Here is a 115,496-nt window from a genome sequence, read left to right as displayed (position 1 = left end):
TTTTAAATAAAATAAATAAAAGTATGCGTGATGAAATGATTCTCAAAGATCATACAATTTTCTCCAGTTCTTTTGAAGATCATATTCATATTTTGATGCGACTGTCAACCTGCTGGCAGAGACTAGAGAGAAGAAAAAAAAAAGAACAATATTAGCAATCTCCCATCATGGACTGCAAAATTTATCATGGTTCCCTAGATACAAATAATTAAAAAAAATAAAAGTCAAGCTTTAAAGAGTCATAAAAAGTTATTGAATTCTGGCCATACATAATCCATCAGAAAATTACTATCCTCCTCCTTCTTCTTGTCATTATTATTATTATTATTATTATTATTATTATTAGTAGTAGTAGTAGTAGTAGTATATTTTTTATAGTCTTGCATGTGACTTTATAGTATGTAAATATATCTATTTTGTATTTTTTACTTTACTTCTTATTTTTAAGCACAGATTTTTTCAGATACTTAGATTACTTCAGATTAAAAATATTAGTTTTATGTTATACACAAATATACCACAATCATCAAATACCACATCATCATGATTTTAATAGTGGGTTTTTTTTTCTTTTTTCAGTCAAATACAGGTTTTAAAACAGTGCTGACGGAGGGGTCAAAGGTCACAGACATTGAATGTCACCTCTTACATGCAGTGATTTCTCTGAATTCTCTAAATCTCTTCATGATATTATAGATTTGACATGGTGAGATCTCTAACTTCCTGTCCTGTTTTAAAATATATTGCAGGCATCAAGTATTTGTCTATTCTATTGGCCAGGTATTTAGAATTTTTAGCATCCGATTTTACATTTAAATACCCCAAATAATTATACAAACATGTCAATGAATGTATCAGTACACTAAGTATTAACATCAATAATTTGTTCATTTCAACCTGTTATGTATTGGTTTAAGTTGTATATGAAATATTTGACCTGGTCTCACAACCTGACTGTGATGACAGGAAATATGATGAATTATTGCATTTTTATTTCAAACACAAAAAAGTGTTTGTTTTTTTCATTAATAATCTCTGATGAAGTAAGTTTACTAGGAAGTTCATGCATTTATGATAAAATAACATTTGACTGTTTTTACATCAGCTGTACCACCTGACATCACAAGTGTTGCAGTCGCCTACAAGAGCTGCATGATGTGACAAAAAAGTCACAATACAATTATTTTGACTGAATTTGCAATATGTGATGTGATTAATGGAAATTATGAGTTTTGCATCACAGTTTTCATGTTCACTGAAAAAAGTGATGATGTGATATTTATTGAGGTCTGAACCAAACAAACATGTTTTCTTTGACCTGGAGAAGATTTTTAGCTCAGATCATCTCTGCAGCTCTACACTACCTCATTATAATTCTGTTTTCTCACACATTTTTCCTTCTTCAAAAAACTGTGATTTGCTTCTGGTTCTGCAATTTGGATTTTGCACTTAGTCATATTGTGATTTTATTGTGATTGTGATTCATTGTGCAGCTCTACTACCTACCAGTTGAAAGTAAGTATTTGGAGCAGCAGTCTCCTGTTTCCTGTTCTCACCTCTTTTCCTCACTATTAAAGTTTGACTGTTACAGTTAGGACACCCCGACATTTCAGAACATACAAATTGCTGGATAAAATTTTTCAGTAATCTCAATAGCTTTACCACTATAGGTCTTGTAATTTTTTTGTTTTGGAAGGTTTCAAACATAAAATCATGTCACAGTATTTTATTTTAACTAACTATCATTAAAATATAATTTGTAATAGTTTTCTCTTACGGTTGCACCACCTGACATTTTGGGGGGTTTGAGATGTTAAAACATAAAATATATTATTTGAATGTTCAGATTTTTTTTAACTAAACAGCCTCCACAGTATACAGTGATGTCTGCCATGAATTGATTCAATTATTTTAAAAGGAAATTTTGCACTTGGACACAAAAGTCTGTCACTGACCCTGATATAAATGCAGGGGTGGAAGTAACTAATTACAAATATTCTAATTACTGTAATTAAGTAGTTTTTGGCGTACTTGTAAGATTTTCAAGTCTGCACTTAAGTATGCATTACAAGATGTAATCTACTTAGTTACTTTTAAAATCTTAGTGAGTACTGAGTATGATTTGAGTTCATATCCAAACCTTTCATCTGAATTTTAGTAGCCAATCAGGTCATCTGATCACAAACAAGCCAATAAAAACATGACATACAAGTGAAAAACAAAACAAAACACTGCAGCAGCACACATTTGGAGTAAGGATGTTAATGATTCATTATTAATCAATTAATTGCTGTTAAAAATTTAACTAATTCAAAATGTATTGATGGGTTGAATAGTCGTGGCAGTAACTGCCAAAAAACAGCTTTAGGTCAATCCACCAATCAGAGGACAGGACCAACCTGCAGTTGGTGAAATTGGCCAATCACCTGTATGTTACAGCAATCTGAATACTGAAAGGACCAAAAGAAAGAAAGAATTTAACCTGAAGCAAATCAAGGTTTGAAATTTATGAACAGTTAAAATAGACAGCAGACTAAAGTGTCAAAATTGGACACAGAAAGACAAAGACAGATAGAAATGGACAGAGTGACAGAGACAGACAGACAGTCATTTTAAACTGTTAATTACTTCACACTTTGAGCTGATTCAGGTGTAATTGTCTCTGTATGAGGTTTGAACTGCTAAGAACTCAGGTTGATGAAATTGACCAATCACCTGTGTGTAACGGCACAGTCAATGTCAAAGTCAAAAGGCAAAAGTTGAGACAATGTAGCTCTCCAACTCCAGCTGTTTACAGCTAAAAACTACATATGGTGAGCGAGAGGACACGTTGCCGAACGCGATGGTGCAAATTTTATTTCTGTGGTGTGAAAAATGAGGCCACCACCACATTTGGAAAAAACTGGAATTATCTGCTTTCTTCCAGAAATTTTGTCTCTCGCTTAACATGGGAGTGAATGGGGCAGTTGGTTGGACTTGTTGTCCTGAAAGACCTCGGCCAACCAAAACCATTTTGTCCATTTGCTTTGGCGGTCACACCTCTGTGACCAACATGACTTTCCCTACAATCTGATGTACAATCTGTGTATGTTGAGAGAACACTGTGGCCGCGAGTTTAAGAGAACATTTCTAGATGATTTTACAGCTCCTCTCCACATCCGGCGCAAGAAAAATAAGAAGAAAAAGTACAGAGGATTATATATAATAGCCTCCTCAGGCACACTGAAAAAGTAAACAACTGAGTTTTAACAACCATAATAATAATAATAATAATAATAATAATAATAATAATAATAATTTAGGCAACAAAATTAGCTTCACCACAAATGCCTCATGTGTATAAAAATAACATCAAATAGAAACAAATAAATGCATATGAATTCATAAAAACCAGGGGTTACATTTTTTAAACATAATTTATGATAAATTCAGGTATTTTGATCCTGAAGAAAAACCTCATATTAAATATTTTTAAATGTCAAACGTCATATTTATTTATTTCAGTGAAGGCAGTTATAAACATCAGAGCACATATCTATGACAAATCTGCAGCTGAAGAACAAGCCTTTAAATACCAGATTTACAGGTAGCAGTTATTGAAATCGAATATGAAGTTAAATTTGAGTCTGTTGAATTTTGTAGATGCACATAAATTATTTCATTAAGGATTTTAAAGTCTTTTCTTTGCATTCTGACATTGTTGGATATGCTCAACATGTTGCTCTTATTGCAGTGATTTTTTTTCTGTGTCAATCAAATTAAGATTTCTTTTTACTGGGGCTTGATGGAAAACTGTTCAGAAACTCTTGTGCTGCAGCAGCTCTTGATTCCAAAGAACTTCTAATTTCTCAAATTTTCTCTGAGGACCAGTGCTAACATGGCTCCTCTGGAGACAATCCAAGCTCCAGTCACTATGTATTTGATCATTTAATACAGACTGGATAGTGTGTGTTATTGTATGATGAAAACACTGGGAGTACTGGGAGAAATTTGGCATTGAAGTTCTGATGGAAAACGCAGGAAATATGAAGATTTCTCAAACATTTTATTTGTACAGAAACCAAACAATCAACCAAACAGTAGAGATTGCACAGCGGGCTCACAGAAATGACAGCTGGACTGCACTGTGGCTTCATGTGCTGCAGAGAGCTTCAAAATAATCCAAGCTCTGGAGAAACAGATCTACAGATTCAGTAGCGTCTCACATCAAAGTCACAACAGTGTAATACTCAACAAAAACTCTATTTTAATGCAATGGAGCAAAAGAGAACTTCACAGAAATACTAAATCAATTTGTCAGTATGGGGAGTTTTTACCTGTAACAGTCTCAGTGTGCATGAGGATGGCTTTTGACACAGTTATTACAGACTTCACACCAAAATCAAAAATATATATATTTTCCCCTGGCCTGTAGTGCTATTTATTTAGATTTTTTTTTTGGTGTGAATTTTGGATTTTTTAGCCATATAGCCATAGAGAGAATGCAGATATCTCTACTCTGTAATGCACATCAAAAAAATCTAGACGCATAAATAGCAGCAACAGACCAGAGTTAAAATATGTCTTTTTAAATTTAGGGATGAACTGTCCTTTTAAATAATTCTAACAACTGTAATGTGGTACTTTAAGAAAATACCCACAAAATGAAAACAAAGATCTTCAACTGTTGTCATAAAAAATAACATACTATAATATGTTATACAAGATGTTAATAAATGGAGCTGACTATAAAGCCAATTGCAGCTTGATCTAATAAGACCCTCTGCTGTAACAGAAAATGAACAGTAAACATTACATGTACAGAACTGGAAAGTGTGTTCATCTTTTTCTAACACAGGTACAGGCCAGATGTCAGTTTGAGGATAAAGTGCAGGTCAGAGGGATGATTTGTGCATCATTAGACAGAAGAGTTTTATAGAGGACAGTGTCGCTGTCAGTAATAAACAACAGTGCCTAAGTTCAGGGTCTGTAGCTTTTCTGTGTGACTGATGATATGAGTGTGCGAGTACAAAGTACAGGTCTGGAGTATATTTTGATATATATGTCTATATGTGTCTGAGCAGAAGTCTTGCTGCTGGAGGAAGTGTTTTTCTCTTGTAACATTTACCTCTGTGTCCCCTCCAGGCCTCTGAAGTTTTCCCACAGGCAGCAGGTGAAGTCAACTAGTTGAGACATCTGATATGCTTCACTTATGTATCTACTTTGAGCTAATGAACTGAGTCAAGAAAGTTTCAGGTGTCTCCCAGCTCACTCCAAAATCAATAAGACATTTTCCCTCATACCTATAGTGCTATATAGTTATCTAGATTTTTTGGGTGAGAGTTGCAGAGTTTTGGAGAAATCAGCCCTAGAGATGCCTGCATTCTCTCCAAGATAATCAAAGCACCAAAAAATACATTTGCAAAACTCAACGTCTCTTTCCAGAAATGATGAGCCAAATAGGTCAAAATAACCCACAGACTTTGTTGTAAGCAAATGTGATAGAATTGACCAGAAGTACTTTCAAACTTACAGGAAATACTTTCTTTCTATCAGATCAAATACAATAGTATTTTTTTTACTTTGGTGTTATCTGTTACTTTAATTTGTAAGTTTAAATTTACAGTCACTTTTCAGTTTGTGTGGGAAACTATAGGACCTGGTAATGAAAGTTTTATTCAAGCAGGATGAGATCACGGGTGAATGTTGGATTATATACAGTACGAGCAGCAGCGGCTGGTGAATTTTTCTCCGGGGGGGCTATAGTGAAAATCAGGCAAACATGTTAATGTATCGCAGTATTTTAATGTACAAAAAGGACTTTTATTTGTACTTGCACAAATTAACATGTTTTATAAACTAATGGAACTTACTTAGTTAAGGTAAGTTAAGTTACTTCAATTTGTGCAAATCCTTTATAATAATATTTTATTTTGCAATTTATGCTGAAAGACTAAAGTCAGCAAAAAGTACCTCAATAAGTATGAAAGAAATCTGATACCACAAACCTTTAAACAATGAAAGAAAAATAATGAACACGCTAAAACATTAGAAAATAACAGGATTTAAGAATAAATAAATTAATTAATAAAAAAAGGCCTTCTTGTGGCTTAAATTTTACTTTTTGTCCATAAATTCTCCCAGAGAGATGTAAATGTCTCAGTGACTCTGTGGTTAAATGTCTTTGACAGGTTTATATAAAGTACCTGCTTTAAGGAGTGTCACACACTGTTTAAAAGTTTGTAAAAACCCAACACCACACATTTCTTCTATCATCTGCAGTGAGGGAATGTAACTAAGTACATTTACTCAAGTACTTTACCTAAGTCCAATTTCAAATTACATCCATATTATATTACTTTATAGTTGTACTTAACTTTTTTACTCCACTACATTTACCTGACAGGTACAGTTACTAGTTACTGACAGGAAGTATTTTACTGCAGAGTGGTTACTTTTACTTTTCATACTGATAACAGCTGATAATGTTTACATACTTTTACTCAAGTTAAGGTTTTAATTGCAGGACTTTTACTTGTAGTGGAGTATTTTCACAGTGTGTATTAGTGTTTATACTGAAGTAAAGGATGTGAATAGTTTCTCCAGCACAGCTCATCTGTCTCAAGATCAGCTGGTCTCAGAGTGAGGCTGAGTTCCACTGTCACTATGTTCTCCTCAGAGAGTTTATCATCTTCATCTGACCGTTGTTGCTTTATAATGTCAGCTGATCAGGTCCAGCTTCTTTAATTCTAATGTTCTCCTCTCAAGACACGTTGTTTCTGGTGACTTCACGGATTTTATGTCTCCAATGTAGCAGCTGACAGCTAAACTCCTCAGATGAGCAACACATCTCACTCTGTTGTATTAATTATCAGATGTAGATCGAGCCAGTCGCTCTCTGCTGCCACCCAGAGGTTGATGATGTATAAACCAGCAGCATTCAGATGAATGCTGAGGTCACAGCTTCTGTGCGCCTCATCAACCTGCTGTCTCTTGTATTGAGAGGATCCAACTGCGTATATACAACTTATAGCGAGAGTAATTGGACGAAAAAAATTGTGCCCCAAGCCGGAAATACGTGACCTATCCGTAACTTTAGACATCATAACCTACACATTATTGTCGTTGCTCATTTAAAGAAATATACAGTATAAATTTTAAAGTAATTAAGTCTTCTTCACTGAAGTTTTAAGATGTGGGGAGAGGTGAGGCGGTGCCCTCTATTGACCAGCCACCACTGAGTACAAGTCACAACACTGGCAGACCTCCACGCTCCATACTTTGTTTTAGCACTGTGTCTGCCCTGGAGAAAGATCTGGTTGATTTCATTATCATTCTGGTAAAGAGAGGGAAAAAAAACGCTCAGATTGTCACATCTCTGATGACGCTTAGCCCTGGATGCAGCAACAGCACACAATAGTGTCTTGGACTTTTTTTGGTGGAACACTTGCATATGAAGTGAGCCCTGCAGCTATGTCAAAGACAAACTGCTGAGAACACAATAAGAATGGAACTTGCACCGTTTGCACCTGCATATTGCTTTGTGAAACAGTCACAGCTTGGTTAGGAACTAAAAATTCAACCCCAATTCCACTACAGAATGCAATCATTTTCACCTATATTCAACTGATTATAATACAGTAATGGGATATTTAATGTTAAAACTGAATAACTTTGAGAATCATTGTTCTTTAACTGTTGGACTATTTGCCCACACAGTTTTTTTTCACAAAGTGATGACCCTCACCCCATCCATGCTTGTGAACAACTTAAGACTTTCAAGGATGCCCCTTTAGGATGTCTCTTTTTTTTCTGAGCATTCCACACTTTTCTAGTCTGTCGCTGTCCCAACTTTATTAAACATGTCAGAATGAGTGTATATTTACAAGAAAACAAAAAAGTTTGTCAGTTTAAAAATTTGTCTTTATACTGTAATCAATTGAATACAAGTTGGAAATGATTTGCATGTCACTGCATCTGTTTTTCTGTATTTATGTTTTACACAGTGTCCCAACTTTTTTGGAATTGGGGTTACACTTGGCTAGGAAAAGATCATGGTGTGTATTAAGTAACAATAAGAGAATGACCACTGTAATATGAGGAGTGATGGAGTTCATGTCAGGAGGATGATGGGGGTGGATGCACGGCTTTGACTGCAGTTTGATCCCCATGTTGAGCACACTTTCTTTTTCCTAAACCATAATGTTTTTTTTTTATGTTTTCCAGGAATTCTTGAATATCTTGCAATTGTCACAGGACACGGAAATACAAATCTATTGTGTGTGGAACCAATCACATTGCAAACTTTGAATAGTAATTTAGATAGAGTTCACATGTTCTCGCCCTGGAACACCAACCATAGCTTGAGCTCAAGCATTAAAATGGCTCACGGTCAGGTTAGGGTTAGTGTAACTTGCCATTTTCTGTGCATGAGCTGCTAGCTCGGGTATTGTTGTTTCACATAGCAACAGGGACACTGAAACCTTTAATGTGCAGATAGCAGAAAGGGAGAAGAATGCCGACTGAAATAGTCAGCCAATGGCAGGCTGATTTTAACAGCCTCCACCCGGTGAGTCAGACTACAGTGTTGGTCCACTGGTCAGGAAAAGAGACAGACTGCAGCATAAATGAGTGTGGCTTTGTATTATATTCAATGAATACACACACACACACACACACACACACAGTTTACACACCATTATTTAGTTGTCTACCACTCTTGAGAATTGGGACAAATCGTGTCCACCAAAAGACACTGTCCTTGAGAATGTTTTATTTAAGGAATTACATATATGAAATATATTTAATTTTTTGGCATGTTTTGGTTTGCTTGAATTTTTTCCATCTCTAAACTTGATCTGTGTCACCCTTCTCCCAGACAAGAATTCAGTTTCAAACAATTTAAAAAAGCCTTCAAAATCTAAAACTAACAGTAACTACTGATAATATATGTGTACAAATGTGCTACAATATAATAGAATTTGTGTAAATTCTGTCAGATTTTTGCAAAAACATGATTTAATCAGGCATAAAAAGGGCTAGTTATACCGTAAGGTCCCCTGTCTCACTCCCTGGTTTAAAAAGGCATAAATACTGCTCAAGCACTGGTAAACTTTCTATTATTTGCCAAATTGATTAAATAATATTGCTATCAGATGAGTCTAAACAATAACATGTCAACTCTGTAGACCTTCTAAGTCAAAGCTAAATAAGAATCATGGCTTATAAATGTGTATTTTGATTAAAAATAACATGGCTACTCACTATGACTGTAACAATTTGTCACCTCTGTAAAACATCAACTTAGTCAGACTTTCCATCTGACAGAGCTGACATCTTCATTAAATCAGAAAATGAATCACTAGGAGGTTGACCCATTATAAGGTTTAATAGCCACGAGTTTGATCTTTTTAAATATTTTTACAGGATAAAATCAAACCCCATCAAAATACAATTGTGTCCCGGTTCTCAAGAATGAGTGTTTTATGAGTAGGCCACTTGTGTTTGATATTGATCTGTGAGTACTGTAGGGCTTTATAGTTCACACAAAATGATTTAATGTTGCAAACAGTCAACTTGACATCAAGCCGGAGTCAGTTCTTTAGTAAAAGCTGCTGTACATGATGCCATCTGCCACTTCAACCAACCCCCTGCGTCTACAACTGGGATGACCAGTAAAACAAATCCAATAAAAGGGGAAAATACTGATTGTGCAAAACATTTGGCACCAGTTTATTCATCATTTTTAACTTAACACAAACTAGATCACATTTTGCCAAGAATTTCAGTGCAGATATAAAAAAAGAAAACATGCATACTAAATATACTGTGACAAAAGTCTTTGTGTCTGATTCTCCACACAAAAAAAAGAGCAGAACAGCATCATGTGCTTGCGGTGGTGAGCCGACAGGCTGAAAGTAAAAACTGATTTTTTTTTTTTTTTACACTGACAAGAAATGTTAACCTCCTCATAACATCACTCAAATGGGAACTCCCGAGGATGAACCCTTAGCTAGCCTAGAATTAAATTACAAATGTCCAACAACACATGATCACTAATTTGCTTGAAAAGGTTTTCTAACTCAGGAAAGACACACACCAACACTCACACACAACACCGACAGATTAGATGCTTTCACACAAAAAAACACAACAAAACCAGAGGGTGGGGGCACTGGGAGGACTGCTCCACAACACAGGAGATAAAAACAAAATTAAAGGTCAGACTCATGTCAAACTGATTTTGCAAAAATCTAGTGGTTATGTCAGTCACTTCTAGAAAAATAGATTCTCTTTTTGCTTGTAATAATTCGGATGAAACTTTCAAACATGTTCAGTGGCAGTCTTTCTAGTGCCCCTGTTGGCAGCACAGAGGACATATGGGAAAACAAAACCTCCTAGTAATCAATGTCAAACACAAGGTCAAAGGTGAATTTGGAAGCATCAGAGAAGCGCAGAGGACAAGGACTGGACGATGAACTGTGACGCCACATCAACATGCTAGGGCAAACAGGAAGAGATCTAGAAAAAACAAAAAGAAAAACACAACAGGGAGACAAACCTAAGGTTAAACAGCAATGGAACACAGACAGGAGAGAGAAAAAGAAACCAAGAATGATCATCTGTGTGTGGGGTCGATTACAGTCTAAACACTCAACAGTCAGTGTCAGGGACAGAGTGAGGACGAGCCACATGCTACCAGGGACTGAGGTGGAAGACAACACAGCAACACACACACACACACACACAGACACAAACAAAAGACAGTCTAAATAAAATGCCAGAGTCAGTGACACATCACACCAGGCTTCTAGAGCTCTGGAGCAGCAGCTACAGTCCAGCACGCTCTCTGAACACAGCTAATCACATCTGAAGCTGGACAGTGCCACTGGAATACTGACTGTTTTATACTAATCGGTTATAATCAATCATTATGACTGCCAATCAAATTAGAAAATTTTAAAAAGTTTAAATAAAGTTGCATACTACATGCTACTTTCCATTCCATTCGAGTTTCCATTCATTTCTGCCAATGATAGATATGAAAATCTATCAGCAGACTGTGAACATGAACTGACTGATTTTTGTCACAGTTATTTTACTGTAGCTCAGTTGTGGAGTTTTATTGTAGATTAGAAAAGTCTGCATTGCTTCACTCCAAAACACAAGTGCAACTTTGACAGAGATTAACACTGACTTTCTGTTCCTTCTGATGAACTAGACCATTTGTACAAGTTTCTCCAGTTTGCCGTTTGATTTTCATGCCATAAAGAAATGAATGGAAACCAACTGTAACAAAAGAAAAAGTGCATGTGAAAGTACACAGCGTGCATCTGACAATGGTCTGTAAAAAATGTCCTAGTTCATTAAATTTGCATTTTGTTTAGGAGATGTTACCTCTACTTATGACTCTTCATTGATGATGATGGATATTATATTCAATCTGACAATGCTTTATTTCTGACAGCTTTCATCTTATATATATATATGTGTGTGTGTGTGCGTGTGTGTGTGTGTGTACACACATATTATATATATATGTGTGTAGTCAAAACTTTGGACACATTTCTAATGTTTTTTCTTAATTTTTCATACTAAATGGTCCGGATCATACCAACAGTGAGCAAAGCTTGCATCAAAGCAAAAGGTGGCTACTTTGAAGAATCTAACATATCAAAAAGCAAAGGCAGGTGGTTAGGGGAGGACCACGGGTGGAGGAATAAAAAGCAAAAAGACTCTCACACACTGTCTTCCACACTTGTGATGTAAGATTTAATGGCGATGTTATTACAAGTTTTAATGTCTATGGTACTAATCTATAATGCAGGGAAATGATAAAAATAAAGAAAAACATTGAATGAGAAGGTGTGTCCAAACTTTTGACTGGGGTGTGTGTATTTTTTATATATATAGATATATACATATATGAACAAAATATAAATACTCCTGCTGAAGATACACACACTGTAGTATATTGTGACTAAATCCCATGTACAGCGCCCTGCTGCCTGAAATACTCATGGAACATCACACATGGATTAATCCACCACCTGTGAATCCACCATGTCTTTGAGTAACATGTTATTAAAAACTACAGCGGCTAGCTTTCATAAGATTTACATCATCAACAGGAGCCACAGGCTGGGGACAGAGAAAGACAGACAGACAGAATAGGGAAGTGAGACAGACTAACACATGATTGGTTTTGGTCTTTTCATTGAATTTTTGGACTTGGGTCTTTAAAATATGTCTGTTTCTGTTCAACTCATGCAGCCAGTGTGACCCGGTAAAACTTAAACAAGGTCCAGCCCACAGAGAACACCGGCCAGCTACTGACCTCTGATGTGAGCAAAAAGAAGCCTCCTATGAAGAGGTATGTACCTTGAACCACAGAGACAAAAAATGAGAGCCAATTTAGATGGTCCTCAGTAAACTATAAAAAGTACCACCAAGGATGTTGCCCTCAAATGGCTGACAAAGTATAAATAGTTCCTCCATGCGTTTATAGTACCAATTCTAATATTTCACCTCAACACATAATGGACCTACAAAGTACTATTTTAATGGTAAATGGTATGTCTGTAACACCATTTATCTGCAACATGGCTGCTAATAACAACAACAGACAGTGGAGTTAATGCCTGGCTTCCATTATTCAAATACTGCAGAAGGTTGTCAGTAGTCCCTCATGACCTTTCCACTAATAAACAACAGGCACAGAATCACACACAGATGGATCAGCTATGACTACAAAGTCCCTGATACATAATCATGATTTTTGTGCAATAGCAAGAATGCTTTGGTACACATTATACCAAGAAACATCCAGCGCTAACAGAACATTAAGTAAGAGGGACAATATTATATAAAACATAGTGACCTTTGACATGAATGACCCTGTTGCAAGTGAGAGATTCTCTTAAAACCCTGCTTATACACATAGATTGACTCAATCTTTGGACTTGGACCTGGAATCAGTTTTAAATCTAGTTCTAGTTCTAGAAATAGAGCCAGGACTTCGCCTGGTGAAAAGTTATTGACTATTTCTTCAAACACAAAGACAGGACCAACAGGCACATGTTGAAATGGACTTTTAGAATAAACTATGCTCCCTGTGTTTTTGGAAAAATGAGTGATTTATTCAGATGAAGGCATGTATAACAGAGAGGGGCTTCTATGAAGTCTGTAGCAGCACTGATGGATCCTACACACACACAGTCCATGCCACATGACACGTAAGTACACATCACCAAAAGGAAACAACGCTTAACAGTTAAGGAGAGGAGGACACACACCAGGAGATCAAATGGAGTTGTTGGACTTTACATTTGTTTTTCAAAATAATTTCAATTCAGATAAATAATTTAGGCAATAAATAGTTCCCCAACACACTGGGGAAGTATAAAACCTATATAAAAATAGAAAAGGCATAATAGTTTAAATATACATCTCAATAATTGTCTCGCGTCCTAGGTCTATAAAAAAAAAAAAAAACACATTCTTGCAAGTCTAAGCAACTAACAGGTTCGTCTTGAGCAATTTGACATTTATATGAATTCTCCAATCACAGAAGATATTCAGTGAGAGACATAGTGGTGTAGCCCTCTATAGATTAGCTAGCTGCTAGCTAGCAGGACAGTAGCTGAGGGATGTTGATGATTTTTCACAAAACACCTGGATTCAAGGTAGAAACTAACTAAAATCATAAAATGTATTTATACAAAGCATTACATCTGCATTAGACAGACTCTCATAATTAAGATGAGTGGAACGAGCCTGTGACGTTTGTTTTTATTGCCAAATTTCACAGTATTGCTAGCTACAGCTGACGGTTGGTCTTCGCAGCCGCATCAGCCCAACCTGTCAGTCAGAGTGCAGACGCACAGGAGGAGCACCACCAAAACATGCTGTGTTTAAGTCTATACTTCACAACTACGTCACTACATGCAACTTCAACTGCATTAGAAATGTGTCACTAACCTCCAGATAAAGAAAAATACAAGAAATGCAATGATGTGCATGCAAATATCCACGTCATACAGAAATCAATTCCAGCCAAGGTTTTGTGTATATATAGATATATATATGTGTAAAAAAAAAAAGACGCTATATGCTAACCTGAGGCCACTTGATAAGTGTGAGCCATGCAACCACCGCTACACCCACTCAAGTCAGATATAAGCGAGCACTGATGGCTTTGTTCAGACTGCAGGCAAATCAGCTTTGTTGCTCAAATCAGGTCTTTAAATGCACAATATGTAAATTCTGCTGCTAGTGGCCTCTCTCACATCAAAATAATAACAATGACATCTTAAATAGCATGGGCTGACGGGAGTTGTTTTCTTCGCCGTTAAACAACTACCATTGCCAATGGAAATCTACTTGACATGTTTAAGGACGACGTAATGTAATGTAACGTAATGTATTAAAATTGTTTTCACTTAATGCTTATTCATGTTTGCCAACTTCCTTCCATATTATGACATATCTGATGTATCCTATGTTTTCCCAAAGTTAGAGCAACTAATGGCTAATAAGAAACACACCGTTACTTTGAATACTTTATGGATTTCTCTGTATTTGAACATTGTTGGTAACATTGTTGGATATTCTAAGTACACAAATCAACAAAATGTATAAGATAGGTCTAGCATTTGTAGGTACTTTAAAGCAGAAATGTTACATATTACAGCTTTAAGACAGATTGTTCACACTGTTATTTATAAGTGGTCATATTGGATTTGTGTGTCCAACCATCAACAACCTATTTGCATGTGTTGCTGTGGTAACAACACAGGTGTCAGTAACTATTAGTGAGGAGAGATGGAGAAAGCCTAAACAGAAACCTCCTCCCAAAGTGCTTACAGACAATTTATTTTAGCATCTGTTCACAGATTGTTTCTCTCCATACCACTCTGCTAGTAGCAGCAACGATATTGCTCAGCTGCTTTGATGCACTGACATGCATGATGTTGTCATGTTTGTTGAGTGATATAAAAGACACTTCGGTCAGATTTGACCGGCAACAGCGTCCAAACTGAGAAAGCCATCCACTGTAGAACTCGGATTGGAATCACATTTAAAACCACCCCCAAATTTATCTTATAAGGCAGCTGGATTTGCAAGACCACACAAGAATCCATGTTACCAGGCTTCAAGTTCTCTGTGGTGCAGACAATCAGCATCCTAAGAGGGACTAGTGGCAGCTGTGGGTGTGGTTTTAGATGTGACGACAGCAAGAAATGTCAATGGAGGCATCTTTTCCCAAACAAACAATAGTGGCTTGAGTTTGAGCTGACTGGATGAAGTTGTGCTGTGTCACATGATAGATAGACAGATGGTTCATCCAATCACCTGCCAGGTGTTTTTTGAAAATGCCTGCCATTTCCAAACAGTTTCTAGGGACAACTTCCCAGATGGTTCTGTGTAACAAACCATCTAGTGTGTCAGTTTACCTCCAAATGTGGCTTGAATATAATCTGCAAAAAATTGCATTTCATATGTTTTTTTTTCCTGTCCAAACTTTCTAAAATCAATCTGGATACAATGAAAAAGCAAAAAACAGGATTTGGGCTGGCAGTCTGAACAAGACCAAAGTGTCATGTTGAGATGTAACTCAGAAACAGGTGGCAGTCCAGTTAACAGCGATAACCACCTGAGTACAACAGCTCCCTGCTCCCTCTATCAACAGCAAGTGTTTCAGAATGAGGACAAATATGTCTAAATGCCATCTGCATGTTTTGGTGGAGCTCCTCCTTTTCTACTTTACCTTGAGCCTTACAACTAATTGAGGTGGATAATACATACAGTGTCTCCAATTTCAGAGATAATACAGATACCTAATACAGAAGTAGGGGAAATCACATATTTGGTTTGTGAAAATGTAAAAAGAAAACCTAGCAATGATTTCTTAATCTGTCTTTTCCAGCTGCTTTCAGGAGTTTGATGCTGGGTCTGGGTGGTGCAGGGGAAGGTGAACACTAAGTAAAAACAGATGGATTTGGCACCTGACTGTCAATGTGCAACACATCCTAACAATCAACTCATATGTGTATTAAGTACCACAGCAAACTGATAACATTTCAACTTAAATGAAAATACACCTGTTTGTTAAAAGGAAAACAAAGTGCGTAAACCACAACATAACACAGGAAGAATCCAGTCTAGCCTGAAAAATCTTGCATGTAGCTTCATGTGTCTCTTTGCCTGGTCATGTTATAATGACCAGGAGAGGCAGCAGCGCAGCAGACATCACCCTGTAATGCACAGACAAGTTTCTGAGTGGACCAGTCTTAGTTGCTTATTCATACTCCACTTACCATAACACCACCCTGCCTAACTAAGTCTGCAGTGCCTCAGCACGTTCAGTAGGGCTTGCTGTCGTTCTTCGAGCGCTTCAGCTGCACCTTCAGCCTCTTCATACCGATCTGGAAACCATTCATTGACTGGATGGCTGCCTGTGATGACACGGGGTTGTCATAGCTCACAAAGCCTGAGGGAGAAATACAAACAAAAGACAGCTTAAAATAGTTCTACATGAACAGGCCATTTTATTATTTGGTAATACAAATACAGGGAACTAAAAAAGAACATTCTATGCTCTGCTTAGTGCCAGACTGTGATGCCAAAAGCACACTAAACCCCAGCAGATCTTTACTGTATAACCTCTGATGAAGAAATGTCTCTTACAAAAAAATGATACCAAAGACTGAGGCAGAGAATGATCTATAGTGATGTGATGACCCTCCCTTCTTTTTTTAGTTTCCTTGCGTAGGGGCAGGCAAGAACAGCGTTCAAAGTCCATCACCAATATGACCTTTGAAAAATAATTTTGAGTGAGCAGTGAGCAAGGGCAGTCTCAAAATAACAGATTCAGTCATGCTGAGTATATGACACGTATGGAGAGGATGGGGACTGTTTGCATGTTCATGAACCATTGAATACTAAATAAAGGCAAGGTGTGGAGCTATATGAAAGTCATTTTAACAAGGTATTTAAACTTATTTTGCAAAAAAAACAAAAAACATAAAACAGTCATTTACACTGTTTAAAACATGAACGGAGGTGAAATTTAAATGTACTTAATGTCGATGCAAAATCCCACAAAAGTCTCAATACCTGATTCACTTGTTTGTTCGGATTCATAAAAGCCACACAAAACAAACCATAAAGTAATTTTATTATACTTAAGAGTTCAATCTAGCTGAGTTAGTAGTGATATTGTTGGCCAAATTATCTATAACACCAGCTGTTCACATTTACCTTCTGAATAAAAACTTAAAAAATGAAAGGTCTTTGCACAAACACACCTCCTGTTTTCATGTATGTGCAGCAGAGCAAAGTGTAAATGGGCTGAGCCAATCACAGTGAAGCATGAACAATAGCTCAACAAATGAAAGGTGCTTCTCCAGGAAATTATGTTGTTATCTGCACAGACATATATTCACAGGCCAGTCTGGACCTAACGAAAATGGCAGTGATGTTGAAATAACATAGTACCAATCAAAGCAGTCTGTGGTTGTCTGGATAGTGCAGAGTAGTGCGATGTGAAGGAGCAGCTTTTCATACATTGTAAATAACGCATGGATTACAGATACTGTGAGAATCACCCATTCATCAATCATTAATCATAATCATCTATAGATAGATGTTGATTTATTTACCAATGTTCATACTTGGCATCAAAAGGTAAAGCCAATAAAACCAATTTCAAGAAAATACCAAACTGTGGAGTTTCTTGGGGGACTTTTATAGATATCAAATATTTTATTGATCACAAGAAGATTTATATACAATATGAACTCACCAAAACACTTGCTGAGGTTTGTCTGTTTGTCAATGAAGACTTTAGCAGAGATGACATTTCCAAAGGGCATAAACATCTGGAGCAAGTCCTGGTCTCCAAACTCCTGGGGCAGGTGGTAAATGAACAAGTTGGCACCTTCAGGACCTGCCGATCAACAAGTCACTTTTACCAATCATGCAAACATTAAACACACTGACATTTTAACAATTTCAACAACTTATGACTCAATAAATTAATAAAATCAAGCAATAAAATCTAATTCTTTAAAATATGGTTATGAAACCAAATCAAATCAAATCGAATCCTAAACAAATGCAATAACAGCTGTATCATATGGAGCTCCCCCAAAGGGTCATGTGATGTCATTGATGTGGAAACAGATGAATAAACTGAAGGGACAATTTTTTTAACCCAAGCACTGCATGACAATTTCAGAAGAGGACCATCTTTTCAGTGCACATGGTCTGCCACATTAATATCTTTTTCAGTTGCATGACCCTTGGGGGGATCCGTAGTCTCATAAAAGAAATGAATTATAAGAAAAGAAAAATGAAATCAAACGATTGGAATGAGAGTATCTGAGAAGAAGAGCTAACGTTAACACACAAACAAGGACAAGCCTTCTGTTATGGACTTGAGCTTGTTTTAAAGTGGAGCTGTTGACATGATTGTTGGAGGCCATGTCAGAGAGAAGGTGGGGACGTCTTACCGGTGCTGCGACTGTCGCTGGCTGATGCAGCAGATTTAAAACAAGACAGAATCCTTAGCAGAAGGTGAGATCAACACACAACACACACACACAAATATTTCTACCAACCTGCCCATAACAGTACTTAAAACCCAGTAACACAAAATACTGTGGATCATTTACAACTGTTCAGGGTCAAACGCTGAGAATGCTCACAACTTGTTGTTACTGTTAGCTTTCTGTCTTTGATCTGCATGGCAGCCTAATGAGCAGGTCAGTTTGTAGGAAAATAGGCACATTTGGAGAAGTTGCCTGAACTCAAACTCACATTTTAGCCTGAAACTCTTCAAATTTTTGTTTGGTTAATTTGAATCCAAATTGGACTGTATTGGACTGATGAAAAAAAACACATTCATACACAGTAAACAGCCCATGGCTTCTCCTTTAATATCTCCACTCACTTCTTCTGTATTGTCTACCAACCCCATGTCATCTCATCTTTTCTACTCCAGTTCCACAGAACCCACCTTCCTTTTGGCTGCCTGCTGCTGAGACGCTCTGCTGGGACAGCAGGCTCTGGTTGTACAGGCTAGGGAGGGCAGCAGCAGCGTACTGCTGGATGCCTGAGTAGGCTTGGCTCAGTGCCTCCATGGTGTTTCCTGAGCCGTTAGACAAGCCTCCAGAGCCAAGGCTGCCATTCAGCGCTGCCATGCCTGCAATACAAAAATGAAGAGGCAAGTTAAGTGATGTTGAGTTAAATATAATAAACAGTCAGAAAATTCAGTATTTCAGTAAGTGAGGAAGTCATTATCAGGTACAGTTACACAGTTATAAACATCTGGAGGAAGTTTGAGGAAAGAATTACTTTCGTCTTCATACTGGTAGGCTCTCTATGATTTCTTGCCGTTGTACTGGCAGCATAAAACTATGAGAAACCAAAAGCAGCAACATGTAGGCATGTGTGCCTGATGGCAGTTACAGACAGCTAACATCAACACATTTATCTATGAGCCTGTTTACACCTGGTGGTAACATGCATCTTGGGTGATCAAAACACAAGAGGACAGCTCTAAGTACAGGTGTGAAAGCACAAAATGCACACAAAGGATGAATTTTTTGCCTTAATCCAACTGCTCAGACCACATGAGGAGGTGGTCTAAGGTCTGGGAAGGACAACACTCTCAACTGACTTCCTCCAAGTACACACGAAACAGCTGTCTGACTTTTTGGTTCACTGTAATCTAAAATCCATGCATGGGCTCTTACCTATTAAGATAAATAGTAACCGCAATATCACCAGAACTCCTTAAAAAATCATGCAAACCTGAGAGGTGCTGAGTGAGCAGCAACTTAATAAACTTTTGAAACACTATCTACGACAAATTCTTAATTTTTTGAGCTTTCTTATAAATTCGGCAAATACATTAAGTTATTTCTTTTGTATGTAAGTCAAGTGTGAATTTTGATAAGATTTTTTAGTTAAGTTTTAGTCTTAATCATTTACCAAAAAATTTAGTGTGTTTTAGTCACATTTTAGTCATTTGTTTTTGTTTTGTTTCAGTCAATATTTAGTCAGTGGAACTGACTAATTGTAGCTACACTTTCAGTCTCTAATTTTAGTTTTAGTCAGTTGTTTTTGGTCACTTTAAATTGCTCACTCCATTCAAAACTGTTTATTCTTTACACTTAAATTAAGTAAAATAAACTGGATAGTGTGGATCTTAAATCAGCAAATTTCGACTCACTGTTACATCAGTTGCCATCTAGTGTTACAACTCACCCCAGTAGTGGGATAGCATGTGGCAATGGAACTCCTTGTATTTGACATTAACTCACATATTCTGTAATTGTGTCTTAGACATCCAGTAGCGTTTTCTTTGTAGTAGACAAATATGGGTACAGTGCATTAAAGTTTGAAAGATCTGGTATGAAACAACTGCTGAGCTACTGATGCTCTAACAATATTTGTCACTACCATCCCAGGTCTTCTCTATCATATAAGGATGAATGCACAAGTCATTAGAGATGCCTCATTATTGGTTATCAGACATTAGTCATATTTATTAACAGACTTTTGTTACATCTTACTGAGGTCTTCTGCCAGATTTTGAGTCATGTTTCACTCAGGTAGACTCTGTTTCAATAAATCAGGAGTTAAAATGTGTAAACTGCGTCATTAAGGCAGATGAGCATTATCTGGGAAACATGACATTTACTGACTCTACATGGAGATAAAACGAATACTGAACTATATTAAATGTATCAGTGCTTTGAGATGCTGATTACTGTGTTCTAATTAGGTTCTCTGCCTGAACAAAGCCAACTATTTCATCTCATTTTTATTCGTCAAAACATAATGCACAAAAATTTTGTCATCATTTTTAGTTGTCAATATTTTATTGTCATAATTTAGTCATGAAATAAAAGGACGTCTTCAAATAATTATTGTCAAAATTTCTGTTGACAAAATTAACAGTGGGGAAGCAACACTTGGTCTTTACAAACTGGAATGATGCACATGTTTAATTGCATATTGAGAGGGGAGGTGAAGCAGCTGTGGCAAATTCTTAATCATTCATGTTTGTAAATTTGGGAATATAGCAACTTCAATACATTAAATTGTTTCCTCTGTTGTAAAAAACGTTGTGTCGAGCATCGCTGTATCAGTGGCTACTCCATGTCTCAAGTGTGTCTTACCTTCCAACATTTAGGTGTCTGAACACACCGTTGAAAGTGATGATGTCTGAACTGAAGCATGTCAAATTTTACAAATACAGTAAACAGTAACCAGTATAAGCTACTGCCTGAGGAGACAAAGTCCCCAGACTCCCTTAAAAAATATCAACATTTTGTGAGTTGTTGTTGTTGTTGAATTAGGAAAAACTTTACAGACTTAGTGAAACCTTGTCTCTGACAAAGTCTTAATTCTTCAGGCCTTCTATTAAATCTGGTAAATGTTGTATATTAAGTTACTTTTAGTCTTTGCAAACAGTAATGATGTGGGAATGTGTTTGCCTGCATATAAGGAAGTGCAGGGAAGTGAGATCTGATCACAAGTGGTCATCTGGAGCACATCTGGAGATGCATTCTAATGCCAGGTGCCTTGGAGCTGTCCACTTATGATCAGATCAACCAAGACACATGTAAATACCAGGTGTAAACAGGCTCAAAGATGCTTTACATGACAAATTCAGAATCTAGAAAGCTGAAACACAATACAGCGACATGGTATAACTTCTGAAAGCTTTCCACAGGTATTACACAATAACTGAGATTTAATTACAGGACATCAGGTACTCTCATTCATTAATACACAGTTCCCTTCTCAGCACAAAACTGTGTGAAATCAAATTAAATTCAGCAGAGGAAGCAATGTTGCCATTTTTGAGTACTGGCCACATTAAAGGGGAAATTCAGCACTTTTCATGTGGATGTCCCATCAGTGTTGATGGTAAATGTAGTCAATTGAATAGTTATAGACTAGGGTGGTGATACATGGCAATGTGGCCATGGGTGCCAGAAGCTTGCATGCAATGCATCCTGGTACATGTAGGCACTGCAAGCACAACTCTGCGAGCAGGAAAAGCCAGCTTTCTCAGGGGAGGAATTTATTGCTTCACATTTATTGCTTCACTTGACTACATTTTCTACCAGCACATGAAAAGTGTTGAATTTTCCCTTTCAGAGACCAATTTACATCAAGCGTTCTGCCTCACAGTAATCTACTCTGTAAAAACATTCAGTCTCACAACAAGCACAGGACTAGTTTAGGGTTGGTTACCTGCCAGCGAGCCCATGTTGAGGCCAGCTCCTGAACCAGCAGCCAGAGACTGCAGGGCCCCCAAAGAAGCCATGGGGTTCACTGATGAGTTGCTGCTGGAGGTGGGGGAGGAGCCTGCTCGAGGAACATTTATTTATTAGATGACACCTTAAACAGAGCTGTACTACAGTGCTAAAGTCTCTGTTAGAGCATTTTCACACCATCATTTTGACTTCACAAAAACTGCAATTTATGATGAGAATTCATGTCTAACAAGCAATTCTTGTCCATTCCTAAAGGCTTTTCATTTATTTCTACATTATATAGTTAATATAATGCACATGCATATATAGTTATACAGATGTTCAACAGTGAGAATATATTTTCTGAGACTGTGTAATGGTTTATGTGAACTTTACTGTTGTTCTATTTTTTTTACCTGAGCTTGTTAGTGCACTTAGTGGGCTGCTAGATGTTGTCATGGCACTGGAGCCTGTGGCCGTGGCCTGTGTGGCAGTCGCTGCTGCTGCTAAAGCAGCCAGGTTCTGCATGGCATTAAGACCTGACAGACACACACACACACATACACACAGTTAAGTTCAAGATCCCACCCGTCCATTCCTCTGACAAACACTGTATATAATACGTGTGTGTACCTGATACAGGGTGCAGGTTGTTGAGTGCGTTCCCCGTTGAGGCCGACTGCTGCAGCAACTGTAAGTAGAGCTGAGAAACAACATGGTGAAGTGGAAGCAACGTTTAAGGGTGAAACTGCTTTGTCAATACACTAATCAGTACATTTTGCATAAACACACACTCACTGCTAGGTACTGTGGCCCCAGGCTGTTGAGCCCAGTGAGATTCCCCCACATGGAAGCAGCACTGAGTTGCTGCATCTGCTGCTGCAGTTGTTGGGCCATTCGCTTCTGCTCCTTGTCCTTCTGAGTGTCTGCAAACTTCACTACGATGGGTGATGAACAGCCCTGAACACACACACACAGGAAATATTTTCTATTCAACATCATTAACTTGCAACATAAGTGCAAGTCAAAAAGCTCTGCTGGTTTGAATGAGTCTTTTTTGTTGGTAATATTTAAATAATAGAGACAATATGATCCACCAATTTTAAAATAAGGGTCACAATCTTAAAACATTACAAATTGATTTTAGTGTGAAGATGAAGTTTACCTCCATGGTCTGGGACTGGTGCATGGACTTGATGGCTGACTGGGCCATTTGTCTCGCTGTGAACGTCACAAATGCACAACCTGAAAGTGAGAACACAATGTGTCATTATTCATACACACTTCTCTCAGGAAAATTCTACTGTGTCAAATTCTCAGTGTCTTTATCCAAGAGTGAACTCCCAAGAGTGGACTGAAGCTAGGCACAATCCTACAGCGCCCCACAATGGTCAGAGGATGCCATCACAATGTTGAAGGCTGTGGAGTTTTACCAACCTGAGCATGAAACACATTTCCCAGATGGTGAAAACTGATGTGAACACAGACACAGTCCATCAACATCGATGGATACAGAACGTTTCACCACTAAACTGAAGTTCAGTTTCAGCTGTATGTAACCTTACAAACAATTAAAAAAAACAACCTTATCATCAACACAGTGAAAAAGGAGTTCTGATAGCATCAGCAGATAACTGATTGGAATATATAATAAAAAAAAAAAAAAACATATATTCACACACATCAGGGTTCAACATTAAAATTCTTGTTCCACTTGCCTGATGAGGCAAGTGGACCTGAAATCTACTTTCCAGAAGTCAATTTTTACTTGCCCCTGTACAAAATGTTTTATTAATTAGCATTTATGAAACAACAACAAAGAAAGGTAATTACCATGTTTAATCCAGGGCTACAATGTCTATAAAATGTCAGAATAATGAAACATGTGTAAGGTGATTTTTAAATGTCTCATTTTGTCAGCCTAAAATCCAAAGATATTCAGAGGCTGAAAACAGCATTTTCTACCATTTTGCTAAAATTACTTTCAATGTTTCCTTTTTGCCACCTGCCCAGTCAGGCAAGTGAGTTGCCAGATTTACTTGCATTAAGTGGCATTTTCCTTGACCCCATGTTGAACCATGCACATATGTCTGAAAGGGAATTTCAGTATACATATAGCCTAGCTTACAGTCATTTTTTAACCCCACAACACTGTCTCCTTCGGGGTGTAAAAAGAAGAGGAAAACACACCACATCACAATGTGGTGACAACGTAGCATGAGGGAAAAGTAGCTTTCATTGCACAAGATAGAGAAAGTTTGTTAAGAGTTTTAACTGTCTACAGGGGAGTTGAACGACATAAACAGAGTGCTTTATTCTACAATGGATACAGTAAAATGACATGCCATACTGTTGTCTTACATGGTCAATATCAAGTCAATTTTGAAATTTCTGCGCTCATCTTGCACTCCTGCAGTGTCGCTGCAACCTGACTGAGCCTCTTTGCATCTGGAGAGGAGGGGGTGGAGGAAAACAACTCCAACTGGCTCCAACTCGCAATGTGGACTGCAGTTCTCATTTCTGGACAAGCAACTGCTACATACATTCCTTTAAGTCACCAATTTAATACAAATTGATTTATTATCTAAATCTATTTAACGGTATGGTCAATATTTGGTGGCACCCTGAGTATTAACAAGTCTGTTGTGTATGTGTGTGTGTGTATAAAAGCAGAATATGCTTTACCGCGGCTGAGTCCATCAGGGCCTCGAAGTATCCGGCACTCCTCTATCTGTCCGTATGGTGAGAACATCAGTCGGATGTCATTCTCGTTACATTTCTTGGAGATCATTCCAATGAACAGCTTCCTGTCCTCCACTGCTGTATTCAACACAACACAACATCAAACACACCTGCTCTGTGTCAAGGTAAATGCTGCAATACAACATTCAACATGCACATGTGTTTCATTGTGAATGTTCTGCAACTTATGTCTTTGAAGAGAAATGAGTTGGGTTTAGGACAATATTCTCTAACATTCATGCTCAAGTCTGATTAAAAACAATAGTCAGGTGCCCAAAAATCCTCCTGTTCACTCTGACCAATAAGAGATCCCTTCCTACAGTAGTAAAATTCCAGAGCAAGTGATGGGGGACAAAGTCTGCAGCTGTCCATGCAAAATTTGATTTGATTAAATCACACTGCTGAAGCTTCATATTAGCTTCAGATACATTTTTACACAAAACCATGACTGTGGATTTTGTCCCCATCACTTACACTTGAAGTGCTTTATGAAAAGATCTTTTAATGGCCAGTATGAGTGGAAGAACTTTTTACAAACATCAAAAAGGTATCTCACTCTTTTTATTCTATTTCTAAACCAACAACTAGCAGCTTTATGAATTTGTTTTCTTAGCAGGATAAAAATATCCTCACTATTGTGGATACATGTGAAAAGCTCAGTCTGAACAGTATCATAATGATGTCACTCAACAGTTTCACCAAGTCTAATTACACTGACAAATCATATAATTATGACTGTTTAAAGCAATAACCTTTATAAGGGTTATCATTATCATTAGAAAAGGAATGCGATCAGAGTTGTCAGCAGATATTAAAGGACAAAAGACAGATAGAAATGCTAGAAAATTCTTACCATTGTTCTTCTCACTGTCAGCTGGCTTCATTTGGATTGGGTGGTGCATCTGAAAAAGGCAACAAATAACAGATTAGTATTCATAACCCTGAGATATGCACATCTGTGTTGTGCAATGCATTTCAGTAATATTATATATATTATATTAATATATATATATTAATATATACAGAGATTTCATGTACATATTAGTAGTTAAAGAGATTAGCATCATGGCAGAGAGTCGTTTTATGAAGAGGGCCAGTTGTAATACTGTACTGTCTGTATGCTAGATACACATATTAATACACATGGAAGTGTTTATGCATATATTTTGGCTACATTCAGAATGTTTAATAACACGCTAGCCCACGTCAGTCCATTCTCGATAACTGGAACATAGACATTATCCAAAGACACTTCACTTGAAGAGCTTCACTCAAGTCTTGAATTCATAAACAACTACATCAGCAAGTTAGAACAGACCAACAATTTCCTCCAAGCCACTATCAAAACATGGACTCTGTCATAAAAGAGAACCGAGTAAGAGCAAAGAAAAAGAAACTGAAAGACACCAAATATGAATTGACTGACCAACTCCCCATGAAAACACACAAACAAAACAAGAAGCATGCTGGCTTGATTGTGGACAAATTATACAGGGTGTCCGTAAAGTCACTTTACAATTTACCAAATTTATTACAAAAGCAAATGAATAGAAATATCTGTGGAAATTATTACAAAATGATAAGTAGATATTTAAGTTTTTTGCCTCATTTAATACACCTCTATATGGGCACCATTAGTTGCACGAAACACATCAAGACGGTAGTCGATTTCATTTCTTTATCCAACACTGCCCCTGTCTCTGTCATAAATTTCTTTGTAATAACTCTACACTCTACCATCTTTCCAATGTTACGTTCAGACTACACAATGTTTTTATCTGTTAAGATGGTTATGGTTTCAAATGACAGACAAAACTCTTGCTGTGACATGATAGATGGCATGCTGATCTCCATCAATCATAGCTTTCCATCTTTCACAACTCATCACATGTCATCCGAAATGACGTGCTAGGGACAGATTTCCAGGTATTATGATACTGCCTTGTCATGTGTGCATCAGGATGATGAAGAGAAAAAACATCTGGACAAAACAGCCTGCCATGGTAAAATGTGAATAGCAATTAAACAACAACAATGCAACAAACTAGATAGCTCAACCCTGTCATTTGTCAGCATCTCCATGAAATGCCATAACTGCTTCAAAAATATTACTATAGCTACAGTTCTGACAGCTTGGAGGAAAGTTCACACTTAACATGAGTAACTTATACACACTACTATGATATGATCCAGAATACTCTTATGACAAAGAAAAAAAAAATCACTGAATTTCACAACTTGGAAAGGCAAAGGTATCACACAGTTAGAAAATATTGTCCAACCCCAATTCCAAATACACCCATTCTGAATTTGATGCCTGCAACATGTTCCAGAAAGTCGAGACAGGAGCATGTTTTCCACGGTCATACACCACCTTTTCTTTTAGCAACCCTCAGTCAGTGTTTGGGAACTGAGGAAACTAATTGTTGGAAGTTTTGAAAGTGAAATTCTTTCTCTTTCTTGCTTGATGTAGAACTTCAGGTGCTCAACATTCCGGGGTCTCTGTTGTTGTACTGTGCACTTCATAGTGCGCCACATATTCTCAATAGGAGACAGGTCTGGACTGCAGGCAGGTCAGTCTAGTACCTGAACTCTTTCACTATGAAGACACGCTGCTGTCTTTTTGAAAATGACATGACCTGAATGGAAGCATATGTTGCTCCAAAACTTTTGCGCATCAATGGGGATTGCAGATGTCACAGTTACCCATGACGCCATGGGAACTAACACACCTGAATACCATCACAGATTCTGACTTTGAAGTTGATGGTCTTCTTCCTCTTTAGCTCGGATTACACAACATCCATTATTTCCAAAAAAGAAAAATCAGAATTTGGACTTGTCAGACCACAGCACACTTTTCCACTTTGCGCCAGTCCATCTTAGATGAGCTCAGGCTCAGAGAAGTCTGCAGTGTTTCTGGATGTTGATGTTGATATATGTCTTTCTCTTTGCATGGTAGAGTCTTAACTTGCATTAGTAGATACAGAGACAAACTGTGTTTACTGACACCATTTTTCCAAAGTGTTCCTGAGCCCATGTAGTATCATTTAGACAGATATGTGGGTTTTTCATGGAGTTTTTAATACAGTGCTGCTTGAAGGGTGAAAGGTCACAGACATTCAGCCTTGCCCCTTACGTGCAGAGATTTCTCCAGAGACTCTGAATCTTTTAATTGCATTATGGATTGCAGATGGTGAAATACAATAAGTTCCTGCAGTTCTGTGTTGAAATGTTGTTCTCACATTGTTGGACTATTTGCCCATGCAGTGATGAACCTCATCTCATTCACGCTTGTGAAGTGACTAAACCTTTCAAGGACGCTCCTTCAATACCCAATCATAATATTGTCATCTGTTACCAATTAACCTGTCTACCTGTGAAGTGTTACAAACTGGTGTCTTTTGAGGATTACACTGCTTTCCCAGTCTTCTGTTGCCCCTATCTCAACTATTGTGAAACATGTTGCAGTCATCAAATTCAGAATGGGTGAACATTGCAAAAAAAACAAAAAAAACAAAAACAATTAAGTTTATCGGTTTGAGCATCAAATATCTTGTCTTTACATTTTATTCATTTGAATACAAGTTAAAAAAAAATGCAAATCATTGCATTATGTTTTTATTTATGTTTTACCCCCCTTCTAGTTTTTCTCATTAGCTTTGGCAGCAGAAACAGCCTTTCCTTTCATCACACCGTTGGTGCTTTGACCCCCAACAATAGACCTGGCTGCTGAATCAGCTCCCACAGTTCATAGCAGACGGACAGCCCTGTACTTTGATGGTCTGTTCATGTTCACATTCCAAAACTGGACCAACCACTATGCTGAAGCTGCAGAGAGGAAGTCTGAGATTTCTGTATGAAGCAGCATGCATTGAAAAGGCAGTTAAAGGAGACCGTCACCTACCCCTGGCAGAATCTTCATGTTGTGCAGCGCATTCTGTGCTTCCAAGGCTGATTTGCGAGTATAGTACGTAATAAAACAGCAGCCTGCCAGGCAAACAAAAAAGACACCTGTGTCACAAACCTGACTCCATTACTAGATTATACATATGCTATATAGAAGGTATGCTGTGGCTCCAAAATGATTTTTTTTCTTATAATAAGCAATAAAAAACTGCAACCCAGTCAAATTTTACACTGAATTGCTAAATGTACATGTTACCTGTTAGACTACTACAGATCAGATTCCAGTGAAATATTCTTGTGTGTGTGTGTGTGTGTGTGTGTGTGTGTGTGTGTGTGTGTGTGTGTTAGTGTGTTCCAGACTGACCTTTGCTCTGTGGTGGATTCTGGCTGCGGTCTCGGAGAACATTAATCTCGTAGACTGCTCCATAAGGCTCAAATAGCTCACGAAGCTGCTCCTCAGACCAGGACCGTGGAATCTGTCCCACAAACATCTTAATGGCATCAACATCTGGTTGGTCGGGGTGGTCCAAAGACCCATTCATCTTCTTCCCACTTCAAAGAAAAAAAGCAGTGTATTAGATGGAGGATAAAAACAAACGATTTTTTTTTCACTTACAACTGCAACAAGTAAACAACAGCTCGCTGTGTAAACCTGTCAAGTAATTGATTCTTCAGTGAAAGAAATGTGCAAGAGAAACAGATAGAGATACGAGGAAAAGAAGGGATTCTCTGAAAGTGTTTTATTTTCTTTATGATGCTGATCCACTTAAAAGAAAGAACAAAATCCTGACCCACTTTTTAAATTCAGGCTGAAAGGAATAACTGCATGAATGGATGACCCACAAACCCCTTTGCTTAATTATGAGTTTTCTTTCAAATCAAACATCTTCAGATGAATGGAAAGTATTGTTATTGCAGCGGCATGTATAATTACTATGTATAATAGTTTTTGCCTCAAATGTAGGTTAAAGGGACAGTTCATCCCAAAATCAAAAATACATTTTTTTTGGTGTGAGTCACAGAGTTTGGACACATCAGCCATAGAGATGTCTGCCTTCTCTCCAACATCACTGGAACAAATTGTACTCGGTCTGTGGTGCTCAAAGCACCAAAAAAAATAAATTTTGAAATTTATAACAAGTGACTCTTTCCAAAAATCATGACCTGGTTATTTAAGATAATTCACAGACCTTCTTGATAGCAGTTTCATGTAGGGAAGACTTTCTTACTATTAGAAATACATGATATCATGATATTTATTTGATATATGTATATATGTATATATAAAACAATAGTAATATATAAATGCCATCATAACAACAGAATGCCAGTAAATACTGCTTTGCTACTTCTAGCATGACAACACCTCCACTGGGAGGAAACACTTCCCAGCAGCACGTCCTCTTACACTGGTATGCCAATGGAAGACAGCTTGTCAAAATTTCAAAAGCTCTCAAAACTTTGTGTTTTTTACTGCACGTTTTGTTCCTTCTTTTTGCCTGTCTCGCTTCTTTCAATTTGTACTGTTGAAACACATTGCCCACTCTTGGTGTAAAACAATAGTTTGTAGTATTTCACACCAACAGACCTCAACTTCAACTCAAATTTAACTGAGAATTCTGATGTCGGAGGCGTACACCTACAGTACCAGTAAAAAGTTTAGACAAATTTCTCAGTCAGTTTTTTCTTCACTTTTATAGAAATGACTCAGTTTATACAAATAGTGGGCCAAGCGGTGATCAAAGCAAAAGGTGGCTACTAAAAATTTAAAATGTCCACAATAAAAATCAAAAGGACTCTTGCACACGGTCTTCTGCACTTGTAATCAAAGATTCAATAATTCAATAACATTTTTCGATTGCAAGTTCAGAAGACAGCGAGCGAGTCTGTTATATTCTAGATTATTAAAAAGCAAAAATGTATTTTGCCTAGTTTTCACATTTTTTGCATATTTTTTCCATATAATTCCATATTCCATTTTGATGTTTCTGTCTTTGTCCAACCAACAATTCAGTCCTCAAAGTTATTAAATTTTATTTTAAATATTTACACAATTAAAAAGGAAAAGCAGCAAGTCATCATATCTGAAGAGCTGGAACCATGAAATGTTTTTATATGAAAAATGCCTTTTTGGCACACCATGCAGGATTCTCCTAAAAAACAATACACAGACTCAAGCAGAAATACTCAATCATCATGTATGGCCCACTAGAAGTTTGTGGCGGTGTCTGTATCTGAAGAGATTCTGCCCTCTGCCTGTATTTTATTTTTTTGCAGTGTTCGGGATGTTTCTGGGCATCAGTGTTTGAGTAGTGGATTGTAGCCCCCAGCCAATAACAGGGTGTGAGGTCGGGCCTCTATAAAAACATAGCGACCAGGTGACATTGCTGTCTCTGTCTCTCTCCTCTCTATCTGTGAGAGCTGCAGGTCTCGGTCTCTTTGACCGAGGGCGAGGCTGAGCCACACACTCACACACACATACACATACACACACACACAGGCAGGCAGAGCACAGAGGACAGAGGACAGGATGAGTTTGCTTTGGTTGCATTCAAACAGAATCCGGCAACGTGACAACTTCCTGCAGGGTTGTATTTGTTGCATTTTTATATCTTGTCATTTTGTACGGCTGCTACCTTGACCAGGTCTCTCTTGTAAGAGATTTCCAATCCCTCTGGGACTTCCTGGTTAAACAAAGTGGGAAAAAGTGCTTTAGAAGATAACTGTTAAACAAAAAAATAAGGATTTGTTTCTCTGATTCACTGCTTTGTTCCTGATTACATCAGTCCTTTTTTCAATTCACTCTCTACTTTGCTGCTCTTTCTCTCCCATTTGTTTGTTTGGCTGGGGAGGAAGGGCCAACTTAGAATGATGCATTTACAAACAGCAAGCATCAAATCCTTAATAGTATGCCTTTAAACAATCAATTTTCTGTCAATCGAATAATCATTAATCAACTCATCATTTCAGCTGCACTTGTTAATTTCACGTATAACAACACATATTTTATAAGCCCTTCATATACCTTGTGTGCTAAAACCTCAGTTTGTAAAGCAACAAGTACAAAAAGGTGTCAGATAAATGCCATGACCTAAAAAGTACATTTACTTCTTCTATGTATTGTAGTAAAAGTATTAAGTGTCATGAAATGGAAATACTCAATTAAAGTACAAGCAGCCCACATAAAATTTCTACTTATGTACAGTATTTGAGTAAATGTACATTCCGTAACAGCTGACAGCCGTGTGCACACAGTCTGATGTATTTTTACTAAGACAGCCTGCTTTCATCAGATTACTCTGGATGCTTTGAACCAATCAGTTTAGTCAGTGTGTTATGAATTCGCATTTTCATAACATTCTTTTTTTTTCAGCTTTTTAAATAATAATGTAAATAAAACAGTTCTGCATACTTCCTTCTTTCACCTAAGACGTAATCCTGAAAATGTCAAAATATGAAAACAAGCACTCTAGGTCTGAACGATTTTGGAAAAATATCTAATTACGATTATTCTGACTGATGTTGAAATTTATATAACTTGCAATATTAGAGGTAATGATAATTTCTACATCATTATTCTGTGATATTTTTTGTAAGGTTCTGTAATACATTAATATGTTCTTTTTAAGTCTGTAGAGTCTGATTTATAGGACATTCATGACATTCATTCATTTAAAAGTTTTTTGACACACATTTTGCCTTTAACAAATTTTGCACCTCATGTAATTTGAAAATTGCAGAAAGGGCATATTGTGATTTTGATACAATTTCTATTAATTGTGCAGCCCTACGAGAACTTACCCTAGTTACATTTTTTAATATATGGACTAATCAATTTCAGACCTCTTTGACAAGTATGTATACGGTACAAAACATTTCAGGAATAACCTATTTAAAAACTTCTTGAGTTGAACTTGAACTTCTTGAAACGTAGGCTTAGTTTTTACATACTATGAGTATTCACAGCTAAGGCCACAATAAAGAGATTTGGAATCTGTAAGCAAGGGACAAGATTTTGGGATCCGAAGTGTTCTAGTTTGTGTTTATAATCCAAAGTGTATTGACAAATTTGAGTGGGCTTTAGTTGCATGCAGGTAAACAATCCATGCAGAGAGCAAAAGAGGCTGGACACAATGGCTGAAATGTAAACTTGGTATCCATCAGCTACGGTCTGACGATTGTTTTGCTAAATTATCTGCATTTATATGTAGATATCTGCTGAGAGAGATTAGCTGAAATGTCCTCTGAACCTCAGACACCAACAAATATCAGTGTTTGCATCTAAAATTGGCAATCGGCCTGTAAACAATGACCAACACATGGAGGAGGAAGTCTTGGCCAAATATCCATTATTCGTTGGTTACACCAAAAGCTGAGAATCTGAGAGCCAACAGCCAATTCTTCAGCCAGCGGATATCCAGGTCGAGACTTCATTTTATTGCGCAGCGCACTGTTTACAGCCCATTTAGCAACTTGAGATCTCATGAGATTGGAGGTGGAGGCTAATCTCTATGAACAGATATCTGCATATAAGTGTAGATACATTTTTAAAAAGATAATAAAAAGTGAAATCATCATCAGATTATAGCCATAACCACATACGGTTGAACTACATACATCCAAAGGCTCCTCAAGCATTTTTATCCCTTGCCTACAGATTCTGTAATCTCTTACAGACATTAGTATAATACTGACAACCTCTATAAAACACATGCTTCTCATTTACTTTTCGTAAAATCTTCTCATTTACTAAACATTAGTTTCCCAGTTTGCCATGAAGCAAGCTAATGTCATGGTTTGTCAGTACTGCGGAAGATAGCTAATAAGTTGCTAATAACTTGCTAGCATATAGCATTATATAAACTCTGCCTAACTAACATAATTGGGATTACGTCATTTTAAAAGGCACAGCATGGAATTAATAATTCCCTTACTTAATGTCTTATCATCACATTCCTAAACAGCTGGCTAGAACTGGTAATGATAAGGGGAATATTAGGCCAGCACAAAAATGCTAGAAGTAAACACATGCACAATTAGATGAGTAAATGAGGGAGAGCTGATTCAGACACGACCACCCTCATTGTCATTGTTTGTCCTTGGGTAGCCCCTACCAATGTCAAGATGGTGCTGAATTGTCCCAACTAATATTTTTACTGATCATAAACGTATATGCCATTGCAGCTCCACACACAGTTATCAGTTAAGTCTATACTGTGTTGTCTTGTGTACTACCTGCAAAAAGCGGCCGATTATGATGAAATGTGGAAGACTGAGATACATGTAACTGATTTTGATGATCTTTCAACCAAGCAATGGCAAGCAGTCTGGACTATGATAAAAGAATAACAGTTTGAAGCAGCTGATTCTAGTTTAAATGTTTCAAACTGCAGAATTAAAACATATTCACTGGATGTACACTGGATAGAACATCAGTCAAGTGAAGTTATATTTAAATTTCAGGCATAAGGCTAATTTGTGATGCCCTCTTTTTCAAGGGACAAAAGTGTAGCGAAGTAACAGCTTAGCTGTTATGTAATCAAAACAATTTCTCAGATTTATATCATTAAAATACAATGCAAAATATTTGATCAGTACCAAAGTAAAATTCAGAAGAGACAAGTCCTTTTTTAGGCAAATACATTTTGAATTAAGTGTTTTACAGTGTTGAGATATTTGTGCATGCTACGTTATTAAGATAGTAGAAAAGTCATAAAGATTCATCACATCCCAAAATCTAAATATCTCTATATATATTATGTCTGCTGTCTTTTAGTCAGCTCATAATCAACCTGTCACAGTTGTAAGTGACCACAACATCTGGGTGTCTAAGCATCCCATTTCCAAGGATATGGTGGTATTTAAGGACCCCATTGGTCCCTCAAATCAAGACAAAGTAGAGGCCTCAAAGTGACCTGTACCAGGGGACAAGTCAGTATGGGGTTGCACAACACTGACAAAGTCAAATACCACAACAATTGTGATCAAAGACTTTGATATCAATATTCTATACACGAATACACTGTGACATTACTTTAGGAATGATAATTGGTGTTTCAGAGAAAAAGTGGCCAAAAGATTATTCTGGGAAAGAAAACACTGACAATCTGGTTGGTTATGATGACTAAAGAGGGTGACGCACTCATTGTTAATTTTGGCTTGTAGAGCAGCTAATTGAGCACAGACGTTTCTTGAAAAAATAATAGCCAAGAATAGGGCTGCAACCAAAGATTATTTTTGATGTTGATTATTTTCTTGATTAACTGATTAGCTGTTTGGTCCATAAAATGTTGATCAGTGTACAAGAAGCCCAAGATGATGCCCTCACATGTTTACTGTCATAAAGAATTAAAGAGACCAGAAAATATTCATATTTAAGAAGCTGAAATCAGAATTTTAAAAATTAATCAAACTGATGAGTCAATTTCCAAATTGTTGGCAACTAATTTCAATTTCATGAATCAATTATTTGTTGCAGTTCTAGCCAAGAATCAAAGAAGTGTTCCTTAGGTACAGGAACTGATTATCAGAATCTGAATAGGACTCAGAATTGGTCAAAAAATATCCAACCTTAAAGAAAGACAGACAGGAAGATACCTCAACTCTTCTTAGTACACTGGAGTGCAATGTGGATGCAAATTGCCACTATGAGCTCTGACGACATTTTTGGTGGGATTTCTTGCTGACACTTCAATGGACACAGATGGAACCCATATGCGTAAACAGCGCTGATTCTACAGGAAAACTATTTTGATGTAAATGCATTTAATATTCTGTTGAAAGTAAGCTGCCAGTGTGTCCACTGGGTTAAAAGAGTTTAAAGGTTTAATAGAATGTTAGAACTCAATTTTTTCACTAATACTGATCAATCAAACCCACTTCATACTGAATGTAAACATTACATGTGAATAAGACAGATACACATCAGGAACCTTTGAGGATGACAGAACTGTAGAGAGAAAACAAGCAAAGTGGCACTTGTCATTCTTAGACCACACAGCTTCTTGTGAATATTACAAATTCTACACTAAATCACAACAGACCAGTCTTTCATAGATGACTTCCAGAAACACATGACAACCCTAAAAAAAACAGATAATTCAAAGATGGTCTGGAGTTACTTACACAGGACTAGAATTCAAAGAGCAGTGGTCCACCATCATCTCAGGGAGAAAATCCAGTTTAAAAGAGGCCATGACGGTGAAATTTGTTTCTTTTTCTTTCTTCTTCCTTAAGACAACAAGCTAAACTGACACAGTGATCAGAGGGTGGTGATAAACTCCAGATCGTACACTTGTTGGTAAGTCCCTGGCCAATGGTGTAATAAGGCAGCCAACGGTGCACAAACGGCAGAGAAAAACAGTGTCCCGCAACAAACCAATCCACATGGAGATCCCGTCCACTGACACACAAACACAGCAAACAAAATGTGGCTGAGGAACCACCTTTGTTTAAGATGGAAGAGGAGCACAGATGACAGACACAAAGTGACAGGCCTTCAGGTTGGCTTTCCAGGTTCTGGGACTGGGACTAACCACTGCATGGAGCTCATGGAGACAGAGGGCTGCTGGGATCACTGGGGCCAGAGAGAGTAATGGCAATTTGGGGTCCCACAATCAAAGTGCTGATGATCCACGGCCTTTGTGAACATTTCTCCTAGGCCAGCAGATCTGGCTGCAGCGTCAGATAAACAGGGTGTCAGATTGATGGTGATAAGGCCCAGTGGGCAGAGGGAATGAAAGAGGGAGTGAATAGTACTCCCCAGCCAGTAGCTAATCCCTGGACTAGCCACACCAGGGGCTAACAATTAGGTTCCGGCCTGAGGGGGGCTGTGTTTACCCTGTTGTCCTACAGGCTGCACTCGTTTGTGTGCGATTTGTGTGTGTAAAAACAGAAGGCAGCCAATGTCCAATGACACTGGCTTTGGTCTTTGTGCATCTCACAATGCACACGCAAACTCCCATGCACATACACACCCACACCTATGAAATGAGATGAACTCCATGGATGCATGAAACATGACACTGGAATATATTATCTGTCAACCTGCCCTAAGGTAGTTGGCTGGACTTAACATAACCCCTTATTGCTACAGGTTGTTTTAAATTTCAATTTTAATATGTTTATTGTTGTTCCAAAGATTGGAACATTTTTATTAGAGCCAGACAGGCTGACATTATCAGCCCAATAATGGTCAAGCACAGCTGTCTTGGTCTATATGATAATCGGGGTTATTTGGGGTGTTTTTTTTCCATATTGGCCACAGCCTCTTCACCCTGCTAGCATGAGAAAAGAGATACAGTATCTGTGTTTTCCTGTAGATTGTTCTGTTTTGTCTTATTTTATATGCAGCTTTTTTCAGGTATAACAGTTATCTTTAATTATTAATAATACCACTGAATGTTTATTGTTTCAGTACACCAGATGTAATGTTAGAATTTTATCAGTCCCAAAACTCCACTATCAGTTGGGCTCTAATATTTATTGTGTGACATGCATGCAAATCATCTCAGTAAAGCATTTTTCTAATACCACACAGAAGTCTGTGAAATACCAAAGTTAACAAAATAAATGTTAAAGCTGTCCGAGGTGCGGGCCAAACAACCAAATTGAGATCACTTGAAAAGGAGGGTCTGGGATAAGATCAGAATGATTAAAAAAAAGAGAAAACTATTGAAAAAAAGGTCCATCAAATGATCCATGATAGCTTTGAGAAAAAGGTTTTTGGATGAAAAAATTTGAAAACTACTGATACGAATCTGAAAAGCTTATTTGACCATTTTGAATGCACTTTTAAGGATGCTCCTTACTTTAACTAGTGGTTTCACATCAACTTTCCAGTCTTGCATGATTTTCAAAGTGTCATGCTTCAATATGGGATTATGAAGTTAAAAAGAACAGCCCTGCGCATCATCAGTCACACTTTATCTTGCCCATCAAGTCTGATTGTTCATGAGCAGAAATAAACATATAAACTTTTCTTGGTACAAAAAGGATTGCATGCAGGTATCTTTTGACAGAAGAAGTTTCAACTCTATTGGGACTAGGTTCTTTAAGTCAATACCTTAAAGGTACCAACACCCAGCCCTAGCAACCATGGATGTACACAATCTAAAGTTGTAAGGACTGTTTTTTTGATGACTGAAGTGGATTTATTGTCTTCAGTGGTAAAAGTGTGTTCTGCTGATTCCAGCTGTGTGTCTGAATCATGTCTTTGTGTTCGAGGTCTATGATGAAGCAGTATGACACTTGAAAAACTGTGTCAGTACCGTCATAATAATACCTTCAGTGCATATACATTTTACTTTATCACTTCCTGTCATGAATAAGTCCATTGTACTGAAGGTATACACTCTTATGTTCCTCATTTATGTATGAACTGATAAACAAACTGTGTAAGAGAGGTGTATGGCTGCATGGTCTTCAGTAGGTTACTGGGCATTGACATATTATTTCTAACCCCCTGTTGTCCCAAAAGTATCAGAGAACAGAGTAGAGTAGGCTGAAGGCTCCTTACCCCCCTAGTGCCAAGTTGGAGACTTCAGAGTTAGGGAGGGGGAGTGTGGGCTGTCCAGTCTGCTCCGGGGACACATACAGGGTTTCAGGGTCCAGGCTATCCATCCAGGGCCTTGCACTACTTCTACTACTAGCATACACAAACACAGGACACACAACACACCAGAACCACACAGACACACAAACACACACAAAAATTACAATTAAAGAGACAACAAAAATACACACAAAAAATATTTACACATTTAAGAGAGACTCTCAACATATGAATCTGTGAGCCGTGCTGAGTGGAACACAAATGGGTGGTAATGTCTGCTTCAAAAACAGGAACATGCAGTGACATCCAAGACTGATAAAGAATAACTACTGAGATCATCCAGCTATACATGGTGCCAAAGAGACTAGCTAACCAAATCAGACATCTTACTATGGTGGAAAAAATGCATTCAATAATAGCCAATCAAATAAGAGTGACCTCTAAAGACCTAAATGAGATAATCAGCAACAAGGTAAACCCTGCAATTAAAGGCAGTATTCTCATATCCACACCATCAAGTCTCTGCAAGTCTGAGTGTGTGACACCAAATGACAAATGTCCGCCAAAGGCAGCATTCCATGAATGCCACCACAGAAAAAAAAAACCTTTTTCTGAAAATTCTGTTAGTTGAAAGTGCAAATGAACTTAGGCATTTGCTTGTGCAAAGGATCACCAAATACAGTATGTAGGCCTAATGCTTCTAGCCTTTTATTTCAATTCTACAAAAACAGCAAACAGTACTTGTCACCCGCTAGTAACTGACATGTCAAACTGCTAACATGATCTCTACACAAGAACCAGAAACACCCCAAAAAAAGACTATGAAAAAACATAATGGCAATTAAAATTCAGGAGTGAATTGAAGCAGGAGATTAAGTGGCTAGAAAATGACACTTCTTAAGACTCACTGCACGAAATGTATGTAACATTAGGAATGTGTGCCATCAGTTTCCTCAAAAAGGCAAGGAGTCTAGCTTGTTTTTCATTGGAAACTATACCATCACGAGACACCACATCACAATTAATGGGATTCATGGACAACATGAGTGTCACAGTAAAGGAAGGCTGTGTTACGTGGCCTCAAATTGTTTTTCTATGTTGTTTTTACACAAGTTGAAATTTGATCCACCAAAAAGGTACTCTGGCCACCAAATGCAGGGTCTTGGTGCTGCAGCAGTTAAAAATATTAGCGTCTATCATAATTTTTTTTTATCAGAGAGCTGTAAAATAATATGGCATATAACACACTATAAAGACCCTCAACTTAGACAAGGGAAACCAGAACAAACAAAAAAATGTTCTCATTCAGATGTGTGAGCACACCTTTCTAAAATCAATACTGTAATCTTTAATATTCTGATATTATGATGATCATGGAAAGAATATTCCCTCAAAAGCTGACCAAGTCTGACACACTGAAATCACTACTAGTGCTGCAGCTTACCGAGTAACAAGACACATACACACCCCCACCCACCGGGACATGGCTACTAGAGATCGCATGACCACAGACTGCTGTGGAATGGGTACATGACCCTTAAGACTATGCTGTGGTCTCCGCTTGGTCCTGGAGTCTAAAACATTTACTGCAGAAATGGACATTCAGTTCAGTTTGTGGGTGTTTCTGAAGAAAAGAGCAGTGTCTCACAGCCACTGGCCCTCTCTAAGAGCTCCACAATGTCCTAATTTAGGGATGGAACTGAAAAACAAGCTGGAGTATTACAGTAACTAATGCCACACTAAATTTTACATGGAGTACAAGCAATGCTACAGTGACCTCTGTGGGTTTCAAGATTCAAGCCTACTGCACTTTTGACCATACCATAATTAACATGTGTGGTATATTGTACTTAAGGCTACATCCAGCTGTGATGTTATGCGGTAAAATAAAGGGGAATACAGTGCTGTGATAGCTCTGCAACACTTGGAGGAAAACAAGCTACTATTTTTTTATAACAGACAATGAGTCAAATATATCATAGCCAAATTATTTTATCACCACAGCATAGAAACTGTATATCTGCTGATTAACAGCTAGTATTTATGGGCTGTGAATAAATCTCTATTTCAGCTGTCAGAAAACAGACAAATATGTAAACGAAAACAACTGCACTATGGATTCGGCTGTATTAAACAGCACCCGGGAGAGTAACAGTCTGCTTCCGTAGCCTGGTCACAGGCTGACTTTCTGCGAAAGCAAAGTTAAAGGCAGGGTAAGCGACTCTGGAGAAACATATCTGAGCCTTTACCAGCACTCTGGATTGGTGGCTTGGACAGAGCCACTCAACAAAGCAATAAGACTCAACAATCAACCCAGCCCAAAGCATCACTATTTGACTACCTGAGAATGAGACTCAACAATTAAACGACAAGAATATGGGATCTTGTATTGAGCTTGCAGATTGCAAAGATGTAGCTTCTCCCTCTTCTCTGGCTGTAAAACACAAATGGCCATATCTAGAGCCAGTGTTTAGTTTGTCCACCCTGTTGAAGCATGGCAAAGTAACATGGCAGGCTCTATGGAAGAAAGTCTGCGGACTAAATAGATAAACAGCATGTCCTAGAGAACGAAAACACAACAATTCTTATCTTCAGGAGACTACACACTAATGACATATTTATCAATATTATATTCCATTTGTACCATATTATGCCAACAAATGCCTGTAAATGTTACACACTGGACCTTTAACTATTTCTGAAGAATCACTAACCCCCCTAATTCTGTCATCATGAATTTTTAAGCATAAATACAACAGCTGTTGTCATTAATCTGTATTTATGCTAATTTTGTCAGAAGCCCATTTTTAAGTTTTGTCATCTAGGGTGTCAGTTTCACTAGTTTCCAAATGTTGGCTGCCATGCAATTTTGTTGTTTGCTAACTGAAAGATGGGTTTTTATGTTGCTCAGGTGTTCTCTGTGGACAGACAGTCTCTATTAAAACCACTCAGACACACTGATTGCCAAGTGGCAATTTAAAATTTAGATGGCTTAAAAAGACAGTTCCCCTCGAAATAAAAAAGAAGAAAATACAAATTTTTCTGCTGACCTATAGTTCTATCTATCCATCTAGAATGTAGATACACCACCTGGCCAAAAAAAAAGTCACACACCAATAACTCTTCCTTGGACCGCCTTTAGCTTTCATTACGGCATGCATTCACCGTGGCATTATTTTGATAAGCTTATGCAATGTCACATTTATTTTCATCCAGAGTTGCATTAATTTTTCATCAAGATCTTTTACTGATAATGGGAGAGTCAGACCGCTGCATAAAGTCTTCTCCAGTACATCTCAAAGATTCTCAGTAGAGTTTAAGTCTGGACTCTGTGGTGGCCAATCCATGAGTGAAAATGATGTCTCATGCTCCCTGAACCACTCTTTCACTGTTTGAGCCTGATGAATCCTGGCATTGTCATCTTGGAATATGCCTGTGCCATCAGGGAGGAAAGAATCCATTGATGGAAAAACCTGCTCATTCAGTATATTCAGGTAGTGAGCTGACCTCATTTTTTGGACACATAACGTTGCTGAAAGTCAGCCTGACAAACTGAAGCAACCCCCAGATCATAACACTGCCCCCACAGGCTTGTACAGTAGGCACTAGGCATGATGGGAGCATCACTTCATCTGCCTCTCTTCTTACCCTGATGCCCCCATCACTCTGGAACAGGGTAAATCTGGACTCATCAGACCACATGACCTTTTTCCATTGATCCACAGTCCAATTTTTATGCTCCCTAGTAAACTGAAGCCTTTTTTCTGATTAGCCTCACTAATAAGTAGTTTTCTTAAGGCTAAACAGCTGTTTAGTCCCAATCTCTTGACATCACTTCACACTGTTTGTGTGGAAATGCTCTTACTTTCACTATTAAACATAGCTGTGAATTTTACTGTTCATTTTTCATGATTTGATTTCATCAAATGTTTAAGTGATCTCTGATCACAATCATTCCAGATTTTTTTTCCAACCACATTTTTTCACGAAGATGATGCTTCACCACTATCCTTCCAGGTTTTAATAATGTGCTGGATGGTTCTTAACCCAATTTTAGTAGTTTCATCAGTCTCCTTAGTTGTTTGCTTTGCTTGATGCAGGACAAAAATTTGACACTTCTGAAACAGTAACATCTTTTCAACGACCACAGGATATGTCTTCTGACATGGTTGTTTAAGAAATGACAACACTGCATCAGTTAGGGTTAAATAACTTGTTACCAGCTGAAACATATTAATCACTGCAATTATCCAATGGGAGACTCTTAGCTATTTGATTAGTCAAATCCAGGTGGTGACTTTTTTTTGGCTAGGCAGTGTATTTTCGGCTGAAGAGATGTTAACAGTAATGTCTCTTTCCAGGAATCATGACCTGGTTATTCAAGATAATCTACAGAACTTGTTGCAAGCAATTTAATGTTGAAACTATTTTCTTTTTACTGAACTAAACTCGCCAACTATATAACCACACAGAAGGAAGTGGGCATTCACTCATGGACAAGAGGATGCACCTCAGTCGAGGAGGATGCCATTAATGTCTACATCCCATATTGTCCCAAGCCCCTGTCTCTAGTCCATGAGTAGATGGACACTTCCTTCTGTGCAGTGATACCGCCAACAGGTGTAGTTCTGTAGAAAGAATGTAGTTCTAGCATGAAACTGTTCACAACAAGGTCCGTGGGCTATCTTGAGTAACCAGGTCATGATTTCTAGAAAGAGGCATTGCTGTTGAGTTCTCCAAATGCTTTTTTTTGGCAATTTGAGCACCACAAGCTGAGTGCCATCTAGGTCCATTATACTGAAGAGAAGGCAGCCATCTCTACCGTGATATCTCTCAAGCTCAACAACGCAAGCAAAAACAATCTAGATGGGTTCATAGCACTGCACCACAGGTAAGAGGAAAAATATTAAGGCTTCATGTAAACATAGTTTTAAGGTTGAGTCCATTGCTGCTGCTGCTGCCAGGGTACACATGCTCATAGCCATATGGTCTTATTACAAAGTGGGGCTTGTACACATCATCAAAATCACAGATTTTAAAGCATTCTGGTTGTCCAGTTTGTGCATTAGATACATAGATCGTTTAAAGTGCAACTTCGCCATATGGCTCTTTAGTCTTTGCCTGTACGTAATAATAACTCTTTGGGTGAGCTTTTGAAACAGCCTTTTCACTACTTCAGCGAGCTTTCTTCATATGAGTGTACAGATGACAGATCCTGACATACTGTGGGAGGAGTAAACACAGGCGACTTCCGCGTTCAGTGACATCACGTGTATACCGTGTTTTCGGATATATATAGCGTTAACACAGATCTTTAAAAAAAAAACTAGCAAAGCACCGTCCCCTTACTAGTTAATGGCACCCGAAACACACATCATAGCTTACTAATGCAAACCAAACCAACACTGTCATGACGTAATTTCATCAACACATTACTGCCAACATATATGTCATACAGTCAATCTACCGTCCAGCCCATAAAAGTATATTCAACACCAAGCCTTGACAACCACTAGTGCTAGCTAAATGACCAAACCAACAAGTCCTTCCACAGCTACAGCACCGTGGCTCTGTTATGGTAACGTTAGCTAGCTACAATAGCGTTTGACAACTTAAAATGACCAACTTACCCGTGTGTTTTACGCCACTGTTAATTTGGCTTGTGCTTAAAACAAAATGTCGTCTTAGTTGTTTGCTTACAATATGCCGGTATTTATACTGTACTTTTGTAAACAAGCTGACGACTACATAGGTGAATTAGTTGTGGTCTGTCACTTTAGAGATGTAGCTAGCAGTCACTGTGTAAAATGGCAGTCTCTCCTGCTGAACCGTTACCACTCGACAGCTGCGAGGGGGGTGGGGGTTCGGGGGCTGTGCTCAGAGCCAGCAACATGGTATGTCATATTTACTTAAGGATACATGTTAATGGCTGTATGTTGAATTTTATCGTCCAGTGGAAATCTTTTCTGCATCAGCGGTCTTTGGTATTTAGTGCTCTTTGAGTCGGTAGTGAAAGTGCACAGGACAGCTCCCTGAGTTGAAGTGTAACGTGGTACGATCCAGAGCAAGGAACCCTATCATGGACAATCATTTCCCAATTTCCTACAAGCTCTTCATGTGGTTTGTTTTATTTCTTAATATGCATGGATGCAATTTAACAGGTAAAGACAAGCACAAATCATGCACCAGCCAACACCTTCAGAGAACTTAGAATTTCACCAACATAAAACGTCAGGTGAGGAATGTTATTATTAAAGCAGGGGCAATACAATTTTTAAGCATATTGTATTGATATTGAAGTGTCTGAAAATATATATATGAATCTGTCAGCTACTTTGTTTTTTAACTGATAAATAAATAAATAAATTTGATTAATAAATGTAATGTGTAGGACTATTGCCACAAATAAAAAATGTATAAATATATTTTTATTTTATCTATGTTTTCTACTTACAGTCTGAGTGGGACAAAATAACGTTGTCAAAAACATCATACCAACCAATATAACAGTAAATTTGAAACAGTGATCTTCACTAGATGAAGAAAGAAAATTGAAAGGGTCAATAAAGAAATTAAAAAGGGTTAGGGGTTAAATAAATGAACACATATAACACATATATACACATATATATATATATATATGTGTGTATATATATATATATATATATATATATATATATATATATATATATATATATATACATATATATATGTAAATGCTGTATGTAAAACCTATGATAATAGGTTAATAAATTAAGCAGTGTGTAGTATGACCAAGCCTGTATTATGAACATCAAATTGAGCAGATGCTATTAGCACCCAGGTGTCAGTAGCCAACAATGCTATTTGCACCTTAGCTACTTGTGAATAGCCAATGTAGCTACAAAGACTTTATAGCTAAGTTGGATGTAAATAGCTGAAAGGCACTGTTACATATAAAGATAGATCTTTTTGCCTTTTACGAGATGTTAAATATTCCTCTGCTGTCAAGATTTTTGTAACGTGCTATTGCCAACACACTTCAAGATGTAGTGTTCTCCACTGATCAGTGTAGGTAAGGACAAAACACCTGCAAATCAGCTTCAGTAAATCCCTGCTAGATAAGTCACAGCAGCCGAAAAAACAGAACCCTGTCTGCTCAATGGGTAAATGAACTGCTACAAATTATAGCTGATGTATAGACTAACAGTGGTGTGTGTATAACTACGCTCCTTGGCCACTGGTATGGTAACTTTATCACTGATGATACAGTATGTTTCACTCTTTTGAAATCAGATGCTTCTATACAATGGTAACGTTCATAACAACCGGTAAATCAAAACACAATTATTCCTGGTATCTGTCACCAGCACATTCATTTATTGCAAGTACACAGTATAAATACAGTAAATGTACTGTATATGCATGTCTTAAAACAGACAAGATTAACAAATTAACTACAGTTAGTTCCATTAGGTGGTCTGCAGTGTTCACATCGAAGAAGAAAGTGACTTGTTGTGTCACGACGTTGAGTTCTCTCTCATCTGATGTTCCTCAGTTCCTCTTTTTCTACTGACAAACAGAGCTTCAGCTGTCTGATGCAGGTAGCCATTAAAGAAGTCAGCTGCCGTCAGCCTCTTTTTCAGGAGCACCGCCTTAAATCCCACCCAGCCGTCCTGGAACAAGGAAAGCAGATCAATACAAATGTTTGAGCCACAAAAATGAATAAGAATAAATTTAAAGGAAAAGGGGAAAGGAAGGCAGTGCTGTTGTTATAACATTAAAACATTACAGGGTTAGAATCAGACCTTGATTTGAAACAGGCTTTTTAATACAGACAGGCCCTTATTCTTATTTTTTTCTTAATTTCATCAATTATATTGTAGTAAAAGTCCCATTTTCCCATTTGCTCCTGTTTTGTTTTGCTGCTGATGCCATCTGTTGTTCAGATAAACTCTACACATCCTCCATGTATACCTGTTGTCTTGATAAATTCATCATAATGTACATTTCCACAGCACTAATTTCATCAGTACAACAACAGTCAATTCATACTCACTACTCTGACAACACTCTCTCTTTTAATACAAATACTTTTTAAACTCAAAAAACAGCTGCAGGAAGTGTAAGTTTGATTAGTTTTCATGATTTGGTAAAAGGTTGCTACAGAGCACTTCCTGCAGAAATGTTTCACATTAAAAGACTTCCAATAACTCAAGTGGCAAAATTTGCTTGTGGTCAGTTATAGATGACTAATGTATATAAACTTCCCACAGTAGGAACAGTGTTTAAATGACCTGAAACAAGCCGTAATTTAAGCATTCATGTGCACATGTCATAGGTGTTCTCCACTACTTAAAGGGTTGGTTCACCCCAAAAACAAAAAAAATCATATTCTGTTTATGGTGCTCAAAGTGCTCAAAAAATACATCTGAAAAATTCACAGCCAGTGTTTCTTGCTTTCCAAAAATCATGAACCAGTTACTCAAGATACTCCACACATCTTGTTCTGAGCAGTTTTATGTAGGAACTACTTTCATTCTTGTAAAAGGAAGTAGTTCCAGTAGATTCTACTGCAGAAAGAAAGTAGTATTAATATAATGTATAATGTATTTTTATGGTGCTTTGAGCACCACAAGCCAAGTGCCATTTAGCCCCATTATATTGGAAAGGCGGCAGACATTGCCAAAACTCTAACTCACACCAAAACTATCTAGACCAGGGGTGGGCAATTATTTTTCAGTGAAGGCCACATAAGAAATTGATCAGTCTGCCATGGACCACACACAAATGATACAAGATTCTAATAATGTGCAGAACTATAATAATGATAACGGTTTAATGGTAAGCAAATTGCTATTGACTGTCTTTGCTAGACTTTTATTTTTTTGGTATTTCTATAATGGCCTTGTGAGCCACATGAAACTTTTCAGTGGGCTGCATCCAGACCCTGGGCTGCATTTTGCCCAGGTCTGATCTAGATGGATAAATAGCACTACAGGCCAGAGGAAAAATATGTATTTTTGAATTGATGTGTCCATTTGAAAAGAGGAAATGAGGGCAGCCATGTGGTGAGTATGACATAACTCTGTTGTTGCACATATTTAAGTAATACTGTGAAAATGTACATTGTGAATCTTTAAATTATTGTTAGAGTGTTTTATGTCTCTATCATAGCCAACAGTAGGGCAGCTGTTGCTCAGGAGGTAGAAAGGGTTGTCAGTTCGATCCAAACCCCCTTCTGGCCGCATGTCCTTCAGCAGGACCCTGAACCCTGTGTTGCTCCCCCGCCTTTGGGGATGCACAAGCACAAGCCAGAGCACCTAATTGCCCAGATAAATGGGGAGGGTTGCGCCATGAAGGGCATCCGGCCTAAAAATAGCTTCTGCTAAATCAAATATATGCGGATCATAAAAATGAGATTCCCATGCCGGGTTGGGCGAGCCGTCCCAGATTGGAAAGCAGCCAAAAGATGGAAGACGGTAATAGCCAACAGTAGAGAGATGGGGAAATGATGAGAGATGGAAAATGACATGCAACAAATGTTCCCGGACTTTAACTTAGTTTCAGAGAAAGCAGGCACACAGTGGAAATGTGACAATATGCAGTATACTGCAAAGCTGTAGCAGAGCTGATTAATCATTTATGAATCGACTATTAAAGTAACTTAATATTATAATAATTCTAATAATATATTTTTTAAGAAAGAAGGTCAAAATCGATCTGATTTCAGCTTTTCAACTGTGAATATTTTCTGGTTTCTTTACTCCTCTATGACACTAAATTGAATATCTTTGGGTGGTGTACAAGGCAGAATGTAATCGATTAATCGAGAAGATAATCATCAGATTCATCGACAATGAAAATAATCCTTAATTGCAGCCCTAGTATACAGTATGTATGTGTCCAAACTGTGACCTGACAACTTCATCTAAATGTTTTAATTTAAAATTGTATTTTGCCTGCCGACCATGTTAGAATACAAATGTCACTATCACCGTATGAGCACTCTGCTTGCACACTTTTCCTATGACAAACAGGCTTTGCCGGTCACAATCACACACTTGTAGCCGCTATAAGAATCACATCTGACCTGAGAGCAGTTCCTCAGTCCAAGTCTCATCATCCCTTATCCCATTAGGAGTGACATTTACTCCAGAGAATCTAATAGTGATAAAATCATCTTACTGCACAGTTAAGTGTACAGCGACTCACTCAATAAGATGGCCTCTTTAATTAAAAGGGTCATTGCCCTGGATTATATGCTTCTGAACACCTTCCTTCTTACTTTACTCTCATTATCTTTGTAATATGATGGCACATTTGCACAACTTATCCCATCTGAATTCTGTTCTTCATGACATTTTATAAAACACTGTAAAAACACAAATACAAACTAATGAATATAATTTTAAAGAAAATAAATCTGAGTTGAACAGAGTTGGACAGACCTTACAGCAGACAGCCAGAGTGTTGGACTCCTTCAGGTAGCTCACTGAGCCTGGGACTGGTTTCCTCCATTGATCTAAAAATGTGAGTGATATATGACGGCTCAGGGTCAGAGTACAAAGGACATACATTACTGGAGAAGCACAGGGCAGCAGCAGGTCAAATCTCAATGCCATGTGGACTTCTAAAAGTCTCCCCATTCAGAAGTGTTTTATTGCTATTTACACCCTGGGTGCAAATAGCGTTCGCCTCACTTTTTTTACTTATAATAACATATAACATATAAACAGGATACAAAAATTGATGATCAATCTGAGTATGTGAGTTGAGGGTGGGCACTGGGCAATACCACAAAATTCATTTCCAATCCAATACCAAGTAATTCAGGGCCAGAATTGCCAATATAAATAGAGATACTGATACTTTTTAGTATGAAGAACAGCTTATGTACTTCCAAGTAGGCAATAGCAGGTGAATGCATCATCAATAGGTTAAATCTGCCTAAAAATTATTATATTCAGCTATTTTTTCATATTTCAGCTTTGAGGGTTTTTTTCCCCAATTCCATTAAAATAACTGATTAGATAAAAAGTTTCAATGGGCTAAATATATTATTTGAATTTCTGAATATGTATTTAACTGGGATGGTGCAATGGTTCAGTGGTTAGGGCTGTCGCCTCACAGCAAGAAGGTCCTGAGTTCCAATCCTCCAGGTATCAGTATGTTGAAATAGTCCAGCGTGCCGCACCGCTGCATAGGTGTGAGGCGTGTTGTTTGAATGTACACTGACACATACAGCAGTGGAGAAGCTGAGAGTACATACACTACACAACTGAATATTGTTTGCACACGCAGTTCTGTTGAAATAAAAGTGGTACAATGTAGCAGAGAGAAACTAAAACTGATGCATATTTGGGAACCTGTTCATGCCAGAAATGATCTTCACAAATGACACATAGTATTGGAAGTATCAATATTGTGGGATTGATCCACCCACCCTTAATGCATGTACAGTAAATACATCCATGATCCACTAAACTCTGATTTTAACAAACTTACCTGATAATGAAATGTGACATTTTCCTACAAAATCCAGAAGTTTTATTGTCCTGCCCATCCATATGGTCCTTAAAGGTATCTGATGACAGAGATGAGGATCATTACAGTCATATTAAATGAGTCTTCCATCGCTCAAACTGAACAACAGTTCAGATCAGTCATCATTACCCGCAATCCGATCGCACGATATAGGCGATCAATTTGGTCACAGGTCTGTTCCTCCCACACCATCCAGCTCATGGATATACTGATTTTTGGGGCTGTTGGAGGAAATTAATGTGCAAGTTAAAAGAAATCCTTCTTTTATATTACTGTTATATTACTGTGTCTATGTAGTTGAGACCTACGCACCAAATGTTTCACCTGTCTGTCTCTGCTCCTGTTTATGTGCCAGTCTTTCAGACAGCGACGACAACGTATCCAGCAGCTAAAAAAATCATAATACAAACACAGCAACTGTGTTAGCATCCTGTTAGAAAGATGATCTCCAGCAGGCAAGTTCCAACAACTCACCAGATGTGCTCCTTTAGCGGCTAACACAGCTCCAAGCTCATCAGCTGTACATCTCTCAGGAACCTGATGGAGCTCCTGGTGGAGGATGGGGCCCACATCAAACCTGTATGAAGACATTTTCAATCTGTTTATGTTTGTAGAGACGAAGGTAGAATTCCTGTCTTGTGGTTGTACACCTCCACCAACCAGTCAAGCTACATTTTGCATCCATGTCTGTCCAAACTCATATATAATACATACAGTGAAGGTTTTGAAGGGATCTAATATGAGGTATCAAATTTTTCAACGGCTGTATATTACTAATCCTGTATGGATGATTGCTATCATTATTGTATGGCCTGGCGTACAGGAGGCTGCTGGGATGAAAGGCTGCAACTCAGGATTATTTTCATTATTGATTAATCCTTTTATTATTTTCTTGATTAATCAATTAGCTGGTTGGTCCATAAAATGTCAGAAAATGGTGAAAAATGTTGATCAGTTTTCCAAGATGATGTCAAATATCTTGTTTTGTCCACAACCCAAAGATATTCACATTTAAGAAGCTGAAATCAGATTTTTTTATTACATGATAATTCAGTGATTCGTTGATTATCAAAATTAATTAATTAATTTAGTGATTGACGAATAATTGATAAATTGTTGCAGCTCTAGTAGAAACTAACAGGGTCCCATTGTGCGGCTAATCAATGATGTGATATTGGATCTGTGCAGACTTGCATATTCACTGTGTATCCACTGGCCAGTACCCAATCCACAATTTTAGGTTGTATCAGGGCATTTCAGATACTATTGTCTGTACTTGAACAACTCTGAGATATCATGTTCACTAGAATGGGACGTACTGGCAGACAACCCGAAAACATAAAGCCTCCAGCCGTGGCCGCCACCGCCAACACAGAGGCCTGAGAAACAGGAAGAACACCGACAGGGTTTTGGCTCTGTGTTACCTGTGAGGACGAATCTGGATGACGGTGACTCCTGTCACTCTGTCACCATGCATGATGGTGTGGTAGATGGGCGCAGGCCCTCGCCACCTCGGCAGCAGGCTGGGGTGAACATTCAGAATCCCACTGCACAGACACACAAACAGTTCATGTACAGTTTATAACTTATAACTGCTTTCTGTGTAGAATAGGGAAGATTCACCACTTTTCATGGTAATGTCTTGTCAGAGTTGAGGGTAAATGTAGTTAACCTGACACACCAGATTGCTACACAGAACCATCTTGGAAGTCGTCCTCTTTGGAAAAGGGCAAGCACTTTCAAAAAAACACTTGCCAGATGACTGGATGAACCATCTGTCTATCATGTCTAACACGGACTAACTTTAACACTTACATGGACACTTCTTGCTGTCCTGTAGCCTCCAGTAGTCCCTCCTAGGACGCTGATTGGCTGCACTACTTTTAGTACAGAGACAAATGTATAACTTGGAGCCTGGCAAGATAGATTCACGCATTATCTTGCAAAACCAGCTGCATCACAAGGTAAAAATGTAGTCAACTGAAGCAATAAATTCCTCAGTGGTGCTATACTAAGCAAGAAAGATAGGTTCTCCTGCTTGTGGAGCGATGCTTACATGTACCAAGATGCACTGCTACAAGCTTCTGACACCCACGCCCATGTTGCCGTGCTTTTACCACTGTAGCCAATAGCTATTGCTTTGTTGCCCCACACATAGGTTTAGGTGACAAAATCTAGCACGTCCCCTGGTTACACAGAGGTGGAGACTAGAAATCCAAGCTCCAAGAGATTCAATCAATACCAATGACATCACTATGACATCAAGTGTGATGCAGGAGCAGATTTTGCAGCAGGAGAACTCAGCTTGCTCAGTAAATATAGCAGCACTGAGGAATTTAATGCTACAACTGACTACATTTACCACCAACCACTGACTGGACATCCACATGAAAGCACTGAATTTTCACTCTAAGTCTATGTAGTGGCCAGATCTGCAGGCTCAGCAGGCTGTTGTTGTGGGGATCAAGTATAATGTTTCACTTTGGGTAATAATTATAGCAAACTTCAGGAAATTTTCCTCTGTCCACCTCTCAGGCAAATGAGCCTGAGGAGACAAAACATGTCATTTATTTGTGTATGATTTATGCAGTTATTGAGGTAAACTGGCAGTTTTATGAATGCACTATATGGCCAAATTATGAGTCACTTCTTATAATTCTTCCAGCCTGCAGTATGAGATGATCAGATACGTTGTAAAGGGCTTGACAGGTGCACATAAAAACTGCACGCACAACTATGACAACTACTACATGATGAATGCTTTGTTTGAGTCATAATTTTACTGTCCAGATTTGTTTGCTCTTCCAAATAAGTTTGTCTGAGCGTCCAGCTGCTCATGTTTCCTCATCATTCTGACCTATTTTTAGTGACATGGCCACGCCCTGAGATCTCTGCCATTGCTTGGGTGAGTTCACTGTAATCTGAACTTTTTCTCAGGTTTACGTAGGTGACCTCCAGTGGCAGCTGTGAGATCAGACAGCCGCTGGGTTTTGGTTCAGTGGGTACTGAGGACGGTGTCATCACATTTAAGAGAGAATCACAACTTGTTCTGGATTGTGTGCCCAGACGGGGGCAGAGCAACAGCGCACAGGTTTCAACACATCACCGACAGACGAAAACCGCTCACTATGGGAACTTGTTGATCAGTCTCTCGGGCAGTAAGCGGCCAAAAGACACCACCACCCCGACATCAAACTGTCCGTCCACGTTGTCAGGGGGCCAGCTGTGGACTGGGAGGTGGTTCTGCTGAGCAAACATCTTCACCGGGGCGTCACCAGACAGACTAACAACTTCAAGAGACTCCACAATCCCTCCTCTGGTGCTCCTGCAAACAGATCATGGAGGTTAGTCACCATGCACTTACTTCACTTACTCATCTAACTAGGATTAAAATGAAGACAGAGACTTGGTCATCTAACCCCACCTTTATTAAAAACTCTTGGACAAAGATAAGGTTATGATGCCAAATATAAGGATAATGATGATTCTTCTAAAAATGTTTTTTTTTCTACACTGTTAACTGTTTATACACTTGTTTTGTCAAGATAAATGAGGCCAAAATTGGATTTTAAACTGAAAATAACTGATTAAAAAATAAATAAATTCTGCATCCTACAGGATCACAGTAAAATGGGTGTGAAATAGAAACGTTTTCCAGGTGACCTTAGACATACTGTACAGAATATGGCAAAAAGTATGCATCCAACCAAAGAAAATATCTGGACACCTGACCATTCATCTGCTGCTATAACAGCCCTTCACTTTTCTGATTTCAGGCTTTCGCCAGATTCTGGGTCCTTGCGGCAGGGATTTACTGTATGACCACAAGAACATTACAGAGGTCCGACACTGATCCTGGGTCAGTGTTCCAGTTACAGGGGAGCCAGAGGGGAGCTTAGTTTCTGCAAAAGAGACCTAAACTGCCTGAGAAGCAACAAAATTTCAAGTCTGGAAGATTCTGAAAATTGATTAACAACCGTTAGCATTTCGAATGCTGCAACGAATGATATGAGAAAGACATAAAGTCTAATTGAAATCTAATATCCTGCTGGAAATGTGAAATGTGTGCATGAAACTGCAGCAGGCCTGACTTAATCTTCTGTCAATAATGCCTGAAACATAATTGATCTGACTCTGCAGGGTATTTTTGATGTGTCATGGCTCATGGACTGCTTTCAGGTGTTGTTTTTAAATCTATGTGTAATTACTGTATGTGGATTTGGTGTCATATCAGCAATTTTCAGCGAGTATCCACCCTCTGTCTATCAAAATTAGATCTCCAGTGATTAATCAATCAATCTATTAGTTTGACTGAAATAAAATTAATTGCCAACTAGTGTGATGATTGATTGATTGTTTCAGTCATTTTTCAAGCAAAAATTTGCTTGAAATGTTTGCTGCTTCCAGCTTCTTAAACGTGAGCATTTGCTGCTTTTCTTTGCCATTTATACAATTACAATACAATAAATGAAGAGTATTTGGGTTTTGCACTCTTGGTTAGACAAAAGAAGCTATTAAAAGATGTCACTTTGAAATCTGGGAAATTGTGATGAGCACTGTTCACATTTTTTTGACATTTAATAGACTAAACAATCAATTAATTTTAAAATTAATCTGCAGAATAATGAATAATAGAGAAAAATTGCCTAATGATGAGTTGTAGCCCTAATCACCATTCTTTCTAGTCACACAGCTTTGTGAGACAGATTTCTTCTTTATGTCAGCCACAAAACAAGATTTAAGAAGGAAACACTCTCATAGTTATGTAAAAACATGCCAAAATTTCTCACTAATGGGCAAATTTAAGTTCATTTTTATCTTTCACTCCAATATTTGGTTTTTGTGGTGGTAACGACCTAATCCAGGGCTTCCCAACAAACCCCTACATTAGATTCACATTAGACCACAGACAACCAGTTTGAGAGGAGAAGCAATCCCCTATTTTTTGTATTATTTGTTGTTGTTGCATAAAAGATAATTAATTCTTTGTTAAATGTCAAAATGGCGAACCTTATTTCTTCCCTTGTTGTTCGAACTTCAAACAAATGTGATAAAAGTTCATTCTATTCCTCCTTTTGCTGGGGACCACCTTCAACCCAATCAATGACTCCGATTATTCTCACTGGTCTGATCAAGTCTCTTTTTCTGTCTCCTTCAGCTGTTCAGGGTTCTCATTAGGGCTGCAACTAACAATTATTTTCATAGTTGATTAATCGGTCGATTGTTTAGTCATTGTCTTTTTTCAATGTCAGAAAATGGTGAAAAGTGTCAATCAGTCTTTCCCAAAGCCTAAGGTCACATTCTCAAATGTCTTGTTTTACTTGCAACCCAAAGATATTCAGCTGATTGTCATGAATGAGTAAGAAAAAAAAACACATTTAATACACTGAAATCAGAGAATTTTGATTTTCTTTTTCTTGAAAAATTACTCAAATTATTTAAATGATCATCAAAATAGTTTACTTTAAATATTAATTTAATAATTGATTAGTAATTGATTAATCATTGCAGCTCTAGTTCTGACATTTCTGACACTTGTATCACCTCTGAAAACTGGAGGTCTGATCTAACATGGAATAAGCTTTGAACTTAACTAAGTATTCATCTATATGGACCCACCAGCTATATGTTGCTCCCCTCCATCTTCTCTAACTGTTCCTACAAAGTTGGGGGAACAGTATTGTCTAAACTATCATTGTATGCGAGCAGATCACCTGCCCAGTGCAGCAGGAGTGGCACTGTCAGGTGTGTGATTTAGTCTTTCTGTGTAGGACTCTGTCTGACCTGCTGGACGTCAGGAGTTTGAGAGATTCCACAGCGAACTGATCCGAGCCGAAGAACAGGAGCCTCCACGGGGGTCCTGATGTTGACATGAGTCTACAGAGCCTCTGCGGCCTCCCATCAGCCCCCTTCCTCCACCCGGTGTGACTGTGACTCTGGAGACAGCAGAGGTGGAGCTGCTGGAGGATCCTCAGAGAAGCTCCTGCCGTCCTGCTGTTCGTCCACATACTGACACGAGCTGTAAGTTGAGCTCTGAATACCAGAGTCGGTGCTGACACTCACTGTGTCTCTGCGAACAGTAAATTTGCCCTGAATGTGTCGACCATGGATGTATCGACATAGGGCGCCGCCATGTTTCTTCCTGACACTTCCGCTCCCGTCTTCTTCGTGGACGGTTGTTGGCGTTGGAAACAGGTTTACTGCCACCAAGTGGACACTGACGTGTGGAGGAGGAGGAGATGGTTTTGACCGACGCAGAAAAACTTCTGTTTCTCAGTGTGCCTGATGTGCAATGCACAAAAGCACACTACATATAATCCGCCATACTACTTCAGCAACCTGTCCTCTCGCTCACCGTATGCGTTTTTTAGCTGTAGCAATTATGGAGTTTCATTAAACAGCTAAAGTTTGAGAGGTATGTTATCTCAATTATTGCCTTTTCTTGGAGTATTTAACATTGACTCTGTTGTTGCTCACAGGTGATTGGCTGAATAAACCAACCTGAGTTCTTAGCAGTTCAAACCTCATACAGAGACAAATACACCTGAAGCAGCTCAAGGTTTGAAATTATTAACAGTTTAAAATGACTGCCTGTCTGTCTGTCACTCTGTCTGTTTCTGTCTGTCTTTGTCTTTCTGTGTCCAATTTTGACACTTTCAGTCTGTGGTCTATTTCAACTGTTGATAAAAACAAACCTTGATCTGCTTCAGGTTACGTTCTTTCTTTCTTTTGATCCTTTCAGTATTCAAATTTCACTGTTCTGTTACATAAAGGTGATTGGCCAGTTTCACTAACCGGAGGCTGGTCCTGTCTTCTGATTGGTGGATTGACCTAAAGCTGTTTTTTTGACAGTTAAAACTTCATACAGAGAGAAATACACCTGAAGCAGCTCAAAGTATGAAGTTATTAACAGATTAGAAACACTGCCTGTCTGCCTGTCTGCCTGTCTGTCTCTGTCTGTGTCTTTCTGTGTCCAACTTGGACATTTTAGACTGCAGTCTTTTTTAACTGTTAATAAATTCAAAGTTTGAGCTGGTTAATGTTAAATTAATTCATTCATTCATGAAATGTCCATCTTGTCTACACAGTGGATACATGTCCACTCACAGTTGCTGGGCAGAAATTAACAAGGCTGATTGTGATTGGTTTAATTTAATGTCTAGTTCTAAGTCTAATATCCATGGCTGCATACTGACATTTTTAATGTCAGCCATATTGTTCTTCTGTCCTGCTTACTTACACACCTTCACATATACACACACAAAAACTGTTATTTCTATCTGTAAGGGGACTTTTACTGACACACACTCTCACCCATATACATACAAACGCACATGACAGCACACTCACAAACATACACGCAATTATAGAGCTATTGCTATTTGTGCTTAGTACTGGTATTATGGTGGGATACTAGTCAGCAGCGAGCATCAGGCACACTCAAAATTTCGTTTGAAAATTTCTAGTTTTAATTGTATTATTTCGGACCTTAAAATTAACCATGAAATCTCATAATCTCATAATTTAAACTTTATCTTATTTTTTATCTCATTATTCTGACTTTTTATCTCATAACTTAAAATTTTTATCTCATAATTTAAGTTTTTTTTTTTCATTATTTTGACCTTTTATCTCACAATATTGACTTTTTTTTATCTTAAGTTCAACTTTTATCTCATAATTTAGATTTTCTTTTTACTCTTGCATAATTTTGACTTTTTTTAATCTTACATATGACTTACCATGGGAATATTTTTTGTTTCAGTGGCAGAAATAGGCTTCTATAGTTAATTTTAAGGTCTGAAATAGTACAATTAAAGAAATGTGAACTTTTTATCTCATAATTCCAATTTATGAGATAGAAAGTCACAATTTCAATTTCTTAAGTCATAATTTCGACTTTTTTCTCACAATTGTGACTTTTTTTATCTCATAATTTTGTCTTTCATTTCAGAGTTAACAAACTGAGCTTCTACTAAACCTTGTTTCTGGAATACATATCAGTGTTAATTTAGCAGAATGATAATGTCTAACACAGTCTAATTTAATTTTACCTGAGGTTTCACATAGTCATCATCAACCTGATCCAGTATGGAATGTTGTCCCCTTAACATAAATGAGATAAAGGCTATATTCATTATTAAGATAAAACAAAAAGTCTATAGGAACTTATTTAGTCCAAGTACAGTCTTAAATCCCAAACCTAAAGTGAAACTAGACTATAAAAAGCTGCTGAACATACAAGAAAAATCCCAAGTGTTAAAGATCCTTCATCATATATTGTCATGGGCTCATGGTGCATTCACAACCACAAAACATGGTAAATCCCCAAAGTGCAATCACACCCACCTAAGAAACCAACAAAAAGCCGGTGAGTTTTTAAAATGTCTTCATTTATTCCTTCATTTAACTGTTTGATTACATTTTTGGAAATGTTATCCTGTTAACATGACTAATTTAAAAGCTGTTTCAAAGGCTTCTCCAAACTGTCAGGACATGACTTTGAGTGTTTCACATCCTGTCACTGACAAAAGTCAACGACGATTAAGATCTTACTTGCCTACTTGCCTCAACTTAACCAAATTTTAAGCATAAAGGAAACCAACATTTTATTATCATTTCTGACATCAAAATGATTTTTTCGAAACAGTCATATGGGTCATTTTGGAGGGCAAAATAGCCTGTTTACTTCTGTAATCAACATAAACAAAAGTCTATTCAGATTCACTGGGGTGGAGGCAGAAATCTCAGAGACAAATATCTAAAAACATTTAAAACAAAACTGTGTCCATGGTTTAACACCACTGACACTATATCTAGATTTTTCGTGTCTTTAATGTCATATGAGGCAAGAAAAACGAACAAACCAATCAATTCTGTGGTGGCACTTTTACAGAGGAATACAACTCCTCGTTTAATAAGTAATAAATATGTTGCTGATACAAGCTGATATGTAGAGTCCTTGGCCAAGCATGAAATAGACGTGAGTGGAAGGAAAAGAGCAGATGAGTGAATGAATGAATACAAGGCTCTCAGTGGAAGTTTACCTCTGAGCCACAAAGCACAGATCGATGAACGCATGAAGGAACTACACATCATCCATCATCCAGCCCTACCTGAAGATTTCAAGTTGATTATTTCATTATCTCAAGAAAACAAGCTTCATCTGAAGATACTGAGGTTATCAACTAGTTATCACAAGAAAGCAAAAGTTCATTTGCTTTATCATACATCAGTGCTGCGCTGCCTCCTCAAAAGTCATTCTTTTGCATCATCTCAAGAAATCAGAAATAATTAACCTGTCATCATGAGAAAATGAGCTTTGTTAGTTTGAAATCTCATCTGAAGATAACAGCATTAAACAGATAATTACAAGCTCGGCCATTCTCACCTTCAGTAGACATCAGTGTGCTTCCTATGTCACTATTCTGACTTTTGTCTTTTTTGGGGCTTTTGCGCCACATGTCAAGACATGTCTCCTTAAACATGATGTGAGGAGAGGAAGGCACACGTTTCTGTAACACAAGTCCTTAAATACAAGAGTAAACTCAATGCAATATTAACATTACACAAGCTGTCAATTTAAATAGTACATTTTGATTCAGTCTGTAGGGCATCAGTCAGGTTGCTGTGATGTTTCTCTGTGCTGCTCTTGGGAGGTTCTGCTGATCTGAGGTTCCTGTTGTGAATACTCCTCAAGGAATCTGAGGTGGAATTCCTTCACTTTCTCCAGGAGGACTTTCAGCTTCTCCGGGCTTGGAAGGATGGTCATCCTGAAAAACAAATACACAGAATTTCTGCATATGCCGGGGGTTTCGTTGAAAGACTGCTCTCCTGACTAACATGTAGAAAATGGAGTTCACCAATTCTATTTTTAATTTCAGGGGCCTGGTCGTTAGCCTGATAACCAGATGAATCTCTGGGTTCATGTTTCATTTGCTCTGGCAGATCCGTCTGGCCCAGTAAGATCCAGGTAGGGTGGAAATCTGTATGAACGGGGGGAAGGGGGCAATCACCACCATTTATCCAATGTAGGGTGGGTTTGAGACAATGACAACACAGAGAAGTGCAATCTTATTGGCCAGTGAGGCATTTTTGGAAATAACAAAGATGGCTGACGCTGTTTCTGTTGAATTTGCCACTGTGTCAAAATTAATCAAACTGGATGGCACAGTTTCTGGAAAAGAAAAGCAACAAACTTCACTTAAAGCGTTTGTTGATAGGATGTTTTTGTCATATTTCCAACACGATTTGGTAAGCTGAATTTACCAACTACGCTACATCACATGTTCTGCTGCTCTGGACCCCGTTTTCCAGAGCCTTCGTAGCGCTGCGTGCATCGTAAGTTGTATTTTAAGGTCTCCCTTAAGGTTACGGGCTGTTTCCCAGAGTTGGGACAACCTTAAGGGAGACCTTAAAATACAACTTACAACGCACGTAGCGCTACAAAGGCTCTGGGAAATGGGGCCCTGATTGGTTGTAGGTCTATCCAACTGTGTCCAGAAGAATTTTGGTCTGTGCCTGTTGATAACGCCAGCTGTAAATCGAAAACGAACGGAGAGATTGCAGACTAATTTGCAATTGCAGACTAATTTGCATTTGCAGACGATGCAAAGCTACCTGGTCATGCCAGCACTTATGAGAGTGAAATATACCAAAATCAATACAGTTCAGTTAGTAAACGCATGCAGGGCTTTGCAAGTTCAATTTTGGGGAACATGAGTTAGAAAAGTGTTCAATAATCAAGTAAAAAACAGTGACAACACAGATAGATTCATGGCATACAGTCAGTCATAGGACAGAAATCAAACATGCAAATTTGTCCCTTGAATAAACTGTTTAAATAATGTTGTTTACACATTAGCGACTGAGCTATCTGTCATAAGTGGTAGGTATCTAACTGGTAGTAAGCTGCTAGCTGATAAATAGTGAAAGGTACTTGTGCTAGCTTAGCAGAACCAGCCACAGCTCAGTGTAAACTTCTCCTGAGGTAGCCACTGCATCACTGGGCTTCCAGCACCACCTATTTTACAAGGATGTGAAGAAAACTGTTCCACTTTGCCCTCAGGGTGGTGCTACAGTAAAGACCATGAAGTCATTCAAATGAAATGGATTTACTTCCCTGGGAACTTGCCTTTAACTATTTACGCTCATCTGCAAATTTCAACTTGTGTACATAGTTAAAATTCAGCAAACCAGAAGGTACCAGAAAAAGAATACAGACAAAAACCTGAAATGGAAAAAGTTCATCTGAATAAGAAAGACTTTTTTGACACTTTAAAAACAATCTGTCAACATCTTATTGTCTCAAGTCTTATTTAAATTACACAGACACTGCGTTGGTGTAAAGAAGTGTTCATGTCCGACCTGAAGTGATACGTTCCCTCCTTCTGGCCAAATCCGCTTCCAGGAACCACGCAGATACCAGTTTCCTCCAGCAGTTTGAGGCAGTAGAGCATGTCAGGAGCCACAGACAGAGACTGAAACAGGAAGAATATATTTAGCTGACACACTGTCACTTCACTCTCCAAATTATACCTCTGTTACATTCAGCTACTTTCCATGTAGCCACAGGCTGGAGACATTTTCAGGGAAAGTGCGCATTCTGGGATACAATCACAGGATTTATTTTGATTCAGACATTATGAGAGACAGAGGGACCTCCCTCAACTCCCCCCTGCCCTGTCATCTCTCACATGTGTATGTGTGAACAGAATATTCTATGCAGCTGATAGGCAGTGATGTGGGCAGTTTTTTTTTTGGTATGTTTTAAAAGTATTTCTGCTCATTACTGTGTGACAGGACCCTGGCTCACAGACTATAGGACTACCTGTGTCTGTAATAAACAGGAACAAAAACAGGAATAAATCTGCATCAAAGAGTGCAAGCAGAAACAGACCTGGGCTTCCTGAATTGCTCGTGGTGGGATGAAGATCTGAGGGAAGGCGTACATGGCTCCTTGGACTGGGTTGCACTTGATCCCAGGCACAGAGTTGAGGATTTCCTCTGTGAGCCTGGCTTTCTGAGCCAGGGCGTCCAGGACTGAGCTCTTCTCCTGGGCGCCAACATAACAAAGTAATATTTTCACATCTTCAAAATGAAAGCGGCACATAAAACATCTGCATTTTATTCATTTTGGACAAACAGAACCCACCTTGGCAAACTGAGCATACGAGGGCTCGTGAGCTTTGGGGGGATTTACAATAACATCCATCGCTGCCTGTCCAGAGACGGGAGGACACAGGCGGACAGACAGCAGTTTGACTAGCTGTGCCTTCACCTGTGGATCCATGTTCAACACCTCCATGTAGCCTCCACGGAAACCACACCTGAGAGGGAGATGGAAACAGCACAGATTATATGACTAGTCAAGAAAAGGGCAGTGTACAGTAGGAGTGTAATGACTGTGAGTGTACTTCCTGTGAACCAAATTATTACTGTCAAATTCAGCCCAGGATGTTATTGAGAAACCATAGCTGGAGGATGTGAGTCAGATTCATGTCTTGGGAATTACAGTTACAGCTACAACACTCAACAATGAGTGGCGGATTGAACAAAAACTGCACACCACATTTAGTTATGTCTCAGTGAATACAAACAATGAAAAATAACAGCAGAATGTGTCTCTCACAGAGCTTAAACCCCTGCTAAGTTGTGCCTTCATGAGTGCATCAGTCAGTCCATTGTGTCTGCCCTGTATGAATGAGCACGAGCTGCAGAAAGCCAGGAATTATCCACTGTCCCAGCAGCTGCTCTCACCGCTGATGGACTGACCGCCAGGGCTACAGAGATCTGAGGCACAGATATATTTGACCAAACAGAGAGAAAGCTAGTCTGGCTCTGTCCAAAATTCTGTAAAAATTCTGCCTACTAGCACCAACATGGGATATCTGACTTGTTTTTTAATCTGTAATAAAACCAAGCTGTAAAAACAAGTATTTGCAGTTTTACTATCTCGCTGCTGGTTGTAACTACAGATCTTATCACTCAACAAGAATGCAAATTTCCCAAAATGTGGTACTCATCCCATAATGAACATTTTTATTTTGTTACTTTTTATTCAAGAACATACATGTTGAAGGTTTTTTGAACAGCAAAGGAGCCTTACTAACTATCATGTAGCATTTGTAACTCAGCTTCACCAACGGGATGTCTATAAACTGTCCATCTGTTCCAGACACAACCAACTGGTAAATGGTAGGACAGCTGAGAAATACACAAAAGAACTGCATATCCGAAGTTGCCAGGTACACATGAGATTTCCTCAAAAAAGTTTGAAGAAGCTCCCGCAGAAATTAACATCTAAAACAGAGCTAAGAACGTTTGAAAGCTGGAAGTCTTCTCACTAAAGAATGCAACTAAATATGAACTAAAATCAGTGAATAATTAATAATAACTAACTTGAATAAAAATCAAATTCTCGTCAGGGAACATAAATAAGCATCTTGTACACTTTTGAAGAATAGTAAAAGTACAGTTTTACACACTCAAATGCACATTTCTTTCCTGTGCCGTCATCACCCTGTAATAAAATGAAAGCTCAGTGTGTGTGTGTGTGTGTGTGTGTGTGTGTGTGTTCAGTGCAGAGGACACTCACTCTCCAGTGTAGCCCTTGGAAGTGGAGTGGAAGGAGGCCAGCTCCACATTGTTGAAGTATTCAGGGCCCATGTCATAGAGAACCTTCTTAAAGGAGTGGAACTGACAGCCTGACGAGTACACGTTGTCCTGGTAAACCTGGAAACATACCAGACAGGTTGATCTCAAACACAAACTCCTGTCCAATCATCTACATTTATTATGCTTTTATTATACATTTATCTATTATTTTATTCATATATTCCACTACTTTTGTGAACCTAGGACTATGATAAAGCCATTTCAAACACAAAAACAATTCATCCACATGCGTAAAATTAGGTTTTCACAAGAGATTTTAAGAATTTCAAAAAAAGTAGACTACAACTTTTCAGCTTTAGGGCCAAATTACCTCTTTACACAGAGCTCTGTGGCAAATTGGTGCCTCATTATACACAAAGCTTTGATTTTTGTGCAGATTTTGTAGGAGTGTGTATCTCACTGATGGAGACAGATTTGATGTGTATCTCAATACATGATCTTTATCATTTTTAAATGGCCAACGATTCGGTTCAATACGATTCAGCTCTGTCACAATACAACACAATATGATGCAATGTGTGAATCTTTATATTTTGTAGAGTGCTTTTAGTTGCAAGAAAAAATCCTGGTAGTTTACTAAATCCAGTAACAGTAGAGACAGAGAGAAGGAGACATTACAGTGGTGTTAACATCTTCTTAGGAATCTCATGTGTAAATGAGATCCTGTAGCCTAAATGAGAATCTGTGAACAGACTTTGAAACTGTTTAAAAAGCATTTTTGCAGTAAGATGATGTGCTGCTGTGTTTCATATTCAGAGTGCTGTGGTTTTGATTAGTGTGGAGGAACATTGAAGTGTTACCTGTTCTCACAGTGACATGACGTCTCTGTGGGTCAGACTCGTGTCTCTGTTCTCTGCTGTCAGACATCTTTTACATAAATGATCTGCAGCAGCGTTTCTCATCTTTCTTATAAAACCCAAACTTATTCTACACTTGCGCATTACGAAAGTTTGGTGGTGCGATGCGGTGTAACATCAGTTCTTTCACTGTCTGTTTTGAGGAAATGAAGAGGAGACGCAGGAGAGGGGGGGGGCGCTTGTTTTGTGTGAGTGAGGCAGCAGGCGTCCAGTGAGAGCGGTGCAGGCAGGGGTAGAAGGAGAAAGAAAATGAAGGAAAGTTACAGCAGCAGCTCCCTGATGCCAAAAATGAAACGTTTGCATGTCCTAATGAGATGTATCGATAGTCTAGTGCTGCATTGATTTGTTTCTGATTCATGTTCAGATTTTCTTTTACCGATACAGGCCGTCTGAACCGATGCACTCGTACCTTACACATTAAAGTCCAAAGTATCAGATGCATGAGTGAACTGTTACACCCCTAATTTTGATAAAAACAAACTTCATATGGGAGTACCACTAAAATGTGAATTTAAGATGTGCAAATATCAAGAAAATGCCCTCAGAATACAGGCGGGCTAAATCAGCTGAGTAAGCCTTAAATATAATAAATAAAAAATATATTTCTGAGAACAAATGCTGGCAGTGGAAGTTACCTCATCAGCCATGACAAACAGATTCTCCTCATAGGCGAAGTGGAGCACATCCTCTATACACTTCTTACTCTGCACCTGACCTGGAGAACAAAGCAAGGGGATTGAGAGACAAAGATAACTGTTATTAACACTCGAGGTAAATACCAAGCTGGTGTCAGGGATAAAACTACAGACATGTTTTCATGTGTAGGTGTCCACGTACAAGATGATCAAGGCTGACAGGAAAATGAAATCTTTGTCACAGTTAACAGACAACATTTCAGACCTCACCACAGTGTGACAGTGAACATGATCAGCCAAAAAACACTCCAACAATAAAGAAAATACAGTGATAATACAGCTACTGGGAGCTTTTTGTGGACAGGGTGTGTATGTGTGGAGGCGGTGGTGAGTTGCTAGGAAAGGTGCCATAAAAAAATATGGTACAGCGTGTTTTCATGTCAGAATTTTGATCAACAGGGTGGGCTAAACTTGGATGAGTGGCTTAAACGTATGGAGGAGGGAGACTAAAAAAAGGAGACAAACTGAAATTTAATGAGAAATAAATTGAAGAACTTGAAAAGTGGAAAAAAAAAAAAAAAACAGAAGCCTGAATCATTTATCATCTGCCAGGATGAGACCGGTCAGAAGAACACAGGAGGGGCGTAGATCCTGGGTGGAGCTGCCATTACTCCCAGTAATTTACTTACAGAATCAGCAAATTTCCCTCCCTCGCACATGAAATAAGGCAATGGGTAAAACAAGAATAAGGAAGTCCAGTTTATCTGCTTCCTTCTTTTTAAAGGTTAAAAACGGCAGCCAGGTAGAAGTGAATTTTGATCATTTCTAACTGAATGTGGTGACCTTAACCCAGTCTCCACACTCTGGTGGATCCTTCCACTCAAACAGAGTCATTTACCTGAACTGAGACACAATGAGGTAGATTCAGAAAAGCTCTTTTTTTGCCCTTGAGTTTGATGTCCTCAAGCTGTGGAGGACCAGATTTCAGCCACGTATCTGCTGAAAGATGCGGAGAACCCTTTTTCTACTAGAGCTGGCAAATCGATGCGTTTCTTTGGCAAGTCTACACTCAATTGAACCCTCAGCAGTGCAGCGTCCTTGTATAAATGACACAGAGGAGGAAAAATGACGCCATAATACATTTTATGTTACAGCACTTCGAGACATAAACAAAAGCAGCTTCTCATTTCTGATGAAGGTGGATTTTGTCAGCTAAAATAATGACTCACAAGTAGATTTCATAAGTGTAGCTGGCTGATGTAGCTGAGAAGTCTCCAGCTGACATTTTAATGTTTCCATCTGACACGTTTCAAGACAAGAGCACTCTGAAAGCATAAAGGTAAAGTTACTTAGCAGCTGCGTGCACGATATAATGTTAATGCTAAAAGAGGCCAAAGCTAGCTTACATCTCAGCAAACACTGGTTGGACAGTGAAATATAGCAGGTATATCTACATGATAGTGCAGTGGATGTTGTGATGGGTCACCCAGCCGGACCACAATCATGGAAGACAGCTGGGATAAGAGCTAGGCTAACCCAGCCTAACTTTAGGACTGAGACAGCGAGCAAAAGAGAGATGCATCGTCATCAAACCACTTTGATTCTGCATCAGCCCACATCCTCCTCCTCAAACCCCCACAGAATAAATGCAGATGCAGTAGTGAAGTTACTAAAGCCAGCTAGACATGCTAATGTTCGCAGCTTATGTTACAGCACATGAAGACAAAATTTAATCCATTCACCACATGGGTGTTATTGTGTTTTTTAGAGACAACAAAAAAAGACACCACTGTCCAGACTCATGAAACACTGCGTATCGTTCTTCTCAGAGCCTCCTGCACACGTTCAACATGTAGATTAATGGAAAGCTTGACAGTAGGGCTGGGCGGTATGACAAAATTTTCATATCACGTTTTTTTTAAAAATCATATCGGTTTCACGGTATTTGACGGTATTATTTTTTTTTTTTCATGCAACAGTGTTCTTACCCACATTTTCTTCTACTGAGAACATAATTACTGCAGTTGATTGTCTTTAAAAAGCCCATTTTACTGTTATAAGGATTGTATCATGTTTTTTTCATGTCCAGACACAGAAAAGCATGACCCCTTCAAAGTATGGTTACCATCACATGGACGACTATACAATTAAACGTCCCCACCCACGCTAGTCGGCACCAGAAATACTAGCCGTTTAAAATATTTAAAAATGAAATATGTGTCAATATTTCATTCATGCATGATGCCAGTTATCTGTTGCCACACGGCACTAGTCAGGGCTGTGGCTCTGTCAGACAGCAGCTCCTCTCACCCAGCGTGTATGAACCGATCGCCATGGCAACACCGGATGTTTACATCAGCGAAGTCGGACAGATGAATGTAGACTGTGACAGAATAAGCTGATATATATTCACTCGACTGGAGAAACGTGACCACATTAAGCTCAGACACAGACACAAACCTGCAGGCGGAGATGCTGCTGCTGCTGCTGCTACTAGCTGCTAACGTTAGCCACACTGTGTGTCAGGCTGGAAGCTAACGTTAGCTCTGGGTCCTTTACCTGCAGACATTGTGACCCTCCTCAGTCTGAAAAGGTGACGCATAAGCGTGTAAGGTTTGTATTGCACAGCGCGAAGTAGCGCGCATTTGAGCGGCATTTCAAGTACGATTTGGCGATTGTAGACTGATTAATACACACAGTATTTTTTTCAGACAGTGTTTAACATTATAAATTATTAAATTCTGCCTTGTGTTTTCTTAGTGACTATTCTAAATTAAATTTTGCATCTAATCAACAGAGAAATTAGTCACCAGGAACGTCCCTACTGCACACGCTCAAGCCAGCACACCTGTGGTGTTGGTGTGCAGCAGTGAAATGGGTCCCCGCTGAAATACTTTCCCGCCACGCACGTTCCGGACGTTGTTTGGGCTATTCACCGGTATGGCGGTATATGAAAAATTCATATCATAACGAAAAAAAAAAAGACCGGTTTTCGGTATGAACCGGTATACCGCCCAGCCCTACTTGACAGCACAAGTTATGGTTGCTAAGCTATGATTGAACAGTTGGTCTTTGGAGGTGGGGCTTAGCGAAGGGTCAGTTACACTGAGAATTACAAAATAAAAGCTGTGTTTTAGTTTCTCTTCTCTGTTTATTGAGAATTTTATGTCTGCAGCTCTGAGAATTGAAAAAATGTTAAAACAATCTAAAGATCTCTTAAGAAATGCAGTTAACATGGTTATGGTTTCTACTCTTCATATCAAGTTTAAATAGATAAAGTATGACTAAGTCTCTCACTGTCTCAACAAATGAGTACAAACAATATCCTACCTGTGGGGTTTCCAGGGTTGATGATGCAGAGGACTCTGGGCTGGCAGTGCTGCTTGGCTGTCAGGTAAGCCCGCTGCAGTTCTTCAATATCCAGTGCCCAACAATTAGCCTCATCCAGGTAGTAGTGAATGGGCACTGCCTCCAACTCTGAGATGGTTGCAGAGTACAGCGGGTACTGAGGGATGGGAATCATCACGCCTGTTCTGGACCTGCCCTGACCCGATACCAGCAGCTTCAGGATGCTCTGGAAACAAAGAACATATGACATATGTGATTCATCTGTTTGAGAAAGCTGCTCCCCACAATCAGACACAACAAGGCTGTATGCAAGCTGCAACCATTTTCCATTACTGATGAAAGTAAAAGTCAAGTTTCATTACCACTGTCTTTTAACTGATTTAAATATGGAAACTGGGTAGGATCAGCACTATTTCCTACAACTTGGTTTGTGACTTGCTTGGCATGAGCAATGACTTGACTTGCCTGATTCTCACAAAAGTAACTTGGAACTTGCTTGAAATCTGAAGGTTTAGAAATGAGGCCTGTGTGACTCACTCCCATTTCTGTTTATTATAGCAACATGATTGTCAGGACTGAGCTCTCCGAAGGGGTAAAATCCTGCTGCTGGGAGCAGGGAAGCTGTCAGAGCGCATTTATTCTCCCCCACCCACAGCAGGGAGAAGACCAAAGCTAAATAAAGAGATGAACTGTTCCAAATGATATTTCTTATTACCATTTTATTACCTCTCTTAAAAAATACATACAAACAAACAAAGCATTCTTCATATCTTAACAGCTAATTTTAACAGAATTGTAGCCTACATATGTACATCTATACTGTATACTTTTTTAGCTTAGTTTTTGGCTGCACTGTCCACAGTGTCAGGATTCAACCCATCTGAACACAAGCGACTAGCTGAGCTGAAAGCACATTCACTGGATGTGCTGGCTCTACCCACCATGTGCGTGTTTGACAGAGAGATGGAAAGAGAAGGCGCCCATTTCTGCAAGTTATTAATAACTTGTTTAGAACACTGCTTTGTCACTTGACCTGCCTGCCTGAACTGCATCACTAGTGTCCACACAGCACTTCCAACGAAATCACTAATATGTCACCTTAATCAAGTCATAATACCCCCCACCTCTTCCCCTCCATCAACCCAGCAGTGCTGTTAATACCATGATGCCATCACTGGCTCCTGTGGTGAGGTAGATGTTGTTCCAGTCTGAAGGGACGCCCTGGTCTCTCTGTGTGATGTACTCAGCTATGTCCCGACGGACACACTCCACTCCCTGGCTGGCACTGTATGAGCCTGAATCAAAAACACACGACGTACAATGTACACCAAATAGTTTTAATATGCAACAGTAATATCATATGTGATACACAGAGTATGTCACACCATCTCATTATTAACTGCCACGTTTACCTTGGTAATGATTAAAATACAATATCTTATTAAATACATCTGTTCTCTATTATAAACATATTTAGGAGTGACTAAATATGTTAAACACCAATTTAACACAAAACAAGTTATGTATTTGCTAATATAGGAAAACTGAACTACAATATGTTGTGCTTCATCTCTTATGAACTTGTGACTACAAACTTAATAATTATTATATTTGAATCTTAACACTTTCATGCCTTCTTTCATTATTGTGTCATGTTTACTGCTATTTTTATGCTATCAGAGTGGTACAGACCTTTTAAACAACAGCCATGTTGATATGAAACAGTCGGGTAAACACAGGTGTTACCATTGATACTAACCAAGGTCCCATTCCTTAACGAGGCTTAACAAGGAGGTGGACATGAACTTTAGTGCTACTTTAGTCCTAAAATAATAGTAGTTAGACAGCAGTGCAGTTGCATGATTTGGTAAAAATAAATAAATAAATAAATTATACTGCGATTATTCTGACTAATTGTTGACATGCAATACGATCAGTGGAAATGATCAGTTCTGCATTACAATTTTCATGTTCACTGTGATATTTATTGAGGTCTGAACCAAACAAACATGATTTTTAGGCCAGGTCATCTCTGCAGCACTACAGTAACTCAGTATACTGCCATTTTCTCATACACTTTTCCTTCTACAAAAGATTGGGATTTGGTTCTGGTTCTGTGATCTGGATATTGCACCTGGCCATATTGGGATTTTATTGGGATTTTATTGGGATTGTGATTAACTGAGCAGCCATAGATGGAGATGCTTCTTAATAGGTGATATATGTGGTGGTATATGATGGCTATTTCTGCCTGACTTCTGTAAAGAATACTTACAGAATATTCTACTGATGGTACATATTCTGTATATAATATTGTGTTGTTGTATATTATGAATTCCCTTTAGTATGTTTGTCACCAAGATATAACTATCTGTATATATACCCAGTACGGATGCTTAGAATGAAGTGCTTGAATGAAGAAGTTAGCATGAAGTGTTGAACATGATATGTATTCATAAGGAACAATAGCAATTAATTGATGATTGATTGATCAGCTGTTAAAATGTGATTGATCAAGTAAAATTTAATCTATCTACTATCAAATAAAGATCTGAAATATAAAATTATTTTATGAGCACACATCTGTATCTTAATAAGTAGGCCTTTACATCTGTATATGTTTCATAGGCTGTCAGAGAATATGCAAGATGTTGCTGTGGAAATGAAGCTTTTGAAACTGCTTGGTATGAGCAAAATTTTTATGTATTGTCATTAATATGTCAATAATTTTATGTGCTTTTGAAGGAAGCTGCTTAAAATTTGCATCACTAGTACTTATACATATATATTTTCTAAATATCCTGTGATTGGTTGCTTCAGGTAAGGTATGTCATAGGTTAATTAGATGGATTATGGGTGTTAAAGACGGTGACTCGTGTATGGTAAGTCTGACAAAGAGGCTATGAGCTCAAAATGAGCATAACGCAATAAGTCAGATATGTTTTTGATCCAGCACCCAGCCAAGTGGACTTCAGGATGTGTCTTTCTCATCATTTTGTATTTTAACACCTGGGTTTACCAACCTATTTCACATCAAAATGGCTGCTGTGAAAAGGGTCTAGTACTGAAGTACAAGTAAGCGATTCTAGGGAAAGATAGTAGATTGCCGAGCCTCATTCCCGGATCATCACATTCCAACATTTACACCCTTAAATACTTGTGCAGCCTAGTAGAACGTTGCCTCTGAAACAAACCGCTTAAGGCTCCAGACTGTGGTCGAGAAGCTCCTGAGCTATGCTGTAGCTAACTTTAGGCCTAATCCCTGTGGCAGTGACACTATATTCAGCTGCTGGTTCACCAAACTGACTGTTCTTGAGCAGCAGCAGCATTCATTTTCTGAGAAACTGTACACTGAAAACCAGGAATTTCAAGAATTTATTTTTTTTTTTTTTAAAAAGCCTTATTTCTGAGAAATAATAACAATGACAAATAATAATAATCTTGTTAAGGCAGTTTTGTATTAGAAAAGTTATAAGATAAGATGAACTTTATTGATCCCACACTGGGGAAATTCACTTGTCACAGCAGCTCAGCAGTACAGATAGAAAAGTGACAATAAGTACTTATAAAAATTAAGATAAAAAGTAGAAAATATAATATATGAATAAATATTTAACCTATGGTTTGCATAATATCCCAACAGTGAAACAAGACTCTTATTTAAAGAGTCAGATCATTCCCACATCTTCTCAATTTAAGAATCTTATGAAATGACACCAAATTAAAGTTTGAATCAATCTATTTTTGTTCATCGTCAGTGAGTGTCCTCACGTCAGCTGTCCTATTATTACTAATTTATAAGCTAGTTTTAAGAATTGTAAGCCAAGCAAAATTACCGTACCCCAACTGTCAGATTTTTTTTGCTTAAAACAAGACAATTTGATTATATTTAACAATATTTGGCTTCTTGCTCATGGGGCGGTTTTTGCAGCGTAGCTCATAGTGAGTATCTGCTGTCACGCTGTCTTTCTCTCTGTCCCTCCTCACACACTAACTAACTACGTTAACCAGCATGCGCCTAACCCCCATTTACACCTGCTATTAACATGTGATATGTATCTGGTTACATTATCTGTATAAAGACATCTGATCCACTGGCCTTTCCCCAACAACAGGCCAAAATTAAACTTGGCTCTTCTTAACTTTGTGTGTCTGCTCTCCCAAAAACTTTTGTGAGAAAAGAAACTCCACACTAGAGTGTTTTTGTAGTCCAACAACTCACATCCGTCAGAGCTGTTAATGGAAAGTTTTCACTAGTAAAACTATTTAACTGATTATGTCAACTTCATAGCACAATATAATACCTCTTGGAAAATATGCTTCTATGTACTCTGTCAATTGCCACTCCTCTCATATATACACACACAGACACACACACTTACCCATGCACACAGCCTAGCTCACAGTCACAAAAAGAAGACACACACAAACCTAAGCTGTGTCCTCCACAGTCCTGGAGGATACGGTGGGCTCGTTGCTTGGCGTCATCAGGGAATGCCGGGCTGTCCATCAGCTCTGGGAAACAACACAAAGCCACCACCTGTAAAGAGACAGAATGAAAAAGATCACATTCAAACACACAAACCACAAGAAGAGATGAGAGACGCACATACTGGATCACTCTCTTAACATTAAGTCAAGTGTGCATCCTGCAAGTTTCCACTATATTTTTAGGAAACGCTGAATTTCAAGCTAGGCATCCTGATGAATACATTTTTGGTACTTAGATATCTGCCTATAAAAAGCACTAACAAGGCTGGTTACTTCCTGAAGTGGACAAATATAGTAAATGATGTTTGTTATGGAAAAGAGTTCTTTTTCTCTCCTTGAGAAAAAGGTGGGTCAGATACATAAAGCCCGCAAGGCCTGATTTTTTTCTCTCCTTTCCAATATCCCACTGACATATTTGTCATTGCTCTCGTGTGCACATTTTGACTCTTACAAAATATACAAAGTTCTTATATTTTGCTAAATTCTGTGGACAGCTGAGGAAATTATATGTCTGAAATGTAAACCGCTGTTCTAAAATAAAGAATAAAAAAAATAAAAGTGTGCCTCAGTTTTCATAGGGAAAACTGAATGTGAAATTGAGTGTACATTTTCAGTTTTAAATATCACAGGGTGGAATAGTACAAACAGATTCAAAGAAGGTTCATACACCACCATGGACTATAGTTTTGATCATATTGTTCTTGAAGATTTATGTCACTGCTTTGTTACAAGTGCTTCAACATCATAATGACACATGGTCCATCAGGTTTAACCTGTCTAATACATGAAAAGCACATAGTTCTACTGCAGCATGACGTCTGTTAAGTAAAAATGAGATCTGATAAACAGTGTTGGGCTGGAATGAAAAACAGTGATCAGAGTCAATGCATCAGTCACTGTCCTCAGACCAGCTGCAGGAAAAGGACTTCACTCCACACTGAATCACTTCACTTGCATAGCTTCTTTTTTTTTCAGTGGAACAAACTGAAAATTATTTGCTGGGTAGAATGACTCAATCTACAGTTCAGTGACGACAGTGCCTGTTCCACCCTCACCTGACGGACGAAAGTGATTGGCTGCTGGCCCATGGCATGCGCATCACCAATGTTGGCCTTGATGACCTCAGTGAAAGGCTGTTTCACACCCTAGAGAGACAAAAAAAAGATTGTTATTATACATCATCAAGCTAACTTGAGACTTCTGATGCTGAATAGAAAAGTATTTGAGCAAATATCTATGGCCACACTAAGGTCAAAAGTATTTTTGGCCACACTCAAACAGGATTTTTTTTTTAACAGTATGAACTGAGGCAGGTTGAAAAAGAAAAAGAAGCATGTGATATTCCACACTTTTACTCCATATACTGAAGCACACATCTGCTATAATGTTGTACATGCATACACACTTCCAGCATCAAATTTCCTTCCATGATCTCAGTTATTTAATCTTAATTTAAGCAACGTCTGTACATTTTTTGTACATTCTACATAATGGCATTTTGAGTGTCAGACATTTTATTTCCAGAAATCTGGTGAATTTTTTTGCAACAATTTGTGCTTTTTATGCATCAGTTTCAAAGACCTCTGCTCTTTTGAGCATGAATGTAAAGGAAATGAAGAGTTAGTAAGAGTAAAGCACAACCGCACCCTGTTATATTAAGGATTCAAACATCAGATCATAGACACTGGGCAAAATGTTTGGTGTGTCAAAATAACTCCACTGTGGGCCTCCGCTCTTGTACATGAGGAACAGTCCACCATAGGTGACAAAATATATTCTATGGAAACTGCACACTTTGCCATGTACTCATTCCCACTGACAGGACCAAACTACTTGTGGTCTGCTTCCCATTTAGATCTGTATTTGTACTGTGTTCTTACAGCTAGACTTGAGATTTTTGTCATCGTTAAAAAAAAGTGGGTGTCTGAGTCTCTGAACCACGGCAACAATGACATTGAGTGACAGACAACTATTATTATATTATATTATATTATATTATATTATATTATATTATATTATAGTATATGACTATAGCACATTGAATTCTGGGTAAATTAAGACCTTTTTCAGTTGTTTAAAAAAATGGCTGACCAAGTGACAGCATCCAAACACTCAGTTCCATTTACTCCAGTGTCTTTGGGAGCAATTCAACAGTTTAAAGGACACTTTACTTAGAAAATTTAATGAAGAGTTTAACAATACAAACAAATCTGAAAGACATCAAACTCCTTTCCATAACAATGTTAGCAAACCACAAATAATGAGCCTCTTTTTTGTTGCTAGGTGCTACTGATCAGTTGGTGGCACTGATCGTTACCATGGTAACATGGGTCTGAAACCTGAGTCAGTCTGGGACTATAGGGTGTCTAACTTTTTGTGGCTTACAGTCAGTCTTTATTTTTGTGAAATGGTCTAACCTGCAATCGATCTAATGTATGAGCAAAATTAAGACTAGTCTAACACTATGGCCTAGTCTAAAAATATCCTGAGTTCATATTTATCCACAGTGTGTAAAGAAATTGTTCTGGTTGTATTATTTCTCATGTCATTTTAAGTTTGTGAAAACGTAGTGTAATACATTATAGTACAGTGCGCATCAAAATAAGGGACAAACTGCCTCCTGTAAGGGGCAATTATTTTATTTTTTGCCGTATCTTACGGAACAGGTGACAACCTGAGTCAGTAAAAACAATCGTTCGTTTCGAACAACTCGTTTTACACGATTAATGACTCGCACATATGTGACGGAGGATGATGCAACCTGACAACCTGCTCTCCGTTGAGAAGCTGCAGCTCGTGTGTTGTCATGTGGACGCAATAACTCAAACAAACCAACTTTTTGCAGCTTTGACGTAGTGTTTTATTACATATGAAATGTGGAATTTGATAAAATATCAACTTTAACTGTAAATCGCCTTACAATTCCGCGAGTAAGTCCTCCCATCATCACAAAGAGCCGGCCGACCGGTGCGGTCTTTCGTGGAGTCAGTACAGTCTGCCAAGTACCAACAACTAGACTATATGATATATGTACAATATTAGCTCCACAAATAGCGTTAAGTTAAATAAATAAACATATCTCTGTAAGCACTGGGCTAACTGTTTGTAGCCACAGCCACTGACCTCCTGCAGCCTCCTCTCGATATCTCCCGCCTTGATAACGATGGGTCCTCTCACGGCGTACTCCACCGCCTTCACCTGCGGGTTGAGGGTCGCCATGGTCAGGGTCTTCTCCCTCATCCTGCCCGGGTCTCTCGTCTCCACGGGGGCCTCCGCGGTGCTGAACCGCTTCAGTCCGTGATGCTCCGCAGGCCCCTGCGTTTTAAACCGAGCATGCTGACACACAGGCGGATAAAGCGATGTAGTCCGAAGAGGAACATGTCGAGAGCGATGTACTAAGTGTTTAAGACGATGCATGTCTCCTCCTGTTCGTCTCGATGGTTCATCAATAAAGAAGACTGGTTAATATTTACAATATGTCGCTGACAGCAACCGTTACCGTGAGAGACGCACCGCTGACTCACTGCCCGCGCTCCTCTGAAAGACTCGATGAGAACATCACTCTCATACCACTTTAACATCTGACCTCCATCTTGTTTTTTCTAGAAAACTTTATTGATCCTCAACTCATGCTCTTCAACATGTTACATGTATAGAAGCCCTTTTCGACCAGTGAAAGAAAGATGAAAATATTCGACTAAAAAGCTGAATTCTTAAATGTTATGAGATGAAAGATCTAAATTGTGAATTTGAAAGTGGGCTTACATACACAGCCTATATAATAAATAACCCTGAAAAAAAACTTGCAATTTCTATCTGCCCAAAGTCGTGTGTACGTGTTCTTTTTTTTTTTTTTTTTCATTTTAAAAAAATGTTGAGAATAAAGTTAAAATTATTAGGACTAATAGTGAAAAAATGTTCATCATTATAATTATTTAATCTAATCATGAACATTCTTTTTTTTAAATCAAGGCTGAGTTTTCATCTTTTTTCTTAGGGCCAGGTATAAGGGGAAAAAGACATGTTTAATTGGTTTAAAGGAATTTAAATTTAAATAAATCTACAGTGTTGATGATTGTGGACACCATGATGACAGCTTCAAAACCAGTTGTTATCTACCTAAAGTATTGTGTATATGTGTATAGTGCATTAGAGTATTAGAGCCTAGCATAATTATTATTTTTATATTTTGCATTTCAAGAGTAAAGTCAAAATGTTGAGAATAAAGTTAAAATAATTTCAACTTCATTCTCAAAATCAGATTTTTTTTTCTTATACCTGATAAAGACTAATACTGAAAGTTCACTTTTATTCTCAATAGTTCAACTTTATTCTTGAAATGCAAAATTGAAAAAAAAAAAAAAAAAAAGTGTTTTCCTCTTATGCCTGGCCCTAAAAAAAGCCTAGATGAAAGAAAAGAATGCTCATAATTATAATTATGAGAGGAAATGTCGAGATTGATGAGACAGACAGTTGGCTTCCATTTTCAGTCTACATAAAAAAAATACAATAAAATAAAAAAAAAAAACTGAAAAAAGAGTAAATAAATCTAAAGCATTGATGATGACTGTGGAAACTATAATAACAGCTTCAAAACCAATCTGGCTAAAGTTTTGTGTGTATTTGGATGTACGGAAGAGTTTTAGAGCCATTCATAACAGGAAAAAAAGAAGAGATTTTTATTTTAACTTTGCATTTCAAGAATAAAGTCCAAAATGTCAAGTTAAACTTGAGTCAGAAAATTAGTTTTTTGCATTTTCAAAATCAAGTCAAAATGTCAAAAATAAACCTGATTAATTTTTTCTTATACCTAGGAAGAAGTAATATTTTATTCTTAACATTTCAACTTCATCCTCAACATTTCTTTTTTCTTGAAATGCAAAATAAAATAAATCCTCCTCTTCTTTTCCCTTATGCCTGACCCTAATACTCATGTAGTTATAATTAACAATAAGACATTATCGTAAAGAAAATTTGGAATAATTATGGTCACCGCACAGACATTTTTGGAACCTCAGAAAATATGGTATATTATAAATAAAATTCTGATATTGTTGTCCACCACTCGCTTAGAATTATACTACAAATGTAGCATATGACAGTTGACAGAACACCTGAAAATAAAGGTGAAGACTTTTCTTCTCGAGGCTCTGATTGCCGCACTGCATGAACAGAGAAAAAAAACTTCAAGTCTAGACTCTAATGATCTCACACATCCATCCATTATCCACACAGGTTTACCTGCTTGCTGCCTCATCCTCGACATCCAAAAAGTATTCATGTTGTCTTCCAGGTGAACTTTAATTTCACCACACATACACACACATAAACAAGGTACACACATTGTGTGAAAGGATTTCACATGTCTTTCTTTTCAGATTAAAATACACTTTGTAAGAGAAAGACATGACATTAATGCTCAAGAAAAAGAAAAAGAAGAAAGCATGAATACTTTTGCTCCTACAGAACACAGTGTAGTGGTGTGCTTCAGCCTCTTGTGGACAAAATTGGTATTACAACAAAAAAAAATCACTTGTTTTCACAATTGAAAAAGTTTTTGTTTTTTTGTTTTTTTAAAAAAAACCTGCCTCACAGATGAAAAAAGGAAGTTAGAAAGACTACCCTGGCAAAACCTTTTTTCACTTGTTATAAATACCTGTAGATCAGATTTTTTTTCCCTCACTGGTCTCTTAGGACTGTATATTTCCCCATGTCACAAGCCGGATGTAACCCACAGAATTGAACAGTATATTGATATTTATCTCAAGACAGCAAATACACCTTGCTGAGTTGAAATTAAACCTGAAAGCTGGCCTTGATGGAGTTTCATTGTAGTTTAGCTCAAGTTTATTTAAAACTGCTTTGATGCAAAAGACTTTTCTGAGCTAGATTTCCAGGAATCATTGGTTATCTCTTAAGAAATATGATCAGTTTGAACTGAACAGCTACAAACCTGTTAAATCTCTTCAGGTAAACTTTATCAGTGACATACTGTTTGAGATGAGCCACTTTCACAGAACACAGGAGATCAGCAGTTATAACCACACAAAGCACAGCAGTTTGATTTCTTGTACAATTCTTAGATTTGTTTTCACCTCAGGAGAAGATACTAAACAAAAAGCCAGTTAAAAAACTCAAAGCACTGTAAAAAAAAAAAAAAAAAAAGCTGAGCCAACTCAAAGTACTCAAACTTATTGCAATAGATTTTTAAGTTATGAACCCATCTCAAACTCTTAAGGATTGAAATAAACAAATTTTAAAAAAGTTTTGCAGGTTTGTTTTTCTCTTTAGTTGAGAAAATGTACTTTTCTTCTTCAGATAAATTTGAGTCTTTGAATTTTAGACAATGAAAATTAAATGATTTTTTAATTGTAAATATTACAATATTAACCATTACTAATTTTTGAAATGCATTTTTTGAGGGATTCTAAAACTCAAAGATTCAAGTTAATCTACAGAAGAAAAACAAATGTTTTACTTTCAGAACAAACCTACTGCAGCTGCTTTTAAAAGTATGTAGTTATATGCAGTATGCATACAATTGGGACACAGTACTTGTTCATAACATGGCGCCTTGAACCCTAACCCTCTTGCTGATACACCCATCACAAAGGACTCAGAAGAGTGATAAGCATGCTGGCTTGCTCCTCTGCTCTTTTTTTCTGACATACCCTGTGGCCCCAATCGTTGCAACTTAACAGAAAACCCCCATTCAAAATAAATGAGAGCCTGAATCTGTCTGAATGTGACTTTCTGGCAAATTTTTTTGTGTGTGGGTAGTGTATCTTTGGCATTTCATTTCTATATTTTACACTGACTCTTGTGTAAGTGTACAAGTGTTAACTTTATAATATGCATATTTATCTTCTGTTCTTGACTTTTTATGATTTCTTGCAACTATATTGTCACATAACGTGAAGCACATTGTGTTACCCTGTGTATGAAATGTGCTATATAAATAAGGTTTGAGTTATTATTACTATTATTATTATCAGCCTTGCTCTGGTTAGATCATAATTATGTTCTACATATGCATTATCTGTTTAATGATCTTAATTTGCACTCTGAAGGTTCAGTCTGTTAACAAATAAACATTGAAAACTTTAGAGCCTGTAGAATATAAATCTGAACAGTTCAATTTGGGGCCCCTGGGCAGTGTGTGACCCATGCTCCTTCTCTTGGCCAACCATGGAACTGACAAGCTCCTGCTTACACTTTCTGTCAGAAAGCCATCCTTCTAAATTTATTCCCCCAAAATGAAGCATATGGATGTTTATTGACAGTAGTGTTTTAATAACGTTGACCTTATATAGAACATACTTTTTCTATTTAATATAACACAATTTAAAGGGACAGTTCAATCCACAATCAAAAATACATATTTTCCGCCAGACCTTGCTATAAGGTGATTCACATAGGAACTACTTTCTTTCTAGTAGAAAGGAATACCTGCTGGTATTCCTGGTCTGTGGATCGTCTTGAGTAACCAGGTCTTTTTTTTTTTTTTTTTTTTTTTTTTGGGCACTTTTAGCACCACAAGTTGAGTGTCATTTAGTTCCATTATACTGGACAGAAGGCAGACATCTCTATAGCTGGTAACTCCAAAACTCTGCAACTCACACCAAAACAGTACAGACAGATAAATACTACTACAAGCCAGAGGAAAAATGTGTATTTTCGATTTTGAGGTGAACCGTCCCTTTAATGTAATGTAATTCTACATTTATTTTTGGCCCCTGACCCTCCATCCAGACAGATTTTTGGCCTTTTCTGGCAAGAATTTGGACACCTCCGATCTAAGTGAATTCTTAACAGTCCAGATGTTTTGTGTCAAGCGTTCAATAACAGAATCTTATTTATTTAATTGGTTTTACTGTTGAGACGTGACAGGAACCCTCTGGTGAAGTGTGATGATTTTCAAAATAAAACCAGTAAAGAAAATGAGCCCCTGCAGTCGGCCATATTTTGGGTAGATAATGTCTTTAACACGGAATTTCTCTGTAAAATAATATACAAGAATAAACGCTGTTATAATTAAAAGAATAAAAGTTGGGCAGAATGTTAAAATACCATTTTTAAAGAAAACTTATTTCATAAATATTTGATTCTAGGAAGGCTTGAACACGAATCCTCAATGTCAACATTATAGATGACTTAACAATGTCAATCCAAAAACATCTTTATTCCATTGTTGACTATTTGTTGTTGACAGGCTTCAGTTCAGTCTCAATAAGAAAGGCATCACCTTCAGTTTATAAGAAAACACGCAGGCACCAAAATATCTTGGTCTCCTCTGTGAACATGAAGCTGAAGTCAACTGAAGATGCACCCTTAATAACACAGCTCAGTTATTTCTTCAGCCTCTCACTCTCCTAAATTCAACTCATTTAAACACAGCATGGAGTGGGTGGGTGTGGACATACACACAGGAGTATGGTATGAATCTACACAACAGGTGGGAAATGTCATCACAACACTAACCATACATGCTTGTAGTCGTGCGCAAACATGTGTTTGCATGTCTGTGGTGGGTGTGTAATATAATTCAATGTGCTGATGAGCTGTGATCACCCTGTACTTCAGTCTGAAGCTTCAGCAGGTTTCAGAATCTCTTCTCCCTTTCATCCACATGAAAAACACCCAGGTCAAAGTTCAGCTCCAGCCCTCTTTGGTCGTCCTCTCTTTGATAGTTTTACTCTGATAGCTTCTCTGTGCTTGTGCTCGTTACTCAGGCGGCTTTAAATCTATAAGATGAGTCTCTGACCCAGGATCTTGCGGTTGATCTCAGCCAAGGCCACAGAAAACACAAAGGCCTTCTCATCGGAGAGACTTGCATAAATATCCACCTCCTTCTCTTGCTTCTCTGTGGACACATAAAAAAACACAATCAATCACAAAAAAGGTACTGATGCTGGCCTCAGGGTGGCGTACACAAGAGATATGAGGCAGACACTACGAGAGGTGAAAGTGACATGCTGTTGTGCTGAAAGAACCACAAGGTAGTTTAGGTTTTAGTTTTAGTTTAGCCTGTGTACCAACATGGTAAACAGTTCTCCGATTTAGTCAGTCATATCGTACATACTGCACATACAGTGGTTCCCAACCTTTTTTCCGAGGAGCCCCCCCCACTTGAGTCTATTAAAAGCTGAGCCCCTGAAGCCTGTGCACACTCCTACATACAGCAAAAGAATAAATTATTATTTCCAAGCTTTAACATTCATGTATAATAATATATTTTTGATTTTTTTTAAACAACCCAACACAGTAAACTTGTACACACTCAAACATTTATTATCACAGAGCTTGAGAGGTGACAGAGGAGTACGTATCCAACTACGTAGCATACTTTTTTTTGATTAAGAACAAAATCAAAATCTTTTACACTGCTCTGAATACAGTTATTTGTATAAAGTGTCATTAAATTGCAGTGCACGAATCTAATTTTGACAACCTCAGAGCAGACAAAGCCTTGGGGACCCCCTGTGATCTTTGGCACCCCACTTAGGCCTGGACCCCTGGTTGGGAACCAATGTTATAATATATATATTCTTTTTGTTTTTCATGGTATTGTCAATTTTCTACTCATGCTTCTTAGCTTGCAGTATTTGCTTTCATCCTTCTTCATATTTTCTCATTTTATGTTCGAGGGACAGTTCAACCCGAAATCACAAATACATATTTTTCTTCTTACCTGTAGTGTTATTTATCCATCTACATAATACTGGTGTTAGTAGAGTTTTGGAGCTATCAGCCATAGAGATGTCTGCCTTCAAATGTATTTTTATGGTGTTTTGAGCACTGCAAGCTGAGTGCCATTAGGTTCCATTATATTGATGAGAAGGCAGACATCATCGGAGGAAAAATATGTAATTTGAATTTTAGGAGGTGAACTGTCCCTTTAATTATTATGCATCGACATACCACGGCAAAATCCTTGGATGTAAAAACCATCCTGACAGTAAACCTGTTTGTGACTGAGTTATTAAGAAATGACTTCACACCTGCTTGGGCAAGTTTGGTCTCAACTCTTCAATGTATGATGAAAGCTCAACTCCCACACAAGATTCACACAGATTTAAGGTGCTTTCAGACAGCAAGTGGTTTCTGCTTCCCCTTTGAACGGGCCACAGCAGGACACTGCCACAGCTCGCTCTGATCCCACAGCCTACAGTATACAAGCCATCAGTGAAATCAGGAAAGAGTACTGAAAATCTGTATGCACATTACTAAAAATATTACTCAATCACAAGTAAAAGTACTGGTGTTAGAAAAATATGTAAGTAAAAGTTCAAAGTATTTGTCTCAGTTTAGACATTTTAAGTTACTTTTTAACCATTGATTATCAATCGCAGCTATTCAATCAAAGGAGTTTCTGTTTCTCCAAATCTTCAGTCTAAATGTCTCCATACTCTCCTGCTCTGCTCTGCTCTGTGGTCACAATCACTTCTCCAAACTAGGGTTGCAAAATTGTGTACATTTTCCTTAACCAGTAGTTTCAAATGCTTCCAATCAATTAATCATTAATAAAATACAAGGTACAAAATGCACTTTTAATTTTATTTTTCTCATTTTCAATTTTTAAGTTTAAGATTCCAACTTCAACAAATGTCTCCACCAGACAAAACAATGTCAAATGAGGTGCAATTACTGCCGTCTCGACACTACTGATTAAATATCCATGAATTTTAATTGGTTGAACTCTCAGAGGTAATTAATTTGTCCATATCTCATGGTTTTCGTTGGCCTGTTTGTGATCAGATCAACTTATTGGCTACAAAAATCCAGATAACTGTTAATTAATTAATTCAGAACTTTACATTCAAAATGTTAAAGTAACTAAGTAGATTACACAGTGTAAGTAAAGTAAAGAAAATCTACTCATAAACGTACAAATACCCAAAAAACCTACTTAATTACAGTAATTTGAGTTTTTGGAGTTAGTTACTTCCAGCCTCACTGGCCATTCCAGCCACAGGGCTGTGGTCCACTGATGGGGCCAGAAGAGGCAGTGGTGCTGTCAAATGGGTCAAATAAAATTTTTGGTTATTTACAGAGATAGTTATTTTATATCCAAATGTGTTAAAGAATCCAAATAAATAAAAACGTGAAATTAAACTGCATAATTTCAATGACGAATTAAGTTTTACTATCATCACACAAATCAAGATGCATCATCATCAGGTAAAGACAAACGTGTCAGCTGGCTGACCAAAAAAAGTTTTCTGCCTAATATGTGAGGAAACGTGTCAGTTCTGGTTCATTTTGCTTTTGAATGCTGACACCCATTAACAGGCAACTAACCAGTTTAAAAACATGCAAAATGACATGAAATACAAGAGGCGCTGTACTCCAATGCTCAATGGAACGGCACGTCAAAGCTCAATCCTTTTAGAGGTGCTTTTTCTGTTGGCTTTGGTGAAGTTTATTCACCAACTTTACGCATCTGAAAGTTATTAACAACTTACTTCAATCGCTGTTTGTTGTGACTTGATCTGCTCGCCTGAGCCTGTGGTATTTTCTAACAAGTCCTGCACCCTGGCCGACCTGCACATCACTTGCAAAACACTTTGGAATTATCCAACTTAATGGAACTTAAGGAACGAATTTTAGGAGCTTTAAATGAAGTAGGTTAGGCTATAACTGCACCAATCTTACTTGCTGAAAAAGACGAAACATGGTGTAAAAATTTGCAAATCTAAGCTTCCTTCCTAGAGTGTGTGCAAATTAACTGATGTGTGTAACCAGTCAATTGGCGGTTAAGAGATTAATGGTTAACCATTAACTTCCATATAATGATGTGCTTTCAATGTATGTGATGAGGGATAAAAACTACAGTTCTCATCCAGTGCAAAAACATTTTCCAAATTTTATCTGAAGCTGATTTGAGGCTTCAGCACGCTGAATTAGACAAATCAAGTCAGCAAAGAAGTGTCAGTTGTATTAGGAAACAGGAAATTTTATTGTGAAGAAACAGGAAGCTTTGTTGTTACCGTTTTTGCACATCAAGTGTCTTATGGACACGGCCTTCACTGATGAAGAAAGCAGTTGTCTTGTGCCTTAAAAAGTTTCAAATTTGTTCCACAACTTGTATGGAGACAGTTGCATGTTTTACTCCAACTGGATCCAAACAACAATTTGTTGCTTTAAAGACATTTCGACAGATTGACATGAGTCAAATGAACAAGATGGGAAATTAATAAATGACAACACAAGCCCACAGAGAATTGGTGTGATCTCTTGGGTCGAGGAAAAAGGCATAGAATTATTGCCTTATTGTGTGTTACATTCAGTTAGGGAGAGACGTTACAAGTAGACTTGCACCGATTTCAACTTTCTTAGCCGATTCCGATTTCCGATTATTGAGGGGTCTGACCTACCAATTCCGATTTTGGCCGGTTCCGATTTTCAGTCTTTCTAAGAACTGTAATTGACAGCATTCACAAACATTTTTGCAACTTTTCTTGTAAATATGTTCATAATAAGACACTGACTATTACATATTCATTTAATACTTTCTCCAAAATCATCCAGATTACAACCAGGCCTTGTTATAATTTTATATTAAGATTATGAATTGGGTGAACGTGATCTCGCGATATCATCTCGCGGGATTTCGTGGGACGCGATTTCACGTGATCTTTTGTGGAAGCGGATGTAAACAAACCGGAGACTAACGCGGTGCAACAGTTTGAAGTAAAACTTTGCTGTGAGAAAAACAAACACAGAAGTTAAAGGAGTCTGGATGAGAAAATGTTTGAGGAGACACATCAACGCAGGTTGTTTATTCTTCAGCCAGAACAGGAGGTGAGATTTTAACTGTCCCTCTGTGAACAGCAGTCTGCTGCTAGCTTTCTAGCATTAGCCTGAAGAGCTAGAGAGTTTAAGGCTGTTCTGAGACATTGTCAGCTGCTCTGTCTCGTTGTAGACTGCCTGTCTTCTCTTTATCCTGTTCTTGGAATCTGTCTCTGACACCATCTTCAAGCAGACGTGTGTCAAGAGTGTGTAGCTGTTATCAGCGCTGTGTTGACGTCACGGTCAGTTTGTCTGCTGCGCGCATGACGTGACCATCGTGCAGAACATGTGTGTGACAATGACGGGCACAGAACCGGATTTGTGACGCTGACCGGCCGGTCACCGGTCAAGGCCAGTCACGTGAAAACCGGCCCGATTCCGAGCATTGCCGATTAATCGGTGCAAGTCTAGTTACAAGAGACCTGAAGATGAAATGTAAAAACTACCTTTGTCCTCTTCCTGTTTCTTCAGCCCCACTGTTTTTGGTCTGCCCCGTCCCCTCCGGATGGGATCTGATTGGCTGTTGGCCCGGGATCTCCTCCTGTTCTCCATGTCATTGGTTAAAGACGGGTCGATCCTCTCTCTGCGAATGCGCTCCGTCCTCCTCCGCTTAAAGTCCAGCTTGTCTGGAGCAGAATGTTAAAAACATATCATGAGAAAATTGTTTGTGAGACAAAGTGTGTTTCTCAAACTTTTTACGCAACATACCACCTCAGAAAATATTAGGCTCCCCAAGTACCACTATTGTGACTGACACTGAAATACAGCAGCGTAGCCTAAGCTATTCAGCTACAGACGGTTCTCACAGGAGGCACGTTTATTCCGAGTAACAAGATAATTTATTGTTGACAACAACAAACTTGAGTACCATCAACTAGTCTGACTCACCAGATGCACACCGCCATTGGCTACGGTATCACAGCGTCTGCTATCTACGTTTTCAAAGTCCTCGGGAAACAAGAAAGGTGTTGCAATCTACACGCTGAAAACAGCAATGAACAAGCTGACAGCTGTTATCTTTCCTTTTGCAGTGATGTAGTCATTTTAAGGCCAGAGCTCTCCCCTGAAATGCAAATGTTCCACCAAAACAAGTTCCCCTTAAACATTATTTTGCAGCAGCACCGTCACTGCATCCTGGGCTTCGTGCTGCCCATGACATTTATGATTGGTTTAAAGAAATGCAAACAAGACGGGGTGTTTTTCCCAGCAGAAAGTGTATGCAGAAGGCCAGACCTTTCTCTAGTGCTGAGCGCTGCGGAGAGACGTCTGGCTATGCAAGACTAGTGTTAAACTGATTCCAGGCCATAATTATTCCTGAAGCACCACTGTACTAATATTCATCATGTTTTAATATCAATATATCTTCAAAAAACTGAAGTATTTAGCATTTACCTAAAGTGTCATCCTAATATGCACAAAGGGTACAACAGCCTCCGTCAGTGTCATACACTAACACGCTCAAATAAAACACAGTGTGGCTTTTAAAAAGACAATAAACATAAACTACAATACCAAAATCAAGACCATAGAGTTCAATTAGGGGTCACAACAAATCTACTTGCCCAAAGTCAGTTTTTACTTGCCCCTAAACAAATTGTTTTATTAATCGTTATTAAGTAACAACAAAGACTAAACTTAATTGTTTAATCTAGGGTTGCAGTTATAAAATGTGAAGAAACAGCTTTGAAAGGCTGAAAAGAGAATTCTATGCCATTTTACGTTAAACGTTTCTTTAACAATGAACTGATCATCAAAATAGATAAATAGTTCAATTCTTGAGCTGCCAGATTTACTTGTCTGACATGGCATTTAACTTTATTGTTGAGCCTTGCAACATATGAGCATGAAGACGTTTTAACATGAGGAGAAAAGGGGACAAAATCCAGGAGTGAGTTATAAATAAACACAAACACATGAAGAATTAATTCATCATAAATAATCCATTTGTCATGAGGAATTTCTTTTTTTAGCCATCAAAATGTTGTTTGTAATTCAAAGGACAACGCTGGCTGTGCAACAAACTCTTTTTCTCCTGCAGTGAACACACACAGACCATACTGTACATCAGTGGTTCCCCCGTAGGAGACCTCAGACCCACTGAAGGGGGGTGCAGGTCCAACTACATTTTCAGGCGTGATTCATTGGCTTTATACAAACTGAAACTTACCTGCTATGGCTGGAGAGCGCTCATTTAATTTGGCATTTAGGAGTTTTCTGCTAATAAACACATAACCACATGGACAGGACTTGCAAGCAACTGGAATCTAGAGAGAGAAAAAAACAGAAGATGTCATTATTGTTGAGGCATTGCCACTTGGGGGGAGGGGGTGACAATGTTAGCACAACAGAACAGCTCAGAAAATCAGCACAGATAGTAGCGTTGCTCCTCTTGGATCTTTTTCTTTCAGGAATATCTTACATCACACATACAAGTGAAGCTGATGTCATGTGACAGTCAAAGAAATGGATCAATTAAAAGTAGTCCAATTACTGCAGCGATATTGTAGAATATTTTCTGATAGGTTATTTTGAAGAGTATGAGCTGTATATGCACTAGGGCTGAACAACTGATCAAAATTGTATCAAAATCACAATTTGGTCTACTGCCATTTTCAAATCGCAGGATCCACAATTTTATAACATTAAATGCAAAATGTGTGTCAAAATGCTATTTTAAATTACATATTGTGGTACTGCAGAGGTGTTCTGGCCAACACATCATCCTCTAGACTTCAGAAAACATCTTTGTTAAGTACAGATCCCTGAAACCAATAACACACTGTAACTGTTTAGATGTGTTTTTCAATGAAAATGAGAATAATGATGTAAAAAGGAGCCTTTCCTAGAATATCTCAAATCATATTGCAATTGCAAAATCGGTCACAATAACTGCAGTGAGATATTTCTTCAAAATTATTCAAAACTTATATGTGTATGTTTGTAATTCAGTTCAAGCTTAAAATGAATAAATTATAATAAAAACAGCCCTGACATACTGGTGTAAGCCACAGAGAAACAATCATACCAACGTACATCAAAAAAAAAATCAAATCAGGACTTAATTATATTGGGAACTCTAAAATAAGATAAAATAATTAAATGGTATAGATTTTGCTAAAATGTACACTCTTCAATTCAGGAAACAAAACACTGTTTGTTTTAGTGATATTTAACTAGTTACAGACCAATTATCAGGCATTTGAGATAATCAGCAGCATTGGCTGACGCCTGCGCTCAAGAGGCTGATAAACAAACTGTGTGCAGGCAGCCTCGTCAGTGTGGCTGCTGTGAAACACTGTTCGCACTTTGCCTTTTTTTGGGAGGGTAGAGAAAAAGTTAGTTTGGAGATTTGTACTACATCTCTCATGCTGTCATCCTGCTCTAAACGTTTGTCTAAATGTCCTCAGTCAAAGTCTCCTAAATGAGAGAAAATGTCATCTAAAGCTGTTACTCGCTGGTGTTAAATATATATCATGTTAGAATCTATAGAATAATGCAGTTGAATGAAATCACCTCTGACATACTGAACCCTGCTCTCACTTAAGTACCAGTCACATTCTGAAATCCACAGCATGTGTTTTTCTATTTCATTAAAGGGAAAATTCAGCTATTTTCATGTGGAGGTTCAGTCAGTGTTGATTGTAAATGTAGTTCAGTTAAGCAATAAATTCCTACAACCCTTTGAGGTCTGGTTCAATGTCCTGCTCACAACACTATCTGACTGGTTAGAAGTCACAAGTAACAGCCAATCAACACAGACACACTGTGTCACAGACAGGGAGAGACAGCGCTGCATTGGTCATCAAGGAGGAGCTGTGTAGATGTTGAGACAGCACATATCGTCTAAGTTTCAATAAATATCACAATCCTGTGATCTGTTTCTATGACAACAGCATAGTTACAGCAGTGAAAATGCCCAAAGCCATGTCTGGGATTTCACTCGGGGCGATATGACTGTTTTCAAATCAGACGCTCTTCCTATTTTTTAAAACTCTGCTGCCTCACAGAGATGAGCTGCAGAGTAAAACACAGCGTGAATCTGTCCTGTCTTTTCACTGCAACTCAGCATTGAGATGTTGGGTACTCTAACTTATATAAAAGTAACAGTCACAGTAAAACTTTTTTCACACTACGGCTACAAGGATTTTGTGGGTGCCGAATCGTGGAGGGACGATCCATATGTGACACGGGACAACTGTGATTCATTGCACCCCGAACCCTTGTCTATAGCTATTATGTTGTTGGCCAAAAGAAAAATAATCATCTTTGCACGCCACTCTATCAACCTAGAGGCAATGACCAGAAATCCAAGCTGAAAAGTCTGTAGTTCTTCCTGCATCCAGTGATGTCACTGGAAGAACTACAGATTTTACAGCACAAGAATTCAGTTTTCTTGGTCAATATAGCAACACTGATGAACTTACTGCTTCAACTGACTTCCTTTACCATCAACACTGGCTGGACAGCCACATAAAAAGTGTACAATTTTCCCTTTAATAAAAAAGATCTCCTAAAACATGTTTCAGGCTAAGATGTAGCTATATTAGATTTTAATGTGTATGCAACAATGGAATTATACGTGACATTTCAGAATTGATGATTTTGTCAGGTAAGTGGGTCACAAATTTATGTGCCCAAAGTTTTACTTTGACACATAATTTTTGTTTTATTTATTAGCAGTTATAAAACACCACATTTAATTGTGTTTTTTTCCCAATTTGCCCAGTTAGGCAATTGAGTTGCTTGATTTACTAGCCAGACATGGCATTTTATTTGTCCCGGGCAAGCAGGCAAGCCTTATTGTTGAGCCCTGCATTTCATTGTTTTGATACTGGCATTATTTATAGTAGGCCTGGGCAATATAGCTCAAATACCTTTCATGATAGTGAAGTTTCATAACAGTCAATATAGATAATTACTGATCATGTAGGTTGTGACTGACGACATGTTTTGTACTCCAAGAGGTGGAAGCTGCTGAGGAGATAAAATGAGTAAATATCACAATATTTTTCAGCTCTTTTCATGTGGAGGTTAAGTCAGTGTTGATTGTAAATGTAGTTCAGTTAAGCAATAAATTCCTACTGCTGCTATACTGACTAAGAAAATTGAGTTTTTGTGCTAATGGAGCTGTGCAGCAGGGCCTACATGTACCAGGATACATTGCAGGTGAGCTTGTGACTGTTGTCGTGTCATCACCACCCTAGCTGCGGCTGCAAAGGATCGCAGAATTCACAGTTCAGATCGTATCACTGTCTTGAGTTATGGATCAGATCATTTTTCAGATCAGCAAAAAAGAAAAAAGTAAGGATTAGAGTTAAATTATTTTAAAAATGCACTTGTCTTTGAACACTCTGTCTGTAGTCATCACCACAGCAATGTCATGTAATAATAACATAATAATGACAAAATAAATATGCATATATAATAACTGTATATGATAAAAACTGCACTATAATAATACTACACAGTAAACTTAGAATAATATACTCTACACTATACTATAGTACATATAATAGATAATTACACTGTATAGTGTAGTACGCTACAACCCTTTGAGGTCTGGTTCAATGTCCTGCTCACAACACTATCTGACTGGTTAGAAGTCACAAGTAACAGCCAATCAACACAGACACACTGTGTCACAGACAGGGAGAGACAGCGCTGCATTGGTCATCAAGGAGGAGCTGTGTAGATGTTGAGACAGCACATATCGTCTAAGTTTCAATAAATATCACAATCTTGTGATCTGTTTCTATGACAACAGCATAGTTACAGCAGTGAAAATGCCCAAAGCCATGTCTGGGATTTCACTCGGGGCGATATGACTGTTTTCAAATCAGACGCTCTTCCTATTTTTTAAAACTCTGCTGCCTCACAGAGATGAGCTGCAGAGTAAAACACAGCGTGAATCTGTCCTGTCTTTTCACTGCAACTCAGCTATTTTGTAAAACTCTGATTGTTGATTGTTGATTGTTGAGTTATAATATTTTTGACCACATACCTCAATTTTGCGACAGGACTGTAGGGATGACTATTGGTGCTTTCACAAAATATTTACCCAATGAGATTTTTGGATAAATAATCATTGGTAATGTGGAGATAATGATTGTGTGGGTAAGTAAATAATAGTTAGAAGTTAGAGTAATCTTGCCAACATCCCAATAAATTTAATTTGATTAATTTTTCCTTATTTGCAAGTTAACTTCCTGTAAAATAATTAAATGACCTGGATTTTGCCCAGCTTACGTGGCTAATTTGAGAAAAAGCACAATAATAAAAAACGTGACATTTATCAAAATAATATTATTTGTATATTTTCCATGTGTTGAATAGGCCTATTAGAGTGTGACAAAACTGAACAGCAGGCACAGGAGTAGCTTAATGTGTGTAGCTACTTGGATGGATCATTCAGACAGCATGAAGGCTCTAATCTTTACCCAGCAGAAACCCAGCAGCTAACTTGTTAAATGTTTGACTGGGGTTTAGTGATACTGTGGTTTAGTTACACGTGTGCAGTGAGGCTCATCTGAACCCCATTTCCTTCTTCAGAGCTGCTCTGACTGTAGCAGGACTGATATCAATACGAGTACGAAGTAGTAAATAAGCTAGACAGTCAATAACAACGTTCAATATTGAGTGAAAACGCATTTTCTCACCTGTTGGTCGCATTCGGGACAAGATTTAGTAGCCATTTTGACTTTCTTTGTTTTATTTGCCGACATAGTCGGTAGGTTTGGTCCAGCGACTCGCCGATAGAGATATGTAGCTCTCCGGTAACTGACGTTACTGCTCGTCTCTGCGGTACATGGACGGTGACCGGTCTGTTCTAACCTACACTAACACATGATACGAGAAACACACACCGAGAAAGCCAAATGACAACACAGCTTTAAAAACACATACACATTACAGTGGACTGAGGGCTAAATCTGCGAGCATGCGCACTGACACTCCGACTGCTGCTGTGTTGCATTCAGGATCCTTGGGGGAAAATGGTAAATAGTTGGGGAAGGGGGGGGTGTTAACACCACCAAACCGGTTTCGATCCGACTTTTATCAGCATTAAAAGCATTTAATATTTCTTCTGTCAACTTTATAACTACATTTTTTTGTTTTGCTGAAGTGACATTACTGTACACATGGAAAACTTCAAAAGACTGAAAGGTGCCTCTCTAATCATTAAATCATCATTTAATGATGCAGAGCAACACAAACTTTCCATGCTTTTAAAAAAAATGGGACACAACACTGATTTGGTTTCGTTCATATTATGCTTAAAACACACCCATGGTTTATAAACACAACCCCTCTGCCCCTGTGCCTTACTTTGCTTTTTAAAGGGCACATAATCTGGAGGCCAAGTGGAGCTGGACATGCTCAAATGCACTGCTGTGCACTTTAGATACTGAGCTATAGATCATCTGAATAGGGCGTGTGTCAGTACATGTCCGTGTGTGTGTTTGTGTGTGTGTCAGAATTTGCGTACAGAAGAATGATATAAATCAGAATAAAAGAGATTCAAAGAACAATAGTGTGGGGTGTCATGATTCTCCAAATCCATGATTCAATTTGACTTTTTGATTAAAGCATTGCTTTCTTAATTAATAAAGGTCAACAGATCATTGGTTTTATATCCTGACACTATCATTTACATTTTCTAATTCTTCTTTAAAAAAATTTAACTGCATGTCTTTAAATGGGAGGAAGCCAGAGCACCTGGAGGGAACCCATGCAGACACAGTGGCATGCATGCAGACCACCGTGTCTGCCCAATGTACCATGAATGTTCATGTGTCTCCAAGCCATGGAGCCACATCTCCATTCGTGGCACATGCCTTTTTAATACCTAATACTGACGAGAACCAGGCGCCCCCCCCCCCCAAGTGGGCAAGGAGAATCTCCCTGGTTCTCTTTACAGGAAGACTGGAAGAAGACTCTACAAAAGCACACAGAAGAAGGAGGCTCTCTTCCTGGGCTGTGTCACCACTAGGTTTTGTGATGTGAATGTTGTTTTCAGTGTCAAATTAAGGGTATTGTCAGTTAGTCAGTCAGAGGACCACCCCATCGGGGCCAGTATTGGGCTTCAGTATCTTGCCTGGTGACATTTCGGCATCTAGACTGGAGGAGTCAGAGATGGAACAGCCAATCTTTGGATTTACGGTTGACCCGCTCTCTTCCTGGGCCACAGCCGCCCCTGCATGCCTTCAAATGGGTGGAAGCCAGAGCACCTGGAGGGAACCCATGCAGACACGGTGGCATGCATGCAGACCACCGTGTCTGCCCAGTGTGCCATGAATGTTGATGTGTCTCCATGGAGCCACATCTCCATTCGTGGCACATGCCTTTTTAAGAAGGGGGGCGGTTAAGTATGTTTTTTAAGTAGCGTTTTTTTTTTTTTTTTTTCATAGAGAGCCATTAGTGCTGTGGCAGTCTATTTTGTATGGGTGACCTGATTCTCTGAAATGTGCGGCTGATCCTCTCTCGTACGGTCGGCCCTCTCGGAGTCTCTTCTGCGGCCTGCACCTGGCCCGGCACCACATAGTCGACTGTCTCGGCGCTTGAGTTATTCCTCACCCGTCTGGGAAAGAAGCGCCTGACCGACTTTCTCAAACGCGAAAAGATGTTGCGTTCGTTACGCATACGTCGCCAGACGTCCTCGGGGATCAGCATCTCCTGAACCTCCAAGATTTCATGTTTGAGGTCGTTTGCATGCTCTTTTGTCCTCCTCAGCTCCGCATTAAGTATAGCGAGCCTCCTGCGGCCCTCGATCTCAAACATGCCCTCAAGTCCTTCCGTTTGGATCTGGAGTTCCCTAACTCTTGCTATCAGAGCTTGGTTGTGTTGTGCATATTGCCTCTTTATCTCCTCAGCATAATTCCTCTGTTGTGTGAGGACCCTGTTCTCCTCCTCCAACCTCTCAATCCGTTGCTGGAGGAGTTGGTTGGTAGAGTCAGTTTCCTGTCTCAGAGAGGAGTCTGAGGAGCTCTGACTTTCACTATCACTTCTCTCTCTGAGGAGGCTGTTGATTTGTTCTAAGAGACTGGGCGCTTCTTTGGACAACTTCGTAATGCTTGCGCGTAGTTCGTCGTTGATCTGAGTGATGATCTCGATTTGCAAGGTGATAAATTCACGGGTTGCAGCGCGGTTCTCAATTTCGGGATTTATCTCATCATGCGCTGTTGAGAATTGAAGTACAGCAGTGCCTTCGGTGTTTTGGCCCTTCAGTTTATTCAAATACTGCTTCATATTCGTAATCGATAATCGCAAGTTTTTCTTTTGTTCACGAAGGTGGTAATTTTCATGGACCAGTCTCAGGTAGGTTTTGAAAATCTGCGCTAGTTCGGGATTAATTTCGTTAATCTGCTCTAGTGTGGAATTCATTTGGTTATTCTGCGCTGGTTCAGGAATGATTTGGTTAATGTACGCTGGTTCAGGATTCATTTCGTTATTCTGCGCTGGTTCAGGAATGATTTGGTTAATGTGCGCTGGTTCGGGATTCATTTCGTTATTCTGCGCTGGTTCAGGAATGATTTGGTTAATCTGCGCTGGTTCAGGATTCATTTCGTCGTTCTGTGCTAGCTCTGGATTCAAATGCCTCGTGACAGCTCTGCTGAAAAAAAAAGACAGATTTGGCTCGGCGGGTCTATATATAAACACGGTACAGTAATGACGTCACAAATCTGCCGCGAGTTTAAAGGCAATGACGTCACTTCAAAGGCTTCGATGTTGTCCTTTGATCTAGAGCTGTTGTGATTTAAAAAAAATAATAACTTTATTTATAGGAAAAAACATTTACAACAATATGGCATAATTAAAAAACAGTATAGAACATTAACATAAGGCACAGTACATAGAACAAATAACTTCAATTATATAGCATAATGCAGAGTAATACATAACATAAAAGAGAATAAATAAAATTAGTAGAAAAGAAAAATTCTTCATGAGTTTTCAGGAGAGATTTGGTGTGTGACCCCCAGCAGGTTTACAGGTCCTCATCCTGACACTGTAATGGTAGACTTTTGCTTAAGCTTAAGCTTTACGCCTTCATGACCCCAGGAGGGAAAAAAGAAAAAAATCCAAATCACACACAACATTGATGGCTCAAACCAGACGATTCTCCAGAATAGACTGGTTAGTGACAGATACAATGCTTGCAAGTTTCAAATTGTGGAATATTATCCCCCACACCACTTATTGATCACTGTTGTACTGATTAATCAATAGAAGAAAAGGATATTGGAAATTCAATGCCAATCTTCTAAAATGTGATGAATATTGTAATGGCATAAAAGATCTGCAAGAAGTCTTGCAAGATGACTTCATAATATCACATAACTTAGAAATGGGAATTTTTAAAATACATTTGCCAATATTCAATCTCCTATAGTAAGCATATAAGAGAATGATACATTTGATTACATCCATTTTCATCCATTGTGAGATCTTCACAATGAATGAATGAATGAATGAATGAATGAATGGATGGATGGATGGATGGATGGATGGATGGATGGATGGATGGATGACTCACATTCCTCCCAGAACTGTGCTCCAAACACCCAATCAGGGCCACTTCTGCAAAGTTGAGTATCCCTCATATACATTTATTGACTGAGTCAATTACCCTCACAAAATACCCATTATATGTATGTATATCTATATCTATCTATGTGATATATGTATATATATGTATATATATATATATATATATTTTTTTTTATTTATTTATTTTTTTTTTTAAAACTAAAACCAACATGGAAACTCAACGCTGTAGCCATAATTTTAGAAATTTTGAGTCCACTATTCCCATTTTAAACATTAAAGTAAGACTCAATTGTTATATTCCTTGGATTAAAAAAGGATTTAATTAATTTCTTTAATTGTTTAAATTCTATTTTATTTACATTTTATTTCCCAACACACCTCTGTCCTGAAAAAACATGAATTTTCCTGAACATTAACTTTTCATAAGGTGAGAAAAAAAATATTGTGACGATTATAATTATTATTATTTAATAATAATTATTATTATTTATTCATGCATTTATTTTTTGATGTAGGCTAAAATAAAACGGCTTCAACAGAGATATGATCTGCCCCAGTGTCAAGTTACAGTTCAACAACATGTGCAGCTTCCCCGTTCTAAAAGACAAGGAGTCGTCTGCCCGGAGGTCTGACTGGATTCCACTCAAATGACCAAACAGCTTCTCCTCTTTTCCTCTTTGATTTTGCAGGAGTGTCAGTTCAGTTTGAGCAGCCAGCAGGTGGAAAACCTTTAAATACCTTCATAAATATCGTGGAAGCCCATTCAAGTGTCTTATTTACCTTAAATTATATATTAAATGAAAATAAAGTTACTGACTGCTGCTTCAAAATAGGTAATGGATGAATTTTACAGCATTTTTAATATTTATCGTATTTAAACATGAATCATACAATGCTTTTAAATAATGTAGGTTTTTCTTTGTTTGTATTCTTGTTCCGCACATTTTCTTCTATTAGTGTGAAGAATTCACTATCAGAGTTTGTGTGAAAGTAAAGAGCTCACCACATCTGTATTATGTACTCAGAAGCTAGAGGAAATATTATAGACCCTCTTATGCGATAGGTCAACAAGTTTCTAACTCGCTGGCTCTTCTTTTTTTAATTGACTGATTAAGCTGACTTATTGTTACATTGATGCTATAACCTACAACAAGTTTGGTGTGAGTCAGTCAACAGAAAAGGCCAGAGAGAAAGAAACACCACAGAGTATGTGGTAAAAACTCTGTGTAACTGATCATAAATGTCACTTACTAACTAGCTAATCTGTTCTGTCACTGTTTACCAACAGAGAAATATTGTTGAACAAGCTATTCTTTACTGGATATAGAATATTAGCAAATTGCAACATATAATCCTTCTGAAATATGCATTTTTCCATTCTATTCAACTGAGTAAAAAACTAGAGAACATAATAGAATTGTGTGTGCTGGATTAAATCATATTTTTGACTGATAAAGCCACTTTATTGTTATATTTATGCTAAAGCCCAGTGGTTCCTAACCTGTTTTCCATGGAAAACTCCCTACTTCTATCTAAGGAAGGCTGAGCCTCCAACAAATAGGTTTGCGTACAGATTTATGTGAATTTTAGTTGACATGTGAAAATCTAATTTTGACAACCTCAGAGCAGACAAAACCTTGAGGAGCCCCTGTGATTTTTGAGGTCCGGGACCCCAGGGTGGGAACCAGTGCTATAGTCTATAACAAGTTTGGTGTCAGTTAGTCAACAAAAAGGACAGAGACAGAGAGAAAGAAATGTACAATATTCTGGTCTGGATTTTTTAGAATTATATGCTTGTGTGTGAGTTTCATGTCTCTATAATCCATGTAGACTGACATACACCAGATAATAACATAAAACCATAATGAGTCACTCAATATATTAATAATGATATGATTTTTATTATATTCATATGCTGTGTGTATAATTAACAAAATGCAAATATGTATTGTTAATTCAATTTTATTTCAGCAAATGACAATGATAATTGCTATTTAATCTGCTTTTTTCTTTATCTGATTTACAAGTGGGTTTACATACAGATTCAAAAGAGGGCAGAAATTGGTCAATACTGGCTCAACAAATCAACAATAATAGCGAGGAAAGAGATCGGCAGACACTGTCAGACGCTGCAGCGAACAACTCCAAATTCTGACACACAAACCTGTACGTCGTCACGTACTCAGTGTGGCAACTTGTCAACTAGCGTACAAGCCTGAGGAATTGCTGCACCCTCTCCGCAAAGGACAGTGTCTCCAAGCAACAGGAGTTCATTGATCGACAAAATTATGACAAAGTCAGATGTTGTAGCTGGTGGGATCCATACAGAGGAAACTGAAAACCAGGCCTCATGGTACAAGCACACTAAAGCATGCAAACACATGCTGCAGCTCTGAAAGCGTAAATCCATCGGTGAGAAGCCCAGAAATAAACTAACATGAAATATGGAGACCATGGAGAGACAAATCTGATGCTATCAAAGAGAGGCGCTGCTTAAAGGGATGGTTCAGACTTTCTCAAGTGTGGTTGTACGAGATACTCCTCCATAATCAGTGTATCATCTACAATAGATGTCAGTCGACACAACCTCAGTTTGAAGAAGCAGCAGGAGTACTGTGTAGAAAGTTAACCAGTACACTGCTGAGGACAGGGTCAGCAGCAACATGTATTTGAGACAACTACAAGTGTACATTGTATTTAGAATATTTTAACCACTTTCCCTTGCTGTCAGACAGCCTTTTTAGATGGGAAACCTTTGTTATACAAGTCAAATATCTCCTCCTTCAAAGCAACCACACTCCATTGGCAAAAACAATAATTTTATCCTCACATAACACAGGAGCTGCTGGTCTACCGCTGCCTTGATCTGTTAGTTTGTTTGTGTGAATGTGGAGAATCCAAACTAACCATTTAAAACATTTAAGTCAGACAATAACACTAAATAACAAACTGATTGAGGCAGCGGTTAACCAGCAACTTCTGTGTTCTAAGAGGTAAAATCACTGATTTTATCAAAGGAGTCCGGTTGCTTGGTAGAGAGCCAGATATGATTTATATAATGGTTGTTTGCTGTTGGAAAAGGCTGTCTGACGGCAAGCTGAATGATACACCAAAGTACCTCATACAACCCTACTTCAATAAATCCAAACTATCCCTTCAAGGATGACAGAATGGGATCTGTTGAAAAATATGACAATTTTCTCACCTACAAACTACTGAGATCTGCAAGGTTATTTGTCATTTTTTGCAGCCCAGCTGGGAAGGCTTCAGGATTTAGGATCAAGCAAAATGCTGCACAGTTACTAACTGCACTGACGCGAGTTCCCACAGTCACAGTCTGACAAGATCAAAAGCTGATCTGATCTAAAACATTCACCCGTTTTTTTTTTAAATGGGAACAACAGTGTTGCATCATTCCTTGCATGTGCTTCCATTTGTCTGGTCTTCAGTTTGGGTGGTCCCATCCTAATCCATCCTAAAGAACAGCAGAGTTATTGATTATTCAGGGCTGGAAACTAGCTCGTATGTAATACAGCTGAACACAACTACTAGAGTCTGTAGCCTTTATACACTCAGCTATTACATTCACTTCTTAATATGGAAAGATGTGAAGAAGCGAGGGGCTGATGGCTCAGTGGATACACCTACAACAACAGTCTACAATAAAATGATACAGGTAAAAGACATGTTGGTCGAGTAGGAATTCATAAAGGAATGGTGCCTAAGAGCTGTGCAGAGTTGCTGGCACACACTTGCATAAACACCTCCAAGCTGCTGCAGAAACAGTTCTGCCAGTGGGGGACAGTGAGGAGGAGATGATGAAGAAAGATGAAGAATAATAAAATGAAGGAGTGAGTTCTTTTAGCTCTTCTCCACATTTATTTTTTATTCCTGGCCTACAGGATGGGATTTTGTGTGTGTGCAGTTGTACATTAATATAATATTGTGTAACATCTATGCATGGGCTTCACATCCTCCCAACCTGCAATAGTTTTAAAGGACCAGGCCCTCATAGGCGGGGCCCTCAGACTCGGGGGACTCTCTCTGCAGGCGAAGATGCTCCAGTGTGTTGTGGAAGTGTTTGTTGATCTGCTCCGTCTCCTCGCTCGCCTCCAGGTTGGGAAGATCTTCTCTGATCTTTTGGATCAGCTGGTTTAATACCTGGACTGTCACCTGGACGAGTGGTGGAGGAGAGGGAGGCACGATGTAAGACATCCTGTTTGTTGTGTCAAATTTACACAGGTTTATAGGCTGCATGCTCATCACATAGATCCACTATTTTGAAGGTTAAAACAACTTAATCAAAATGCTAAAACACAATTTTACAATTAATCAGCTGTAAAAATCAACATGTTAAGACTTAGAGGATGTGTAACGGTACTCTGTGGAGTTTTTGGTATTTGTATAAAGTCACTGTGCAAAATTTGTGCAGTTTAGTGTGTACATAATATATTTTAGTAGGAACAATTCCACTATATTATAATGGACTCGCAGAATTAGGTTTACTGTTACATATGATGTTACATACAATAATATGAAACACTTAAAGTGTAACTTGCAGGTTAAATGTCCTAGTGAGATTTATGCATAATCTTGTGTAAAATGACATTTTTAAAACTTAATTTAAGATTGTTTGGACATAAAGACAAAAAAATTACAGGAAAATTCAGTTTGTTGGAGCAAGGCGCTTAAAAAAAGGTGTTTTTTTTTCCAGTGTCGCATCATATGACGTAAGAAGAGGAACTCGCTGTGCCCGAGTCTGCCACTGACCTACATGCAGAAGTAGGTCGTATTGAGTCTGAGCAGTTATCTTTCACTGAGTTAATATTTTTTAGCTATTTTTACTGTTAATTTCACCTGCTCTTCTCCTGTCAGGAAAACCGCGGACTTGATTTCCTGACCAGCAGAAGTTTATGTCCCCGTAGCACACATAATGATTCGGCATGGTCACTGGAAGTGAAATATAATGTAAAAGGCAGACTCAGGCACAGCGAGTTCCTCTTTTTCTGAAAAAAAAAACCAAAAAAAAAACCATGTTTTTTAAGCACCTGAATTGTCCTACAATTTTTTTTTGTCTTCATGTCCAAACAATCTTATATTAAGTTTTAAAAATGTCATATCACACAAGATTATGCATAAATCTCATTAGGACATTTAACCTGCAAGTTACACTTTAACTATTATTTAATTATACATTTACATGTGAAGTATTTAATTAAGAAGAGTACACCAAGAGAAGTCATAACCTGTTTATTACCCACAGCCAGAAAGACTGTAAAAAGCTAACAACAAAGAAAAGACGGTTACAGTCTTGTGGCAGCAGTGTTGTTTTTCTTTGTCTTCAGATTAGCTGAGGCATTAAACTAGTTTACACCCAGCAGGACTTATTGGACAGCGGCTGCAGTCAGGTGGACTCTTTAAGTTTGTTTCAGTTTTACATGGACTGAATGTTGAGAACAACGAGTCTCTTGCTTATAATGACGGCGCAGAAGAGGGGAAGCATTAACAAACCAATTGAACTCTGCACCGTGTTGGTTCTTTAGATGTGGCTACTTTTCTTGACATGGTATCTGGTGTGGGGTATCAGAGTAGTTTTATGAGGACGAGTATGAGTACAACGGAGCAGTATTGGGCTGATACCCGATGGTAGTATTGGTACATTTCTAAAAATTTGATGCCTATTTCAGTTTAATCCATCTTAATTTAACTAAAGTTAATATTCTGAATACAAGGATGTAATGGTAACTGCCACTGACACTTTGGTTGGTCCTAACCATTTAGAAATTAGACATCTGTGGCGTCTTACCGCATCGTTTTCTCTCTCATAGAAGCAGACGTATCTGTTGAGGATTTCGATGAACAGCTGAACTTGCAGTGACGGGTCCATGCACTGGTTGGCAATCTTCAGAGCTTTCTTTAGACACTCCATCACCCGCTTACCATCACGGATCTAAAGATTCAACATCAGTGGTGAGCAATGACAGCTGTGGACGCATTTTAGTGCACCACAAATGTGTGTACAATGATCAAACAAACCTACTCAACAAATATTATATATATGTTACAGAAAGACAGATACACACCAGTAGGTGTAAAATTAAGGCTAAAATAAGAATACTATTTTATCTTTTATACAAATTATCTGAATTTTCCATAAAAGTATTTTGGGGTCTTCTTGTAGTGTATGGATTTAAGAAGTTAAGTACAGGTGTACTGGTGCTATGTATTCTCAGCAGATTTAAGATTTTTCCAGATAGGAGCGTGAAGCAGTGCAAAAAAGTCCAAAACAAAATTCCTCAAACTCACCTCTTCACCATTTTTGTCGGTGCTGCGACCTGACCAGAAGAGGTGGGCGCAGATGCTGACGGCTCGGCACTGGTCGGGCTTTTTCAGCAGCTTGGAGGCAGCCAGCGCACACTGGGTCCTCAGCGGCTCGTGGTTTTCCTCACTGAAGCATCGCATCCGCTCAAAGGTACCGATGATCAGTGTGATGGCTGCCAGCTGGGCTTTAGAGTCGCTGATTTCATCCTCGTACAGAGAGAAGGCCTGGTGAGGAGAAATGGGAAAGGTGGGGTTGGTGGGCAAGAAGAGAGAGACAAACATGTGAGGACAAAGTCCTGCTTTCACTACTTTCACACAGGGTAAGCTTCAATGCTCCAGAGATTCAAACAGCAGTTTTGTTAAACATCCCACCTGCGACATGAACTCATAAGCTACAGTCTCGTGGTTCTCAAAGCCGATCTCGCCAGCAGCCAGCGCCCCCTGCAGGAAGAGTCGCAGAGGCAGCTCAGCGAGCTCGGCTTTGATAAGTGCACTGATGGTCTGGTGAGCAAAGGAGAAGATCTTCTGACACTTCTTTTCCCACTTGTCATCCTAACAGGAGAGACATTTGGGACATTTAATAACAGAATAGACAAAACTACAAAAGCAACATGTGAAATGTAGTGAAAAGGTATTTTTGCTCACCAGTGAGGAGTTTTCCTTGTATCTGAAGGCCAGCTGGTAGGCAGCGAACACCAGGGGAGGGAGTGTGTAGCGAATTCTTTGGTTTCCACCTGCACCAAAGTGTTTCCGCGCTGTGTTCAGAATCTGACCACAAATCAGGATGTTAACTTCAATAAATGGTTTGACAACCAATCAAATATTAATGAAAAACATGGCAGTTCAGTTTTAAATGTTGTATGTAGCACATCAAGAACAGAATCTCTGGTACGCTCCTTTAATACTGAGGAAAGAACCTACAAGGTACTGTTGATCAGGATCTTCAGAGTGGAGCAGATGGATGAAACGACCGACAAGGCTCTGTTCCTCAGCGAAGTCTTCAGGGTCAGGATCGTCAGCTGGCTGGTCTGGCTGGTCCTGAATCAGTGTTGAGACCAAGTTCAAGATGGCGTCCACCTGGAGAAAGCAGTGAGGGATGGAGAGAGGAGTTTTAACTTGATGTACTTTTCTACTAATTTTTATCCTGCATTTGACTGAATGGGTGAACAAAGTTGAAGAAAGACTGTGGGGAACAGGAGAAAAGACAGCCTGATCATGTATGATACATGTATCTAGGGTTTCTGGGGTGCAATCCAAGGGTAAAATCTGACGCACCCTTTTAGAAAAATCTAAACCTACACCATAATTTTCTGTGGCAGGACTCGCATTAAATCCTTGAGTAAAGCTCAAGTCTGACCTCAGGTCTTTACTAGAAACAGCCAAGTTGTAACCCAACGCAGTACTGCCAAGGATGAAGTTCATTTTAGACAATTGTGTAGCATCAGTTTATGTCCACTGCCAATGTTCAGTGCCAGCAAAAGGATGGTGGTCTGAGAAATGTCTAACTTTTATGATTAATTATTAATTAATTAGTTTATTGTCAATTCTCTTAATTCTCATATACATAAGGAAAAAAAACTCAAAAATTCTCTGAAATTAAGGTGGTAAATTAACAAGAAAAAAAAATCATGTGAAAAACTCTGAAATTATGAAGTCATAAATGTGGAAGGAAAAAAGTCAAGGAACTCTGGATTTTAAAAATTTTAAGTCGTACATTTACAAGAAAAAAAAACATAATTTGGTAATTTTATGAGGGAAAAAAAATCACATGAAAAACTCTGAAATTATGAAGTCATAAATGGGCCAGAAAAAAAACTCTGTCGTACAATTACAAGAAAGTGAAACTAATATTCTGAGAACATAAAGACATCATTTGCGAGGAAAAAACTGCATATATGTCTGCATTTTTTTCTCAGAATATTAGCCCCTCCCCCTGCTCCACAATTTTTTCTTAGCCTACGACGGCCCTGATAGGCTGTTCTGTCTCGTGATAGAGTCGATGCTGCGTTTAATGTTACTTTCATTAAAAGAACAACATGTAAATGTTGGCATCTTTGTGCTGAAATGGTAGAATCCTACCTGTTCCTGTGCCACAATGGTGGTGTTGTAGTCCAGTGTGTTGCTCAGCACGTAGCAGCTCATGCTCTTGCGCGACTCGTAGTCGAAGTACTCAAAGAGCGGTGGGAAGTGTTTGAGCTGCAGAACCGTCAAGATGTTGTTGTAGGTGTCAACTGGGATCTTCAGCAGTCGGGTGAGTTCCTTTGACACGGCGCTGCTGGTCGCTATGCTGCAAGAGGGAAAAAGAAAAGGGATATGTGATTCACAAGTGTGAAAACAAGCGAGGCTAAGAGTATATTTAAAATTTAAATTACTATCCCTGTTTTATCTTGTCTGTTGCATATAGTATTTGTGATAGAAAAATAATAAAAATAGCAATGCAACAAGAGTGGGATAGTATGATATCACTGCTACACTCACTCCCTTAAACACAGATAAGTACTGCAGGCTTCCCATGACCATTCAGCACAGACCAAATAGACCGTGTTCCTTATAACCTCAGTGTGTCAGGATTTTGAGGACTTACTGTTCCAAGTTGAGCTTGTTGAATATCTCCACAGTGCCCTCCAAGACCTTATCTACATAGTCCACGCGATCAGGGTAGCATTTCATGGCCAAATTGATGAGGGAGACCTGAAGAGAGACCACGTCCTCTGATGGCATGTCCTGACGAGACTGAAGGAGGAAACAGAGAGTGAAAACATCAACAACATTTGAAAGTTTAACTTCAAGTCAACATAGCTTGGGAGGGAATTATAGCAGAAAATTTATGTAGACTGATGTTTGTGCCAACGATGTTCCATGTACAGAATAAAATAAATATATATACATAGAGCAGAGGATATCAAATGCTGCTTTAAAACATATTGACACTTTCAAACAATAGAACACATTTTTCAAGATACTTGCTCCAAATACTGAAGGTCCTTATGCAGTATTAAAAGCTGATCCGCTTAATTGACTGATATGATTAGTGTGAGCTTTCACTCTCTCCACCAGAGGTCAGCCCAGCCCTCAGGCAGACATTTACAAAGAGAGCAGAGGAGAGAAACACAGAGAAGAGATGCAGCGTGTGCGACCACAAAGCACTACCAAAACTGAATTTTCCACTTGACTAACCTCACTTCCTGGTTTCTTCAAGTACCGCTGAAAGATCAGTTCTAACAAATTCTGATCCAGTTTTACAAAACAATCATGACCTCAGCACCAACTGACATAGCGGACTCTTTCACTTGATTCAAACTGACTTGGCCTTGCCTTGAGAAACAAATCCAGCCTGAATGGGGCTTAAAACAGCACTTTTACTGTGTACAGACTGATTATGTTGTCTTAAGCCAGGGCCACATTACGTGATTTTAGCCCTGCTCACCCACTCGCCTACAAATTCTGGAGACTGCGGACAAACCTCCCAAAGAGGCAAACTGCACCGTGCGCCAATGTAATGCGTGAACTGCAGTGTTCACTGGCCACTCGCAGACACAGTGACAGATATAAAGCAGGTTCAATATTTGGTCGCGTCGTAGACAATGGGAGGAGCCATGCAGCAGAAGTGCCAATGACAGCTGACACAGCACATGGACTGAAAGAGGAGTGGAAAGGCAGACAGAGCAGGGAGAAATTGAAGAGCAGCGTAGCAGCAGACAGAAAAGGCCAAATTTAGAATGACTACAACTTAAATCCATTTTTAGAAAAATAAAAAAACAATTAGCAAAAACATAATCAAAAAGCTGCAGTGGCTGTAAAATCATAAAGGTTCAAAGTTCAAACGAGCTCCACCTCCAGCAGCGCTGATGCAGCTCTGTGGAGGCACACAGGTCTGGCTGTGCGAGACAACACATGCTGCACACTGATACTTCAGCATTAATAATTTAATGCCACTTCTAGCATGTGTTAGTAGTTTGGAGAGCAGGCAGGGGGTTCCTCAGGTGAATGATTTTCTCCTAGTCTCTGATCAGCCAGGTAGTGTACAAAGCACACCAGCGCCAAGACTCGTGATCACAAGGCAGAGAGTGGCGTGTGAATGGTATATTGATGCAGGTGCAGGCATTGCAGACCAGGTAAACCTGACGTAACTTACTTGGATGACAGTGGCCACTTGCTGAGAGAAGATGTCAAACAGTTTGATTTCAGCTGGAATGCCGGGGCCGTCTTCTCGATGGGCAAACAAAGCAAGTCTGAAAAACAAAACATGGATCCTCACTTGACAACCATTGCATTATATTATCTATTGATCCAGGTGCAATTTCACAGAGATTCAGTTTTTTCTTTTTACAGATAGATGCAAATAATGACTTTGCTAATACAGTAAAATGTCAAACCAAAACATTACTTACATGTAACTGAGTTTCTATTTTCATGAGCTTTGCTAATTTAAAGTCAATCAAACTGCACCTGTCAATGAGGGCAATGATGATGTTCTTGACATTGACGTGTTGATGGAGCTCAGCACAGGAACGCAGGAAAGGGTTCAGGGTCTGAAGGTGGAACTCGTCTGGGAAAACCTTACAACGCAAGAAATGTTGAGTTCAGCAGTGTGTTTATACTTTATATCATCTCTTTATCTATGAAACAATCATGAAGGTTGAAAATTCAAACAAATATTTACCTTGTAAAATGCACGGTCTAGCACTATTCTGTATTCAAGTGCTGGCTGGAATATCATTTTATTGGCATTGAGAATTAAGAAATGTGTTTTGACAATAATATTTTAATATACTGTATAGAATATGGTACGGTGCAATACTACTAATGATGACCCAAATCAAGTGTTGTTCTACCAAAACAAATTCCAAAATCTCAACTTTATGGTATCTAAAGTATTGATCCAAATACCAGTGCTTTTATTCTCAAATTTACCAGCCTGCGTGGAATCAATTGGGATCATTTCTATGTTAAGTAACAGAGACTGATGTGCAGTAAAAAGTGAGTGAAACTGTGTTCAATGTGGATCAGTCATGTCATGGCCAATATCAGATTACAAAGGTCAGTATTGGCTCAAACACTGATCCAGCAAAGTGAATCAATGCAGCTCAGGTGTTTACCTGAATGATGCACTCCATTAGATACTCCTGAGCCAACGAGTCTCTGCAGTTCACAACCTGCTCCAGCACTCCAGGAAGAACAATCTGTGGTGACAAACAATAAGAAAAAAATATTCTATTGGACAGATGCAAAGTGAACCAAATAGCTAAATGGCTGTACAGTATGTGCCTGGACATGTGCCAAATAGAGCAAATAAAAGTGTCTTTTCAGTCAGATGACAAGGAACCATACAGCAAAGCCAGAGCGAGACTGAGAACTTGCATCAAGCTATTGGAGTCCCACAGTACAATGTACTTCACTACAGGTGTAGCAACACACTGGGACCAACGGATAATACATAAAAGAAGAAATATGGCCTAACATGCCCAGTAGGAAGAAAAGGAACAAACAGGCAAACTATAATGTTACAAAACTGCAGTTTGACAACATTTTTTTTTTGCCTAAGTAAATAAATAAATTGAGGTATTACATTTAAGGTTGAATTCACAAGAGGTCATGAATAATAAAGAAATTGTTGTTAACAGCATTTCAGAAAATATAAACCTTTTCCTTTCACTCAACAATAAAAAAAGGAAGGCTTTTTGAAAGACGTCTGGGGATTTTCTCCTCATGTGACAAAGGAGTCTTAATGTGTCACTGCACACAAATAAGGAAGGATCTAATCTCAAAATGAAACTTATTAGAAACAACAGACAACGTACCTGTTTGTACTTGTCCACATTGACGCCCTCCAGTTGGCTCAGGCGGACCAGGTTGGTGCCTACCAGAATCCTCAGTTCCTGTCGTTCTTTTTCTCTCTTCTCTCGGTCTCGGCTGTGACCCTGATGCTGCATTCGAACCCACAACTTGTTCATTTCAGCAAAGTTCAGGAGGACAAAGTCGATGGAGTCATTGATATCACCGGTCATTTCCTCTGAACCCCTGTGGAGTCAAGGCTACAAGTTTAGGACAGGGATGCATGTTGAAATGTTAAAAAACGACGTTATGAACCCACCAATACATTTGCCAAACAAAGCATTTAAACGGCCGCTATGGTCTATTGCAGAGAAGAATGCAATGAGACCATGCAGTGGACAGGAGTGTCACAATTTCAATATTGAATCAAAAATCGATCAAAATGAGCTCTCAATTTCTATAAACAAATTGAGAAGGCAGAATCAGCAGTTCTCACTCTGTGTTTTTCTCCATCCACGCCTACTTGCAGCATCTGGTGCGCGTCAGAAGAAAAAAACAACACTTCAAAGACGACATGGTGCAGCTAACTGGCTGTTATACCAGTGTTTCCTCTACATTCATTTAGGAGTGGCGGCCTGCCACTCCTAAATCCTAGCCACCACTCCTTCAAATTTCTTTTTTTTTTAAATTATTATTGTTGACGCAAATACACCACCACCGCATCTCTCCACCTTCAAAACAGACTCCTGTCAGGTACTTGCGAGCACTAAGGTAAACTGCAGATAACTATCTTGCTCAGTATGGAAATATACTTGCGCGTGCTCATTTGCATGATGCTAGCGTTGTTTGGGGGTCGCGGTCGTCAAGCACGTCAAGCACCTAGGCGACAGGGCAGAGTCAGAGGAGCGAATTCCCGAATTACAAATAAACAATAAAGCATCGAATTACCGGCCGGAGAAGAGGTAGACGTAAGTTATTAGCTTGAGATAACTCGACATAGATTTTACAAGTTAAACAGACGTTCACAATATGTTGATGACCAGCTAACGTTACGTAACTTATCGGTAGTTTAAGTTAATTTGGCCCGGTGCCAACTCAGAGTCGCTAACGTGAGTAAACTAATTGATAGTATTAGGCTAACGTTAATATCTACACACCATTATGTAACAACTGACTGCATTTTTCAGATGAGTTTATTGAAATATTTCTCTAAGAAGAGAAACGGAACGCCTGCCCCCACTGCTGAAAAAAATCCTAGAGGAAACACTGTATACCATACAGATCTTTTTAAAGAAGAATCTGAAAATGTAAACGACAACTGTCAAGACAATGACGCGTTGATCTTTACAAACCAAGACTCCATAGTCAAGTAATGGCATAGTCATCAGTGTAAAAACAAACAGTTTCAATTGAACAATCAAGTAGAACTGCAGATTTGGAGAAGTGTGACACCCTAGCAGTGGATGAGAGACACAAAAAGAGAAAAACTTTGTCTTGCTTACTCTGACTGTTCTCCATCATCTGGCAGTATGTTACGGGTGCACTGCAGCAGGTAGTTTCTGAGGAAGAGGCCTCTGAGTGGGTGCTGGACGCCCCGACACATTTCGACCAGGTCCTTCAGGATGTCCTTACGAGACTGGGGGAAAGAGCGAACGTACACCACTCCCACTGTGATCAGCAGGTAGCTGTTGAGGGAGGAGCAAAGCAAAGAGGTTCAGTCTGAGAAGAAGGTCATATTTGCCAAGTATAAACCCCAAACAAAAATTAGAATGAACTGTGATGTCTATTTATGAGAGACAGCTCAACTTAAAGAGCCAGTAATGATGTAAAACAATGTTTTAAAATATATTGTGTGCAGACTGGTGACACAATAAGGGCCTGATTACTTTCTGAAGTTACTTGATGTTTGATACTCACAGTCTGGGGATGATGTTGCCTGCATACTGCACCAGCTCATACAGATCTGCCACCTTGCGTCCCTTGGCAAACTCATCAGTCAGGTAAACTTCTAAGTAGTGGAGTTCATCAGAGATAGCCATGTCTGAAAAGACTGTTAGGGACCAATGCAAACCCACCAGGAATCATCCAATCAAAAATGCTTTTAACATGTCAGCAGCACTGCAGCTTCAGTTTCAGCTGTGAGTAGGCCACCCAAGTTTGGGCAGCACCCGATGCACAATCACTTAAGCTCTGACAGCTGAATGTACGAAACATACCCAATCATTCTGGATTTGTCTGAGAAAAGGCACTAACTGGGGTTGCAACATTGCTGCAGTAGGTCAAATCTTGGGTGGGTTAGTTGAAACAAAGTCACCAGATGCTCAGTCAGTCCAAAAAGAGACCAGACTGCACAATCCATGCTCCTATAAGAGAGGGTGTTCTTGTGAGTTAAAATGCAAGATCAGTTGTTAATTTGTTGGTTAACAAGTTGTGAGTGATGAGAGAGTCACATTGAATGAAATTAAAACTGAAAAATGGCAGTTATGTTTAGTGAAAAAAGTGACATAAGATTTTTTGCATATTTGTTGGCAGCATGCCAAGCTCAAATCATCTTCCAACGCATATGCATTCAGTTATCAGAAGTCACTTGTGTAACAAATGTGATCAACAAAGGCATAAATCTCACTAATGTGGCTCAAAACACTGTTGACAAAAACAGGCAACCTACACATTTTTGTCAGGAGCTTTTCTATGAGACAGATCAGCATTATTTTAAATTTTGCAGTCCACTGTTAAAATGAGCAATAATGTATCATTACACAAACAGCTTTGTGGCTGTCTTGGTGCAATTTCCCACATGAATAACCTTAAACTGTAAAGGATACAGAGCTCATAGTAGCTCTTTGGAGAGAGCATGGAGGTCCTCAGCTCTCCCAGCATGTTGGAGGCATGCTTCAGAGCATCCATCAGCTTGTTCTTGTCCTGCACACCACACAACAAAGTCAAGCTATGAACATACAAACTAATCGGAACCACCACATTTTAATATTTAAAAAAAAAAAAGAAAAACAACTTTTGTACCAGTTATATCACATATATGACAAGTTACACTTTGATCAAAGGACATTTGCATAAAATTGAGCCTTTCTCAACTTTTCTTTGTATTTTCGCTGAGCGCCTTTTCAATCTATGTAGCTGGAGAGCAGCGCCAGGCTCCAATGTCAGGTCACATTCACAATGAAAAGCATGCTATTGCTCCCCCAGGGGGTGCAGTACACAAAACAGGCCTGAGAACCAATTGTTCAAACAGTTACCACACTTAAATGATATTTGTAACACACTAAAATCATCCTACCAGGCATCGCTTCATCTGGAACGACTGGACCTTGACAGCCTGCACAGCTTCATCCAGAAGCTTCTCCTGTTCATCCTGCGGAGACTGTTGTGTGGTCGGCTGGAATACAAGGACAACGGAAACATTTCAATCATTGCTTGATCTACTGGCAAATCTTTACATAACTCTGCATTATAAATCAAGAAAGGCATCAAACAGCTTTGCACTGTAACACAGAATTTTATCAGGTTTGAATCAGAAATTGCTGCATTAATCCAGATTAAGATAATCAGCAGCTGACTTTGTCCCAGTGGACTGAATTACTTCATAACAGAACCATCAGAGGACCTCCAACATCACATTATCTACTTCTTTTCATGGAGCAATAAAATAAGCTTCACATTATACTTGTTACAACCTTACTGTGTCTAATACAATAAAAAAAAACTTGTTAATGTTTTGATTGAATGCATTTTCTTACTGTCTGATGGATCTTTCAACCAGCAAAATTGAATCCCTGTCATCTCATCCAAAACCTTTATGTATTTTAACTCTCAGTGACCATGTGCTGTTTTAAAATATGTCTCTAATCTCTACTTAGCTGCAAAAGGTTCCTGTTTACTATGTACTGTCCCACTATGCTGATATTTTCCAACTCATTTTGCCTGGCTGCTGATAAAGATATATGCACTTTTTTCCCCCCCATCTAATTGCAGAGAACCTCAAATCTCTCCTGTAGTGGAATTAACATAGTATTATACCTACTCTTCACATGAAGGCCAATCAACATTCAAAGATAAATGCAATACTCTTCTAAATGGACACATTCACTGGGGAAAATAAAAAACTACTGCCGACATATTTTTTCCCAACTGGTGCCTGTTTTTCTTTGTTCTTCACAAATTTGTCATAATGATAGGAATGATGGCTCTTAGGAAAGACAAATAAATTTGTAGTGTGGAAGGAATGTGATTTGGCTTCTCCTTGTACAACCGATACTTGCAAACAGCAACTCCGCTCTCTGTTTGGGACACTTCAAAAAATCTCCACACCACAGACATACCTGTACTGAGTGTGCACAGTGTAAGTGTCCTCTTACTGGCCTGTCACACTAGCACAAGTTTTTATTTTGGGCAATACTGATATTTTATTTTAAAATAGCAATATGCTGCAATTGCATGTGCAAAATTGAGTATTACAGTCATAATAGTGAGTTGAAGCCACAGACTGTACATTAAACAATTTGACATCCTATTTACGATACAATTTATGGTCTATCTATGGTTGAAGTCTGTAGCTCCCCCCCCGTACTGACTAGAATTTACAATAAGTTGTGCAATAACTCACTGCGTAATATGCAAAACTGTTATTACACAGTTACATATGATTACAGCTAAATGCACATTTGTGTACATAATTCTTTCATCATTTCTAGTATTTCTATGTATTTTATATTTCTACATGTTACAGTTTTTTGCCGTTATATAATGTAGATAAGGTTGATACACCTTTACACACTTCATATATTTGTTACTGTTATATTATCTCTTTTATATATTGTAGTAGAATGTATATATTTTTACACACTTCTTATTTTGTGTAGCACCTGTAACGTCAACAATTTGCCCCTGGGGATCAATTAAAGTATTTCTGATTCTGATTCAAAGATGAACAGGTGCATTACAGGCGAGGTACAAGTAAGTAAAAGAGACTCGGTGACGGCAAAGGAAAATACTTTCAAGTGCTGAAGCCACTTCAGTGTAGCTTTGGAATTCATATGGAAGTGAACTTGGCTAAATGTTTGCTGGTGGCGCAGACATAATCGCACGAAATGTTCGTCCATGTGCATGAACGAAAATATGTATAAAACATGCGTGAGTGTGTTCTAGCCTTTTGACAGTTTGTACATAACATTGCTGCTAACCAGTTGACACAAATCCCGTATGTTTACACTGGAAGGGGCTCAGGATATCATAACATTTATCTACAGTGAAATATGACACAGCAAAGCGGAAGAGCAGAGCAGGCTAACAACAGCTAGCTTTAGCTGTCACTCCGTCACCTGTTTGCCCCACAAGTCTCAGGGGTTATAACTACTTGCTCATTTGACACAACACAAAACGCGGAATATCAGCGCGTAATGAGCATATTATACATAACGTGAATAAAATAAAGGGAGTAAAACACCCAGCTGCTCGGCTGCAGTCAGTTGGTAGCTTGTTAGCCTGTTAGCTAGCCTCTGTCTGACGTCGCCTCAGAGGCGTTAGGCCATAATAGCACTCACATACATACTGGTTCTAGGTCAGTTTAAGGTAGACACTTGCTATTAGTTGTTCTAGTGACCGAGACTGAACTAATGTGGCTGTCCGAAACAGACACGCAAAGGCACAGAATAATACTGCATTTGGAAAAGCGCTGCTTACCATCGTTATTAGCTGTGTATCAGATCAGTCGGAGAGGCTGGCCTGTCATGTGACTCACATTAATGCTGCCTTCACGGTCTGCACTCAGCCCCAGCACATCACAGGACAGACAGGCGTGGTCAGTGCTCCGAGACTTGCTTGATTTGAGTAACTGGGACAACATTATGATGCAAATTATTATTGCCTTTAATAAAGTCTCAAGTTCATACAGTCGAAAAGGCAGAGCTCCACTTAGCAGCGCTACAATTCAAAGTCCACAGTAGAACACAGCATAGCAGAACACACTTTAGGCTTTATTGTCGTAATGAATATTTTTTCTATTTCTCGTGTACAAAGTGGAGCCAGATTAGCCTGATATATTGATCAGCTGATATTAGGCTATTAGCCTGATTTTGGCTTATCACAGCTATCGGTCTATATTGCATGGTATCAACATATATGTTATCTGATATTTTTTTTCTCTCATTTTTAATGGAACACGATTATCTATTAATTGATTTACTTACTTTTATAGGCAGAATTTTTGTATTGTTGCTGTCAGGCAGAAACCAAACTTTTAGCAATTGTAATATATATACATATACATATATATATATATATATATATATATATATATATATATATATATATATATATATATTTCTGCCAGAAAGCCTTTCTGGCAGAAAGCCCTCAAAGCTAACCATTGTGTATGGCACTTTATGTGTATGGTGGAGCTAAGAGGTTTTGCTGACAGTTTTGGAAGCCCAGTAGAGTTACAAGGTTAAGCCACACTCTCTTTTTAATACTTTTCATTGGTTGAATATTTGTAGAACCCAGACAGACAAAGGGTGACAAACAGCATTGATTTATGAAAACATAAACATAAAAATGACAGTGTACTAAATACAAGGTTTCTGCCTGACAGCAAGAATATTTTTTAAAAATTATTTTTTATCATAAAAATATAATTGTGAAAATTTATTGTTTCAATAATATATTTTTTTTTTGTAATTTTTGTCTGGTTCCATTACAACAAAACTTTAACAAAACAACTACAATGTTGCAGTTTTTGCCCTGTACCTGGACTCAATCAATTAAAATATATCATGTAATCATAGATGATGGCAAATAAGTTACATTCATTTTGGTGATTCTAGACCAATTATTAACTCGTAAATTTCTTAATATTGGACTTGATCAGAATTAATGCAAAAGCAGAACAATTTTCACAATAATTCATGAACAATGGTGCCACCATGGTGTGATTTTCTGCGAAACCATCCAGCCGCCCCTGTGTAAAACACAGCTGCTGAACAGGCATTTATATAGGTTATAAACACATATTTGCCCCTGACTGACTCAATGACAGTGTTTACTTTTAGCATAA

At 38.4% G+C, this 115,496-nt stretch overlaps 5 protein-coding genes and 1 long non-coding RNA gene across 13 annotated transcripts; 1 reads left to right on the top strand and 5 right to left on the bottom strand.

The window, feature by feature from the left end:
- Positions 1-9,681: 9,681 nt before the first annotated feature.
- On the bottom strand, positions 9,682-44,295 carry celf1 (cugbp, Elav-like family member 1). 6 transcript variants are annotated; one of them, XM_084722087.1, is made up of 15 exons: positions 44,091-44,295; positions 38,425-38,553; positions 29,272-29,459; positions 28,906-28,988; positions 25,852-25,900; positions 24,942-25,076; positions 23,422-23,501; positions 23,055-23,216; positions 22,890-22,959; positions 22,673-22,795; positions 22,255-22,368; positions 19,001-19,186; positions 17,786-17,929; positions 16,299-16,471; positions 9,682-10,500 (listed from the first exon to the last, which is right to left on the bottom strand). In XM_084722087.1, exons 2-14 carry the CDS (start codon positions 38,526-38,528, stop codon positions 16,344-16,346), a joined length of 1,566 nt encoding a protein of 521 aa, XP_084578213.1. In that variant the 5' UTR covers positions 38,529-38,553; positions 44,091-44,295; the 3' UTR covers positions 9,682-10,500; positions 16,299-16,343. The 6 variants fall into 6 exon arrangements, with proteins under 6 accessions (XP_084578213.1, XP_084578215.1, XP_084578214.1 ...); XM_084722089.1 differs by having other exon boundaries at positions 24,942-25,073; XM_084722088.1 differs by having other exon boundaries at positions 38,425-38,550.
- A 1,491-nt stretch (positions 44,296-45,786) lies between these two features.
- Positions 45,787-56,300, bottom strand: mtfmt (mitochondrial methionyl-tRNA formyltransferase). Its single transcript, XM_084722086.1, has 9 exons — positions 55,771-56,300; positions 53,114-53,311; positions 51,411-51,533; positions 50,461-50,563; positions 50,299-50,374; positions 50,116-50,207; positions 49,948-50,026; positions 48,891-48,964; positions 45,787-46,115 (listed from the first exon to the last, which is right to left on the bottom strand). Exons 1-9 carry the CDS (start codon positions 55,992-55,994, stop codon positions 45,960-45,962), a joined length of 1,125 nt encoding a protein of 374 aa, XP_084578212.1. The 5' UTR covers positions 55,995-56,300; the 3' UTR covers positions 45,787-45,959.
- LOC146333327 (uncharacterized) lies at positions 53,202-54,322 on the top strand. The gene is made up of 2 exons (XR_014771078.1): positions 53,202-53,330; positions 53,763-54,322. It is a non-coding gene; the product is annotated as an uncharacterized LOC146333327 (long non-coding RNA).
- A 2,991-nt stretch (positions 56,301-59,291) lies between the features above and the next one.
- Positions 59,292-76,582, bottom strand: gpt2 (glutamic pyruvate transaminase (alanine aminotransferase) 2). Its single transcript, XM_084722085.1, has 11 exons — positions 76,118-76,582; positions 74,050-74,139; positions 72,935-73,043; positions 69,665-69,798; positions 68,486-68,729; positions 65,156-65,235; positions 63,584-63,720; positions 62,141-62,315; positions 61,886-62,041; positions 61,354-61,466; positions 59,292-59,759 (listed from the first exon to the last, which is right to left on the bottom strand). The coding sequence occupies exons 1-11, from the start codon at positions 76,409-76,411 to the stop codon at positions 59,603-59,605; spliced, it is 1,689 nt and encodes a 562-aa protein (XP_084578211.1). The 5' UTR covers positions 76,412-76,582; the 3' UTR covers positions 59,292-59,602.
- Positions 76,583-81,157: 4,575 nt separating this feature from the next.
- Positions 81,158-92,759, bottom strand: c1h16orf87 (chromosome 1 C16orf87 homolog). 2 transcript variants are annotated; one of them, XM_084722083.1, is made up of 5 exons: positions 92,690-92,759; positions 92,443-92,552; positions 87,954-88,050; positions 86,233-86,412; positions 81,158-81,857 (listed from the first exon to the last, which is right to left on the bottom strand). In XM_084722083.1, exons 1-5 carry the CDS (start codon positions 92,757-92,759, stop codon positions 81,739-81,741), a joined length of 576 nt encoding a protein of 191 aa, XP_084578209.1. In that variant the 3' UTR covers positions 81,158-81,738. The 2 variants fall into 2 exon arrangements, with proteins under 2 accessions (XP_084578209.1, XP_084578208.1); XM_084722082.1 differs by lacking the exon at positions 92,690-92,759 and having other exon boundaries at positions 92,443-92,680.
- A 5,454-nt stretch (positions 92,760-98,213) lies between these two features.
- Positions 98,214-114,249, bottom strand: vps35 (VPS35 retromer complex component). Of its 2 annotated transcripts, XM_084722081.1 has the most exons (18): positions 114,128-114,249; positions 111,726-111,824; positions 111,256-111,352; positions 110,348-110,471; positions 109,933-110,115; positions 108,457-108,676; positions 107,755-107,838; positions 107,105-107,214; positions 106,791-106,887; positions 105,240-105,388; positions 104,735-104,942; positions 103,577-103,732; positions 103,301-103,423; positions 103,028-103,207; positions 102,641-102,880; positions 102,141-102,284; positions 100,317-100,507; positions 98,214-99,809 (listed from the first exon to the last, which is right to left on the bottom strand). In XM_084722081.1, exons 1-17 carry the CDS (start codon positions 114,128-114,130, stop codon positions 100,328-100,330), a joined length of 2,397 nt encoding a protein of 798 aa, XP_084578207.1. In that variant the 5' UTR covers positions 114,131-114,249; the 3' UTR covers positions 98,214-99,809; positions 100,317-100,327. The 2 variants fall into 2 exon arrangements, with proteins under 2 accessions (XP_084578207.1, XP_084578206.1); XM_084722080.1 differs by having other exon boundaries at positions 98,214-100,507; positions 114,128-114,248.
- Between the last annotated feature and the right edge of the window lie 1,247 nt (positions 114,250-115,496).

Source organism: Lutjanus erythropterus, chromosome 1, assembly GCF_056507025.1.
Source record: "Lutjanus erythropterus isolate fLutEry1 chromosome 1, fLutEry1.hap2, whole genome shotgun sequence".
Taxonomy (NCBI): domain Eukaryota; kingdom Metazoa; phylum Chordata; class Actinopteri; order Lutjaniformes; family Lutjanidae; genus Lutjanus; species Lutjanus erythropterus.
This window is presented reverse-complemented; position numbering and strand designations above follow the sequence as displayed.

What these genes read in the sequence shown, in the direction of transcription:
- celf1 (XM_084722087.1), bottom strand. Translation starts at nt 38,528, where the DNA reads ATGGATAGCCTGGACCCTGAAACCCTGTATGTGTCCCCGGAGCAGACT. An exon ending in TGGGGCCACAGTACCTAGCA is followed by an intron (nt 22,960 to 23,054) that starts GTGAGTGTGTGT and finishes GTTGTTTCTCAG; the next exon opens with CTCTACTTACAGTTGCTGCA. An exon ending in AGCAGGCAGCCAAAAGGAAG is followed by an intron (nt 17,930 to 19,000) that starts GTGGGTTCTGTG and finishes GTTGATCGGCAG; the next exon opens with GTCCTGAAGGTGCCAACTTG.
- mtfmt (XM_084722086.1), bottom strand. Translation starts at nt 55,994, where the DNA reads ATGTGGACGAACAGCAGGACGGCAGGAGCTTCTCTGAGGATCCTCCAG. An exon ending in CCGCTAAAGGAGCACATCTG is followed by an intron (nt 50,375 to 50,460) that starts GTGAGTTGTTGG and finishes TGATTTTTTTAG; the next exon opens with CTGCTGGATACGTTGTCGTC. An exon ending in ATGTCACATTTCATTATCAG is followed by an intron (nt 48,965 to 49,947) that starts GTAAGTTTGTTA and finishes TCACATTTTTAG; the next exon opens with ATCAATGGAGGAAACCAGTC.
- gpt2 (XM_084722085.1), bottom strand. Translation starts at nt 76,411, where the DNA reads ATGCATCGTCTTAAACACTTAGTACATCGCTCTCGACATGTTCCTCTT. An exon ending in CAATCACTTTCGTCCGTCAG is followed by an intron (nt 73,044 to 74,049) that starts GTGAGGGTGGAA and finishes GTCTCTTTACAG; the next exon opens with GTGGTGGCTTTGTGTTGTTT. An exon ending in GAGCCAGTGATGGCATCATG is followed by an intron (nt 68,730 to 69,664) that starts GTATTAACAGCA and finishes CTTTGTTTCCAG; the next exon opens with AGCATCCTGAAGCTGCTGGT.
- c1h16orf87 (XM_084722083.1), bottom strand. Translation starts at nt 92,759, where the DNA reads ATGCAACACAGCAGCAGTCGGAGTGTCAGTGCGCATGCTCGCAGATTT. An exon ending in CCCTCAGTCCACTGTAATGT is followed by an intron (nt 92,553 to 92,689) that starts GTATGTGTTTTT and finishes GTTACCGGAGAG; the next exon opens with CTACATATCTCTATCGGCGA. An exon ending in GTCCCGAATGCGACCAACAG is followed by an intron (nt 88,051 to 92,442) that starts GTGAGAAAATGC and finishes TTCTCTCTCTAG; the next exon opens with ATTCCAGTTGCTTGCAAGTC.
- vps35 (XM_084722081.1), bottom strand. An exon ending in ATGTGGACAAGTACAAACAG is followed by an intron (nt 107,839 to 108,456) that starts GTACGTTGTCTG and finishes TTGTCACCACAG; the next exon opens with ATTGTTCTTCCTGGAGTGCT. An exon ending in CCGACAAAAATGGTGAAGAG is followed by an intron (nt 102,285 to 102,640) that starts GTGAGTTTGAGG and finishes TTGAATCTTTAG; the next exon opens with ATCCGTGATGGTAAGCGGGT.